The sequence below is a fragment of the Molossus molossus genome, unplaced genomic scaffold (assembly GCF_014108415.1).
Source record: "Molossus molossus isolate mMolMol1 unplaced genomic scaffold, mMolMol1.p scaffold_m16_p_4, whole genome shotgun sequence".
NCBI classification, from domain to species: domain Eukaryota; kingdom Metazoa; phylum Chordata; class Mammalia; order Chiroptera; family Molossidae; genus Molossus; species Molossus molossus.
Genome location: NW_023425377.1, coordinates 38,599,369 through 38,742,633, shown reverse-complemented (window position 1 = coordinate 38,742,633; position 143,265 = coordinate 38,599,369). Strand labels below are relative to the sequence as shown.

The following is a 143,265-nucleotide window of genomic DNA, read 5'->3' as shown; positions in this document are numbered from 1 at the left end:
CGTGGAGAGCATTTTTCTTCTTCTGTCGTTCCGCTGTGGGCCCTCACCTGCACCGGCACTTTAGCCAGCCTCGTGGATTCTGAAACATGCCCGGGGCTTTCCATCCGTGAGCCTCAGCGCCCTGGTCTCCTCACGTCGGCACGCCCACAGCTCTTTACTCTCAAAGCACTCTGCTTGGCGTCCAGCACACACAACGAGTGCCAAATGAACACCTTTGAATGGATGACTTAGGGCCATAAAAACCCTCATCATTACAAAGTTCTGTCCAGTTGGCAGAGTACTTTCATTGTCTCTTGTGAAACAGCATGGCCTCTGGAGCATCTGAGAGCGGAAAGTCCTGTTCGTTCACGCATCACGCACTCGAATGTCCGCTGCCTCCTCCTTTGTCCCAACACAATGCCCAGCATCAGAGGCATCAAGATGAATCAGACCTGGTGCCTCTCCTTGAGGAACTCATGATTAAAGTTAATAGAAAGAAAAGACACAGTTCAGAATGGCAAGTGCTCTGCTGAGGTGTGATCCACGCCCCATGGAGCATAGAGAAGAGGGTGGCTCTCCTGTGCTTAATGGCCCATGACAAAGGTATTTTTAAAATTCCCTCTGATTTCTAGCATTCTTCTCTTTTTTCTCACTCTACTTCTAGATATACCTGGTATACCTACTTCTCTGTGGCAGTGGGTTTCAACTCAGCCTGCTGCACATCACAGGCACCCAGGATCCATGTCATCCCCACATGTGTCCATGCTCAGAGGTTGTGATCTAATCACTCAGGGTAGGTCCCCGACTCCCAGCTGAGGCCGATGCATGGGCTGTGTAGCCAGGGTGTAGACAGGAACCCTAAATCGTTAGAGACTGACAGGCTTGGGGATGGTGCCCATCTCACCTGTGGAATTAAGTGCATGGCTTTGTGACAGCTTTTTCCTGAGCACGGAATCTATCTTTAAGCCTCTGGGGTGTGAAGACAGTCCTGGCCCCTCTGCAAGTTACAAGTCAGTGGAAGAATTCAACCACTGGTGAGCCAGCCCAACACCCAGAAATGGCCATCTGCACTCTGAGATGACTTAACACCTCACAAGCAGTCCATGACAGTGGTTGAAGTTATTGCTAATCAGGTGTTTAAAATCTCAGCTAATCAATGTTGGTGCTAAGAAGGGGCCAGGAATTTTATTATAATGGCCAAATCATCAAAACTCAGAAGTTTATAAACTGGGAAGCTCCAAGATTTATGGTTTAAAAATGAATATGAGAAAAAAGATGGCGGCAGATAGGACCAGAGGGAGGGTGAGTACGTGAGAGAGTGAGCGAGTGTATGAGAGAATGTGAGTGGACGTGAAGGTGGATGACCAACTCGTGCAGTGCAGAGACACGGAGCAGAAAGTTTCTATGCTGTGGACTGGAGCAGCGGCTATTGTGGTAAGCGACTATTCAGGGTGCTTCTCCCTGTGCTGTGGGGAGGTCCCACCATTTTGGCAGATCCCAGGTCTTTCCTGGGAGGAGGCAGTGGGAGTGGCTAGGGCCTAGCAACCTGAGCCCACCAGTGCACCTGGCACCATTGGACCAGTGGACACCCTGAGCAACACAGCTGCCCACTAGAATGGTGGGGAGCTGGGGATCCATAGGGACCTGTGACCCAGCGGCCCACAAGAGCAGTGGGAAGCCAGGGATCTAGAGGGACCTGTGAGACCCAGCGGCCCACAAGAGCAGTTGAGAGCCGGGGCTCAAGAGGGGCCAGTGTGATACGGCTCCTCACAGGTCCCCTGGTACAACCCAGCTGCCTAAAAGATCAGTGGGGAACCAGGGCTCCAGCAGGGTCTGTACAACCCAGCTGCCCATGGGTCTTCTGGGAGCTGGGGCTCAAGAGGGGCATGTGTGGCCCAGCTACCCAAGGTGTGGGCAGGGAGCTCCAGCAGGGCCTGAGCAATACAGCTACAGGTGGCATCAGTGACCAGCAGGGAACACAGCTTCAGAGGGTCCCATGCAGTCCAGCAGCAGCACCAGAGCAGGACACACCAGTACCAGCCCCCAGTAGTCAATCCTCCAGAATCCACAGCAGGCAAGAGGCAACATACAATAGAACAGTCTGGGAGGCGCAGTAGCCTTATTTGTTATATAGAGAGCTGCCTACACATCCAAACATCTCTCACCGGGTCTAGAGCCACCAGATGGCTAAAATGTGGAGACAAAGAAACAACACACAAAGGAAAGAAAAAGAAGAATCACTAGAAAAGAACTACAGGAAATGGAAGAAAGCAACTTGTCAGATAAAGAATTCAAAGCAATGATTTTAAGGGTGCTCAAACAATTTGGTGAGAACTACAAGCAACTTAATAAGAATTATGAAGAGTTCACTGGAAACTACTTCAGCTTAATAAAAGACGTAGAAGCTACGCATAAAGAGGTAGAAGCTATGCATAAAAATCAAGAGGAAATAAAGAATGACATAGCTATTATGAAAAATACCTTAGAAGGGTTCAATAATAGATTAGAAGAAGCTGAAGACTGAATCAGTGACTTAGAAGACAAGGTAGAGAAAAACACCCAAATAGAGCAGCAAATGGAAAAAAAGTTTAAAAAGCAGGAGGAGAGTTTAAGGGAGCTGTGGGACAATACAAAATGTAACAACATTCGCATTATAGGGGTACCAGAAAAAGAAGAATCAGAGAAAGAAACAGAAAACCTGTTTGAAAATAATGACAGAAAACTTCCCTAAACTGGTGAAGGAAAAGTCATACAAGTCCAGGAAACACAGAGAGTCCCAAGCAAGATGAACCCCAGGAGACCCATAGCTAGACACATCATAATAAAAATGGCAAACATTAAAGATAAAGAAAGAATCTTAAAGGAAGCAAGAGAGAGACACAAAGTTACTGACAAGGGAGCTCTCATTAGGCTGTCAGCTGACTTCTAATAGAAATGCTGCAGGCCAGAAGGGAATGGCACATAGTGTACAAAGTAATGCAAGGCAAGGGTCTGAATCCAAGACTACTCTATCCAGCAAGGCTATTATCCAGAATTGAAGGAGAAATAAAAAGCTTCATGGATTAAAAAAAAAAAACTAAAGGAATTTACCACCACCAAACCAACACTGCAAGAAATGCTGAAGGGACTGTTGTAAGAAGAAGAAACAGAGAGAGAGAGAGAGAATGAGAGGAATACAGGCATAAAATTAAAATGGCAACTAATAACTATCTATCAATAATTACCTTAAATGTAAATGGCTTAAATGCTCCAGACATAGAGTAGCTGATTGGATAAGAAAACACAACCCATATATATGCTGTCTACAAGAGACCCACCTCACAACAAAAAACTCACACAGGATGAAAGTGAAGGGATGCAAAAAAATTTTCCAAGCAAATGGACATGAAAAAAAAGCTGGTGTAGCAATACTCATATCTGACAAGATCGACTTCAAAATGAGGTCCATAATAAGAGACAAAGAAGGTTACTACATAATATTAAAAGGATCAATCCAACAAGAGGATATAACACTGGTAAAAATATACACACCAAATACGGGAGCACCAAAATATATTAAAAAACTTCTGAAGGACTTCAAGGGAGAGATCAATAGCAATACAATCATAGTGGGTGAATTTAACATGCCACTGACACCACTGGATAGATATTCTAGACAAAAAATTAACAAGAACATAGAGTCCTTACAGGACGAACTAAATCAGTTAAACTTCATTGATATTTACAGAACATTTCACCCCAAAGCTGCAGAATATACATTCTTCTCACGTGCACATGGCACATTCTCAAATATAGACCACATGTTAGGACACAAAGCAAGTCTACAAATTCAAGAAGATTGAAATCATATCAAGCATCTTCTCAAATCACAGTGGCATGAAACTAGAACTCAATTACAATAAAAACACACAAAAACATTCAAACACTTGGAGGCTAAATAGCATGTTATTAAACAACAAATGGGTTACTAACGAGATCAAGGAAGAAATTAAAAACTTCCTGGAAACCAATGAAAACGAACACACAACAACACAAAATCTATGGGACACAGCAAAAGCGGTCCTGAGAGGCAAGTTCATAGCACTACAGGCCTACCTCAAGAAACAAGAAAAACTCCTAATTGACTTTATAACCTTACAATTTAAAGAACTAGAAAGTAGACAAAAAGAAAAACCCAGAACTACTAGGAGGAAGGAAATAGTAAAGATCAAAGCAGAAATAAATGACATAGAGACCAAAAAAACAATTCAGAAGATCAATGAAACAAAAATCTGGTTCTTTGAAAAGATAAACAAGATCAATGGACCTTTAGCCAGACTCACCAAGAAACAAAAAGAGAGAAACCAAATAAATAAAGTCAGAAACTAAAGAGGAGAAGTAAAAACTGACACCACAGAAATACAAAGGATCATCGAAACATACTATGAACAATTATACGCCAAGTTGGACAATCTAGGAGAAATGGACACATTTCTAGAAAAACACAGCCTCCCAAAACTGAACCAGGAAGAGATAGAAAACTTGAACAGACAAATAACAACAAAGGAAATTGAAGATGTAATTAAGAAACTCCCAGCAAACAAAAGCCCAGGCTCGGATGGCTTCATGGGGGAGTTTTACCGAACATTCAAAAAAACATCTAACACCCATTCTCCTCAAATTATACCAAAAAATCCAAGACAGAACACTTCTAAACTCATTTTATGAGGCCAGCATAATCCTAATTCCAAAACCGGGTAAAGACACAACAAAGAAGGAAAACTACAGGCCAATATCACTGATGAATACAGATGCCAAAACCCTTAACAAAATATTAGCAAATCGGATCCAGCAATACATCAAAAAAATTATTCATTATGACCAAGTGGGATTCATCCCAGGGATGCAAGGATGGTACAATATTTGCAAATCAATAAATGTGACACACCACAGAAACAAAATGAAAGATAAAAACCATATGATCATATCAATAGATGCTGAAAAAGTATTTGACAAAACCCAGCACCCATTTCTGATAAAATGTTCAGCAATGTGGAACTAGAGAGATCATATCTCAACATAATAAGGGCATATATGAAAAACCTACAGCCAACATCATACTCAATGGGCAAAATCTAAAAGCATTCCCCTTAAGAATGGGAACAAGACAGGGATGCCCACTTTTGCCACTCTTATTCAACATAGTACTAAAAGTCTTAGCCACAGCAATTAGACATGAAGAAAAAATAAAGGAATCCAAATTGGAAAGGAGGAAGGGAAACTGTCATTATTTGCAGATGACATGATATTGTACATAGAAAACCCTAAAGACTCCATCAAAAATCTACTAGACTTAATAAATGAATTTGGCAAAGTAGCAGGACACAAAATTAATGTCAAGAAATAGGCGGCATTCTTATACACCAATGATGAATTCACAGAAAGAGAAACTAAAAAAAAAATCCCATTTACCATCACAGCAAGAAAATTAAGATACCTAGAAATGAACTTAACCAAAGAAGTAAAGGACCTCTTCACAGAAAACTACAGGTCATTGAAAAAAGAAAAACAGGAAGATCTAAAAAAGTGGAAGCACATACCTTGTTCATGGATTGGAAGAATTAACATCATTAAAATGTCCATACTACCCAAAGCAATCTATAGATTCAATACAATCCCCATCAAAATACCAACGACATACTTCACAGAACTAGAATGAACACTCCAAAAGTTTATATGGAACCAAAAAAGACCCTGAATAGCCACAGCAATCTTGAAAAAAAAAGAACAAAGTAGGAGGGATCACATTACCAGGTTTCTGGTTATACTACAAAGCCACTGTAATCAAAACAGCCTGGTACTGGCACAAGAACAGGCATATAGATCAATGGAACAGAACAGAGAACCCAGAAATGGACTCAAGACAATATGCTCAATTAATATTTGACAAAGGTGGCAAGAGCATACAGTGGAGTCAAGAGAGTCTCCTCAATAAATGGTGTTGGGAAAATTGGACAGCTACTTGCAAAAAAAAAAAAATGAAGCTAGTCCACCAACTTACACCATACATAAGAATAAACTCAAAATGGATAAAAGACTTAAATGTAGTTCATGAATTCATAAAAATTCTAGAAGAAAATGTAGGCAACAAAATTTCAGACATTATATGCAGCAGAATTGTCACCGATACAACACCTAAGGCAAGAGAAACAAAGGAAAACATGAACACATGGGACTACATCAAACTCAAAAGCTTCTGTACAGCAAAAGAAACAATCATCAAAATGGAAAGGGAACCCACTATATGGGAGACCATAATTGTCAATGATGCATCAGATCAGGGATTAATTTTCAAAATATATAGAGTACTCATATAACTAAACAACAGGAAGACAAAGTACCCAATTAAAAAATGGGCAGAGCTGCTAAATAGACACCTCCTCAAACAGGAAATACAAATGGCCAAGAGACATATGAAAAAATGCTCAACATCACTAACCATCAGAGAGATGCAAATTAAAACAACTATGAGGCATCACTTCACACCTGTCAGAATGGCCGCCATCAACAAATCATCAAACAACAAATGTTGGCGAGGGTGTGGAGAAAAGGGGACTCTAATACACTGCTGGTGGGAATACAGACTGCTGCAGCCACTGTGGAAAACACTATGGTGTTACCTCAAAAAGTTAAAAATTGAACTTCCATTTGACCCAGTGATCCCACTTCTAGGAATATACCCTAAGAAGTCTTAAACATCAATCAGAAAGAATATATGTACCCCTATGTTCATAGCTGCACTATTTACAATAGCTAAGATCTGGAAACAGCCCAAGTGTCCATCAGTAGATGAGTGGATAAAAAAGCTGTGGTACATGTACACAATGGAGTACTATGCAGCTAAAAGAAAGAAAGATTTCTTACCATTTGAGACCACATGGAGAGATCTGGAGAGTATTATGCTAAGCAAAACAAGCCAAGCATAGAAAGACAAATATCACGTGATCTCACTTATTTGTGGAATATAATGTACTAAACAAACTGATGAACAAAACTGACCCAGAGATAATATAGGTAGGGTACAGACTGACAATTCTCAGAAGAGGGGGTGTTGGGGGGGAAGAGATAAACCACAGAACTTATATGCATGTATGCATAACCAATAAACATAGACAACAAAGCTAGGGAAGGGGTGGGGAGATGGGAAGGTGGGTGTCAATGGGGAGAAAGGAGAAACATCTGTAACAAAAACAAATTAATAAAAGTAATTTTAAAAAACTGAATATGAACAATCTATACACTCAGAAATGTTAAATATATCTAGGAGGGCAAAGTTACCATAGTGACAGTCTGCCACCTTCTAATTTCTGTAAGATCTTCATCCAGGAAGGTAATGCAAAGATTAAACATAAACAAAGCAACCTCATGCAACAGGTCTGTCATGAGCATCACCTGTGTGAGGAGAGTCAGAAATGAAATACTCAAGGAAGTCACAGCTCGGTGATGGGAAAAGACAAGTGCTTAGGTTATTCCAATATAAAATAAAATAATAACAATAATAATAAGGGCAACTACTTTGGTGAGTGCCCAGTGTGTGCTAGGCAAAGTGCTAAACTTGCCATGCACATATATCGCACCCGTCTGTGATGGCAGTGCCCTTGTCATTATCTTACCTTTGAGAAATCCGAGGCTGTGGGAGGTCAGCTAATGTGCTAGGATCACACGACCTGTAAGGAACCTTCCTGAGATCCTAATCCAGGCCTATCTTGGCCAGAGCCTGAGCACTCAACCTCTGTTCTACATCCTAAGAAACAAAGAGTAAAGGCGAGTCCCTGGGGCTGGAGTGGGGAGAGGACACTTCTGGACAGGAACTGGCTTGTGCTCTCCCAGAAGCAGATCCCGGGACAAGACTCTGAGTGCAACTAGTTTATTGGGAGGTGATCCCAGGAAGCACTGGTGGGGAGTAGTGATGGGAGATGGGAGGGAAGGACACCGAGTGAGGGAACGTAATCAAGAGGGTCCCCCATGGCCAACTGGATGTCACTCCCACTGGACACTTGGAGAGATAATGCCAACCACGCCTCAGCTCTCCTACCTGAGTGGTGAAGGAGTTGGAGATATCTGTCACCATGCCACCACCTGTCATTAGCTGAGGGCTGCTTCCAGGGGCATTAACTCTCAGGCACTCTGGCTGCTGGCAGAATAGGCTGGAGTTCTCAAGAACAGCCTCATGCAGGGTCTAGGTGAGTTCCCTGCCCCAGGCCCGGCTCCGGCTGTGGCCCCTGGGGCCCGGAGGAAGGAGCGATGCAAAGCCTCGCCTGGTCTACGCTGGGGAGGCAGCCCGTGCTTGAGCTTAGAGACCCACACCACGACCTCCTCTTCAGAATCAGGGTCTCTGGGTTCCACTCGGGCAAGTTCAAGCCCAGCAGAGAGGGACTTCTTACCTATGTGCATGGCCATGGCTACTTTGCAAACCTTCCTCCATGCAGAATGATGTCCCAGCAACTCAGAGAGTTTGTTAGTAAACCAGGGTTGAAGCCTTTGCAGACAAGTTTACAAGCCATGTGGGCCGGATTTGAGTGTTAGCTTTGATAATATCAACCAACCATCTTTTCTGAGTTCCTATTGACCAGCTGGCCTGTCGCACCGCAACTCACCCAGCGCGGATCTGGGGCACTCTCTGGGGAACACATGGGCAAACAACCCATTGTGTGAAATCTTGTGCGAGTTCAGGAAGAAAGCTGCTGCCCGAGACCTCCCAGAGCTGGGTCCCTGTGCCTCAGTGCAGCCTTTTCCAGGGATAGACGCAGTGGCTGGGGGGCCAGGGCCCGGAGAGTCCTGCTCTGCTGTTTACTGGCTGTATCCCTCTAGGCAAATCATTTTGAGCCTCAGCTCCCTCATTGGTAGAATAAGGATAACAATACTCAATTCTTCTTAGTGATGTTGCGAGAATTAAGACAGAGACTGCATGCACAATGCTTTGCACGGTGTGCAGTACATAGCAAGGACTCTGTAAATGTTAGCGTCTCATTGTCATCAATTTGCCCCAACAGGGATCCCACTCGGTGGGAGCAGCAGGAGCACTCCGGGGCTTTGTGAGCCTCCTGGTGGAAGTCCTGACATCGTGGGAGCAGATGCTCTTTGCCCGTCTCTGCCTGTAATTGTCTGGCTTTGTTCTCTCCCACAATTAGACATATCAGGTTCAAAAGAGACATTGTCTGACACTAATGAATAGATTAATAGCCTCTCTACCCAGATGGACGAGACTTCATCAAACCTCCTGAAATGTTGATGATGTCTCAGACAGGGAGCTTTAGGGAACCACTTCTAAATAAATCATTCATGCCTGACGTACCTGAGCCCCACCCTCGGCTGAGAAATAGGAGCCTGCAACTATGGCATAGTGGATTGGCTTGGGGTCAGTCAGGGGGCACAAGTGGTGGGTACCGATGGGCTGACCCCTAACCAGCTGCGTGAGGGGAAAATGATGTCTAATGTTAGAGGGCAGGACAAAGGACGAAGGAGCTAGAGTGGGGAAGCAATGCCTTTCAAGCTTGGGCTCAGGCTTGCAACCCAAAGGTATGCTCAGGCTGGGTCAGGCCGGAGGACGCCAGGCAAACCCAGTTCTGAAGACGGGAGGCTGGTGGACACTGTGCGCTCGCCTTCCCTCTCTAAAAAGGCTGCTTGCCAACTGTGGTGCCCTTGCCTGAGTCTCTCCAGCATGGTGTCAACCTCTAGGCTTGTCTATCATCAGTTCCATTTCCCGCTCTGGTTTGAGGTGCAGACCACTTAAGTGAATGTGCTACATGTGAAGGGATCTTCTTTTGTCTTCCCAAGGAAACCCAACTAATGGTCTGTTTTCTTTACCCCTGAATGTATATTCCAGCTGCCTGGTGTGGGTGGGGGTCGGGGGGCAGATCTGTGAGCTGGCAGGGAATCCCTGCTCCCATCTGGTGGGGAGCCCTTCCCCATCAGCCTTTGATGAGATCTAATACTTTCTCTCTTTCCCTGCACAAGGTCAGCAGACTATGGAGGATGCACAACTTATTTTGAAGAAAGATGCTTCTAAAAAACTGAGAATCATATCAGAGTCTTTTAAGAAACACAACAGGATTTCATACTTATTATTCTGTTTTCATAATAAAATTTGACCTACCCTGAAATGAACTGTTCTTTTAAATTATCTACCAGATCACACAACAGAAGGCATTAGTTTTCTCTCTCTCTCTCCAGAATTAACATTTTAATTTTAGAGACAGTTAAGAGAAAAACACCGAGACGAGGGATCTGGCATGTCAAGAGAGAACGGTGAGACTTTCAAAGTGGGGACGTTCACCAGGCCAGGCACCCCCAGCCTGGGTTTGGTCAATTTGTAGGAACTGATCTCAGAAGGATTGGAAGTCTGAGCAGAGCCGACCACTAGTTTCCAAATTGATTTTCAAACCAAAATTGGAACCGTTCTCAAATGCTCCTGGGATTTGGGGCTATTAATACTGACGGATAGCAAGCAGGGAAAGTGAGTGCGTAAGAGCTGATTTATGACCGAAAGGAAGTTGCAAGCTCAGAAACTTGTGTGCAGCCCAATCACAGAGCCCTCTGGAGATATTCCAGGGAAGAGATGGAGAGAATGTAAAGGGAGAGCATTTCCGAGGGATATTGAAGCTCATGAAAGGAGGTAATGTGGGCTGGGGCCTGACACGGGCCAGCAAGGAGCCGGCCGGGTTGAACTTCCCGTAACCACCGCAGGTTCTGTGCAGCTGTCATCGGCGCCTGAGACACCCTGCTAGCCTTTCCTTGTATTTATTTCTTACCATTAGTCCGTCACCAGGCAGGTTAAATGGCAGGAAGAGAGATTCCCCACCAGAGTGTGGGATGTGACCGCTGCTGCTCAAACCTGTGGTCTCATCTCAGGTGTCAAGTTCTCGGGTATCAAGGCTGACTCCAGCTGCTAAAATCAGCCATGGCCAAGTCAGAGTGGAGGTAACAGGACAGTGAGGTTGTGCAGTCAGAGCCTGGCCAGGTGTTCTGGGGATGAACATCTAACCTCGCCCTTTTTTCATAGCTCTTGCAAAAGTGATTTCTTGGTATTTACAGCTTTATTGAGGTAGAATTGATATACAATAAAATGCACATAATGTGTACAACTTACATACTTAATATATACACATATGTGCCTTTACTTGAAGGACTAGAGAGAATCAGTTCATCCATACAATGTTGTGGCTGCAGGAAGGACGTTCTTGTATGGTGTACACCAATCACATTCCTTTGTGATACCAAAAACAAAGGAGGCAACACTACTGAGGTTGGCTTCCAGCTGTTAATTCTTCAGAGACAGGAGGTGGGACCAATTGCAAATATAACCCAAGTTCCTCAAATGACCAAGTTCATTTCTAAAAATGAACAGCAGGTAATGATTCAATCTAGGGAGTCAAAACAATGTTTTACACTGGCACGGTCCTTCATAGTTTTAAAAATGTTATACTACCAGCATTCACTGGGAAGGTACAACATATCTAGTGTTGTTATGATGATTGCTAATCATCATTTACCAGTTCAGCTTCTTAGAAGTCTGTCCAAGGCTCAGTGGGGGAGGGGGAAGGGCCTGTCACTGGAGGGCTGTGGCTGTTTCTCTGACCTGAAGAGCCACTGGGGGAGCCTCTGAGGAGTTGACCAGAATGACTTTCCACTGTTAACACCACTTCCACTGGCAGCACCAGTGTCAACCCTCCACTGCCCAGACCGTGCCTCCAAATAACGCGCACTGCTGCCAACAGAACGGAGATGGAGAGACACCGCGTCTAATCAGCACTGGCCGAGGAAGGGGTTAGTCTGGGAATGAGGGTATGTCAGGACATGGAAAAAGAGTCAAGCCTCATAAAGATGTTTTACGGTGTGGTTAGGACCAGAATTGTTGGCTTTGGGTGTTTACTTAAGATCCTAGGGTCCCCTAAGGTCTTCAAGAGCTGGGAAATGCCTCCACTCCCAATCTCCCTTTCTGCCAACTAGCATTCTGAGAAACGTACCTCTGATCTAACTTGGAATGTTTCAGTTCTATACTCATAAACGGGATGAGGAAGGGCTTGGCTAGTTGTGGAGGCAGAAGATCTGTTTGGAGGAAACATCTGGAAAAGCACCCTCCCCCCAAGTTGTGTTGAAGAGCTGGGTGGTCAGCGGCGCCAAGGCAGGGTGAGGCCAGGCGTTCGGACGTCTTCCCAGAATGGGCCTGGTGGGAAGGTCAGCTCATCGTCATCAGACTGCTCCAAGCAGAGAACACGTTACCCTGTGCTCACCAGTGCTCCGTCCGTAATGATAATTTGGGCCAGCGCCGAAGGCCCACGCTCTCTCGGCAACGCCTACATGGGGAAATGACCCCATGGCACGCACAAGTAGGGAAGCCCTGTAAGAATCATTTCTCCCTCACGCCAGGCTTGGAGCCAGGTGTCTCTATAGGTTTAGAAATGGAAAGGAAGTCACATCCTCCCTGCAATGTCAGCAGGCCAGAGGGGAACCGTGGACTCCCTGGGTTCAGTGCTGTGACCTAGGACATCCATCTGGCCGACTCCATGCTGTCAGTCACCTAATGGCTGGAAGGGACCTGTTGGGTGTAAACATTCTCTGTCTCCACTTTTTAAAGGCATTGTTACTTTATTCTTTTGTCGATAGGTAGCATGTGCTCATGGTACAACTTTCAAGAACACTAAAAGGAAAAACCATGGAAAGTCTTTCTTTTCCTCTAAGCCCCACACCACCCTGTTATCCTCCCCAGTTTAGCCAATATTTCAGATTCTTGCATGTCCTCCTAGAGGTATGTTTTGCACAATTGAGCAAGTATGTGAATGAGTAACCCTTTATTTTTATTTATTTATTTATTTTTTATCCTCACCCGAGGACATTTTTGCATTTATCTTCCGATAGAGTGGGAGGGAGAGAGGGGGGAAGAGAGAGAGAGAAACATCGATGTGAGAGGGACAGATCAACTGGCTGCCACCCACACAACCCAAACCAGGGCCGGGGACAAACTGCAACCGAGGTACATGCCCTTAGCAGGAACCGAACCTGGGTCTCTCTGGTCCGTGGGCTGATGCTCTAACCGCTGAGAAAAACTGGCCAGGGCATGAATGGGTAACCCATCTTTAGAGAGGCGGCTCTTTTCCTAATCTCTAAGGTTAAAAAGGCTATTTGTAGTAGTTTCAGTTTGCATTTCTTTTCTTATGAGCGAGATTATCTTTTCCTAATGTTTAGAAACAATTTGCATCACCTTTTCTGCAAAGTTTTGATTATAGCCTTTGTTTGATTTTCTTTAATTGTTGGCCATTTTCTTGTTGATTTATAAAAACTCTTTATATATTATGACAATTAGATCTTTGCAATACAAATTGACAAGTACACCCTTTAACTAACTTAGGCAGACATAGAAACTGCAATCTCGCAGGCACTCAGTCAAGGTTACGGGAGACAAGTGGATGGTTAGATGGACAGTTGAATGGATGGATGGACAGACAAGCCTGGGGTATCTTCTGACTCTGGGAAGCGCTTTGTTAATTTCTGAAAGCTCTGACTCTCAAAGAAAGAGAAAGGCTTTCCACAGAGCAGCAGAAGGCTGAGGAGAGCAACCTGTTCTCAGCAGAACCCAGCCCATAACAGCTTTTGAAAATTCACCAGGAAAGCATGACTGACTTGGCTCACCCAGGGTCTCCCAACCCAAAGCACATGATGCTGAGTCTCGGTGCCCTTTCTCTGTCAGCAGAGACTCCTCAGGGAACCAGAAAGAATGACTGACTTTTCAGAACTTTTCAAAAAGTCACCTGCAGCCCTGGCCGGTTTGGCTCAGCGTTTGGAGCGTCGGCTTGTGCACCAGAGAGTCCTGGGTTTGGTTCCCAATAGCGGTACATTCCCCCCCAAAAAAAGTTACCTGCAGATTGAGTGAGAAAATGAGCATTTATTTGACCATTGACACGCTTCCAAAGTCATCAGGTATGTTTTTCTGTAAAAGCCAGTCATACTCTAGAAAAGATTCATTCTCACAAACGTTGTGGCAGCACTTAGAATCGCAGCGCTTACACGTGGGAAACGCTTCGTTGACCCCCAAGTTGAGGAGAGTGGCGTTGCTTCCAGATCTCGTGTCCAGGTGAACGACACTTCTAGACAACCGAGGCTTGGCATTTACATACTCATTTTATCTTTCCAACACTACTGTTATTTCAAAGCATTTTTGAAATCTTTCTTTTGTAATTTTCTTCAAGCCAACTTAGGACAAGTCTTTTAAATCACTGTTTTTATAAAGATGTAGTATTCCCTCTCTGCTTCGTACACAGAACACCTTAGATACAAGTTACCAATTTTATGAAGACTCGGGATAATCATTAGACACAGACATCATTCTCCTGTGTTTGTGTCCAGTGATGTTTGCGGGATGCTACAGTACGCACGGCGTTGGGCCCTGCGGGACGCAGCCTCCAGCTCGTCTGCTCACTAAGGATTCTTCCCTTCTCCCTTTTCACCGGTCCTTCTGCGTCTCCCTTTGTCCTAGTGTGTCTTTTGTTGTGCGTGGGCTTCCTGATACATTTCTTACTTCTTTGAGGTCTTTTGTATAGCTTTTGTGGGTGTAGTGGAAAGGTTGACCTTACTGGGGTCGGTGTCTAGATGATACAGACATTCCCATAGGAGATTATGACTTAGGAACCAAAGCGTTCATCGTCTTTTCTTAGGGCTGTGGAGTGTCTATTAAGAGCTTCAGCAACACTGAAGAAACCTGTCATGGAACAATCTGTTGTGGCTTAAAGAAAAAAATGGAAAGAAGTTGCTCAAGAACGGATTCCATGGGGGAACATGGAGATGTTATCCAGGGAATACTGATGCAGGCTTATTGCAAACACTCTGTAAACAACAGCTCACGTGCCAACACTCAGCATGAACAGTGAGCACTCATCCCATGCATCCCAGGGAAAGCAGACTTTCCCTGTCGGTGGGCATGAGCCGACTGAGAAGCGACTGTGCCTGTCACTGGTGCGGAGAGGGGAACAGTAAGTGGGACTGTGGGCGGATGTGCTCACTACCTGCCACCCCCACCTGAGCCTGGCTGAGCCCTCACGGGGATCAGTGTCAACAGGAGGTGGCAGGACCATGAATATCCATATGATCGAATAATAATAATAACTATCATTCTTTAAATCTTTACTGTTTTAACACTTTGCTCACATTTGTCAGTTTATCCTTACAACAGTCTTATAAGAGACATTATAATCTCTGCCTTACAAAGGAGGAAACTGAGACCCAGGGATTAATACATAAGATCAAGGTCTCACAGTCCATCCATCTCCAGAGTCTGTGCCCCTGACCCACCATGCTTTGCTGGCTCTGATCAGTGGTCTGCATTAAGTTGATGGGATGAGCCAAACGAGTCCTCTGGCCTCTGGTATCCAGAAATGGGGTGCTCCAAAGCCTCTTGCATATGCCATTAGCGCCCTTCTGCTGCATCCAAGTCTCAGGAGGGAATCTAAGACATCTTCTTGACTGCAGCCTCTGAGACCTGTGGCAGCTCTTGTGCCTCCGCATCCGACAGACCTCCCTCTAGTGCCCTGGAGATGTCGGCCAGCGTTTGTGTTCACATGGCCCGTGAGAAGCCCCCCGAGCACCAACGACAGCACACCTACCCTGCTGAATGCATCTAAACGGACAGAGAGGCCCTGAGAGCTAAACGTGCAAGTTTACAGCCATGTCACAGAGCCCACAATTCTATTGTATGCATTTGGACCGAGGAGGCAGGGGTCTATTACTTACAAATTTGAAGGTCCTGCCCCGGCTGGTTTGGCTCAGTGGTTAGAGCGTCGGCCTGCGGTCTGGAGAGACCCGTGTTCGGTTCCCGGTAAGGGGCATGTGCCTTGGTTGTGGTTTGTCCCCAGCCCTGGTTGGGTCGTGCGGGTGGCAACTACTCGATGTGTCCCTTTCACATCGATGTTTCTCTCTCTCTCCCCTTCCCACTCTGAACAAAAAATGAAAAAAAATGTCCTCGGTGAGGATAAAAAAAAAGTGAAGGTCCTAAGACTATTATGCTGGCTTGTGTCCCTGTCGATAAGAGCAGAGGACAGAGGAGCTCCAAAGTGCCTGCTCTCTGTGATGCTTAACAGTGCAAGGCATGTTCCTAAAATAGCTTATAAGAGAAGCCCAGTTGTACCATTGTAGGGAAACTGATCTTCCTCCATGGAAGTAAAGGCATGATTATTCAAATTGTCAAATATTAACCCAATCCCATTCTATACTGGATTCTCTTAAACAACAAAAGGTTGAGATGTGGCCACTGTTCTCAGGGAGTGTGTGTCTGCTTGGGGATGTAGGGCTGGAGACAGGGAGGGAGAGGGGCAAGGAGCTGTTGTTTGGGTCAGCCAGGCTTTTGCATTGATAGTAGGGTGGCCAACTGTCTCTATTGGCCTAGGACTGAGGGGTGTCCCAGGAAAAGGGGCATTCAGTGCAAAAACCAGGAAAGACCTGGGCAAAACAGGATGCATTTGTTACCCTAAAAGTTGACAACCCTCCTTATGCCACATGTTCCTTATCTGCAGAACGGAGATAGTAATGCCGGACTCTCAGCACCATGTAAGAAAGAGCTGAACTGTAGCGCTGTGGCAGGAGGAAGCATCCGCGTATGAATGCCCAGAAGCACCAAGCAGAGAACCACAGAGCTGCGGGACCAGAGCAGGACACGGCCGGCACTGGGGGAGTGACTTGGGGCAGACTGCGTGGAGGGAAGTGTGCTCCAGAACCAGTGAGACTTGGTCTGAGATTGAGCAAGGAGAGCTGATTGTCGTGGAATAAACAGGAGTGATTCTAGAGATAACTTCTTCCCTGCTTCAGGCCACTTGTGTTTTGCAGGATTTTGCTACTGCCGGGCTGTGATTCTCAACCTGCTCTACCCAGCCCCCACCTGTGCACTCTTCCTTGGGATTTGCTACTGCTGTGCCATAGGCTGAGTTCCCCTCTTTGTGAAACATCTGCTCATTAACTGGCTAGCCGCCCCTCCCCATGAGAGGTGTCTGGTGAGCCAGGATTAGGTAAACTTAAGCTCAGAGAGGTTAAGTGACTTGCCAAGAATCACCCAGCAGATCAATTTTGAATTCAGAAACAGGAACCAGATGTCTGCACCTTACCCTGTGCTTACTTTGGAAGGTGGAGTGTGGGGCCCAGGAGGCCCCGATAGAAAGACTGAGCTCCGCTGGGAGAGGCGGAGAAACCAGGAATTCCAAAGCCGTCCTGTAATTTACAGGCAGGAGCTCCCTAAGTGTGTCTTAGGGGAAGGCATTTTTATAAAAGCTCAGCTTTGAGGATACCCCCTGAGTTTAGAAGTTTTACAGATGAAGGAAATTTCTGACTGTCGTTTAGGAAAAGATGCCACAATGCATGGATTTAATGAACTAGAATTTGGCACAAGCTGTGTCAAGTATCACGCAAGGAGGTTCCGTTTCCAGTCACACATTCAGTGCTTCTCATTTCGGCCAGAATTGGCAAGAGTCAAGCTGGTTATTAAAGCAAAACCTGGAAAAGGCAATTAAGTGCTCCGAGGGTTAAAAGGTTGACTCTAGTGGAAACACAAACCATACATTTTGCTCACAGATATTCCTGTTACTAAGAGGCTGTGTCTCTTCAACAGAGCAGTGTGTGAGGAGGAGGCTCCAGCTCAGGGCCGGGTGATCAAAGGCACGGGTGGCCCTGGCCGCCGGCTGGGGCCTTCCTCTCACTAGGCCGGGTGGGTGGGCCAGGGTCTCCTGGGAAGCTGGTGCTCCTGTCCCTCCGCTGGAGGTGGAAGGCATTGCCGAGGCATCCTGTGTACCGACCCTCCTGGTTCGCCCAGGGCAGAGGGCATCTTGGGGTGCAGGACTTGGGTCAGCACTAAACTAGAAAAACCACGGGTGAACCTGATGACCGAGCCTATAAAGACCCTGATATTTTTGTGAGTTCCTATTTCCTGCCCACAATTTCGCAAAATGAACAAAACCGAAGGTAGACTTTGGGCTTCCACCTCCAGAGCTGTAAGATGGGCGTCGCTGGTTCCCACCACCTGGGTGGTGTGAGGGTTAGCTGAGAGCAGGCAGGGCGTCCAGGCCGAGGGCAGGCGCCTGGACGGACAAGGTTGCTGCCCACTGTGGTGCCCACTGATCATCTGCCCCCTTGCTCACTGTGGCTGCTTTAGGGGGCGCTTCCATTCCGCCGGCGCAGCCCCGGAGCGCAGAGAAATCCCGAGGCCTACCCAAGATCTACTCAAATCCTGTTATTCAAACGGCTCATCTTCGGAAAAGGGGGACAGTACTCATGGTAGTTCTTTGTCTGAAATTGGGCCCCACTTCAGAGCAGCCAGCAAGGAGGGCTGGTGCTCCATGGAGTCAAACTGCCCTGAGAATCGCTTTGTCTGTTTTCTGATTAAACCTATTTTGAATCATTTGTCATGTGGGTGGAGAAATAGACAATCGCGATGGATTTGTTAAGGAGGCTGGTTTAGCACTGAAGACTTCTATCCCACTGTGTCCTTTTAGAGGGTTGTTTGCTAATAAAAGGTGCCCCAGAGGAGAAGCCATGGGGAAAGAGCGACTGCCACCCGCCACCCGCCACCCGCCACCCGCCACCCTAGAGTTGAGAGGAGTCAGCCACCCTGTCTGCTCATTTTCATTTCTTTGGAAACAGTTAGGTAGCTGATCATCTCTCTCCAAATTCACATGCAAATGCAGTCATCTGTGGAGGCGCTGTATTTGCTAATGATCTAGCAATTAAAGTGCGATGTGACTGCTGATTAAACCTGCCACTCAGCTGAGAGGTGGGCATTTGTTTTCACGGGGAGCTGAATTTGATTCAGCCTGTCTTCAGCCAAAGCCGAAGACTGAAGGTTTGGATTAGAACGTGAGGCCCCAGGAGGAAAGCTCCTCTGAATGCCTTTATGTTTTCTTCTTTTGGGAACGGGCCCCAGTACCAGCTAAGGTAAAATGAAGAGCTCAAGCCAAATTGGTCCTCTTCATTTCAGAAGTGTTTGTCTTTGGGGGTGTTCTCACTGGTTCCTTCAGTCAACACGCCCTTTCCTCATTTGATTTGCAAGTAGAATTTTAATAATTTGAAATGTTCAGAGTTCTTTAGTGTTAAACTTTCTTTAAATTTAGTTAAAACTCCACCATTTAGCTTGGTATGTTAGCAGCGATCTGAGGCTTCATACCTACTGTGGAGAATGCCTGCCCAAGAGGATTCTGGGTTTTCAACCTGTTTTAGTTGTCAAATAATTAGGGACCTTTGAGTCAAGAAAAGGCAAGGAGTGGGTCAGGGTAGTGCTGGGCAGTCCTCCCCGGCAGGGGCTGTCCTGTGAGCCCCACACTGAGGAGGGCTGATCGGAACACTGGGACTGGTTCTGCTGACGGGCTTGGCAGCCTCCCAGGTGTTCGGCTGGAAGAGGGAGCTACAGTGGGTCGTGTGCTAAGTCTCTTCCTGGTGGCCCCGAGCTTGCTGGGCTTCGCTGTGATGGGCAAATGAAGGCATGCTGCCTCTGCAGTCTTCTCCCACATTCAGGGAAGATGCCACTGATCTGTCACTTCACGCTTTTCTCTTGAACCAAGACGTGATCCGAAGCCCTGTTAACACTATTCTAAAAGCAGCCAGTGCCAATTGAATGAAACATAGCCACCATCCTGGCCGTCCGACATCCTGTCTGAATGCCTGCCCTGTGAGGCAGGAGAGGTCCTAGAGCCAAGGAAAAGAGGAAGGACCATCGGGGGTCAAGTCCATCCACAGCCTGGATGAGGCCAGCAGTGGCCCCTCCCCTCCCGGATTTGCACTCACTAGCATCACACAGAGTACTATGGGGACACCGACCTTTCCACCTTCCAGATAAGTCTCATGGACCCTTTGTCCTATCGGCTTCTAACTGTGTGGGATGGAACAGTGTGGACAAAGTGTGTGTCCTCACCAAATGCTTTAGAGACACGCTTGAAGAGGACAAGGCTGGTGAGCTCCAGGCCACCGCTCACCTGCCAGGTGTCTGTTCCCAGAGGAAGCCAGGCAGCCACCGCAGGGGCAGGAGCGCCGTGGCCTGCACCGACGGGAGAGACCTGAAGGAGACTCTTGTCTCCCGGATGAAAGGCGCCAGTCCCCTGGGCTGCGTGTGCTGCGTCCAGGATTTTTATTGAACCAGTGGCTTCGCCGATGTGTTCCACCCACACAGCTCCAGAGGCTGGATCTTGCTGTGGGCACCACAAAGAGAGGGCGTGGAGGGGCACCCCATCCGAACCTTGAGGTAGATGAAGATGCAACCAGCTCCCCTGTAGTGAGGCCATTAAGTGTTTCGTGATGTGAAGGGGCTCCAGGAAGTAGATGCGAATAATATTAAGACTAGAACTCTATCAGCTCCCATCTCTCTGCCTTGACCCCTGCTTCCCAGAAATTCATCATCTACCTGGCTGCTGGAAGGAGCTGACCGCTTAGGCACACGGCCTCCTCCTCATGGCCCTTCTGCTTTTGCATTTATATCTTCCTGCTCCTCACAAGCACAGGCCTGTCCGGCCTCAGGGCAGGTCTGTTAGCCGGCCCCTCTGCCTGGACTGTTCTTCCCGGATACTGGCCACTGCTTCTTACCACTCGGGAGTCCACTCGAGGTCCCTCGCAGGGAGGCCTTCCCGAGCACCCAGTCCAAAGTGGCAACCTACCCTTCACACAGTCACTTGGGCACGTCTCCCCGCATGGTCTCCTCCACAGCACTCATCGTTCTCTGAAATAGTCACATTTTACTTTTTTCTTGCTAATTGTCAGTTTCCCCTCTGAGAAGATAAGGTCTAGGAGAGCAAGACTTGGCACCCAGCGCAAAGTATGTTCTCAGTACGTGCTTGACAATGAACGGAGCTTTGTCAAGTCTCCGGGGACCAGAGGATTGTTTTTCTCATGGGAGCTGGGGGGAGCAGCCGGCTCTCCTGCATGTGCGCACACAGGCCTGGGGCCCCTTCCCCCAGCCTCCGCTGGGTGCTGACCAAGAGCGGCCTCCCACCCGCAGGGCCTGCCGGGCGCCCCGCCTCGGGCAGCTGTGCTGGCACCCTCTTCCTCCGCCTGTGCTGGGGCGGCTTTGTTTCCTCTGGAGCCCAGCTGCAGGACAGCCACTCCTGGAAGTGTCTCCTCTGATGCGGGCCATGTGTTTCTGCTCCTGCCCCAACCTTCTTCCCAGGACATGGACTCTTGGATTCAAAAGTAAACAAATTCTCAGCAGCTCTGGGATGCAAGAGAGGCTGGTCTTAGTCATTTGGAAAGACAGAAAATAAAGTCTCACCAAGAGCAGGATCTCTGCCCTTTTCCTGACCCAGGAGGACACAAATCTTTGCTTTCTGACCTGTCGTGACATAGAACAAGTTCAGTGAAAAAAGACACAGAGACCTGTGGCCTGCTGTAAGGGTGACCTCTCTGAGCCTCGGTTTCATCACCAGGACATGGGTACAGTGTAACGTCCACACACCCAAGGCCAGTTTTGAAGCGAAAAGAATGCAACACATGCATGAAAGTGCCTGGCATGAGCTTAAAGCAGAAATACCCAGGGGTGCTAGGGAGTGTTTGGGGATTCAGAGCAGCAAGCTGCTGGGTCGGAGCTGATTGACTTGACTTAAAAAGGACGAATCAAAGAGTTCGGTGGGCAGAGCCCTCCTCCCTGCACCCAGCCGAGGTCAAGGTGGGGCCATGAGGCATGCCACACTTGATACTCTCAGGAAGTACAGGATCTCTGAGTGAGAAGGATCTGAGTCTCACTGTTCTTGGAGCCCCTGTGCCCAGTTCTGCACCAGGCATATAGTAGGTGTGAAGGAAGAGAGAGACGAGCTTGGCCATGAATTCCAGGACAGGGTGCTCAGTGAGTGCTGAATGAATGAATGGTTGTTTGAATCGAGAGCCATGGTGTCCTGGTCCCTGTCCTATCCTCGCTGGATCCCTCCACCTGCATGCCCATTCGAATCCAGCTGTGGGACTAGGGAAGGCCCTGCGTCCCACTGGGAGCAGGTTTGTACAGAGGAAGGGCTGAGCTGGGAAGCCTTTGCCACACTGTGCTACCCATGGGAGGTCTCCAGGTTTGCTCAGGTCTAGCCTGGGCCTTCTGTGCTGGGGAGCAGCTCCAGCCAACACGTCTACCTCCTGCCAGTCACTTCATAGGCAACCTTCCCTCTGAGCAGCATGGGAAAAGCCACGATGCCTTGAAGAAGCAGGGGAGGGGGCTGGGATGTGCAACTCCGGATGAGGCCTGGACAGTGAGATGCTCATCTCCCAGAGTTCACCTCAGGGAGGGGAGATGGCAGTGAAGGGTAATTGGAAGGCTTCTCTAAGTGTTTTTTTTTTTTTTTTAATAAAAGAAGGAGAATGCCTGAATGTACAAAGTGCTGTTTAAATTTCTTGTCTGTAGCATATACTCAAATCTATAATTATGGTTTTGAAAAAAAAAAAGAATAATTATGAAAATTTCTGGGCTCATTAGAAACACATAATTAACATCCAAAATTATCTCAGTTAGAAATGATGCTAGAAGGGGTCTCTTAAAAGAGGAAAAAAACTTGGCCTTTTAAAAACGAGAAGTTCTCCGTTAACCTCGAGTGTCACAGGTCACCGCAGGTAGAGCCTTCCTCGTGGGAGGAGGCCCAGCGGCGCCCCCCACGCAGTGCCAGCTCAGTGTGGCCCCACGGGCCAGGCTTGTGGAACTTGGCGGGTGGTGATGTTCAGGGGCTCCCCACAGTAGTCACCAGGAGCTCTGCTGGGTGTTTACCGCAGCTCCTGCCCTGCCCTGGGATGCTCGGAAAACCAAGAGAGCAACTAGAAAGCGCTGGCCCACCGGTTTCCTCGGGATATGACATGACTCCGGAGTCACACTGCCCAGACTCAAATCCCAGTGCCATCACCCACCAGCCGAATGACCTTGGTGCAGTGTACGACAGACTGCCTATTAGGGGTCTCAGCAATGCTCACAAGCACCTAGAGAGTAGGGCCTATCATGGCCACCCTTTTTTAAGAAAAATTTTTTTTCCTTTATTGATTTTAGAGAGAGAGGAAGTGAGAGGGAGAGAGAGATAAAAACGTCGATGAGAGAGAACATCAATTGGCCGTCTCCTGCATGCCCCCCACAGGGGACTTGGCCCACAACCTGGACATGTGCCCTGACTAGGAATCGAACCGGCAACTTCTTGGTTCATGGGTTGATGCTCAACCACTGAGCCACACCGCCTGGACCATGACCACCCTTTTTCCACCCTTTTTTTTTTAATCCTCACCTGAGAATATTTTTCTACTTATTTTCAGATAGAATGGGAGGGAGGGAGAGAGAGAGAGAGAGAGAAAGAATCATCGACGTGAGAGGGACATATTGACTGGTTGTCTCCCACACGACCCCAACCAGGGCTGAGATGAACTGCAACCGAGGTACATGCCCTTGACCAGAATCAAACCCGCAACTCTTTGATCCATGGACCAATGCTCTAATCGCTGAGCCAAACCAGTCAGGACATGCCCACCCTTTTTAAAAATCTTTTTATCCTTACCCGAGGACTTTTTTTTGCATTTATCTTAGATAGAGCAGGAGGAAGAGAGAGAGAAACATCGATGTGAGAGAGACACATCGAGTGGCCACGTTGGGGCCGGGGACAAACTGCAACCGAGGTACGTGCCCCCAACAGGAACTGAACCTGGAACTCTCTGGTCCACGGGCTGACGCTCTTAACCGCTGAGCCAAACCGGCCAGGACTGCCTAAACTCTTTATCTGAGGGTTTGCACAGCCATTGATTGTCTCTCCAGCTCTTGTTATTTTGTTACATTTTGGTCCCCCCCAGCATTTATCACATGGCCTTGCAGGCACTTAGAAAATGGTGTTGGACTGAAAATGTGAATTCCAGGGATTGTCCAATATGGAGTGAACTCGTGCTAGACATCAGGCAGTGCTGGAACTGAGGAGAAGCAGGGAGCAAGAGGGACGCCCCTCAGGAGCCCATGTCTGGAGAGGTCCAGCAGGCAGACAGCTGGTCTCCCCGGGTGTTTGCTGCCCTGGGGCTCCTCTGTGATGGTCTCCAGGACCAGGCTTAGGTTTCATTTTCTGTTGTCTCCCAAGGCAACACCCGGTCTGAAAGTGCTTCCCTTGGTGGTGCAGGTTCCCTTTCATCTTCACGAGCGCAGATTCCAGAAGCAGGTTAAAGCCCAGGCACACTGTCAAGGAGAGTTCTAAAGTCCCCTAGGGCTTCAGGTGCGCACCTGGACCTCTGCGTGGGCTCCCCATCTCCATGGCTCTGCGGACACTCCTTCCAGCAGCAAAACAGTGGATGCTGCTTGTAAATGTGCCCCTGCCTGCAGCTTCTACAGACAGCTTTGGTACGGGTTGAGACATTGCGGCCCCATAAATCACAGGGGGCCTCGGCCGTAGGAGCTGGTTTTCCTGCCTCAGAACTGACAGGCAGCTCTGCTGGCCCCTGTGCTGCCTGCAGATCGGCACCGAGCACCCTTTCCTGTGGTGTGCGCAGAGTCACCTGGAGACTCCCAGTCGTCCCATTCCAGCTCACTCCCAGCCACAAGCCCCAGTGCCCACCTGGCTCAGGGTTTGGGCCGGCGGTCCTTCCCGTCAAGATGTCCCAGTGACCCATCACCACCTGCTGCCTGCCCTGGCCCACCTGGCCCCCTGTGCACCACCTGCTTTCTCTGCATCATCTCTGGTCGCTGGCAAGCAAAGGCCTCAGTAACATGGCTGAGGATAGCTTCGTTTGGGGTTCCACACTGCATGAAGTTCAGTGCATTTTAGGGGATTGCATCCACCCTACTCTCACCCACATGGTACCAAAGTAAGCCAGAGTGCCTGAGGAGGGCACTTGGTGACCTGCTGGGAACAGGATTTTGAAGGACATCACAACCATCACACATACATCCTGAGCACTGAGTTGCATATTTCAAAGCTCTTTGCTGTGCACTTTGTCATTCAATTCCTGTGTCATCCTGTAAAGGACACAGCAAGGAACTATCATTCATGTTTAGAGGAGGAAACAGGCCCCCAAACTGTTGGTATGTTGGTCTATGTCCTGTGGTGGGGTCTGAGCTGACAGAAAGCAGGACAGTCAGACAGACAGACAGCCTTCACTCCCCGTTCCTTAGCAAACCTCACAGGGCTCAGATCTGGGCATTCCCCGTGCACAATCATCACAATGGCAGATGCAGCATATGGGTGGTTTCCTTGGAGGCACCCAAGATGAAGCCCAGCAAGATCAGACAGAGGTCTGGCCCCGCCGATCATCCTCCGCCCAGAAACCAGGATGGCTGTTTTTTTTCCTAGAAAACTAATCTGACTCAGTCACAGTCCTGCTTAAAGCCCTTACCTGTACCAGGCCCTGGGCTCCTTGCTTTACATATTTATCTGTTCCATCCTCACAACTGTCCTTGGAGTGGGCGTTAGGGCTTTTACACACAGATGAGGAAGATGAGCCTGGAGAGAGCACATCCTGACCTGTGCACATGCACAGTCAGCAATGGCAGGGTTGGAACTGGACTCTGATCCGGCTGCAAAGTCTGCCCTGAGCCGCCTTGTGCACTGCTTCCTGCTTCCCCACTCCCCTCACGCCCGCCGGCAGCGCCTCAGCAGCCCCCGCCGAAGGTGAGCCCGCATTCCGAGCCCGGGGTCCGTGAAGGTGTCCTCATCTGGAAATAGGGTCTCTGCAGATGTAACCAAAGTTAACATGAGGTCAAACTGGATTACGGTGGGCCCCAAATCTTATCACTAGGGTCCCTGTAAGAAGGCCATGTGAGGGCAGAGACACGCAGGGAGAACGTCCTGTGAGGCTGAAGGCAGAGACTGGAGTGAGGTGTCTGTAAACCAGGAAGGCCAAGGGCTGCCGGCCGCCGGAAGCCAGGGAGAGGCCGGGAAGGACTCCTGGCCCTGCGCCTTCCGGGGAGCGTGGCCCTCCCAACACCTGCTTTTTGACTTCTGGTCTCCAGAATTATGAGAGACAAATGTTTATTGTTGTAAGTCACCCAAACTTGTGGTACTTTGTTATGCAGCCCTAGGAAACCAGTGCAACATCTTATTCTTCCAGAGTCTGGGCTATTTTCTCCTCCGAGGTTTTCAGTGCCCATCTGCCTAAGAGAGGCTGGGAAGCCCCGAAGCCAAGAAAGCAGTTCACTATTTTTAATCAAGAGTTTCCCAACAAACTTGACCGTGGGACCTTTCTCACAAAGCACCTTTTAACACGGTGTGACGCTGGGGCTCCGAGGAGCACACCCCTGGGCAGCGCCGTGAAGCACAAGCAGGCCCCTTCCCGCCGACACGGCTGCACACGGAGCCACGAGCGGGGCCTCTTCCGGAGCAGCCGTCCCCGTGACTGAACCTGCCCGAGCCTTTCCATCACTCTGACAACCCCTTGCCTCTCTCATCAACACTGGGGGAGAAAAGACCTCAAGAAAGTTCATTATTATAGAGATGGCTATGAAAATGCCATTCACAGTGAGCAGCGAACAAGACAGTAATATTTAATATTGGACAGGGACCCGCCGGCAAAAATAGCAGAGGCAGATGCGCAGGCTTGTGTTGTTTCGTCTAAACTGAAGCATGACAGACAAGAAGTCTGAACACTGGGGCGGCTCTGTGGGAACTATACATTAGCTTCCGCGGAGGAATTTCCCCAAAGGCAAACCTGGAAACTTCAATCACTTCTCAGAGGCTTCTGAAAGCCTCCATCTCTGAGCCAAGAATGCTCAGAGATACCCGCACGGGGCAGCCAGGCCTCCCTTTTGTTCACCAAGGTGAGAAGCAGCAGATTCTCACTCTCTGTGGCTACAGATATGAAGGCTCGGGACGGCTGGGCCACATGCTTGCTTAGACTGCAAGGAGCAGTTTCTGCTCCCGATCCCACTGGATTCTAACCAGGTGGGCATTTTTAAAGCAAGATCAAGCAATGCACCTGACATCCTGCTGCCCACGGACTTCCCACTTCCCGTCTTGGCCCGGCTAACTTCTCCGCAGAAATGTTTCTTCCTCCAGGAAGCCGTCCCTGACTCTAGCCTACTGTGTCCCCCTGCTTTACTCTCCCCAAGTACCCCAAATGTTCTCCTTTGAGGTGCTGACACCACACTGTGGCTGCTGCTCAGTGAACTTCCAGACCAGGGGCTCCATGAGGATGAAATGGTCATAGTTATCATGTGTCCCCAGCACCCAGCACAGTACTTGGCCCGAGAGGCCACCCACCTGATGAACAAACGCCTGCACTCCTCTCTGTGTGCCTCCTTGATCCCCACTGTCACGCCCATGAGCATCCTTTCTCTGTGTGTTGCCCCCCCCCCCCCCCCCCGATCTGGAGGGAAATGGCTTCGGAATCACCAGCACCCATGAGCACTCTTCTGGTGATTGGTGCCTAATACCAAACTCAGTGTTTGCTATTTATAGCATCCGCATGTTCTTGCAAAGATTTCCATTCTGAGATGCAGCAAATATCTGTGTCAATTTGCACTGTTCAGTTAGCGTTCCGGTTGTCACATCCATTTTGAAGTCAGGAAGGAGGCTTAGGCTTCAGTGACGGGTTTGCGTGCTGCTCGGGGTTCAGGAGGCTGAGGGGAGAGCAGCCTCTGCTGCAGACAGCAGCGCAGAGTCGGGGTTCAGGAGGCTGAGGGGAGAGCAGCCTCTGCTGCAGACAGCAGCGCAGAGGCCCTGTAGGAGGGCTCCTTACTGCGGGGTCGGCCGCGGAGCACATTTTCTGAATACAGTATGTCTATTGGTGGCAAATTAGGTGAAAAACAAGGTTGTCTTTTTAACCAGCTCAGTTTCTCAGTGATAGCAGATCCCAGGCCCAGGCCTGCCCTAGAGCAAGTAGCTTCTGGGTTAACTGTCTAGAGGACAAGGCAACATCTAAGTGACCTTCCCAGCTTCGGGCTGTCCAAAGAGCCTCCTGCATCGGCACATACATCCTTTTGTCAAATATCAAGCCGGCTATTGTGTTGTGTTTTTTTAATCCTCACCCAAGGATATTTTTCTATTTATCTTCAGATAGAGTGGGAAGGAGGGAGACACACACACACACACACACACACACACACACACACACACATCGACTGGTTGCCTCCTGCATGACCCCGACCAAGGCTGGGGATGAACCTCAGCCAAGGTACATGCCCTTGACCAGAATCAAACCCGAGACTCTTTGGTCCGCGGGCTGACACTGTAACCACTGAGCCAGACTGGCCAGGGCTCGAGCAGGCTATTTTATCCCCATTTTAAAGAAGGAAGAGCAAGCCCACAGACAATGTGGTCACTTGGCTAAGTTCACAGACTCAGGACGTCTGATGTCCAGGCCACTGCCAGCTGGCCTGTTACTTAGGGATACATGTACAGGCCACGTTGGCTCAAAAGTAGCTGTTTTTTGTTTGTTTGTTTAGTATTTCCTATGTTCCAGGTAGAATGTTAAAAGTTTTATGTGCATTATTTCATTTAATCCCTTGATTAACCCTCTCAGGTATTATTATCATCATCCCCATTTTATAGATAGGGAAACTGAGGGACAGAGAATTTAATGACTTACCTAGCATTAAATGGCTAGTAAATGGCAGAGCCATGATTTAAACCCAGCACTGGCTATAGCAAAGCTACACTCTTAACTGAGTTTTCTGGTAGCTTCCAATGCTCTAGATAGTTCTCTGGTATCAGGCCAACTGCAGTGTGCAGTCTGGGTTGACGAAGCATACCCACCGAAGTTCCTGGTTGCCATTGGGTGTTGGGTCTGGGAAGACTGCAAAGGGTGGCCTCCGGTATAGGTGGGCATGGACAAGGTGGCTAAAGGGGAGCTAGGGGCACCGGGGGCACTCTTGGCTGAGTGAAGATGACCTGGGCCTGGGAGGGATTGGCCACTGTGTCTTGGGCCAGGTGCTGGAATCCCTTCCTGTTGACATGACCATGTTCCTCTCTGCAGGTTCATGTTCAGACCCTCGGCCTGGACCCCCTGATTCAGAAGCCCCGCATCCAGTTTGGAGCCTGCCTTCTCCAGACCTGACTCAGAGAGAAGCGAGCAGTAGCCTCAGGACACGTGGCTGCTGCTGCTGCTCACTGAGGAGGCTGGCTCCGCGGCCTAGCAGGGGGCCTTGGGCATGAGCTGCAGCATAAGTGGGAGTGTTAACATTTATCTCATGCATCATTGTGAGGGCTCAGGGAGGTAATATACCCAAGGTGTTAGCACACGGTAGACCTTCCACACCTATTAGCTTTGAGACACAGCAATGGTGATGATGGCAACGATGAGAAAACGATGTGTGCCGGCCATGCTGGCCCCCGCACTAACATCATGTAGTGCTCGGAAGAAGAGATGACAACACAGATTTGCTTGGACATTAAGTGGCTGGGGCATCCTTACAGTTTGTAAGGGCTTTGGCTCCTACAAACTGTGGCTTCTCTGAGCCCATGTACCCAGAAGAAAGTTTGCCTGCAGCATGAGGACTGGGCCTTCACCTCTGTGAGATGGAACCAGGCCCTCCCAGGGCATCCAGATGTCAGCAGCTCCTGATGGGCGGCTGGTCCCCAAGGCGGTCTCACATCCCGGCACACAGGGCGGCAGAGGCTGCTGAGCCGGCCCTGCTGGAGCGCGGACGGGTCTGTGTGGCTGCGCCTCACCTTTGTTCTCAGGAGCTCCCCCACCCCCACTTGTTTTCTTTGAACTCAGCTGTCTTCTAGGCTGTTCATCCGGACTCCAGTCCAGCCCTTTTCTTTTAAAGAGAGCCTCATGTCTGTGAGAGAGAAGCCAGCCCTCCCACACCCCGACGTATTGCTGCACCTGGCACCTGGGTAAATATGGCCTTTTTGCCGGCCACTCCCCCAGGACAGGGCCTGGCTCCGGGCTGGGCAGCCAGGAGGGAGACACACGTTGTGGGCCTCCTGGACCCTGGTGCCTTGCGCCCAGCACTGGGGTCCAAAGGTGAGTCAGCCCTTCTGGTCAGCCCAGGGGTCAGGTGTGGGAGGTACAGTTGAGCCAGAGCAGGGTCTCTGTGCTCTGACAAACCTCCTTTCAAATCCTGGTCCTGCCTGAGATTGAACAAGATGCTTACATTCTCCTGGTCTCAGTGTCTCCATCTATAAACTGGGTTAGCAGTATCACCCACCTCAAGGGATTAACAGGAGCCTAAAAGGCACTTAGCACAGGGCCGAACACTCAGCATTCACAAGGGCATCGCCAGGGCATTGCGGTTCTGTGCTGAGGCGCCCCTGTGAGGAGATGGACACGCACAGGAATCCCCGCTGAAAGCAGGTACAGGCTGCACTGGAATCGGCCCCTACCGCTGCCCGCTGTCCAGAACGTGCCGCCTGGGATGAGCTTGAGGGAGGAGGAGCTCGCGGAAGCAGGAGGTGTAGGGGCCTCAGTTCCTTCCCTCAGGTCGCTGCTGTGCAACCGTGTCTCACCTCCCCATTCCCAGCAGGCAGGCTGTGGTGTCACCAAAGAGCTGAGGGGACTGCAAGACAGTGCTGGGCAAGGGCAGCAGCCCTCTTGGCTTCAGTGATCAGGAAAGGCTTCATGGGAGAAGTGAAATGTGTGATCGATTCTACAACAGCTACTTTTGAGCACACAGACCGGTAGAGGAAAGCACACGGCCACGTGGAAAAGGAGGGCGGTGCGGGGTGGGCGTGCAGGAGTGGGCTGGGGGCAGGGCCCAGTGTGCCCTCGGAGCAGGAGGGCTGGAGTCTGTCCAAGGAGACTCCAAGGTCTTTCATTCCTGTGCTGTCAGCTGTGGCCTTGTGTGTGGAGACTGAACCCATGGCCCAGGGGCTACTGAGAAGGGGAGGTGATAAGTCCGCCCAGGGGCTACTGAGAAGGGGAGGTGATAAGTCCCTGGGGATGAGCAGCGGCTCTGCAGCCCAGTGAGGAGGCTCCAGTGGCCTGGCTCCTGCTGATCTCTCTCCAGCGCTCTCTCTCACCGCGCTGCCCACTCTCTGGCTTTCTCTCCAGCCAGCACACTCTGCTTTCCCTCTGTGGCTTCTCACCAGGTTCCCCTTCTCAGCACTCAGATCTCTCTCTGGCCACTTGCTCTGACCCCCAACCCAGGAGACGTCCTTGATCCTTCACGTCCTCTACCCTTCTACCCAACCCATCAGTGAGTCCTCTACCCCCAGAGGCACCTCAAATCGGACGACCTCTCCCCTTCTTCTCTGCTGCCTCAAAAACCACAGCGGTCTCTGATCTGACCTCTTGGCCGCCACTCTTACTCCCTGATGTCTCTTCTCCGCGCTGCAGACCCAAGTGGCGTTCCTCTCTCTCCACTCCACGTACAGTCCAGGCTTCCTCTGATGCCTGCAGGTTCTGTGTGCTCTTCCCCGCCCCGCCACCCCGACTCCGTCCTCCCGCCCTCCTGCATGTGACCCCCTTGGCTCACCGCTTCCCTCGCTCAGGTTGCTGCTTCGGTGTCGCCTCTTCCGAGAGGCTCCACGACTCCGCCGGGGCAGCCTCCCACCCTCTCCTTCTTATCAGCCCGTTCTCCTGTCTCACAGGCTTTATCAGCCTGAAATGATCTTCACTGTTCCTGGGAGCTCGTGAGGGCAGGGACTGCGTGCGTCGTGCTGAGCGCCGGACCAGCGCCTGGCTCGCAGGGCTCCGCGGTGGGCAGTGAGGTGTGGGGTGACGGAAGGACGGTGTGCAGGCAGCCGAGGCCTCGGTGCCTGGAGCTGAGCGTGAGGAGAGGGTGGGACCTGGGCAGCTGGAACTCAGGGTGGGACACCCTTTCCCCGTTGGCTCCACGCCACTGGGACACGGACCCTCCAGCCTCCCAGGCAGCAGGGACTGGGCACAGGAGCATAGATTCTGTCCATGGGCCCTTTTTGGTTGTTAACACTGGCTGCCCTGCTGCCTGCTGAGCCTGCCAAGCCCGAGAACTTGCCTGTTTCCAGGAAGGAGCTAGAAATCAGAGGCTGGACTCCTAGCTGTGGGCTCTCCAGCCAATGCCCCCAATCCCACTGAAGTCTGAGACCAACTCTGTGGCCAGGGAGCCACTGAATTGTGTGAGAACCCATGGGAAGACCCCAGCAGAGGCCAGTTCTTACCCACTAGACCCTGTTCGCGACACTTGGTGAGCAGAAGGCTCACCAGAGAGCTCGATACAAATCCTGAGTCCCGGGCCCCACCCCAGAGGTCCCGGCGCCGGCACTGTGGTAAGCCAGCCTAGCTGCTGGTGAAGTGGGGGCCCTGGACCGCAGACTCCAGAGGCACCACTGTGCTGAGAGGTGGCGTGGGGGCAGACAGGCAGGGTTACTGGGGTTGGAAATCCTGAGTTGAACCTTGGCTTACTGACTAGATAATTTAACCTTTCTGAACTTCAGTTTCCTTCTTTCTTATTTATTTTTAATCCTCACCTGAGAATATTTGTACATTTATCTTCAGAGTGAGAGGGAGAGAGAGAATGGAGGTACGTGCCCTTGGCTGGAACTGAACCAGGGTCTCTTTGGTCTGTGGGCCGTTGCTCTAACTGCTGAGCCAAACCGGCCAGGGCAGTTTCCTCCTTGTTAAAGGGAGATAATAGTCATACCTACACCACTCGGTTCCTGTGGGTTAATAAGATGGTGTCTTGCGGGCTCCACACACCAGGCGTGTGGTCAGTGCTTGGTTCACGCCGGCTGCTCTTGCTGTTCCTGTTCCTTCCCGCCATTCCCAGCGGCTCCTCTGCTCCTCCCTTTCCCAGGAACTCTGTCAACTGGGTCTCTGGGGGTGGAACGCCTTGATCTGAAGCTTTGCCAGTTCCTGTGGTGTGACTATTCCCACCATGGCCAGCTCAAAGCTCACAGTACGACGCCGCACATGGGCTGGGAGGAGACTGTGCAGTGGCCTAGGCTGTGCTGGGACGAGGGGGCCCAGGGGGCCACCTCAAAGTCCCTCCTCACTGGGAGATCCCCACCCTGCTGTCGCCTCCCGCTGGGGCTGCTGAACGCACAGGCTGTGTGCAGTCTGATGGAACTGCTGCAAGGAGAAGCTGGTTTTTGCAATTTTGCTATTTCTGTGTACTCATGGCAAACGCAGGAAATGGGAATTGTAGCCTCGAATTACTGTCATTGGGAACCCAGGGCAGAAATGATTCCAACATGCTAATATTCACCATTTCGTGGGCTGCATGAAAGAGTGAGGGGCCTCTGAACCACCCCATCTCCACCTGCTCTGGTTTGGTCACTGAGAAAGGCAGGCTTGTGTTGGGAAACCAGTGTGGGTTGTGGAGCCAGAAAGTCTGGGATCAAATCCTAGTCCCTCCATGTAGCAGTATGTGACCGTGGGCAACTCAGTCAAATTCTCTGGGGCTCAGTTTGTTCCTCTGTGAAGTGGGCACATTCACCAGTGCATTGCAGACCGCTATAAGAACGAGACGGAACATACGCCCTTTGCCTAGGGTGGGGCCTGCAGGGAGAGAGGCTCGGTGGACGGGAGCTAAGTTATGGTTACTCCCCAAGCGAGCCGCTGCCCAAACGGCTTTTCTGAAACGATCCTTTATCCAGGAGTTTAGCATCTCACTGAGAATGCAGCCTCACTTGCAGAGGTGAGCAGGGTAGGCAGTTTTCATAATGGCAAGTTTCAAATATCTCATTTCCTCCTCAATATGATCTTTTCTCCACGAAGAAATATCAAGTTCTTTCCTATTAATTTATCATGTGAAATATGGTTCTCTCTCTCTCTCTTTCTCATTTGCCAAGTTTGGAAGGCTGTCTTTAAGCTTTGATTTAAACTGTAAGTTAAATGGTTACATGCCACTTGGAGGCCAGGCCACCGAATGTGGAAGGCTCAGAGACGCTGAGGCCGCACCATGGGAGGAGCCTGAGTGTCTTGGTCCCTGCTGGCAGAGAGCCACGCAGGGAGCTGGCCAGCCAGGAATGTCCACAGAGGACTTTCTGTGAGGGAAAAATAAACCTTTACTGTGTTAAGTCATTGAAATTTCAGATATTTCTGTTACAGCAACTAGCATCAGCCAACCCTGACTAATATAGTGGTATAAGCAAAATGTGCTTTGAGAACCTGGGCTCCATTCAGAGAGGCGGTCAGTCACAGTCCGGAGCAGCTAGACTGAGGTACAGGAGCGCTCCCACGCTGCCACCACGGACTCAGACACACAGCGGCAGTCAGAAGACCCGGGCAGGGAAAAAAAAGTGGATTCAAATAGGACCTTCAACATGAAAGGCACAGGGCACAAGTTCTACGTGGCAGATGCTTCTCATGTGGACAACTCTATGTCAACAACCAGGGATGTATTTATTTGAGTTCAATTAATATTTCTTCCAAGCCGCACCAGGCAGGTCGGCTAGTTTAGAAAAAAGAGCAAAGGTCTTTTCATTGTCCAGTGTCCTCTCGGCCTCTTCACTCCGAGGGGAGCTGGGGCAGCAGAGATGAAGCTCGTGTAGAGTTGTCGACATTCAATTCTATGTGGATTGTATTAGTGGCCCCAGCCTGTGGGAGAATCACAATTTCTTCCAGAATCTGCCTCATAGGTTACTTTTGGCCTCGTGTAGGCATGAACTGCTGGTGGGTTCTCAGGAATGTGTCTATTTTCATGGCACTGGGGGGAGGGAGGGCTTCCGTACCCAGGGTTCCTAGGAAGAGTGTCCCCAAGAACCAGAGTTCCCACCACCGCCTTTCTCTCAGCAGTCCTCTGCATTCACGTCAACTCTCTCCCGCCCTGTAGTCCCAGGGCACACAGGACCTGCTCAGACACGGAATACCAAAGCCTGCTTTCAAATTGCTGCTGACCCCACAGAACTCTTCCCAGCATGTTAAAGTCTGTGCATCCTCTGGTCCTCTCTCATCACCTGGACCATATTCTTTAGTGACTAGGTTGGTACCCCAAGATTGTCGTTGTCTCCTGACCCTCCCTCCTCCTGTGCAGTTGCTCAGTGCCAAGCGCTGTTGGCTCTCCCTGTGCAGGTTTCCACCTGGATCCCGGTCCCCAGCCGCCACGGCCACCATCTCCGTGCGCCTCGAGCTTTCTCTCCCCTCGCGGGCCCCTGCTTCTGGCATCCCCGTCCCACCCCAGGACCCTGCAGGCTGCGTTCCTCATTATCTCCCCAAAGCATCGTGCTTTCAACTCCTCACAGGTCTGCTCGAAAACTTTCCACATCTTTGTTGGCCTTGACCCTGAATTGTCGATGATTTTCTGATGGAATCAGAGTGTCCTTTGTTCTGAAGTTTTCTTTCCATGTGATTATAGAAAACATCTCCCGCCAGGCACACCCTACTGTTTTTTGTTAAAATTACAGACTGCAAATAACTGCTTAAGTCAACTGCCAGACCAGGTACGCTCTTCAGAGGGAAAATTCCAGCTGTCGAACAAGTTTATGGGCTTTATTTTTGGAGTAAAGAGTTCATCAAGTGAAGAACAGAATTTTCCAGGTGCCCCAACTCCATTCTTATTATAAAGCATATGTGTCTGAGTGGGCTATTTCTTTCAAGGTCAAATTTATTACCCAGTACTTATTCATCTTCTCTTTCTGTTGACTTCCTTGGGGCCCTCTGCAGCCTTTCAGTAGACCAGCGGTTCTCAACCTGTGGGTCGTGACCCCTTTGGGGGTCAAACGACCCTTTCACAGGGGTCGCCTAAGACGATCGGAAAACTCATATTTCCGATGGTCTTAGGAACCGAGACACCGCTCCTCTATCGTCTCCAGGTGGGTCCGCCCACATGCAGATACGCCCACATGCATGAGGAACTGTATTAAAGGGTCTCGGCATTAGGAAGGTTAAGAAACACTACAGTAGACACTTGGAGGAATACAGAAGAGGAACAAAGAGGAGAGAGGAGAGAGGACCTGAGGGCGAGGCTAGCCCCCATCCCCTCCGCCCTGCCTTGGGCTCCATGTTTTGATGCTTTGTCCTGAGGATATTTTCTGACTTAAACCAGATTATTCTCTGAATTCAGTCTCAACCAAGACCCACCAAAAGACCAGCTTTCTCCCCTGAACACGTGTAGGGAGTAGAGTGGAGCCCAGAAGAAGCTGCCCAAGATCTGTGCTCAAACCCACAGCTCCCTGCACCTGGGGCCGCCTGCCTTTCCTCAGCACATCGGGGCACCATGGAGGGACCCGCGGACTGTGCAGCCTGTCCCCTCATCCAGTCCTCATGTCCCTCAAATGCCTCTGCATCTCACTTTGCCCTACAGATGCACAGACCATCCTCAGTGGCCACCATTCAAGGAGGCCCCAGATTCTAGAACTTGTCCAGTGTCAGGTACTCCCATCAAAACGTGTCCATCCCGTTTCCCTCCCAGCAAGTCCTGCTGATGTGATGAACAGTATTTTGGCTTTAATAAACTGCAGTCGCTCAGTATGAATACCTTGCCATTCAATATGTGGCCTGCAGAGCAGCCGCGTCTGCTGGTCAGAAATGCAGACGCTCAGGCCCACCTGCGCTTCTGGATCAGCCTCTCCGCGTAACCAGATCCAGGTGATTCTGAGAAGCACTCACTTACTGTACCTTTTGCCTTTTTCAGCAGATAATTACTTTTAATGCAGGCCATTTCATGTTAATGATGCCAGTGGTTTGGCATTTCACACTTTTACAAAGTGTTCTCGCCAACGGTGAACTTTTATGGTTGGCAGAGCAGCTAGACTGAGTTCCCGGAGGCACCAGGTTTCAGCCTCAGCTCAGCCCTGGCATTTGACCACAGTTTAATTAGCTTAACAGATGAATAAATGTAAAGGCCCTGAAGGGAGACAGGACAATGGACATTATTTCCATCTTGCAAGTGAGGAAAATAAGGCTGAAATAGGTCGAGACTTGCTTAGTTCAGTTCCTAAGTGTCAGCCTAAATCCCATCAGCAGGCTTCCGGCCTCCCATCTCCGAGCAACCGCAGACTTTCTGAAGCTCTGTTGCAGGAAGATTTGTGTGGTCCCCTGTCATGCTATGGAGTCTGATTGCAAATTCTAAAACAAGTCCCTGTGTGGAATGACCTTCCTGTTGGGGAGGGGAGGACGTCTAGGTGCTCTGCGCCCCCCGCCTGAGCCTTCCTGCTGGAAAACCGCCACAGGCCCCTGTGCACAGGGCGCCCGCTCCGAGCCGAGGCTGGTGGTGGGAAAAGTGGGAAACCAGGTCAGGACTGGGGTGGGGGGGTGATTTGAACACCTGCTGCTCATTCCTCTGCCCCCTTTCCCCTCTGGGCCAGAGGAAGCAGCCACAAAGGCCCGGCAGGAGCTCCCATGAGGCTTATTGAGAATGGTTTCTGGATTTGAAGCTTAAGTAGGAATCATTCCCCCGGGCGCCCCTTCCCTGAAGGCCTGGGCTCTGGCTGTCCACCTGGAGTTGGGTAGGTGTGGCCGAGTCTAGGGAGGCGCATTCGCACGGTGAGACAGACAGAGTAAATGACCAGGGGGAAGGGGGACCTGAGGCTGAAGCCGACTACAGGAAGGCCCGGAGCCTCCCTCAGGGTGACGGCAAAGGATAAAGCAGATGTGGGCTTTGCCATTCCACAGTTTCCTCCAGCCCCTGTCCTGGGCCCTCGGGAAGGATGCCTGGGCCAGAGGAGCAGGAGGGCAGGTGCCTCTGTCATTTCCCACACGGCAGTCCGTATCTTCTGCTTTCCTGCAATTGTTTTTGCTTATCTGCAAACTGGAAATCCACCCACCATCTCTGGCTGGCAATGAAGGCCAACCCCAGAGGGTGGGGCCATCATATTCCTTGCACACTTAGGCTTAGGTGTCCTGGCTGCAAAAACACCAGGCAGAGGCAGCAACACGAGTGGCAGCCAGCACTCTGGGCACTCCCTACACGAGGCATCTTCTAAGCACTTCACCTGCCTTCCGTCAGTTGCTCTCCACTCCAACCCTAGGAGATAGGAAGGCTCTGTGGTTATCCCCATTTTACAGCTGAAATGAGGGGGACACAGAATGGCCATGTGACAGCTCAAGGTCACACACTGCCCAGTGGAAGAGCCCTTGTGGCCACCTCTTGGGGTTAATTAGGGGTGGGCAGCATGGCCTGAAGGAAGGAGGGGTCCCGGTGGCCCTGCGCGGTGTGTAAGGAGCTGTGCCAAGGTGACGTGCAGACCAGTCTGCTCAGGGCTCAGGCCTGGGCCTCTGGGGTGATGACACTGGAGAGGACACTGGGGCTGGCTGAGTCTGAGCTTTACCCTGTAGACAAAAGTGGTCATGGACAACGAGTTAAAATCTGACCCACATTCTGAAAGATACGAGGTGGCATCCTGGGGGCCTGGTTAGAGAGGCAGGGGCAGGGAGCCGAGGCTTCGAGGAAGCCGTGTCAGTGGGCAGGCGGAGGAGGTGAGGCTGAGCGGGGCCAGAGGCAGGGAGGCCAAGCAGGTGAGCGCGTCTGGAAGAAGCAGCGGAGGAGCAGTCGATGAAATGTGGCCTCACCCCAAGGTCTGCAGTGGCCCCTCTTTCAGGCTGGGGTGTGCAGCCCAGAACAGATGCTGTTCTGATGCCCCCTCTGTGTGAGCCACGTGAGTCACTATGACAGGGCGAAGAGGGTCGGGGTTCCATTCAGGTTCCTGAAGTTCGGTCCAGCGCCCCCCGACTCCAGCCAGGGTGACACGGCTCTTCCTGAGAGCCCGCGAGGTGTGGGTGGGCCTTGAGATGGCTCCCATGCACTCCGGTGGCCTCTCCAGCCCCCACCCCCAAGATGGGCTGAGCCATTTCCCTCACGGGCTGTTGCAGACACCTGTAGCTGCCGGGTGGGCTGCTTCCCAGGAGGGGGCTGCGACCGTCCGGAGGTGACTTCACCTTTCAGGACTCTCTCCAAAGCTCCAGGGAAAGGATGAAAGGATTGGACGTGGGGGTGTTGGCATAAAAGTGGGCTTGTAGGAAAAAACAAATTTCTTAAATTACTAATCCATCCATTCTGTGCTAATGCCTCCTGAAAGAAAACTTCAACTTGGATAACGCAGCCTTTCTCTCTTAGAACAGCTTGACCCTGTAATTAGGAAGCTGTACCTCTTTAAGGCCACAGCCGGGACGACATAGCTCCAGGGCCCAGTGGGACCAGGCGTGGCTTCCTCGGGCCAAAACCGGGTTCTTGTACCCTTGCCATGGTGCAGCCCTGGTGCCCTTGGTTTGTATTTCCTGGCTCTTCCTTGGAACAGGTAGATTCCTGTTGAGATTTATTCTTTAATTCCTAACACTAATAACTGTGCCAGTTACTCAGAAACATAGTTTCCAAGAGTCTGTTCCAAGGCTTTGTGGTGGATATACTTGTCATCTGGCGATGTATTTCCCCCTTGACAAAGAACTCTCACCATGAACCAGAATTTTGTCCAAATATCCCTCCTTTCCTCAAGATGCAGACTGCTTCCTATGGGGAAAGTGACCCTCAACCCTCCCTGGCCCCCAGCTCCAGGACATCGTCAGGGCCACTGGGAAGACTGGGCGAGGGCTGCTCAGCCCCCACCATCCACACGGCCCGAGCGTTGGCTTAGACAGGGGCGCTTTTGATGAGCACCTTTGTGTGGTCAGTAGGCCGGCAGTGGTGTGGGTTCCAAGATGAGCTGACCACCGACCTGAGTTCCCCCAGAACCTCCTGTGCTGCCATGAGGGCCGAGAAAATTCCCGAAGGGCCGTTCTGATCTCCCTGGTTCTCATTCCCTTACACCCTCGTGGAATGAATCTGCTGCTTCCCCAGGAGGGTTTGCACAGTGAGCCTCTCAGGGCGGGTGACGGCCTGGTCTCCTCTCCAAGGGGGTGGGTCCAGGCGCCTGTGAGAGGGCGCTTTCCAACAAGGAGTCCTGGTCCTGTGCTAGGCACTGAGGGCGGCCCCTGGTGTGCCCCGGACACACGCGGACTGGGCTGCTGAAAGCCCCGGGCTGGGAAGAATGGCCGCTGCGACTGCTCACCAGCAGCTCCGGCCAGCACAGCTTTCCTCAGCAGCAGTGTTTCTCAGCCCATTCGGACGTCCCCTCCTCACCGGCTCCTGTGCAACTTCAGTAGCTCAGTGATGCATGTGTGCGTTTACACACCGTGGCCCTTTGGAGGGGCCGACGCCACTGCCACAGCAGAGACGTTTTGTCCTCAAGAACCCATTTTTGTCCTGTTGGGTACGCATCTCTCTCTTGGGAAAGTGTGCCCAAGAGCGCATCCCTGAGCAGTAGCTGTCCAGCTTCTGCTTGGATGTCACAAGTATCAGGGAGCTCACTACCTACCCCTTCTCAGGGGAGCCTTGGAATACTACTCAGCAAGAAGGAACAAACAAACTATTGATACACATACCAGCTTGACTGTCCAGAGAAGTATGCCATGGGAAAAAAAGCCAATCCCAAGGGTTACCTACTGCAGGTTCCATGTATGTTTTTGAAATAAGGGGTGGGAGGGAAGTGAGTGTGCTTATGACAGGGCAAGAGGGACCTCGTGGCTTTGGAGCTATTTGGGATCTTGACTGTGCTGATGCACACACGAACCTACACGTGTGATAAAACCGCACCGAACCGAACACGAGTGCAAGTGGAACAGGGCAGGACGGCGATCCATGCACTGGGCGATGTCAGCACTCCGTGGCAACACTGTACTGTTTTACAAGATGTTTGTCACCGTGGGAGGCTGGGTAAAGGGCACAAAGGGTCTCTTACTGTTTCTTCCAGCTGCATGGGAATCTATAATGATCTTAAAATACAACACTTAATTTTTAAAAATAGCTGGCTTTGAAAATAGAAATTAAACAAAGTAGCAAGCCTACGTTTTCATTTTACTAATCTAGAATTTATTTTTCCCTTTGGGCTTTTCATAGGGCTCCAGTGAGAATTTGTCTCATTGTCAAGTTCAGTCGAATTGACTTAAGAGACAGGAAAGCGAGCCCTCCTGGGTGTGAGGGCAGCGAGTGTCCCGGGAGTGGGCTGGGGTTCTGAGTAGGCCTGTGGGAGAAGCAGGAGGAATGGAAACCTGGCCTCCATCCCTCCCTGGGGCCCCAAGGGAAGGTGCGGGAGAGTCAGTGGGGGGCAGGAGAGGATTCCCTCATTACCCCTGGGGATGTGCCTTCAAAGGAGCAGCAGGGCAGGGAGGGAAGGTGCTCATGCTGATGCAGGAAGAGGGAGGGGGCCGGCCGAGAACACGGGAGCCCTGGAGCAGGGCAATGCCTGGGCTCGCTCGGGAATGTGGCCGGGAGGAGGGGGCGCAGAGCCAGAGCCTCCGTGGATGGCACTTGCCCCTGTTCCTCACTGTCTCACATGACAGAGACATACAGGTCTTCAAATGACATCCTTTTGTTCATCGTGGTTTCCTTATAACGGTGATGAGATGCTGCAGGAACTTAACCCTTGTTTATATCAATTAGCTTGTGTTCAAACTAGTTTCGTTTTAAGTCGTTTTGCTTAAAGTCGCAGAATTTGCAGATGACGATAAGTGAGGAATACTTATACACCAACTCCGCACCAGAGCAGGTGGGGGTCAGGGGGTGTCCACCGAGGCTCTAGCCAGGGGCGGAGCTTGGCTGCAGTCCATCCAGAAAGGCTTCCTTTCAACCCCGTTCTGAAGGGGCTCATAGATCAGCTGGATCAATAGTCCCCCCAAAAACGTTTGTTTGAAAAGTGCGTACAATTCATTTCGTTCTCTTAGTCGGCTGAGGTGACAGCGCAGAGGCCCCTGCTCCCTTTGGCAGCTGAGCTCCTCCATGCGGGTGGGGGCGCTTTCCCAGGGTCCTGCCCCCCTCAGTGTCAATTCAGTTGACCCAGACCCATCTCTTGGCCTTACAAACAGGCCCTGTTTCTTGGACCCAGCGGGCTGAGTCGGAATGGCTGCCTGGCCCCACGGCAGGGGTCTGTGCTGCCTGTTGGCCCTGCTGTTGCCAGGGCCCAGCTGAGTGGCGTTTACAGCCTGAAAGCCCCAGTTGGCATGGAAGGGCGGCTGAGCCTGGGCCCGAGCCAAAGAAGGAGGTGGGTTTGGTGGTGGGTGCCAGGCCCTTTGCTGAGTGCTTCACAGCACACACACACACACACACACACACACACACACACGAGTGTACACGGCTGGCCACATCCCAGCATGTGTGCTCAGGTGTCACGGAACAAATGAGACTCACCACCAGGAGAACCCCGAAAGGCGTCTTCTCCCTCCCCTACACTACCACATGGGACCCTGGGAAAGACAAAAGAACTTTCCCAGGGTGCCATGTGGCTGTGTTCACACCGACACCCAGGTCTGTCCAGGGCTGCTCTACACAACAGGCCACTGACTTAATTCACGTGTCAGTCTGCAGGGCCTTGCCCACCCTCTCTGTCCCCTGGGGTGGCGAGGGAGCATGAAGACTATGATTCCTCTGATAGATGGGGGCCCAGATCCCAGCGAGGTTGACCTGTCCAGAGACACCCAAAGCTGACACCAGAGTTGACTTGCCTGGTGCGGACTTCCGTGTCCCTCCACCTAAACTGCATGGCCCCTCCCATGGCCCGGGAACCTGTGTGGCTGAGGACACAGTTACAGAGGAGTAAGGTGGCTCCTCACAGGAATCAATGGCCCTTGTGAGCCCAAGATTTGCTGTTGTTGGTACTGAGTGACAGTGGGTTCCTCAGAGTGGTTTCATGCCCAGAGAAGGTTCCATATCCCCTGCAGCAGCAAGTGTCTGTCTGCCTGCACACCCCAGCCCGGCACAATCCCAGTGGATCCTGGTCACTTGATTGTCCCCCACAATCCACTGCTCAGAGATGCCAAGGTGGGACCAGAAGGAAAGAGGAACACCAGCCAAGCCTAGAAACCACTGGACTCACATCAGCAAAAATGGGGGTGGAGCAGGGTAGAGTAGGGGAGAGGGAAGACTCCTTTCGGGGTTCTCCTGTTGGGGGAAGAGGTGGTTGCACTCAGGAAGCCTGGGCTCTGGCACCGACCACCTGCATTGTCTCTGCATTCTCGGGCATATCAGGGCACAAGTGCTGTTTGGAGGAAGGGGTGTACTCAGGGGCAGGTAGCAGGGGGACCTGGTTAGAGGGCTCATTTTTACCGGGATAGCTCCACTTCTGTCTGGTTAGACGTTGAGACCACCTGAGAGGCCCGTGGACAGGATCCTGCAGCTGCGGCTGGCTGGTCTGGGCACCGCACCGTCCCAGCAGGTCTCTGCTCTCCAGGACTGAGCGTAGAGTGGGAAGGAAGAGAGAAAGCACACAGTTCCTGCAGGAGGAAGCGGATGCTGACGGGAGTGTGGGTGGGGGAAGGAGGAGAAGGCAACGAAGATGTGTGTCGCCTGCAGGCGGCTGACAGCCCCGCTCACTGATGGGGATGATGCCAAAGCTCCGGGAGAATTCACCGGGACCCAGCCCAAGGAAGATGGGCTGTGCTGCCCTGGATTAGTATAAGATGTGCTCTGCTGACAACATGCTGCTGGAGACCAGAAATGACCAGCAGAGAGGACGTTCAGGAAAGCAGGGCTTCTCAAGCCGGCTCCACAGCAGCCCTGAGCAGAGGTCAGTCCGCAGGCTGCGTAAATGGTGGGTTGTGATTCAGACACTGTGTCCCGGGGTGGAACTGTACACTGCAGTTGTCAACAATCTCAGAAGGCCCAGAGTGGCACCAACATTTAAAATAAACTCCCTCTCCTTCTGAATCTGTGTACAAACCAGCTAACTGAGCAGCTGGGAGTCGGGAATCTGTTTCTCTCTTCTCTTCTGCATCTCTAACATCTTTCATTCAGGCTCACTCTCCCTGAAGACAGCTCTGTCAGGCTGTCTGGGTCTGCCTGTTGGCCCCTCGACCTTCCCCAAGCCTCTCCCGCCGCGAGCAGCAGCTTGAGCCTGCTGGGCAGTCGACGGCGGCCCCAGAGCCCGTGGGGTGAGCACAGAGGGAGTTTTGCCTGCATTTCTGTTCCCCCCTCCTTCCTTGCACTATGGCCACTGTCAGGAACATAGTGTGTCTGAATCACACTCCACCATTCACAAGGACGTGTGGCCTTGGCCCTCCAGCTAGTTTCTTGTTTTGTCAGAGACTCAGTTTCCTCTCCTGAGGCAGATGATCATTCATGGACTTTGCCTGGAGAAGCCAAGGGAGCGGAGCCTGGGCCCCATCACAGCCGAGCTGAGGTATAGCCTGGCTGGGTCCCGGGGATGGGAGGACAAGGCTGGCATTCCAGGGTGTTCTCTAGGGCCCCCGACTGTCAGGACTGTGACAGGGACCATCGCTGCTGTGGATTCAAGCATGAGTGATTATTACAGGTAATGACCTCTCTCCAGCTTGGCTGCCTGCAAAGGGGTCATCCCCAGACGGAGCCAGAGCACAGGGACTTGATGTGCCTACGTGAGCACTTTTCTCCCTACTCAGCATCTCCTCTTCCGAGAGGCCTGCGCGGCCAGGTGTCTTCTGGCCGATGCAGTAACTGGGCCCCGTGGCCTCTACGTGAGGGCTCAGCGTTTCCCGATTCACGGGCTCCTTGCAAACATGCGTGTGCATGGTCTGACTCCCCTCAAATCTCCCTTTGCCCTTCTGTCTCTTTAGACTCCCCACTGTGCTGACAACCTTGACGACAACCCCAGCAAGGGCTTTTTCCTTTGCTAATCAATTAGCTCTTCTTTCAGCTGCTGTAGACTTGCAAAACCCCTCTTCCGGGGTTCCTGCTGGGTCTGGAACCATCCGAATGGTGGCAACACACAGAGACAGAGAGAGGGGGTGGGGAGGGAAAGAGAAGCGGGGGCGCCACCAGGGACCTCTGGGGGACACATGCCCTTGCAATCTCCCTTCTTTCATATTTACGTAAAAATGGCACAAACCCCATGTAATAACCATAACAGAAATGTTGCTTTAATCACCTCTAATCCCATCACTCAAGCAAATCAACTGTTTTTAATCTTCCCTCCCAGAGCTTGTCCGTCACAGACATTTTTCTAAACAGCTGTAATCAGAACGCAGCTTTGCATCCTGCGTGCGCAGTTTCCCGACGCTCACCTCCCACGCCGCTCAGCCTCCAGAAGCATCCTCTTGAACAGCGCTCCACGTGGCTTCTGGAATCTACTTACCATCCCCTTCAATGGCCATCACCACCTGCCTGGTGGGAGCCCAGACTAGCCGGGAAACAGCACTTGGGTTATTTTTCTAATTTCTCCATGCTGTTGAACTCTAGAAACACCTGGCATTAAAGTGCTTCCTTGGGAAGGCACATTGCTTTCCTACGACTGGGGCTCTTCTCTGAGCCTGGCGTGTAACACGTGCCTTCAGCTTCCTAACAGGCTCAGCCCTGACCCCTTGAGCGCACACCGACAGCACACCAGACGTCATTCCTTTCCTGGCTTTTTGCAATGTGAACTTTATCTTCAACTTCTCCTCCTGCCTCTCCGCCTCCATCATCATCGTCATCATCATCATCTTCATCTTACGAAGAGCTGCCAATTACTGAGTAATTACCCTGTGCCAGGCACCGTATTCTCCTGTATCATTATTGCGTTTAATCCCATCAGTTACCACTATTCATAACCTCAGGTACAGCTGAGGAAACTGAGGCCCAGGATGCTGCAGTGGCTTGTGGGAGGTCTCCGAGCTCTCAGGTGTCAGAGGCTCTGTCTTACCCGCCCCGCTCTCGCGCAGCGCCCCCTCCAGGTGGGACCGGTGCACTGTGTAGCTCGCCGCGAGGCCTTTCCTCCGGGTCGGGCCACATGCTGCCCTCACAAAACACCACACACTAGGTGGCAACAAACACATGGACTTTCTGTCGGTTCGGAAGGCTGAGCAGCCCAAGGCCGAGGTGCGGGCCGATGGATGCCTGCGGGGTCTGCTGTGCTGTGACCGCATGGGGTGGGAGGAGAAGGGAGGTCTCCAGTCTATTTATAAGGGCGTGGATCCCGTTCTTGAGGGCTTCACCCTAATGACCTGATCCCTCCCAAAGGCCCACCTCCAAATGCCAGCACAATAAAGGTCCCTCTCAGGGGATTCTGCTGGCATTGGGTTTCAACATATGCATTTGGGGGACACAGGTATTCAATCCATAACAGTTACCACAGTACTCCCTCGGGGGGAGAAGGCCTTCCCCGCCCCACAGGAACTGGGCAGGACGAAGGGTGGGTGGCTAGGACGGGAGCTGAGAGGCCATGTGTCCTTTACAGAACTCAGGGCCCAGAGACGGCACCGCCTCACCTGGGGTCACAGGGTGAGTCACTGCACAGCCAGGCTAGAACTGGGTCTCTTGACTTGTGACCAGGGCTGTTCTTCTCACTGGGAAGTGGTTTTAACAGACTACATTGGAAATTGAAGAAGAGGTTTAGAACTATCCAACTGTTCTGTTCTCAGAAGCTGCTGCTGTTGTCGCATAGACAGTGATGGGCAGGAATGGGAGAGGACAGTGACTGAGCCCAGCCTCACGGGTGGGGACAGGAGCACGGCACAGCCTTGGACATGCATGAAGCACAATCCTGGGGGCCCTGAGTCCGGCTCAGGAGTATCAGAAAAGCTCCTAAGACAGGGATTTCTCGAGGGGTGGGGCCTCTTTGCCCTTTTGAGTCTCCAATAGGCAGCAGAATCCCCTGAGAGGGACGTTTATTGTGACCACAGCCTTCCTGGGCTGAACTAACGTGCCACAGAAAGACAGACAGCTTCACTCACTGATTCTCTCAACAGGTACAGTATTTGTTGAAAGTTTCTACCTCAGGGAATGGGGCTTACTGGGAGATAACACGGACAAGCTTCCTCTCTTTATGGAACCTTCACTTTGGTGAGGATAATAAGCCAGTAAACAAGATACTTTCTGACATAAGTGCTACAAGGGGACAAATTGACATGATGTGGGGACTGTGGGTGGAGGTGGGGCCAGAAAAGCAACTTGGAGGGAGTTGCCCTTCTGAGGAAGAGGCAAGGATGCTGAAACCTTGGAATCTAACCAGATCTGAAGGCAGAGCACTCAGGCAGGGGGGACAGCAGGTGCAAAGGCCCTGGGGTAGGAAACAACTGGGTGAGCTGCAGGAAGAGAAAGAAGGCCAGTGGCAACAGATTTTATTTTAGCTTCAGCATTAGTGCTGCTTAGCGCAAAGAGAGTCCACTGGGGTTCCTGGCCTGCCTCCCTCGGCCTGCCTCCCCGTCCTCAAGGCATAGCTTGGGCTGTGTTCCTCCTTTGCCTCTGTAAGTGGTTATGACTTCTCAGAGGCCCCTGCATTCGCTTGCTGAGGGAGTAGCACGTGGCTGGTGCTCTAGTGCAAACAGTAGCTCTTCTAAATGCAGCGCCCCCTAGACTGCTCTCAGAACCCCCACTCTGATGCCATTTACATCTCTGACAGCTGCATCCTCATTAGAGGCAGTGAACAGCTAAAAATAGCATTTCTTGGACCTTGTAAATTAATAAATCATGTTATGTTTACCTTTTGGTTACTAGGCAGACTGCTAGGGTTTGCAAAAAAACAAAAACAAAAACAAAAATCCAAAAACAAACCTGCCTGTGGTTATTTAATAGGAGAAAGCTGCTCTGTTGATTGTTATCAGCTAAAGGCCATTAACTACAGGAGCAATAGGCCTGAGCAAGCCACACCCACTCATTTGCTGGTTGCTGATGAACATTCACTGGCTCCCAGGTCTCACCTGGGAAGAGACCAGTTATTGTTTCATCCTGCCTGTGGGCAGGGTTGATCCAGGTGTGCACTGCACTGAGGCCTGCTGCTGGGAGGTTGGTATCTGGCCGCTCTGCCCAGGGGCTCAGAGCTGACTGGAGTGAGTCCTGTCATCCTTCTCACCTCCTCCTCTTCCCCTGAGGGCTGCCAACAGAGCAGGGTGAGAGAGTGCCCTCAGGGGCTCACCGGGGACTGTCAGGTGACTGCCCACCCCCCTCTTGCCACCCAGGTGCCACCTCAATGCTGAGACTCTCCCTGGCTACACAGTACATCCCATTGTGTCCCCTGTGGGATGTGAGGCCTTTGATGAAGCCCAGAGCAGCACAGTACACAGGCCCATGTTTGCCATTTTCTGGGGACAGTCTCATCTCTGTCCTTCTTATTCTAATTAAACATTTTGAGATCATTGTAGATTCACATGCAGGTGTAAGAAGTGATACAGATAGACTACCCACCATTCCCCAGCTTCCTCTAACCGTAACATCTTGCAAAACTATAGACCAACATCACAATTAGGATATTGACCATGATAGTCAAAATATAGACATTTCCAAAAGGACCCCTCTTATTGCCTGGGAGAGCCACACCACTCTGATCATTTGTAACCACTGAGTTCTTCTCCATGTTTATAATGTCACTTCAACAATGTTATATAGATGGACTTACACAGAATGTAACCCTTTGGGACTGGCTTTTCCCACTCATCCTTGTTCTCAGGAGAGTAATTCAGGTTGTTGTGTGGGTCAATATTTCCTTCCTTTTTGCTGGAGGGTAGTTGTCCATGGTGAGCATGTGCGGCTGTCTGTTTAACCTGTCACGCTTTGAAGGCCGTCTGGCTGCGTCCAATTTGGAGCTACGAGGAATAAAACTGCTGTGTACATTCACGTGTAGATGTTGGTGTGAAATGTCTTCATTTCTCTAGGATAAATGCCTAGGGGTACCGCTGCTGGGCTCTAGTAGTGGCATGTTCAGCTCTTTAAGAAACTTTTTCTGAGAGGTTTTTCCATTCTGCATTCTCGCCAGCAATGCATGAGTGAGCCGGTTTCTGTGTGTCTTCCCCAGTGTGTGGTGTGGTCAGTTTTTATGTTAGCCATTCTTCTAGGCAAGCAGTGATAGCTCATTGTGATTTTAATTTACCTTCCCTGCCGGCTGAATGCACTTTCATGTGCTTGTCTGGTCACCTACATATCCTGTTTGTCTTTTCTCCGGTTTCAAATCGGACTATTTGGTGTTTTTTTTTGTTTTATTTACTGTTTGCTTTTGCTGGTTATTTACATAATTTAGATACTAGTCCTTTGCCAGGTGATCTGTAAATATTCTCTCCCACTCGGTAGCTTATTTCTCATCCTCTTAGCAGGGTCTTTTCACAGGAAAAGCTTTTCCTGATGCTGAGTCTAAGTACTCTTTCCTGGCCCGGAAGATTTTCTCCTGTTTCTTTTCTAAATGTTTAGTAGTTTTATGTTTTACACTTAAGTTTGTGATTGAGTCAGTTTTCAGGCAAGGTGTGAGACCGGTCAAGGTTGACTCTTTTGTGTTTTGCCCACAGATGTCTGTTTCAGCACCACGTGTTGGAAAGACGGTCTTCCCTCTTACTAATTTGTATTTGCACTTTTGTCAAAAGTCAGTTGAATATATTTGTGTGGGTCTGTTTCTGGGTTTTCTCTTCTGTTCCATTGACTGTGTGTGTCTCTACCAATACCACACAATTTTGATTGCTGTGGGTACACAGTAAATCTAAAATCAGTAAAATGATTCTTCTCATTTTATTCTTTTTAAAAATTTATTTTAGCTATTCTGATTCCTTTGTTTATCCACATACATTTTAGAATAATCTTGCCTGTATCTACAAAATATCTTGCTGGGATTTTGATAGAAATTTTGGGTTCTTTTTTTTTTTTTTGGTACATTCCCCTAGTGGGAACCGAACCTGGGACTCTGGTCCGCAGGCCAACACTCCAACCACTGAGGATGGAATCTTGGGTTCTTTAAAAAAAATTTTTTTTTCTTTGTTGATTTTAGAGAAAGAGGAAGGGAGAAGGAAAGAGATAGAAACATCGATGAGGGAGAACATCGATCGGCTGCCTCCTACATGCCCCCCACTAGGGATCAGACCCACAACCTGAGAATGTGCCCTGACTAGGAATCGAACTGGCATCCTCTTGGTGCACAGGTTGATATTCAACCACTGAGCCACACTGTCTGGGCAGGGTTATTTTTTTTTTAATGTAACTTTTCTATAGCTAGCATATATTTAACATATTATTTTAACAGGTTGAAAAATTTTTAAAGAGAACTGGGAATGTCTGCAAGTCTACCACAATGTGTGTCCTGCATAGACTATTCATAAATAGCTGTCTGTCACTTGTAGTGACTCTTTTACAATGGCAAAGAACATTTCAATGTGATAATTTTAAACTGTTTCATAATATTTACTTGTGTGGATATAGCATTATTATTTGACAAGCTTCCCATTGTTGGATATTTAGGGGTTTTCCTTTTCAAAAAATTTTTTTTTTTTTACTTTTCCTTGTTATAAACAACACTGTGATGAATATCTTAAAGGCACACCTCTGTAAATATCTTCAATTATTTCCTTAGGAAAAACTCTGTGAGTAAAATAACTAGTATTTTGTTGTTGTTAATCCTCACCCAAGAATATTTTTTCTATTGATATTTTAGAGAGAGTGGAAGGGAAGGAGGGAGAGAGAGAAACATCAATGTGAGAGAGACACATGGATAGGTTGCCTCCCACACAACCTCAACCAGAGCCAGGGATCCAACCTGCAACCCAAGTATGTACCCTTGATTGGGAATCGAACCTATGACCTTTCGGTACATGGGCCGACACTCTAACCACTGAACCACACAGGCCAAGGCCTGGTGTCTTCTTGATTGTCCTGTTTTTCTGACCTCAGATGGAGATTCAGTTCCTTAACTGAAGCCATTTGGTTATTAGCTCAAAAGAGGACTGAGCATCAACCCACTTTCTGCCTCTGGCTTCCTACCACCCAGGCTTCATCCTCTTGGCATGTGCCCACGCCCGATGGAGGCTAGGATGGAAGAGTGGAGCCATGAGGGGTCCCGGCTCTCCACAACCCTCTGTCTTAGCATCGCCTTTGAGGCTCCCTGCAGTTCAGAACTTGTGCCCTATTTTTACCCCCAGATGTAAAACAGATGGGAAATGGATGCTGTCTTACTCTGAGGCAATTCCCCACACCCCTCCATTTGCCCAGTGGTTCTCTGTTCTTCCTTTTTGGGAGAAGGCACCAGAGACTCAGGGGGCCCTTCCTGGAACCATTGTCATTTAAAAGCCCCTCTCCTCTTCCTTGACTGGCATGTGACTATTTAAAGGAAATTCTTTAAAGGCTTCAAAGAGTAATAGGATCATTTCTGAGATGCTTGTTAAAATTCTTGAATATGTTTGAGGGATTTACATTTTCAAAGAGAGAATGTTTTCTGTTTGATGTTGAGAAAAGATGACTTTTTTCTTTCCTGTGAATTTAAATGATTTGCTTGACTTTCTAGTGGAAAAAACCACAGAGTTCTTAGATTCTGAATGTGGCATTTGTTAGAATCCTCAATGATTGACTACAGGGAAAATGTATGTATAAATGATTCTGAAGTGTTTTTAAACCAATGGCCATCTGTAAGTTATCAGCTTTTAAAAATGGCATCTTCCGTGAATAGGAAAATTTCATTTGTTTGAAAGAAATAGTCACATAAAAATTTCAGTTTTGAATAATTTTTAATAACGACCCAAAAGGTATGTTCCAGAAGAAATGGAATCAGTCTGCCCCCTTGTGGATAACTAGGAAAGTACCTATTTCCCTCACTAAAAATTACATGTAAGAGTTCTGAGGGAACTATAGGGTATATCTTTTCCTTCCTTTAAAAGTAATAGTAAGGCCCTGGCCTGTTTGGCTCAGCGATGAGAGTGTCAGCCCGTGGACCAGAGAGTCCCTGGTTCGGATCCCGCTAAGGGCACGTACCTAGATTGCAGTTTGTCCCCAGCCCCTCTCACATTGATGTTTCTCTCTCTCTCTTCCTCCCTCTCTCCTTCCTGGTCTATCTGAAGATAAATGCAAAAATGTCCTCTGGTGAGAATAAAAATAAATAAATAAATAAAATAAAAAATAAAATAAAAGTAATAGTACATTTTATATAAAATCTGTGTTAAAGTGAAAAAATATCTTTGTAATAGCTGATTAGCTTTATGGCTGGTATTTTTAAATAGAGCACACAAAAAGAAGTATAAGAGGTAAATATTATATATATTTATATGTATATGTACACATATGTATATATATGTACAATTTAAGGTTTCCTGGTCTGTGTCCCCAGAGCATGATAACCTTGTCAGATAGGTCGATCTTTATGTCCCTGTCTATATCCTGTACACTGAAAGGTTCCGGGTGCACCAGGAGGTCGTGGTGAGGAGCTTGGGGACTCATAAGAGAGGTAACAATAATGGTCACTGTCATTTGGGGGCAGGTTACTGTATTCCAGGCACTGTGCTTACCCATTATGGATGTTCTGTAAATTAATTCTCATAACAAGCTTATGCTGTTATGATCCCATTTTATTGTTGAGGCATCTAAGACTCACAGAGGCTGAGTATCTTCTTCAGAGTCATACAGCTGGTAAATGGCAGAGCTAGAATATAAAGAAATGTCTGCCTGACCCCAAAGCCCTATGCCTCGGTGTACCCAGAGGGCTGGAGGCAAAGGCCCCATGAGAGGGACAAGGACAGCCCCCGAGCAGCACCGGGCACTCAGCAAGCAGGCAGCTGTGTTCCTGCCCCTGAAGATCACAGTCCTTCTCTGTAACACAGTCTGAGACAGGGCCAGAAGACATCTGAGCACCTGTTATGAGCTGAATCGTGTCTCCCAAAATTCATGTGTTGGAGCGCTAACCCTTACTACCTTAGAATGTAATCCTATTTGGAGGTAAGGCTTTCAAAACAGTGATTAAAGCCCTGGCCGGTTTGGTTCAGCGGTTAGAGCGTCGGCCTGCGGTCCTGAGAGACCCAGGTTCGGTTCCCGCTAAGGGCACGTACCTCGGTTGCACTTTGTCCCCGGCCCTGGTCGGTTGTGTGGGTGGCAGCCACTCGATGTGTTCCTTCCACATCGATGTTTCTCTCTCTCTCTCTGTTCCTCTCTCTCCCTCCCACTCTACCTGAACAAAAAATGGAAAAATGTCCTCCGGTGAGGATAAAAAAAAACAGTGATTAAAGTAAAATGAGGTTATTAGGATGGGTGCTAATGTAATCTGACTGGTGTCCTAATAACAGACACACACAGAGGGAAAGCCATGTGAAGACCAAGGGCGAAGATAGCCATCTATAATCCAAGGAGAGAAGCCTCAAGAGAAACCAACCCTGCAGACACCTTGATGTCAGACTCCAGCTCTGAGCCCCAGTCTGTGGTACTGTACCCAGCAGCCCTGTGGACGATGCAGCGCCTGGCCACCTGGAAAGCTTCCTGGAGGAAGGCTGCTGGCTCACTTGGTGGGAGAGGAGCCACCATGTGAGAGAAGGCACAGAGGGGAACGTGCTGGGTGGGTTAGGGGCACAGCAAATCCAGGCACCCCAGGAGGGAGCTGGCTGTCAGCAGTGGGAGAGGCAGATAGATTGAGAAGCACCTAGAATTCAGAGCCAAGCAAGAGGGAGCCACCAAAGATTTTTGAGCAAGGAAGTGATGGGATAAAATCAGATTTTAGATAGAGAACTCAGGAAGTAGGTAGGGTGGGGGGAGGGGGCTGGTCAGGTTGGGGGCGGGGTGTCAGTTAGTCCCCACGTTGGGTTGGATGAAGGTCAGGATTAGCTGAAAGAGGCTACCGTTGTCCAGGATTTGAGTTTTTTGTTTTGTTTTGTTTTGTTTTTGTTTTTTTTTCTCCTTTATTGATTTCAGAGACAGAGGAAGGGAGCGAGAGATGGAAACATTGATGAGAGAGAACACTGATTGGCCGCCTCCTACATGCCCCCACTGGGGATCGGGCCCACAACCTGGGCATGTGTCCTGACCGGGGATCAAACCAGCGATCTCTTGGTGCACAGGTTGATGCTCAACCACACCTGCCAGGTGAGGATCTGAGTTTTAAGGGCCAGAGTGAGAGTGGCTGTGGGACAGGGTCGCAACTGGATATCTGGGAAGGAATAGCTTGCAGGTGACTCAGAGGCCCCGCATGAGGGATCCACATGGCACCCTCAAATAGGCAAGAGGCGTCAGGATCAGAGTGGGGGATCAGAGAGAGTGTGGGGCTCGGGTGAGAGCTGTAAAACCCTCAAGAGATGCCGCCCGTTACTGTGGCTGATATCAGTAAAGTGTGTCTTTGATTTGCGGGCGTTGAAAGCAGACAGCACTGTTAAGTGTCAGGCTGGGCTGACCCTGTAGACTTCTTGTCTGATCCGGCAGAGGGGTCGGGGAGCAGAGCACCTGGAGGCCTGGCAGAAGGGTCAATTCACCACATCAGCGATCCTTCCAGGAAGAGATAAAGGACATAAATGGTACTGGGTGGGTTTATATGCTTAAAACCTGCAGAAGCCTTGGCATACTCCTGCTCTGAGGTTTAGAAGAGGAATTGATTGGAGCTTTTCTCTGGAAAACAATAGAAAATGAGAACATCCTGGGAGGAAAGCAGGGCGACACCAGAGGCATGTGGAGAGTGAGGAAGGGTCTACCTCTGGGTGGACCCGGAGCGAGCGGCTGGTGACCAAAGGCACCATTTCTCCCGAGAGTGGTTCTGGTGATACACGTGTCGCTCTCAATCACAAAGGTCCATTTTGACCACCAGAATCCCAAATGTAGTGGAGTTTTTTCCCCACAAAGAAAACCAGGTTGGCAGTTGAGAGAGGATCCGTGCTGCAGGTGAGTTCCAGGTTTCAGTCTGACTCCTCAGAGTGTGGGGTCCCCACTGGGCCTCTGCACCCTGGGCGTGTCCCTGCTGTCCCCTCGGCTGCCTGTTCAAGGGGCATTTGTCCTTCATACACATTCCCTGGAGGTGCAGAGTCAATATGGCTACAGTTGGAGCCCTCCTGCCTCCTGAAGGCAGCCTTCTCTAAACACCCCCACCTTCGAGAATCTGCTTTCTCCAAACTCCAACTGTACTGGGCAGTGCAGGGAGCACGTGTCCCTGGAAGTCTGGGATAGTCCGAGTTCCAAAACCCCTGCCCGCACTGTCCCCACTTGCTTCTGCCAGGACAGGCGGTGTTCCCCGCTACACAGATGAGGTGGGAGGCCTGGTGTCCCTCCCCATCCAGACGGTGGTCTCTGGGCAGATGCCCCCCCCCTTCCCCCGCACAGGCTCCAGGGTCAGGGACCTGAGACAAGACTCAGCCACCCTGACTTCAAGTGCGGCATCTCCAGGACGGAGCTCCGCCCCCTGCCCCCACGTACTGTGAGGGTTACATGTGAGGATGTGTTGAACGGGACCTGGCTCTACGACCCTGGACAAGTCAGTCCCCACCACTAGGCCCGATTACGCGCACCGGTCCCTGAGTGCGAGGAGCCAGCACAGAAGGCCGATGCCCGCGAGCTGGCCGCAGCCCCAGGGGCAGGCACACAGCGGTGGGGCTCTGCTGGCACACGCTTGGGCTCCGGTTCCAGTAAACCCCAGCTGAAGGTGAGTCAGGTGCATATTCTCCAGGGCTCCGAGCTAGCTGGGTGGCGGAGGCTGGCTGCGAGCCCCCAGACCCTGGACGCGCACAGTGGCCGTGGGGAGGGGCTCCCTGGAAGTCACCTGAAACTCCCTGCAGGTAGAGACCGCCAGCCCCACGGAAAGGGCTGAGGGGCTGGCTTTAGTTTCTATGTGTAAGGAGAAGGGCAAAGTCCAGCACATGCTGTGGGATGAAGACAGCAAGTTGTGATGCGTGATTCTCTTCACGTAAAATTCCCCTGCGTCCACAGATACACACGCACAGAGGCCAGCCCGTAACCGTAGTCACCAAACCAGCGTCCCCCATGGTCTTGCCACATCCGATTGAACCTCGCCACAAGTATTTAAATAGACTCCTCTTTTACTGAAAAAATTCGACCTTACCTGTGTCCCAAGTAAAAGTATCTATAAAATCATGGCTTTGATGTGATAATTATATTTTTTCTAATATACATTCAATTAAATCTATTTGCTGTTCAAATAAACTGTTCACCTGTGTGTCACCTAAAATCATGTTTCAGTGGCAAAGTCATTAAGTCCTTCATCTCCAGAGGCTGCCTGCCTGCATCTGAACTGCAGCTCTACCATTTGACCCCTGGCCGCGTATTACTCGGGACGTTCTTGACCTCTGTGAGCGCACCACCTCTCCTCACACAGGGATAATAACCTTGAGGCTACGGTGAACCTGGCCCTCTTCTGCAGGCTCGACTTCCCGACCTGCAGGATGGCCCAGCAGGGCCCACTCCTGGCGGGGTCTTCGGTGACGGCTGATGTGGGCTTGTTGGCGGCGACAACACATGCTGATCCCTTCGCTCCGAGCAGGAGCCCAGACCAGGAGAGGAGCAGAGGTGGTGGCCCGAGGGAGAGGGCTGGCGTTCCTCACCACCAGTCCTTCTATGACTGTCTCACTCTGGGCTCCAGTGACTGGGGAAGAACCACAGGAGAGGCCACTGACCCTGAGCAGCAAGATAAGAGACCCAGCCCCAAGGCAGCTGAGGCACCCAGGTAAGGAGAGGTTGGGACAGCCCAGGGTAGCAGAATGGATCCTTGGGACTCCCCCAACCTTCCGCGGGAGGCAGGGGGCGCTCTGGGCACAAGTCCTGGGGGAGCGCACTGGCCAGGGAGAGCTGATCTGATTCCAGAAGGCTCTGCTTTCACCTTGTTCCCCCGAGTCTCTGGGGGAGATCTGGATTCAGCTGAATTAAGAAGCAGGTGATGATCACAGGTCTTGGGTGCTTGGGCAGGAGTCTCCATGGTAACAGAGCCCTCTGGCCGTGTGCCTGACACCAGGTCTTGTGACTTCACGCAGGAATCTTCTCTGATAGGTGGGGGTTTGCCCTCGGTGAGAGGAGCCCAGGAGGGTGGGATGGACAGAGGGAGGCCTGGTTGTCTCAGCCGGAGTTAGAAGAGTGGGCTTGCTCACGTCACCTCGGGGCTACTGCTGACTGCAGACCGGATGCTGGAGCATGTCCCAGGGACAGTCTGAGCGGCACTGAGCACAGTGGGAGGGGGTGGAGGGGCATCGGCCTCCTTCCTTTCAGGACTTGCTGGTGAAGTGAAGCTCGGGCCCAGGCCACTGGCTACCATAGACAGGGACAGCCCTGGCCCAGCACCACCAGATGGCAGAAAGGGCCAGGGGACCGCAGTCACGGCGGTGGGCCTCTCCCCACACGCTGTTCATCAGGTAGGGCTGGGCGAGCCCCGCCATCCTCTCCTTGTGCAGAATCCCTTGGTCCACACCGTCAGCCAGCCAACCTGAATGAGCTAGTGTCCTAGGGCTGCTATGGGTCACAACTGAGGGTGGTTTAGCACAGATTTATTCTCATACAGATCAAGGTGTGGGCAGGCTTCCTTCTTGGGAGCTCAGAGGGAGGCCCTGAGGTGGGGGCTGGCAGTCCTTGGAGGTTTTTGGCTTGTGGCAGCATCATTCTTTTTTTTTATCCTCACCCGAGGACATTTTCCATTTTTTTAATCAGATAGAGCAGGAGGGAGAGAGAGAAAGAGAGAGAGAGAAACATCGATGTGAAAGGGACACATTGAGTGACTGCCACCCACACGACCAACCAGGGCTGGGGACAAACTGCAACTGAAGTACAGGCCCCTAGCGGGAACCAAACCCAGGTCTCTCTGGACCGCAGGCCAACGCTCTAACTGCTGAGCCAAACTGGCCAGGGCTGTGGCCGTGTCATTCTAATCTCTGCCTCCATTGTCACATAACACTGTCCCTGTGTCTGTGTCCAGCTACACATGGAAGCAAAGGGAATGAGTGACCTTGAGCCAAGACCTGAAGGAGTTGTCATAAAAAAAAAAAAAAAAGAGGGAAGAGATTTCAGGGAGGAGCACGAGCATGTGCAAAGGCCCTGTGGCAGGAGTCTGCTTGGCAAGTGGAAGGATTGAAGGAAAGTCTGTACAGCCAGACTGAAGAGAGTGAAGGGAATAGGAGATGGGCTGAGAGTCTGCAGATTAGACCACTCTTGTCTTGGAAACTATCGATTGAGTGCCTGTGATGAGCCAGGAGCACCAGACAAGGCCACTGCATGCACAAAGTGGGAAGACCACAGACCAAGAGCATTTCAGTGTGGGAGAGGTGAAGGGCCAAGTGATCTGGAGTCACAAGGGCGGAATGAGGAACTGGGAAGGCAGATTGGGCACAGGCGTTGAAGCAGGGCCAGCTTGGTGCTGACTGGGGACTGGTAAGGCCAGTGTGTACAGAGCGGAGGGAGCAGGGGAGAGGATGTAAGAGGAGGTTGCAGGTGCTGGCAGGCTCGTGGGTACCCTAACCCTGGCTGGGAACCACTGGCTGAGTTTTAACAGGAGAACACACTCAGGTTTGTACTTTGGAAAGACCCCACTGGCCTCCAGTGTAAGCAGGAATTGTGGGGAGGAAGCTGGAGTGGCTGGAGAAGTTGGGGTGCAGTAACAGATGGAATGCCTTCCTCTTCCCAGACGTCCCAGAAGAGCCGTGAAGATGAGCCCAGAGTCTCGTCCTCTCAGAGCTTCCTGGAGGAGGAGGACCCGGGGCCCCAGGCCCAGCAACCTCAGGCTACCAGTTCAGGAGGCAGCGGACCCCTCAGCGACCGTGACCTCTCCCACGGGTCCCTGGTGAAGCTGGAGTACCTGCCCTTCTTCCGCACCTATGGGCGGCTCCTGACTGAGGAGCTGACCCAGCAGCTAGAGGTTTGCAGGGACCGAGGAGGAGACTGGAGTATCAGGGAGGCGCCATTCTTGGAGGACTCAGAACCGCCCAATGGGTTCTTCCCTTACTGCCGCTCGGAGGAGGAGAATTTTCCCAGCCTTTCTTGTGGGGGCTCCCAAGACCCATCCACCAGGAGGGAGTTGTGGGCTGGCTGCTTCTGCAGGACGACAGTCAGCAGTGGGAGCTCTGTGAGTGGGCAAGGCCACGTGGAGAGGCCACAGGGAGCGTCGGAGCAGCCCTAGGTCCCTGGCCTCCTTCAGACCTCTGTCCCAGGGACCCAGACCCCAGCAGACTGGGCTAGTTCCCCACCCCCAGGGGTCTGCCGGGGCTCCTGGAGCAGAGTGTCCTGGGTTAAGAGCACAGGGACTGGAGGCAGACTGTGTCACTTCATAGGACCGTGGCCTGGGGAATATGTTTAAGCCTCGTGAGCCTCAGTTTCCTTATCAAAGGGAGATAATAGTAGTAGCCAGTCATAGAGCCACCATGAGAATTACACACAGTCATGAGACTATTGCACCAGGCGTGGCCTGGTGCTCCCCTGCAGAAACATCCGTGTAGTCCTTATGTCTTGCCAGGCACCCCAGGTCTTCACATGCATCTTTTATTTATCCTAATAACAGTCTGGTGAGATAATTCTGATTATTCCCATTTTATGGATGAGAAAAGTGAGTTTGAGATGCTAAGTGACTTGGCCAAGGGCACAATCACTAGCAAGAGCAAACCGAGACATGACCCAAAGCCCGTGCCGTGTTACTAACAGCCGCCTCCAGCACCAGGAAGTGTGTGTGTGTGTGTGTGTGTGTGTGTGTGTGTGTGTGTGGGATGAGTGGGTTCTAATCCCAGACACACCCGTTCAGCTGGGAGCCCTGGAGGGGTGAGTGATGCCCAGGGTATTTCCCAGTGTGTGGAACAGGCACAGACCCTGCCTCCTGCCACTGTGATACTGCAGGCAGGCTCAGCCCGAGTCTGGACTGAACCTGGAAACCTGGCTAACCATCTTGTCTCCTCTGGTCAGGCTACCTCTGCAGGCCCGGTCCTGGTCTCTGGGTCCTCACCGGCCTGCTGCTCCGTCCTGCCGGCCTCAGTAGGTTACTCCCACGATGGTGCTGGCCAGGGAACCTCTTTCTCCAGTGATGCTGCCTTCAGTGGCCACGCCCTGTGTGCCTCAGGATTCATGCCTTACTACAGAACCCCCGAGGAGGGGCTCCACACTAGCCCTGGGCCTCCTGTCTCTCCCGGGGGCCAGGAGCCCGCAGGGGAGCTGCCCAGGCCTGGTGCAGCCACACTGTGAGGGAGCAGAAACTGGCATCAGCAAGAACCACCTGAGTCCGGCCCCAGCACCTGCTGATCACTGAAGGTGAGAAGGAGGTTCCCAGAGCTCAGTTTGCCCTGAGCTGGGACTGAGCCTTTATTCCTCTGTCTCAGTGCCCACAACCCACAGAGCTGGCAGGAGGAGCCCAACCCCTGGCAGGCTCTCCTGTCCCGCAAGGAGACCCTGTGTGGGCCAGTAAGTGGCTCCCTGCTGGCGTCTGGCTCTGCAGGCCTAGGGTTTGCCTTTCTCCTCAAGAAGCAGAGGGAAGCAGCTCAGCCTGTGCCCCTGTTCAGCTGTACCCCCAGCAAGTGACCCCACCACCCTGGTGGCTCCCACCTGGCTCTCCGAGCTGGAAATCCTGCCCAGGGAGACACGGAGAGAGCAGCCCCCAGGGCTCCGCAGAGGGCATTCCTCCCGGTGCAGCACTCACGCCTTCCCACCGGTTGCTGGTTGCTGGGGCCTGTCCCAAGTCCAGACGGACGGAGCAGGGTCCACAGAGACCAGAGCCGGGTTTTGTAAATAAATCATTTCACTACAAGGGTTGCACTTGGTGCACTAATTTAATGTTTTGGAATAATGCTTGCAGCTTCCACTTACTGGGCATTTACTATGTACCAGGTGCCTTACACAGACCATCTCCATAATCCTAAGGGTAGACCCTGGTGTCACCTCCATTCTACAGATGAAGAAACAGGCTCAGAGAGGTTAGGTAGTGTGCCTGACCTCACACAGTGAGCTGGGATCTGTCCCAGGTCAGTCTGGTCTCGGGCTTGACTGCTTAGGGGCTTCCCCTACACCCCTCTCAGCTGTCTTCACACAGCAGGGGAAGAGCCAGCTGCCCTGCCTGACCCAGCCCACCTCCCTGCCCTCTGCCTTCCCTTCCCGGCTCCCTGCTGGGCGAAGCAGCGGGCCGAGGACAGTAGTGCAGCACAGTCTGCCGAGGCCCTGCCTTCCTGGACTAGGGGATGTGTTTCCTGGTGCCCAGCCCGACCCCCAACTGCAGGCTCACCCCACATAGTGGCAGCCAGCCTTGTGGCTGAAGCCTGAGGGATGAGACAGCGTGTGCTCGTCCGCTCCTGAGACTGAGCATGGGAACGCTGGCTCCACTGGAAACGTTCTGGGCCCAGCCATACGCACGTCTCACACTCACAGCCACCGCGCCTGTGGCGCTAGGTCCGTGTCCCCTCCTCTGACCTGCACACCCCTGATGGCTGGTTCCTGCTTCCTCATCAGGGGACATCTTCACCTATTCCCTTTCCCCGGGGACGGTAACTGAAGAATTTCTTCTTGAAAAATCCACTTTGTAGTATTTCTGAGGCACTTCTATGACTTCCCCATGGGCAGTGACTCAGGTTTGGAGTATGATGAGAGAAATATAGGTGCTCTGGCTGTGCTCTTGGAGGGGACCCGGGACTGGCCTTCTTGTGTTTTACGGGGTGGGATGTTGGAGCTGTCATCCTTGGGCCCTCACTGCCTCAGAGAGGCACACTGGGGTGGGAGGCCTGGATGTATGTTCAAAAATCGGGCCACTCTCTCACTGTGCAGTCTAAACTGGGTCGAGGTGTGGCCCCTCTTCCGTGTGAGTGACACCCAGAGCCCTCAGCCACCTGCAGCAGCTCCCTAAGGAGCCGGAGGCACCTCACTTGCTCTTGAGGATGGAGACGTTTCTCAGGACTGAGGTGTCTCTTGCAGGAGGGGTTTGCAGGGAGAATCTGGAGCAGAGAGCTATGGGGAAGGGATTGGGTTGAGCTGGAGAGTAGTCTGCTCCTGGCCCGCCCAGCTGGCACTGGCCGGGAGCTACTCTGTGCGGACACAGCCAGGATCACACGTCAGAACACTGGCCACACGTGGTAGACGCCAACTTCGTTGTTTGCTGCATGTACTTTACGTGCACTGATGCTGAGTTCAGTGCCGCTTCATTCAGCACCAGCTCACACCCCCTTTATGGGTGAGAGTGTCTAGGCACAGGTTGGTCAAAGGACTAACAAGAAGACGGCGCTGGGAAGCAGTCAAGCTAGGATTTGAACACTGACTCCTCCAGATCCTATGCTCTCAACCACTATGCTTCAATTATGATACACTTCATATGCTTATATTAGCAAGTTAGCTCTCTGTTTCTGTGTAATGAATGAACTTAGTGGCTTAAAGTAACAAACACTTCTTTCTTATTGTTTTGGGAGTTAGGAATCTGGGAGCAGCTTAGCTGGATGGTGGCTTGAGATCTCTCGTGAAGTTGTCGTCAGGGCGTTGGCCAGGGCTGCAGCCATGTGAAGGCTCGCCTGGGGCTGGAGGACCTGCTCTCCCACTCCCGTGGCTGGCAGACCAGTGCTGGTTGTTGGAAGGAGAACTCAGTTCCTCAGTGTGGGCCTCTCCACAGGCTGCTTGAGCGGCTTCACAAGATGGTGACTGGTTTCCCCAGAGCAACTGATCCGAGACCAAGACAGAAGCTGAGCTTCAAAAGTCACACAGATTTGCCCAGCTGGTGTGGCTCAGTGGTTGAACATCAACCCATGCACCAAGAGGTTACAGGTTCAATTCCCAATCAGGGCACATGTCCAGGTTTTGGGCTTGACTCCCAGTAGGGGGCGCCCGGGAGGCAACCGATCAATGTTTCTCTCTCATTGATGTTTCTATCTATCTCTCCCTCTCATTTCCTTGCTCTCTAAAAATCATAAACATTTTAAGAAGTCACACAGATTAGCTGTTGGTCACATAGATTAGCTGCAATTCAATGTGGAAAGATAAAAGGTCTGAGCCAGTGGGAGATCACATCCACAACACAAGGCCAATGTAGAGCAAAAGGCTTTATTGCATGCGCCTGGGTGCATGTGAGCTGAGCCGGGTTCAGCCTCAAATAACAGTTGGGGTGTAGGTTATATATTCTACTTTTAGCTTCCGGCAGTTCCTGCTGACGGACGTACTCTGCCAGGCCCACTGTTCACGTTGCAGTTGGACTGGTCTGTTATCTTGTCCGGCATCTGCTGGGTGATTCATTGCCTTGTGGATAATCCAGATAATTCTTATTCATACTCAACAGAAGGCTGAGCAAAGGTCATGCAAGCAACACAATTTTTCAGTTTCCATCTTTTGTGAGCTTTTACCTTTGCCCTTTAAAACGTTACTAACCCTTTTAAAAGAGACCTCACATAAGTGGTGAGAAGCATTGGGAACCATCTTGGGGACTGGCTACAGCAATGCTCTAAGATATAGCACCAAATTTTGGTGATTCACAGAGAGAGCTCATTCACCAGGGCAGGCCCTGGAGTTGGGATGGGGAGTCAGGGAGAGGCAGCAACAACACAATTTCTGGGAGGGCTGTTTCCCAGCACCCAGCATTATGCCTGGTCCATAGTAGGTATTCAGGCATTAACTGTTGGATGAATGCATGAGACATCAATAACGGCAGAAAAGGGGGCACATTCCAGTTCTCTGGAACCTAAAATTTGGGAAAGAGTGGGGGAAGGAGGCTGGGAGGACAGTGAGGCCGCCTTGGTCACTGTGGAGGGCCTGGACAGAAGGGACGAGGCCAGCACGCTGGAGGGAGAAGGTGGCGCTCCCTCAGCTGAGTCCCTGTTGCAGAGAGGCTGCTGAATGAAGTGACAGGCAGGAGCAGAGCTGGAGCCCAGCTGTGGGGCCAGGAGCCCTGGCTGCAGCAGAGCCATGCCAGGCTGGGGCAGTGAGCGACTTCCCTCTGTCCCCACCCCAAGTGGATCCGTCCCTCCCTCAAGGCTGGCTCTCCTGAGCCGCCTCCCCGGGCACTGCTTTTGTCACTTAGGAAATCTCTGTCTGTAAGAAAATCGAATCCATATGGTTTGGGAATTCTGTTCTTTTAAATATTTTACTTTGTACCATCTTCAAAAGTGAGGTGTCTTTGAAGTCCTTTAAATTCTCCCGTCTCTTTAGGGGAAGAGGATGTTCGCTCTCTGCATGTTCACACTGACCTGGGTCAGAGAGCAGTGGTGTGCAAGGGCAGGCCGAGGGTTTCGTCAGACCCTACGTTTTCTCTCGAGGTTCGGGTCTTAAGTCTTCCCTTTCTTTCTTTCTTTTTTTGAAGTTAATTTAGTTTTGTTACAAATGTTTCTCCTTTTTTTCCCCAGACACCCTCCCCCCAACTCTGCCTCCCCCCCCCCCCCGCCCCCAGCATTGTTGTCTGTGTCCATTGGTTATGTTTACATGCATATAAGTTCTTTGGTATATCTCATCCATCCCCCCCACCCCCTACCCCTCCTCTGAGGTCTGTCAGTCTGAACTGTATTCCTTTCTATGTGTCTGGGTCTATTTTGTTCATCAGCTTATTTTGTTCATTATATTTCACAAATAAATGAGATTATGTGGTATTTGTCTTTCTCTGATTGACTTATTTCACTTAGCATAATGCTCTCCAGGTCCCTCCACCTCTCAAAGGATAAGCGATCTCTCTTTCTTACAGCTGCATAGTATTCCATTGTGTACATGTACCACAGCTTTTTTATCCACTGATCTGTTGATGGGTACTTGGGCTGTTTGCAGATCTTAGTAATTGTAAATAGCGCTGCTATGAACATAGGGGTACATATATTTTTCTGATTGGTCTTTCAGGCTTCTTAGGATATGTTGCTAGAAGCAGGATCACTGGGTCAAATGGCAGTTCAATTTTTAATTTTTTGAGGTAACACCATATTGTTTTCCATAGTGCCTGCACCAGTCTGCATTCCTACCAGCAGTGTACTAGAGTCCCCTTTTCTCCACACCCTCGCCAACACTTGTTTGATGATTTGTTGATGGCAGCCATTCTGGCAGGTGTGAGGTGATACCTCATAGATATTTTAATGTGCATCTCTCTGATGATTAGTGACATTGAGCATTTCTTTATATGTCTCTTGGCCATTTGTATGTCCTGTTTGGAGAGGTGTCTATTTAGGTCCTCTGCCAATTTTTTAATTGGGTTCTTTGTCTTCCTTATGTTGAGTTGTATGAGCACTCTGTATATTTTGGAAATTTAGCCCCTTATCTGATGTATCGTTTGGCAATTATGCTCTCCCATACAGTGGGTTCTCTTTCCATGTTAATGGTTGGTTTTGTTTTTGTATTTTTTTTTTTTTTTGCTGTGCAGAAGCTTTTTAGTTTGATGTAGTACCATGTATTAATTTTCTCCTTTGTTTCTCTTGCCTTATGCATTGTATCAGTGAAAATTCTGCTGCATGTGATATCTGAAATTTTGTTGCCAACATTTTCTTCTAGGATTTTTATGGGTTCACGAGTCACATTTAAGTCTTTTATCCATTTTGAGTTTATTCTTCTGTATGGTGTAAGTTGGTGGTCTGGTTTCATTTTTCTGCATGTAGCTGTCCAATTTTTCCAACACCATTTATTAAAGAGGCTGTCTTTACTCCATTGTATGCTCTTGCCACCTTTGTCAAATATTAATTGAGCATAATGTCTTGGGTCAATTTCTGAGTTCTCTATTCTGTTCCATTGATCTATATGCCTGTTCTTGTGCCAGTACCAGGGGTTTGATTACAGTGGCTTTGTAGTATAACCTGAAATCTGGTAATGTGATCCATCCTACTTTGTTCTTCTTTTTCAAGATTGCTGTGGCTATTCAGGGGTCTTTTTTGATTCCATATAAACTTCTACATTGAATTTATAGATTGCTTTAAGTAGTTATGGACATTTTAATGAGGTTGATTCTTCCAATCCATGAACAAGGTATGTGCTTCCACTTTTTAATATCTTGCTCTATTTCTTTTTTCAATGTCCTGTAGTTTTCTGAGAATAGGCTCTTTATTTCTTTGGTTAAGTTTATTCCTAGGCATCTTAATTTTTTTGCCACAGTGGTAAATGGGATTTTTTTTAGTTTCTCTTTCTGTGAGTTCATCACTGGTGTATAAGAATGCTATCAATTTCTCAATGTTAATTTTGTATCCTGCTACTTTGCCAAATTAATTTATTAGCTCTAGATTTCTGATGGAGTATTTTGGGTTTTCTACAAACAGTATCATGTTATCTGCGAATAATGACAGTTTCACTTCCTCCTCTCGAATTTTTTTTTTCATGTCTAATTGCTGTGGCTAAGACTTCCAGTATTATGTTAAATCACAGTGGCAAAAGTGGGCATCCCTGTTTTGTTCCTGTTCTTATTCCCTTTCTTTTTATAGATGGAGAAACTGAGGCCCAGAAGGAACACTGTATCCAAAGACCCACAACAAGTGGAAAGACCTGGTCTGTCCCTTGAAACAGAATGTACTGATAGTTGTAGTTACCCTATGTCCCAGTCCCATCCCCCTCCCTCACCCACAGGGCATTCACAGGCTGCTGAGTGTGGGTGTGCTAGGGTGAGGGTGCACTGCCAGTCTTCAGGCAGGTGTGGGGAGGGAGAGCACAGACCTTCTGAGAGGCTGACCAGCATAGGCACCAGCTCTCCCTGAGGTCCCAGCAGAGAGCAAAGGCTGGTTTGCAAGGAGCCTGAGCCTGTCTCAGTGTGGTCCAGGACAGTGTGTCCAGGTGAGATGTAGCTGACCCTGAGATGGCTCCCATGTCCATGTCCATCCACAAGGAGCAGCAGGAGGACAGAGGACCACTGATAACCAGCACATACCACCCCACACGGAGTCACATCATACCCTCCCCACGCACTCCAAGGTCCTCTGCCTTCAGCATCCTCTCCCACAGCAGTGGATCCTGGTCAAGTGAAGCTCCTGGCGCTCCCTTGCTTTCTCATGCCTGGCGTACCTCAGTCTGTCCCCTCTGTCCACCCTGTCCCCCACCCCCACCACAGGTCAAAATCTGGTTGAAATGCCACCTCCTTCCCCAGGCTGCCCTCCAGACTTTCTCTCTACTATCCCTTCTGGCCTCTATTCTTCTAAGGCCAGGAAGGTGTGAGGTTTCCTAGTCTCCACACAGAGCCCTGCAGCTGATGTTTGATGAGCACATGATGGAGGAGACCTGCCATAAGACGGAGTTGGGGCAGACGTTCCAATCACAGTGCCCCTCTCACTATCAGCATTGCAAGCTCTCTGCATCCCAGGCTGCTTGGCACACAGCAGGCACTTAGCAGAGGCTTCTAGAAGTGACCTCAACAGCTGCAATGGCTCCCTCCATCCCCATCCACAACCCTCTTTTACAGAAACCCCTCAATTCCAGATCTCCCCAGCCAGGTTTCCTAGTCCCCTGACTCACATGTCTGCACTTGTCCTCAGCACCAGCCCACTTATGTCCATCAGCTGAGAAGCAAAGGCTGAGGAGGGCCAGGCTTCCTTGTTCTCAGAAGTGCCAGAGCCAGCTTGGCCTACAGGAACTGGTCAGAAAGAGAGGGCAGAAGTCATCCCAGGGTACTCCTGACTGTTGAGGCATCTGTCCCAGGAGACCCAAGAATAGGAGTATAGTTGGCAAATGTTAATACTGTCTCACCGATGGTGGAGAAACTGAGGCAAAGAAGTTAAGACATTTATACAGAGGGGTGGGGTTGGGGCAAGGACCTTTGGGAAACTCACTTCTACTTTCTGAGTCTTGGCCGGGAGGCAGCACCTTGGTTAAGAGCTGGGCCCTGGAGTTAAACAGCAGGTGTAAATCTGTAATTCTCCACTTCCTGGCTATGTGGCTTTGGAGATAGTGCTTAACCTCCCTGAGCCTCATTCTTCTCATCTGTAAAATGGGGAACTGTCTCACAGAATTCAGTGAGACGGTGTAGATAGAACATGTGGCATTGGGTGAGCTTGGCGCCCTGAGGTGGAAAAGAGCCTGGTACAAGGCCCCGATGAATCCAGGCAGGTGAAAAGATTGGGGGTGTTATCTCTCTACTGGGTTGCTGTCCCTCTAAATACACAGCTCCCAAGAAGCCTTAGATGGGTTCTCACCAAGCCTCTCGGGGGTCCACTCTGGCACCCTCAGACTCCTCTTAAGCCTCTGGGTCAGCACCTCTTTCACAGCTCAAGTGTATACTGGGTCTGATTCTGCCAGCCCCAGCTGGGAAATTGGGCCAGAAACCTCTCCCCCTAGGGCAGCCAAGCTGGTCTTTTCCTCCTGAGAGCCCCAAGTGCTGTGCAGCACTGCCCTCTGCTGGTAGATCTTGACAAGACACCCATAGCTGGCATCTCCAGGGCCTGGAATTTCAGACACTGGTCGGGCTAATTTTTAAGTTGATAATTTTGTATGGCCTGCAAATGATGTTATAAATATTCAAATGGACCATGGCAGAAAAAAGGTTCCTCACCCCTGGTAGACCTTGGAGAACTGGCGGACTTTCCACCTGTAGACTTCTTCCAACAGTGAACGCACAAAAGGGCCACTCTTTGGAGACCTTTCATTTCTCATAACTGTCCCAGCTCATATCCAGCATGGCAGGGCAGAGTCTGGGCATTGGTGATGATGATGGCTCTTCCCTCCCCCTTCCCCATCACCTCCTCAGCAGGCCTCTCAGCTCTTTTAGGAGCAAGCCTCAGTGGTCACATTTTATCTTGCTTTGGATGAAGAAAGCTTGGCAGCTACCACTGCACGATGGCCTGGAAGATGTGACATGGATATGCCAGAGGGAGAACAGGCCCAGCAGAGGCCTCTTCCTCCAGATCATGCCCCTCATCATCCTCTATAATTCTGGGCGCCAAGATGGGTGCCGCTGGAGACTAGCAGGACACTGGAGGACATTACGTCATCTTCCTTCTCAGAGGGAGTCCAGGGAACTCTCACTGGGCCCAAAGCACCTTCCCATAGTCAGGCCATGCCCTCCAGTGAGCATGGACCTCCAGCTGGGGCCTGGCTGGGTGCAGTGCCTATCTTCAGAGAGAGAGTTTGAGGGACAGAGGACCACCCCTCTTCTAGGATGGCCCAGAGTGAGCAATGTAGGCTGAGCCTGGGCCTGGAGGGAGCCGGGCCCCTGGAGAACTATACCTGAGAGTTAGACATGACCCTGGGCCCAGGGCCCTGAGTGGCACATGCTGGGATGGCAATAAGCAGCAGTGCCCAAGATTGGGACCGGGAAGAGAGCCCACTGCCGACTGGGATCCACACCATCAGCACAGGCCTGGGGAAATGTGAGCATCCCAGCAAGCTCCATTCTGGAGGGGGAGCCGGACAGGAAAGTGGGGAGGATGAGAGGTGTGTGGGGAGAGGTCAGGACAAGAGCAAGTTCGAGGTTGTCCCTAGAATTCTTCCCCCACCTTACAGCTGCTGGCCTGATGCTTCCTGACTGATAGGATCTCACTTAACCTCACTGAACCTTGGTCTCCTCATCTCTATTTTACAAGTAAACACAGTTGGGGTTCTACCAGAGAAACAGAAACATTAGGAGACACAGACACACCTCATTTTATTGCACTTCACAGGTTTTGCATTTTTTATAAACTGAAGACAACCCTTTCCATCAGCAAAAAGATTATGACTCACTTTATTGCTGTGGCCTGGAATCAGACCTGCAATATCTGAAAAGTATGTGTGTGTATATATGTATTATGGGGACTGGCTGGGCAAGTCACTATATTCCACAGGGTGAATTTCTCCTTCCTCAGGGAAATCTCCATTTTGCTCTTAAGGCCTTTCAACTGATTGGATGAAGCCCACCCAGGTTATCATGGATAAGCTCCCTTACTTAAAGTCAACTGGTTGTAGATGTAAACCACATCTACAAACACCTTCACAGCAACAACTAGATCACCAAGGACTGAAACCCAGCCAAGTTGACACATAAAACTAATCATCAGTGGAGTGATCCTGGTACAGATCCTGGTACAGATGCAGTGAGGAGGGATTGGGACAGAGTGTAAAGCCTTCAGCACAGCCTGGCCAGTGTGGCTCAGTGGACTGAGCAGCATCCCATGGACTGAGAGGTCCCAGTCCAATTCCTGGTCAGGGCACATGCCAGGGTTGCAGGCTCGATCCCCAGTAGGGGGCGTGCAGGAGGCAGCAGCCGATCCATGTTTGTCTCTCACATCAATGTTTCTATCTCTCTCTCTCTCAAAAAATCATAAAAGCATTAAAAAAAAGGCTTCAGTACAGACTTTGGCTTGAAGACATCCTCAGGGCAAGGCAGCTCCAGCATCGATTTGGTTTTCTGAAGCATGCAGGTAGAGAGGCAGGGTTTGGGGAGTGGTAGGAAGTCTTTCAGACAAGGTGGCAGAACAGGATTTGGGCTTGCTTGTCTGCAGGGGGTAGGGGCTGGCCCAGAGAGCCCTGGTGGTTGTTGGTGGTGATGGGGAGGGCACACGTGGTTTCTGGGACCTGCAAGGCAGGCACTTTCAAACCTCACGCCTAGGCAGCTATCAAAGGAAATTTCCAGCCTAGCCTCACTCCTCCTGAAGGCCTGGCCAGGGACAAGCTGAGAGTGTTCAGGGCTCTGGGAATTCCCACCTGGCCAGTGTGCTCTCAGCAGGGGGCTGTGTGTGCAGCAGGGGCTGCTGCAGGATGCCCAGCTCTAGGTGTGGTCTCCCCTGGACTCTCCACCATGACAGCCGACAGCCAGGTCTTTGGGAAGAAGTGCAAAGCTGTTCTTACACAGCTAAGCCTACAACTCAGGTGTGATAACTTTCATCTTTTGATTTGGGCCAGTTTTCTAGAAGATTCAAATCTATGTTACACACACACATTATATACACTAAATATACAGGCATTTTCCTCACCTAGGAATGGGGATCATGATAGCACCCACCTCAAGGGTTCTGTGAGGAGCAAGCCCAGGTACAGTGAGTGGAGCAGGATTTAAATGCTCAGGAACTGCTGGACATTATTAATCGCCAATATTTATTTAGAGCTGACTTGGATCCTACCCTGGACTGGTGCTTTCCACATGTTACTTCAGTTTTTCATGAATAGGTAGGGTTCTGAAACCTGGGGGCTAAGGGAAGATGTGGGGAGCAGCCAGGGGTAGAGTCCCTAACCTCTAAAATGCGACAGAAAATTGCGTGTCCTGTATATTTTATAGCGGAAAGGCCTGTGGCTTTCAACCAGCTCAGAGAAGCGAGAACTTCTGGTTTAGTTGGACATTTAGTTAGAATTACTTCAGCGTTGTTTTAGCTTAAAAGAGATGCCTCTTCCAGACCTTTCATAAAGCGTCCTTCTTTCCTCCCTCTTGTATTGAAATTTACAAAAATGTCCCTGAAATCATGTCCAATGTTGGACGCGATGAGAACAATTACAGGACCTGGCGGGCACTGTAGCCTCAAGGCGCCGAGGTTCTGCTGTTGGCAAGAGAGAGGTCGACAGGAGAAGGTCGGACTCAGGGAGTCTCCCCAGGATCTCCTAGCCTTCTAGCCGGGGTGTGGGTGCCGCCTGCCTGCTGCGCCTTTAAGGTCCGCTGGGGGCGTGCTGTCAGCGCCGCGGGGGACTGGCGACTGGAGCCGGCTGGGCGTGGGACCTGCGTGCGCTCCGAGGCCCGGGTGTCCTCCTTCGAAAGCCCCTCCCGCGGGCCACGCCCCGCACACGCCGAATGGGCACCGACCTGGCCCCGGGCGGGCGCAGAGCCACAGCCCGGGCCATGGGCAGCTTCCAGCTGGAAGACTTTGCGGCGGGCTGGATCGGAGGTGAGCCCACCTTGGATGGGAGGGACCCTCAGAGGTGGGTGTACTTTCAGGAGATCCGCCCGGTCCGAGAAACCGAGGGAGAGGCGAGCCGGGCTCCGCGTGGGCCGAATTTATACTCCGGGCTGGGTCCAGGGTACTGTGCCCGGCGTCCCGCACGCGCCGTGCGCGCGCCACCCGCTGCGAGGAGAGCCCGCGGCCCCACACCTGGGCTCTTGCGTTGCCTGCCTGCTCCCCGCGGAAACTCCAGGAGCCTCACAGAGGTTCACCTGGGCTCCCGATCTGCCTCCTAGTCAGGATTCCTGGAGCTCGGTCCGGTAATGATTAAGCCGCTGGTCAAAGCCGACAGCCAATGGAGCGTTCGGGCGCTTACACACCCTTCGGTGACCGGGTGTGTACCTGGATTTGGGGACATGGCTCTCTGAACTTGTGGGTAAGGGTGGCGCTTGACCACTGGCTCCAGGCGCGGGATGGGGAGCCAACCTCTTGATCAAGCTGGTCCTAGGGGATGTTCTGGCCGGAGGGAGTGGATGTTGGGCACCTTTCACGTCTTCAGCCGCTGTCAACTGTCAGGACCCTCCTGGCACTGCGGTCCCTTCTGACAGCTCCAGGAACCTCTCTGCTAGGCCTGAGATGGGTTTGCTTGCTCAGGAGGTGCATGCATTTCCTTCTCCATTCTTCTCTCCCCAACAGGTCTATCTCTCTCTTCTCAGATATAAGTGGGGGTGTGGGGGAAGGTTTGAGGGACTTTACTTATTGTAAAATACTATCTTTCTTTTGGCCCCATGTAAGAATATCATCAGCAAAAGGATACTGGCAAATGTAGCCCCTCCCCAAAGACAAGATAAAATACTGAGGTGCTGAGGCAGAGATATGGCATGTTTGTGCCCACAAGAGTTCTAGGTATGGAGGAGACCAGGAGATTTGTGGGAAAAGGAAAAAAAAGAAAGAGAGAGCAACAGGTCCCTCCCCTCTGGCACTCCCCTCCCACCTAGCAGGAGTCTAGTCTGTCTCCCACAGATGGCTCCTGCTTCTCACTGTCCTGAGCAGAGGTGGATCCTCTCATAGTGGGCAATTCTGTTGACATGGACTCTCTTGGATTGGGCTGAGACCTGCCTCTCCTCATTTTCTCATCCAGGGGGCTGCACCTAGAGGCCCACCATGTATATCCAGGCCCTCTTTGGACAACCCCAGCCGTCCCAAGGGAAAGCTTTCCCTCCGCTGTTTCCTTAAGCAGACCAACTTCAGAAGGGCTGTCAGTGGCTTGGTTTAAGAAACCCCTGGAGGTTAAGGCTACCAGAGGAGCTCAAAGTCTCGGATGACACAGGACCCTCCCTATGCACACAACAAGTAGTGGGCTGTCCTTTATTCTGAAAATGTGTGTACTTTGTTGATGTTAACATGTCTTTTTCTCTCTTCTATAAAATAGTGATGAGTGTAGTAACAGTGAATACTTAGTATGTACCAGGTGCTAAGTGCTTTGTGTATACTTTAAAAACAACTTTATTAAGGTTATTTTACATATCATAAAATTCATCCATTTTGCCCTGGTCGGTGTGGTTCAGTGGTTAGAGGGTCAGCCCGAGTACCTAAGGGTCACAGGTTAGATTTCTGGTTAAGAGCCATACTGGTGGGGGTGCGTGCCGGAGGCAACCAATCAATGTATCTCTCACACATGGATTTCTCTCTCTCTCTCTCTCTCTCTCTCACCCCCTCCCTTCCACTCTTTCTAAAAATCAATGGAAAAAAATATCCCCAGGTGAGGATTAACAAACAAATGAGAAAATTCATCCATTTCAAGTGTACAGTTTACTGATTTTTTTAGTAACTTTACCAAGTGTGAAACCATTACCATAAATTAGTTTTGGAACATTCTCATCCCTCAGTAATATCCTTATGCCCATTTACAGTTAAATCCCAAACTGTCCTTTGCCCTCTGGATAACTACTAATCTACTTTCTGGTTCTATAAATTAGCATTTTCTGGACATTTTATATAAGTGGGACCATAAACTATGTGGTCTCTTGTGCCTGTTTATGTATATTTCTTTATAATCCCAGTGTGGTAGCTACTATTATTACATCCCCATTTTACAGATGAGGAAATGGATATGCAGAGAAATCCAGTGACTTGCCCAAGGCCATGCATGTAGCATGAGCACTGGGATTCCAACCTACGCAGTCTGTACCAGAGCCATTTTAACCCTTGTACTGACTACAGTTGTTTTCTTTCTTAATGACCTTGCATGATAAAATCTCACCATACATCCTTCACATTTTGTTTGAAATTTTACTGGTCTGTGAAGCCCCAAGGTCTGATAGTCTGATTTCTTATATTGCATTACCTGCTTTCAGATGGGCAGGCTCAATGAGCAGGGAGATACTGGCCCAAGGCTGGATCTGGGGCGTGGCCTGGGCTCAATGAAGCCAGTAGTGAAGGATGCACTGTGGGGAAGTAGCCAGAGCCTGAGGACTTGGAAGGGTTCCTGCGGAGTGAATACTACAGCTCCCTGCTGCCCATCAGTTTTCTGCCTCTGCCTAGTTTTGTAGGAAGGAGAGGCTGAGAGGGGTCTGGAGGTTCTAGATCAAGAGCTGGTTTCTCTTCCCCTGTAAATATCTAATATTTCAGGACCCCTTACTTGCCTTACCTGGTGAGCAGAGACACTTGCTAGCAGAGACACTTTCTTCTTCATCATTGTGATGGAGAATTTTTCTTAGAAAAAAGGCTCTTGTTTCAATCACACTGTCACTGACTTCTCCAATAAGGTCTTAATCTGTGTGGTCTCAGGGTGGCCTTCTTCCCTCCAGAATGGCCCAGGTCTAGTGAATGTGTGTAGATAGGCATTTTTCTGTGAACAGACCCAGAGTATCCATCACCTTTTCAAAGAGGACTTCTTTAAAAAAAAAAAAAATCAATAGCAACGCATCTCTTTTTGAATGTCCTATAAGTACCAGGCTCTCTGCTGGTACTTCACAATCATTATTTCACTTTACTCTTACAATGGAACCGTGAAGTAGGTGCTAATATTATTCCCATGTACACATGCTCCAGTTAAGTAACTTGCAGGTAACTGAAAAGTTTCTGGGTTTTCTCTTCACATCCTTCCCCCTTTTTTTGACATGAAATTTACATGACATAAAATGAACCATTTTATCCTCACCTGAGGACATTTTTTCCATTTTTTGTTCAGATAGAGTGGGAGGGAGAGAGAGAGAGAGAGAAACATTGACGTGAAAGGGACACATTGAGTGGCTGCCACCCACACGACCCAACCAGGGCCGGGGACAACCTGCAGCTGAGGTACGTGCCCTTAGCGGGAACCAAACCTGGGTCTCTCAGGACCACAGGCCAACGCTCTAACCGCTGAGCCAAACCGGCCAGGGCATAAAATGAACCATTTTAAAGTGTGCAATTCAGTGGCATTTAGTACATTCACAGTGTCGTGTAACCATCACCTCTGTCTAGTTCCAAAACATTTTCCTTGTGCCCAAAGAAGCCCCTGGAGCCATGCTGTGTTTCCCCAAACCCTGGCAATTGCTAATCTGCTTTCCGTCTCTATGGATTTACCTGTTCTGGATAATTCATATAAATGGAATTATACAGTATGTGACTTTTGTTGTCTGGCCTCTTTCATTTACATGCTGTTTTCAAACATTCATCCACACTGTAGCCTGTATCAGCACATCATTCCTAGTTATGTCTAATAATATCCCATTGTAAGAATAGACCACATTTTGTTTATCTATTCATCCAGTGAAAGACAATCCCAGTGATAGGCCATTGTGGATAATGCTGCTATGAGCATGTGTGTACATGTACTTGTTTGAGTGCCTGTTTTGATTTCTTTTGGCTATTTACCTAGGAATGGAATTGCTGCGTCACATGGTAATTCAATGCTTAACTTTTTGAGGAAACTACCAAACTGTTTTCCACAGGGGCTATGTTATTTTATATTTCCACCAGCAATGTATGAGGGTTCCAATTTCTTCATATCCTCTTTTTTGGTTTAAATTATAACTATCCTAGTAGGTGTGAAGGGGAATCGCACTGTGTTTTTGATTTGCATTTCCCTAATGACTAGTGATGTTGAGCATCTTTTCATGTACTTGTCGGTCTTTTACAGTATCTTCTTTGAAGAAATGTCTCTTCAAGTTGTTGCCCATTTTTTAGGTGTAAGAGTTCTTTATATATTCTGGATACTAGGTTCTTAGCAACCCCCCCCCATAGGTTCACTTCACTTTCTTCATAGTATCCTTTGATACACAAAAGTTTTAAATTTTTATAATGTTCAATTTATCTATTTTTTCTTGTGCTCTTGCTGTCATATCTAAGAATCTATTGAAAATCTAAGGTCATGAAGATTTTCCCCTGTGTTTTAGTATATGGTTTTTATAGTTTCGGGGTTTTCATCTAGGTCTTTGTTCTATTGTGAGTTTAGGGGTGTGTGTGCTTGTTTCTTAAGGCAGAACCCAGGTGTTACTTCCTTTCTCTGCCTTCCTCCATGCCTCAGTCAGTGCCTAGCACATTGCAGGCCCTCTCTGGTGACTGGGCACTGACTGAAATGTAAGTGCTTGAACCCTCTGTCCTGTCCCAAGAGCCAACACATGCAAGCTAGGACTCCAGGGCTGAATGACCAGGTATTCTTCTTTAATCCACAGGTGCAGCCAGTGTCATTATCGGCTACCCTCTGGACACCGTCAAGGTACAGTAGCCATGTTCGCCATTACCTCTTGGAAAGGGCCTCAGCGAGTCTGCCTGCAGGACTGTGCCTCTGTGTCTGCTCCCGGTCTCCAGCACAGGGCAGGCTCTCTGTGCCAGCCCGCGGCGGTGTGCTGCCAGGAAGCCCGGTTGGAATGGCTCTGCCCCCACTACTTGGCAGTGATTTTGTTTTGGTGAATGCCTCATTTCTGCCTCCAGGTTCTCATGCACGGTGGGGGAGGGGGAGGGCACCGGCGAATGTCCTGTAAGCTCCTGTGAACTAAGGAACCAGGAAAGGCATCAGTGTGATTTAGCATCTGAACCCAAAATCTAAGGCCGGGTTCCAGGTGATTAGAAAATGGCACCGAGCCGGGGCGTACTTGGGAAAGACCCGCATGGCCAGTTTGCTGACACACCAGGTTTCTGACGGCAGCCGCGGATCTGAATCCAGGAAAGGGAGGTCGGCACTCAATCCTCGGAGGCCTTGGGGGTCAGGGGAGGACTCTGGGCCTGGATTGGGAAGAGGAAGCCATTGTAAGTTGAGGAAGCTCACGTGGTGTGGGGAGTCTGGAGCCCACAGGGCCATCTGGCATGGGTCACTCAAGCCTCTAAATCTACAGATATAAAACTGTCTCAGAAAGGGGAGGGCTTGCCTCAGGTCACACAAATCACATAGCAAGTTAAAGCGTCAAGGGGTGAGATCCTACAAAGGAGCGTTCTGTGACTCCACACCCACTCTGCCACCCGTCCCCAGTGGTGAGCAGGACTCAGGGCCGTACCCTGAGAGCGTGGCTACAAATAGTGACATCCAGATCTGAGTGTAAAGCTCTGCGTGGATCACACCCAGGAAGAGCCTTGCAGGCCCTTCTCCCACGACTGCTGCATCTCCTTTCTCCCCATCTCCTCCCTGCCTGGCGGTGGCCCCTCCGAGGTCAGAGCCCAGGCCTGCTCTCCTTTTGATGGGGAGGTCAGCCTACTTGTCTTAAGTAGTTGAAGACAGTTCCTGACTCCTCGTGTCCCTGCCTTTTGCTCACACATCAACAACCACATATTGGCCATTTGAGTGGGCACCTTGGGGAGGACAAGGCATTGGTGGTGGACCAAGCAGGTGCAGTCCCTGCCCTGAGGGCCTTGTAGCCACATCCCTAATGCAGGTGAGCTTTGCGTCTCCCTGGGAAAGTGTCATTCCCTCACCCCCAGCCTGCCAGGGTGGATGGACCTTGTCGGAGCCACTGCTACCCCCTGGCGGGTGGCAAGTCTGGCCGCCCTGGGCCTGGCCACATCGCCTGGAAAGGCTGGAGCTCTCCTCCTTCCCACTCTGTCCTCTGAGCCTCTGGAGGGAACCCTTTCTGTTATGTAAAATCCCATCTCTGCTCAGCCTGAGAACCTCCACTGAGGGTGCAACTTGGTGATGTCAGCCTCCATGGCCAGCCTCTGGGTCCAGCCCAGGGGTGTGGCCTAGGGCCCTTGTTTCTCCCAGAACATCCTCCTCCTTCCTTCCTTCCTTCCTTCTGGCTGACATTTTCTCTGGAGTCCCTGTTTACTGAGAAAGGTCCAGCAAGAGCTTCAGAGTCAGAATAATTGGAGTGCAGTCCTAGCCTCCCCACCTACTCTCTGGGGACCAGGCCACGGCACTTAACCTCCCTGAGCCTTGGTGTTCCTTCTGTAAAATGGGCAAAGAGCACCTCCCTGGTGGAGATCTCTGGGACCCTGAGGATAAACAATGAGTAGGTCATTCTTGTTCTGATGAACTCATATACTGGGATGTGTCTGAGGCCTCAGGGCTGGTCCATGGGAGTCGAGCTAGAAGACCTGCCTGGGCTGCTGATTGGGTCCAAGTTTCCTTCCACTGCCTGCAGCTGCCTTGGCTCAAGTGGGAGAGCCAGGCACTGGCTGCTTGGTGTTGGGGGTCAGCATTGTTACCTGGCTCCTGGCACAGTGGGCGCATTTCGGGGTTATGCTTGATACAGTGTGAGCAGGGTTTCTGATCAGGCCTGACTGCCATTAGACCAGCCAGCAAAGTATGAGAGAATAAATTTGCATTGTTTTAAGCCACTACGTCATTTGTTACAGCAGCAACAGGCAACTAATACAGGGAGTCAGCTTTCTTCGTCTGTAATACAGGGATAGTATCCATGCCGCATACCATTTGTGTGATTCAATGGGATAAGTTCTATAAGATGCCCAGTGTATAGCCAAGTATGCAATTGGTGCACATTAAATGCCAGTTCCTGTTGTAAATGGAGACTCTGGGGTCTTGAGCTGTGCTGCTGGCCTTGGTGGCTGCCTCCCAAGTATTCCTTGTGGCTGGCAGACCTTTGCCCTGTGCCTGTGATCTGTCTGGGTTCGGCTCTTAGGCTGCGTGCCCTCATGCACTGTGTGCGTGTGACTTGACCACTCTACCTTCTCACTGGGAACTTGATTCTGCCTGAGGCTCAACCATTTTGTGGATTTATTACCCATGGCCAGTGAGAGCTGGGGCCAGCAGGAAGTGCAGTCAGCCTCAGGCCAGCCTTAAATGGGGCAGAGAGAGGCCTGCTCCCTCCCCCTGCCCTGACCCACATCCGTGCCCTGGTTGGGGAAGTCCAGCCCAAGGTGGACCTCTGTGGTTCTGCTTAACTGGAGGACATGAAGGCCCAGCTCTCATCTTGCTGGGTCTCCCAGAGCCTCCTTCCTACCACCAGCCCTCTGGCCCTCGGTTATTTCCCCTGTGGCACTTTCATCTGACATTTATATAATTGCTCTTTACTGTCTTTTCCAACCCTACTCACTTCTAGTGCCATGAGTGCAGGGGCTTTGCTTTCTCTACTGCTAAATCCCCTCAGATTGGAGCAGCGACTGCTATCAAGTAGGTGCTCAGTAACACGGTTTGCTGAGTGAGTCAATAAATACATTTCTCTGAGTGTGAAAGTAATATTTATGAACAGTGTGCTACCATTTAGGGATCATACCTATAGGAGTACTACATGTTTCCTCTGGCTGTCTGTCTGGATAAAGCTATTTTTGTGAATGCCTCTCGAACTCAGCCATACTGTCAGCCGTGGTTATCCGCTCAGGGGAGGGGTGGGACGAGAGGCGTGGGCCAAAGGAGACTTGAAATGTTTTTATTAAGAGAATGTATTCCTATATTAGTTTTGTACTTAAAATTATTTTTTAATCATGTAAGCTAAAAATAATAAAGTAACCCCTGATTATTGTAGGAAAGTTGAACAATGAAGAAAAGTTCAATGCAGCAAAACATGAATCATGATTTTCTCCTCAAAGACCTACACTCTTCTGATTTATGTTCTTCCAGGGTCTCCTTCACCTGTCTGCAGGTGGAGCTCAGGCTGTTGGTGTGAAGGGTTAGTCTGCACCCTGGGCCTTCAGGCCTCATGGGCCCTGGGTTCAGCGTGGGGGGCAGGGGCCAGATCGCCCCCTCTGTAGTTCTCACGGCTCCTTCCTACCAGGCACAGCATGTCCGGGTACTAAGGAAGAATGGAGAATTATAGGCCATACATCTTAAAAGAACTGGAGCCCTCTGGGACCAGGGGAAAGGGCACCCTGGCTATTTTCATTGGTTGACTGAGACCCTCTGTGCCCTCATGATGCCCCTGGTCCCCACAGCCAATCTCCATTAGAGGACACCACACCTTCACCATCCAGGCAGCACAGAGGGGCCTCGTGCGAGGGTCCCACTTGGCTCCAGGGACAAGAGGGAAACAGGAGCCAGCCAGCCCTGCCCCAGAGGGGCCACCCACATAAACTGTAAGCACACAGGCACACAGATGACACGATTGCAACTTTTACACTTAGACCAAAAAGATGAGCAGTTGCTGGAGGAAGAGGCTTCCGGGGAAGAACAGAGGTGGAAGGGTCTGGAGGTGGGAAAGAGCTGATGCTCCGGGGAATGTGTGGTGAGGGGCTGGGGGTGAGGGAAACGCAGGGTGGGTGAGAGGCAGGTTTGGGCTCCCACCCGGAGCTGCCTGGGTGCAGGTGAAGAGGGTAGAACATATTCTAAGTTGACAGGAGGCCACTGGACGGCTTCACACAGCAGTGACACAATTCCTCAGACTGTCAAAGATCAGTCTGACTGTCAAGGAGTGAGGGGAAGCAAGAGGCCACAAGGAGACCCGGTCACTCCTGGGAATATTTAGGAGGACAGAGTGACAGACAGAAGATTGGGCAGAGACACGCCACTGGTTAGCTTTTGTACTCAAGTCAGGGATCAGATCTTCCCAAACAGGCATTATTTTTGCTCAACAAACCACCCTTTGTTCTTCCCGGGCCAAGAGGGCCCTGCTGCCGGAGGAAGGGCCGAGTGAGACGTGGAGGGCAGTGCAGGTGGAAGTCAGAGGCCCGGCCTGCCCGGGCCTGACACCTGGACCTCCTTCCTGCCTGGTCACTGTGGGCAGGGCTTGCCTTTCCTTCGCTGGGTCTCCGTGCTGGACGCTCAGCATCCTGGGGGCAGTAGGGACGTGAATCACCGCTCACTGGGCCTCATGCCTACCTCTTTCCACAGACTCGCCTGCAGGCCGGCGTGGGCTATGGGAACACCCTCAGCTGCATCCGCGCAGTGTACAGGAAGGAGAGTGTAAGTGTCTCTGGCCAGGCACAGGAACCATGCTCATCAGGGCCTCGACGCAGCGGGCAAAGTCCACCGGCCCGGGACCGCCCTCCCAGCACCTGTCGGGTGGGAGGCCCGTTTGTTCTGCTGATCACATTTGGCTCAGTGTTCCCCAACCACCTCGCAGCACACCTCAAGTAGTACGGGCTCCCTAAACCTAACCCTGCCCCCTAAGGTGATGACAGTGGAGAAAAAAACTGGTTTTGTGTAACCTCTCTGGAGAAATTCTGAGGAATTTAGAACCACAGTGTGGAAAATTCCTGCAGAAAACAGGGTGACCTGTTAGGTTTTCAAAACTGAGTTAATGGCTGGTACCATCTGCCCACAGGTTCCCTTTATCTGGGTGCAGGCGCTCAGACATCGTATGCCCACTGCTGGCTTGACCCACAGGCTGCTCGGGACACAAGGCTTTTCTTGTAAAGGGAAACCTGCATAATATCTTATAGAACGTGCACCAGGTGCCCTTCTTGAGAATTACTGTGAGCTTGAGGGAAACTGTCGAAGGCCCCTCCCTAGGGAATTTAAAATAAACTCTAACATTTAGGATCACATGGCCTATTGATTAAAAGTCAGGCATTAGCCCCAGGGCAGTCTGAGACTTTTCCTTGAGTCACCGGAAATGTGGCCCCATTGTAGACTGCTGTCCCTGAGGGATGTGCCCTGGAGCTCGGGAGCCTCCGGGCTGCACCTGGAGTTTCTCCCCAGACCAAATGTGTCTGTGTCAAGGTGTCGTCCTATCTCTCCGATCATCTGCTTTGGAATCCAGGCAAGCGCTGCCAACCTGGAACTAGCTGTTCCAGGGTAATGCGCAACTCCTCAGTGCCCGGACAGGCGGCTGCTGATTCTCCCTTGTTGGTGCAGGTTCCCCACACTGTCTGCCAGCCCGTGTCCCAGCTCCAGGGTTTCTGTGGGAACCGTGGATGTTCCTCTGAGACATGGTAGCTCAGGGCTCAGCGATGTCCCAGGTTACCTGAGGAAGAGGCTGAAGCAGGGTGCGTGTGTGTGAACGAGCGAGTGTAAGGTGTCCTATCTCCGGCACACAAGGTACACGCACGTGATTCAGAGTTAACAGGTTTGCGTGTAGCCTGGGCTTGTAGGGCAGCTTCCAGTGCTTTTCAATGTAGGTGCAGGCTCCTGTGTGCTGCCCGACTCCTCCTGGAAGTCAGGGGCCTGTGGAGTTCCCGGTTTCGGCAGAACAGCTGTCGTATTTGCTGAGAATGCAGTCTGGACACAACCCTGACCTCAGCCTCCCCTGTCCTGTGTGCATGCAGAAGCCTCTTTGTGCTGTTTTTCCAGGGCTCCTCCCTCGACCTGTTCTTCCAAGAGACACCCATGCTCAGGGCACCCATCTACATGCTGGCCCAGTTGCCCCTTGGGGAGCCTGTAGGACCCTCTTCTTAGCCCCTCACCACAAGCTCAGCACATTACACTTTATTTATTTATTTATCCTCACCTGAGGATATTTTTCCATTTTTTGTTCAGATAGAATGGGAGGGATAGAATGGGAGGGAGAGAGAGAGAAAGAGAGAGAGAGAGAGAGAAACATCGACGTGAAAGGGACACATCGAATGACTGCCACCCGCACGACCAACCAGGGCCAGGGACAAACTGCAACCGAGGTAAGTGCTCTTATTGGGAACCGAACCCCGGTCTCTCCAGACCGCAGGCCGACACTCCAAACCGTCCAGGGCACATTATACTTTAATTTGTCCATCCAGGTTCACCCCTCCTCTACCCCGCTCCCAGACTGTGAATGCAGGAAAGGCTTTTCTTTCTGATTGTTGTACCCCAGGGTCTGGCATGGGCCAAGTGTCTGGAGAATGCGTTTGTTGGAGTGGCAAATGAGGAGGGTGTGTGCAATGCTTGGCAAGCCCACTACCCACTGGGCTTCACAGGATCCCCCTTGGCCACAGCCCAGGAGTATCCACTCCAGTGGTTTCAGGCCCAAGACACCACCGCTCAGCCAACAAAAGCTGGCTCCTCAGGGCGAGAATGTTCTGCACCCGCCCCCACCCCGGAACATCCTTCCATATCAGCATCCTCTTCTGTTTTCTCTGCTGGCACACCAGCTTGCGGGATGTGGGAGGGAGAGGTCTGTGCCCAGGACAGCCTGAGGAGCATGGCACCTGCCTGCAATTCTCACACCTCCTTCCCCTGGATTTCCCCACAGGTGTTCGGCTTCTTCAAGGGCATGTCCTTCCCCCTGGCCAGCATTGCTGTCTACAACTCGGTGGTGTTTGGGGTCTTCAGTAACACGCAGAGGTTTCTCAGCCAGAACCACAGCAGGGAGCCTGAGGCCAGCCCACCCCACACCCTTTCGAACCTGCTCCTGGCAAGCGTGGTGGCCGGCGTGGTGTCTGTCGGACTGGGCACGCCCGTGGACCTCATCAAGATCCGCCTGCAGATGCAAACACAGCCATTTCGGGAAAGTAAGAGGCCTGGGAGGGGCCTGGTGTCGGGGCACCTGGGACCCCTCCTGATTCTCCAGATTTAGGGTGCGGTTGTTAACATCCTTTTTATTGAGCAGGGCATCGACCTGGCCATATAATAGTCTGTAATTATTTTTACTTTGTCTAGAGTAAAGTACTGGTTAAGTATTTACTACATGGCGGGCACCTGCAGAGAGCTCTGCTTGTATTCTCTTCGTTGTTAGAACAATTCTGTGAGGCAGGTGCTGTTATTCTTTCCATTTACAGAGGAGAAAACTGAGGGTCCCAGAGGTTAAGGTACTTACAGGGACACATGAGTCATCACCGGTGAGTGAGGACCAGCTACATAATTTTCGGCACCCAGTGAAAAATGAAAATGTGGGATCCTTGTTAAAAAATGATTGAGAATTTTAAAAGGGCAGCAGCAGGGCATTAAGCCAGGCGTGGAGGCACAGGCCTCAGAGCCACACCTGCCCCATGCACCTGGGGGTGCGGCCGGGGAGGCCTTGATCCTGGACGGGCCACAGGGGCGTGAAAGGGACACTCCTCGCCTCTCCCTTGACCCTCCAAGGAGAGCCTCTTTCCTGGTGCTCCTGCACCACACCCACCGCCGTCACTCTCTTCGTGCCAGGAAAGGGGTGTCTGTGTCTTCTCCGGGGAGTGGTGCTGATAAAGGAGGAGGGAAAGTACCAGCAGGCACTTCCGGTGCAGAGTAGAAGGTGCTGGCTTGAGAAGGATGAACTGGGGGTCTTAGAAGATAAATTTCAATACCTTGGAGTTTGGCTCTTGGCTCTAATTTCACTCTGTGTCCTCAGGAAGATGCTGCCCCTCCTAGGCCTCAGTCTCCTTGTCTGTATAATAGGAGGGCTGGGTTCATGATCCTTCCTGTCACCCAGGTATCTGATCGGGGCCAACTACTCCCATGGATGAGACCCCTCTCCCTGCAGCCTTCTGTGTGGGAGCCGGTGGGCTCAGTGGTGCCCACAGACAGAGCTCCGAGTGCTCGCTCAGGAGCGTCCCAGCCCATCGCTTCTCCTGCCACAGCCCAGGTGCCTAGGTTGAGCCTGCTCTCCCCTGCCCAGCCTGGGACGGTGTCCAGGACTGGCCTGCACATCCTCTGAGCACGATGCTAATGCTCCCCACTGGGGCACGTGAAGGGCCTGGGGTCTGGCTGCCCGAAGGAGGTGGGTAACACCTGCTGGATGCTCAGTGCCCCGGGCCCATGTCACTGTCACCATCAGGGGAGATGCAGGGGAACAAACACCCTTTATCATCCAGAGGGTCACAGGGCATAGTCCCATGGAGGCCACTCAGGTAGATACAGAGCAGGGGGACCCTGCCTCCAGCCACTTGACACACTGAGTCGTGTCTTGGTACAGTTTCATTTGGTCAAAGGGTTGTACCTCTGAGAAATGTTTGAGGGTTGCTGCCCTGGTCCCATCCCAGGGGCAAAGCTAAGATGCAGAGGTGCGAAGGGCCTCGTGAGCAGGCTTAGAACCCGGGAGTCCAGACCCCAGGCTGGCCTTTTGCTCGGTGTTATCTATTTCTGAAAAGCTTGTGTTGGTCTCAGGTATAGAGCAAATCTCTCCACCTGCCTTTAAACTCTTTGGCGACCAGATATTGGAAGAGTCTCAGTGATGAGGCTTCTCATTCCTGGGGGCAGCCCTGCCTCCTTCACAGCCTGGGTGCCTTGTTTCTGGAAGGGGAGGAAATAGGTATAGGTGTGTGTGTGTGTGGGGGGGGTACTGGGGGATCACAGTCAGCCTGGACACCAGGGGTGATGTTTCTCAGTAATGCCTTCCTTTAGAAGGCCTGGGACATATGAAGGCAAATTAATTGGTGAGCTTTCTTCTTTTTTTTAGTGACAGAAAATAACCAAATTTGATATACACATATGTATGGGAACCCTGCATACACGGGAGAGTCAGACACCCCACTCTCAGGAGAGGATAAAGATGGAAAGGGGACATCTTGAGCTCACGATGGGGTGAGGTGCCTTGGGGGCTTCAAAAGGTCATTGCAGGATGATAAGAAGAGCAGATCTTTAGTAAATAGAAGTGTGCCTTGCCCTGTGGATAGGTCAGAAGAAGTTATCTCTGATCATCTCTTATGGGCGAGGCTTCTAATAATTGGTGAGCTTTCTTGACAGTGTTTGGTCCCATCCTCTGTCTGCCCTCACCCCCTGCACTTCCCCGTGGAGGGTGCTAGAATGGTGGCTGACTTCGCAAGCCAAGGCCGGAGCTACAGGGTCCTGAGGCCAAGCTAGAAGCCTCTGGAGCCTGGAGGAAGGATGGGAGGCAGCCAACAAATAGCCAGACCCAAGAGAGGCCCCAAAGCTGGAAGTGCAGGAGCCTCAATTTTAGGTTGCTGAGCAGTCACCACGAGCAGCTGCCAAAGTTAAGTGTTCATTGTGTGCCTGGCACTGTGTTAAGAGCAGTACATGCATCTCATTGACTATGACAGTGCAAGGTTGTTATGACTATTAACCTGTTCCCTTACCCAACACACAATTCTTATACACTTGCTGCCTGCCAGGCATAGGGCTAGGTGATAGGGACATCGTGGCGAGCAAAAGAATCCGTCCTGTCCCTCTTGTAGAGTGCTCTGTCCAGCCCACAAGAATTGGCCACTTCAAACATGGTGGGTGGGAGGGAGCAGGCTCTCAGCCAGCCTGGGGCAGGAAGAGCTCTGGAGCAGGTGGGAGGAGAGCCTGGAGGTCAGGACTGTGCACCTGGTCAGGGCAGCAATGCAGATCACCCATGCCTGCTCCCCCGGACATGGCCCAGCTGGGCTGTGCCTCTCCAGAACTGCCCATCAGGAAGTCTGAACTCTTCCAGAGCCTTGCTTCCTGCATCAGCCCTCAGAACAGTGAGAACACGGGGGCCTTAGGAGGGATGTGACTCCCTGACCCTACTCCTGCATGGGTAGGGTACTGTCCTTGACTGAAGCTGTCAGTTTATCCGTGGTGCCAGAGGAAACCAGTTCCCTCAAGTAAATGCCTTGAGGCAGCTGAAGAAAATGCATGTGTTTGTTCTATCCTTCCCAGTGTGCCCGAAAGGTTCTTCTGGGAGCTCAGGGAAGGCTCTTAATAAGAGGCCAAGGAGGATCCTGCAGGCAAACATTTCTGAGCCCTGCATAGCTCTGTCATTAGCACCTGGTCCCAGGGGCATAGCTGTCAGTGCAGTGACAAAGATGGGAAACCAAGATTGAGGGTCCGCCTCAGCCGTGCCCCTCAACCCTCTGATCTGGGCTAAGCCAGACCAGTCACAGCAGGGGGAGTCCGAGGAGCAAGTATTTGCTGAGCCCTATCAGTTGCTGGGCACTGTGCTAAGAGCTTTGCATATGTTTAATCTTCACAACAACCCAATTCCTAGACAATGACAGAGGGGAGACTGAGGCACAGAGAAGTTCCATGCCTGCCTGAGGCCACTCCCTTGGTGGGAGGTGGTGCTGGGATAGGACCCAGGCAGTCTGACTAAGCCACTCTCCCTGTTTCCACATCTGCCCGGATTTTGTAGAAGCTGAGGCTATGGCCACATTGGTAGCACCTGGGCCTTTGCACCAAACCAGCCTCAAACTTTAGGGAGGGACGCGGGCTGAGAGCATATCTCCAAAATGACATTGTTTAAGTAATGGGCACAGCTGATGGGTTCCAGGGCATGGATCTGAATTCAGTGGCTTTGGGCAGCTCCCCTCTGCACAGTCCGCTGTCCCTCACCTCCCACCCCAGCTGCTTGAGAGAAGGGCTTGGTGACTGCGGTGCCAAGCAGAATCAGCTCCTGGGGATGGGGCAGGGGAGGCAGGCCAAGTTCACCAGGCCACACTTTCTGCCAGGAATCTCTCCAGAATATGGGGAAGGGTGTGATTTTCTTGTACTTGTTCCTCGGGAACCTTCTAGGCCAGAAGGAGAAAACTCAAAGACTCATTAGGGCCAGGGAGGTAACAAGTGAGCAGAGATGACTGGAAAATGAACCCTCTTCCCGTTTTTGATACCCACAGCCCTCCCAGCCTATGTTTCGCTTTTCTTCTTTCAGTTGAAACATGGACACGGAACATATTTCATTTTCCACATCACTCTGCTATTAGAATGGTCTCAGTTCAAGCACGCGTGTCAGTGTTGGCGTCTGGGAGGCAGTAGGCAGTTGTGGGCCCACATCCTGTCTGAGGGTCTACGACTCCTCTCCTGCTGACTGCTGCCACCTGGCCTGGATCTTCGGATTTTTAAGACAAGGCAGAAAGCTAAATTTTTCTGTGCGGTCTTTCAAGTGGAAATTATTAGATAATTCAATTACGAACAAAGCCAAACACAACCAAACCAACATAACACCACATGGCCCAAAGCACTGTGTGGACTGCACAGGATGAGGCCGGGGCTGGCTGCAAGCATGTGGTCTCTGCTCTGGGTCAGGTCTGCTCTGTGTGGTGACCGGGCTGAGATGGGCATTTCCAGCAGCCTTGAGCAGGGCTTATGGGATTGCTCATGGCTTGTGGCTTTACCTCAGAATTGCCAGTGCACTTCCTGGGAGATGATGATGAGCTATGAGAGACTATGCTCATGTACCAAGCAGCCTCTGGCTTCTCTAGAGCTCGGGTAATCTGGTTGGTGGATTTGCAAGTATGAAGCTGGTGAATTTTACTAAAGCCTGATTGTCTATTAGTGGTGACACATCCTTGAAAATGTACAAACACAGAACATTGACTATAGAGGGAGAAAATGCCCATCCACCTAAATATAATCACTGTTAACACATTTCCTCCTTACTTTTTCTATAGATATATATAGAGAAAGATGAAATGATTTAGGAGGTTGTACTCATACTACATAGACAGTTTCATATTGTGTTTTTGGCTCAACATTATAACAGATACTTTTTGTTATTAAAATAGCATATAAAATTATTTTATATAGAAGGGGAATATTTTTAAAAGATGTGCAATATTCCATCAAATCCACACATGTTTGCAGACAAAGACACACACACACACACACACACACACACACACACACTGAGAAGGACCATGTCCTGTGGTAAGAATTCAGTTTCTAGAGTTAGGTTACTTGCTTCTAATCCTCTTCCAATGTCAAGAAACTTTGGACAACTCACCTAACAAGCTTCAGTTTACTCATCTGCAAGGCAGGCACAGTGGTAGCTATTTCATGCCTAGGGTCGAATGGGATAACGTATTTCACATGAAGATCTTAGCACAATGCCTGGCACATTGAAAACACAAAACCATGTAAGCTGTAATTTAGTATAATAATAATTATTTTTAAAAATATATTTTTTATTTATTTAATTAAATTATTTATTTTTGTTACAGATGTTTCTCCTTTTCTCCCCACTGATTGCCCCCTCTCCCTCCTTCCCTGCCCTGTCCCCAGCTTTGTTGTCCATGTCTATTGTTCATGCACACATGCATATAAGTTCTGTGGTTTATCTCTCCCCACCACCCCCTCTACTAGGGATTGTAAGTCTGTACCCCACTTCCATGTATCTGGGAATACACCATTCCTCAGACTATTATGTTCATTATATTCCACAAATAAGTAAGATCATATAATACTTGTTTTTCTCTGTTTGGCTTGTTTCGCTTAGGATGATACTTTCCAGGTCCCTCCATGTTGTCTCAAAGGATAAGAGATCTTTCTTTCTTACAGCTACATAGTACTCCATTGTGTATATGTACCACAGCTTTTTTATCCATTCGTCTACTGATGGACATTTGGACTGTTTTCAGATTTTAGCTATTGTAAATAGTGCTGCTACAAACATGGGGGTACATATATTCTTTCTGATTGGTGTTTCAGGCTTGTTAGGGTATATTCCTAGAAGTGGGATCACTGGGTTGAATGGCGTTACAATTTTTAACTTTTAAAGGTAACACCATAGTGTTTTCCATAGTGGCTGCACCAGTCTGCATTCCCACCAGCAGTGTACTAGTCCCCTTTTCTCCACACCCTCGCCAACACTTGTTGTTTGATGATTTGTTGATGGTAGCCATTCTGACAAGTGTGAGGTGATACCTCATTGTTGTTTTAATTTGCATCTCTCTGATGATTAGTGACATTGAGCATTTCTTCATGTCTCTTAGCCATTTGTATGTCCTCTTTGGAGAGGTGTCTATTTAGTTCCTCTGCCCATTTTTTAAATTGGGTTCTTTGTCTTCCTTCTGTTGAGTTGTATGAGCACTCTATATATATTGGAAATTAACCCCTTATCTGATATGTCATTGGCAATTATGCTCTCCCATACAGTGGGTTGCCTTTCCATTTTGATGATTGTATCTTTTGCTGTGTAGAAGCTTTTGAGCTTGATGTAGTCCCATGTGTTCATTTTCTCCTTTGTTTCTGTTGCCTTAGGTGATGTATCAGTGAGAATTCTGCTGCGTATGATGTCTGAAATTTTGTTGCCTACAGTTTCTTCTAGGATTTTTATGAATTCATAAGTCACATTTAAGTCTTTTATCCATTTTGAGTTTATTCTTGTGTAGGGTGTAAGTTGATGGTCTAGTTTCATGTTTTTGCATGTAGCTGTCCAATTTTCCCAACACCATTTATTAAAAAGGCTGTCTTTACTCCACTGTATGCTCTTGCCAGCTTTGTCAAATATTAATTGAGCATATTGCCTTGGGTCCATTTCTGGGATCTCTGTTCTGTTCTATTGGTCTATGTGCTTGTTCTTGTGCCAGTACCAGGCTGTTTTGATTACAGTGGCTTTGTAGTATAACCTGAAATCTGGTAATGTGATCCATCCTACTTTGTTCTTCTTTTTCAAGATTGCTGTGGCTATTCGAGGTCTTTTTTGGTTCCATATGAACTTTTGAAGTATTTGTTCTAGTTCTGTGAAGTATGTCATTGGTATTTTGATAGGGATTGCATTGAATGTATAGATTGCTTTGGGTAATATGGACATTTTAATGATGTTAATTCTTCCAATCCATAAACAGGGTATGTGCTTCCACTTTTTTACATCTTTCTCTATTTCTTTTTTCAATGACCTGTAGTTTTCTGAGAATAGGTCCTTTATTTTTTTGGTTAAGTTTATTCCTAGGTATCTTAATTTTTTTGCTGCAATGGAAAATGGGAGTGTTTTCTTAGTTTTCTCTTTCTGGGAGTTCATCATTCATGTATAAGAATGCCATCAATTTCTTGACGTTAATTTTGTATCCTGCTACTTTTCCAAATTCATTTATTAAGTCTAGTAAATTTTTGATAGAGTTTTTGGGGTTTTCTACATATAGTATCATGTCATCTGCAAATAATGACAGTTTCACTTCCTCCTTTCCAATTTGGATCCTTTTTATTTTTATTTCCTGTCTGATTGCTGTGGCTAAGACTTCCAGTACTATGTTAAATAAGAGTGGCAAAAGTGGGCATCCCTGTCTTGTTCCTGTTCCTAAGGGAAATGCTTGTAGTTTTTGCCCATTGAGTATGATGTTGGCTGTAGGTCTTTCCTATATGGCCTTTATTATGTCGAGATATTATCCCTCTATTCCCACATTGCTAAGCGTTTTTATCAGAAATGGATGCTGGATTTTGTTGAAGGCTTTTTTGGCATCTATTGATATGATCATGTGGTTTTTATTCTTCATTTTATATATGTGGTGCATCACATTTATTGATTTGCAAATATTGTACCAGCCTTGCATCCCTGAGATGAATCCCACTTGGTCATGGTGAATAATATTTTTGATGTATTGCTGGATCCAATATGCTAGTATTTTGTTCAGGATTTTGGCATCTATGTTCATCAGGGATATTGGCCTGTGGTTTTCTTTCTTTGTAATGTCTTTTTTTGGTTTTGGAATTAGAATTATGCTGGCCTCATAAAACGAATTTGGAAGTCTTCCTTCTTCTTGAATTTTTTGAAATAGTTTGAGGAGAATGGGTGTTAGTTCTTTTTTGAATGTTCGATAAAACTCCTTCGTGAAGCCATCCAGGCCTGGGCTTTTGTTTGCTGGAAGAGTCTTGATTACATCTTCAATTTTCTTAGTTGTTATTGGTCTGTTCAAGTTTTCTATCTCTTTCCAGTCTAGTTTTGGGAGACTACGTGTTTCTAGAAATTTGTCCATTTCACTTAGATAGTCAAATTTGTTGCTATATAATTGTTCATAGTAGTTGTTAACAATCTTTTGTATTTCTGTGGTGTCCGTTGTTACTTCTCCTCTTTCATTTCTGATTTTATGTAGTTGGGTTCTCTCTCTTTGTTTCTTGGTGAGTCTAGCTAAGGGTCCATCAATCTTGTTCATCTTTTTGAAAAACCAGCTCTTTGTTTCATTGATCCTTTGAATGGTTTTTTTTTTTTTTTTGGTCTCTATGTCGTTTATTTCTGTTCTGATCTGTACTATTTCCTTCCTTCTACTTGCTCTGGGGTTTTCTTTTTGTTTGCTTTCTAGTTCTTTAAGTTGTGATAGTCTATTAGAGATTTTTCTTGTTTCTTAAGGTAGGCCTATAGTGCTATGAATTTCCCTCTCAGAACTGCTTTTGCTGCATCCCATAGATTTTGTGTTGTTGTGTGTTCATTTTTATTGGTTTTCAGGAAGTTTTTAATATCTTCCTTAATCTCCTTGGTAACCCATGTGTTGTTTAATAACATGCTATTTAGCTTCCATGTGTTCAAATGTCTTTGCATGTTCTTGTTGCAATTGATTTCTAGTTTCATGCCATTGTGATCTGAGAAGATGCTTGATATGATTTCAATCTTCTTGAACTTGTAGAGACTTAGTTTGTGTCCTAACATGTGGTCTATCTTTGAGAATGTCCCATGTGCACGTAGGAAGAATGTGTATTCTGTAGTTTTGGGGTGTAATTCTCTGTAGATAGCTATTAAATCCATTTGGTCTAGTGCTTCATTTATTGTCTCTGTTCCCTTGCTGATTTTTTTTTTTTTAGGGGATCTATCCAGTGATGTCAGCAGGGTGCTGAAGTCCCCTGCTATCATTATATTGCTATCGATTTCTCCTTTGAAGTCTTTCAGAAGATTTTTAATACATTTTGGTGCTCCTCTATTGGGTGCATATATGTTTATCAAGGTTATAGCTTCCTGTTGGATAGATCCTTTCAATATTATGTAGTGGCCTTCTTTGTTTCTAGTTATGGCGTTCATTTTAAAATCTATTTTAACTGATATGAGTATTGCTACCACAGCTTTTTTTTCCCTTTCCATTTGCTTGGAAGATTTTTTTCCATCCCTTCATTTTCAACCTATGTGAGTCTTTTGTTGTGAGGTGGGTCTCTTGTAAACAACATATATATGAATCGTGCTTTCTTATCCAATCAGCTACTCTGTGTCTTTTGATCGAAGCATTCAAACCATTCACATTTAAGGTGATAATTGATATGTACTTATTTATTGCCATTTTTGTTTAGTGTTGTTCTATTTTTCTTCCTATTTCTCCTGCTAATTACAGCAGTTCTTTTAACATTTTTGCAGTGCTGGTTTGGTGTTAATGTATTCCCTCAGCATTTTTTTTGTTTGTTTGTTTCATTTGAAAGCTCTCTATTTGACCTTCTATTTTGAATGATAGCCTTGCTGGGTAGAGTAGTCATGGATTCAGATCCTTATTTTTCATGATTTTGATTACCTCATGCCATTCCCTCTTGCCTATAGTGTTTCTGTTGAGAAGTCAGCTGACAGCCTTATCGGGGGAGGGGTTCCTTTGTAGGTAATCTGTTGCTTATTTCTTGCTGCTTTTAGGATTCTTTCTTTGTCTTTAGTTTTTGGCATTTTAATTACTATGTGTCTTTGTGTGGGCCTGTTTGGGTTCTTTTTACTTGGGGCTCTCTGTGCTTCTTGAACTTGAATGCCTTCTTCCTTCACCAAATTAGGGAAGTATTCTGTCACTATTTTTTTTTTTAATATATTCTCTAACTCTTGCTCATTTTCTTCTTTTTCGGGGACTCCTATGATGCGAATATTATTACGTTTCCAGTTGTCCCACAGTTCTCTTAAGCTGTCTTCCTGTTTTTTTCATTGTTTCTTCCTTTTGGTTTTCTGATTGGTTGATTTTTTCTACCCTGTCATCTAATTCACTGATCCTGTCCTCCGTTTCCTCTACTCTGCTGTTTAGACCTTTCAATGTGTTTATTTCTGATATGTCATTCTTCATTTCTTGTTGATGGTTTTTAATTTCCAACTGGTTGATTTTCAACATTTCTATGTCTTTACTCAGGGTGCTCATGTCCTTACACATGCTGTTGAGCTTCCTCAAGATCATGCCTCTGAATTCTAGTTCTGTTAACTTGCTAAAGTGCACCTCATTTATCTCTTCTTCAGTAGAGGTCTCTTGTTCTTTTGTTTGGCTTTTGTTTCCGTGTTTCACCATTTTGGCTATCACAGTGGGCTTTGGAGCCTGCCAAATTTTCCCTGTGGGTGTTGGTGTTCTGCTGTTTGTGGCTCCCTCTACTGGGTTTGGATGAGCCAGGGAGGACCCACGTTACACACCACTGTCAAGTCTTACTTTCTTGGTTAGAGTTGCCAGCCCAAGAATGGTCAGTTATCCTCAAGTATTTGCCCGGAGGCTATCAGTAGTGGTTACTTGAAGAGTCTTGGCTCCTCAGGTGTTCAGCATAAGGGGATTTTCCGAGGGTGGGGCAGATGCTGGTTGTTAATGGGCCTCAATTAGCATTTCAATGACCACCGGGTAGGGTTGAATCTCTGAGGGAGGGGCCACCACCTCTCCCCAGAGCCCTGGGAAGGAGTAAGATGACCACTGTCCTGAGGGGCCACAACTCAGCAAAAGCTCTGAGCGCCCTCCAAATTCCCAGTGTCCCCACACAGTTCCAGTCCAGTCCATCCTCACTCTGCCAGAACCCAAGGTGGCTGTGACTATTTTAGCGTCTGTCCTGGCTCTGCACTGTGGAGCTACTTGGGAGTGTAACCCAAGGGCGCTGCTCACAGCTAAGGCCACTGCTCTCTGTGGGCTCCCAGCCCCCCTCTCATGCCTACGCAAGCCTACCAGGATCGATCGGTGTCCCTGGTTATATGGTCCTCCAACCTGCTTTTCTGTTGCTTTTTCCTGATTATTTATCTTTATTTTTGTTGTAATTCCAGTTTGGTCCTGGGAGATGGTCTGTGTAGCTTCCATTCACTCTGCTGCCATTTTGGAATTCTCTCTAATCACTTTGGTGTACACTTTAAACTGGTTCTGACTCCAGCCCCAGCCTAGGTGCAGTCTCCACTGCAGAAGGAAGAATGAACTGAGTCTCTAGGTGACTTCTCAAAAAACAAAATGGCCCCAAATATTTTTTCTTTATTGACTTTTAGAGAGAGTAAGGGAGAGGGAGAGAGAGATAGAAACATCGATGAGAGAACATTGATTGGCTACCTCCTGCATGCCCCCCCCCCCCCCATGGGGATTTGGCGCCCATAACCTGGGCATGTGCTCTGACTGGGAATCAACCCGGTGACCTCTTGGTCCATGGGTCAATGCTCAACCACTGAGCCATACCGGCTGGGCATAGTACAGTTATTAATTAACTGCCATCCTTGTGATGAACATTTAGGTTGTTTACAGTTTTTCCACTTTTAAAAATAGTGATGTGATCAGCAAATTTGTCTGTAAAGAAATGTTTTCATTTAGGACTATTTCCCTAAATGTGTGGGCTCTCTGAGTAGGTCAAAGGCTATGGTCATTTTTAAGATTCTTGGTAGATGTGAAATTGTTATACAGAAGGGTTTTATCAGATTACACTGAGAGTTGCTGGAGTTTAGAGGGAATTTCCACTGGTACCAACCACCATTGTGCCCAGAATGGTGGTTACCCTCATGTAAACTCCACCACTGAAGTTTTCTCCTGGGCCTCTGCCACTTGGCAGACAAGGATGAGCTGGCCTGAGTTCACTCGAATGTGGCCTTGACAGTGAGGTACCTGTAAAGAAACCGTCTCTTTTAAAGTCATCATGACCCTTTGCATAGGCTTGAGCCCCAGGGGGTGCCCTGCTGGGCCTGAGCTGGAAGTTCTGGCTGTGGTCCCTCTGCTGTTTGGGCCAAGTCACATTTCAGAGGCTGATTGCCAATGACACTCACTCCTCCCTTGTCTGGGACCTTTTAGGTCTGTGTTTTTAGTAAGAGCCTAATTAATGTGCAGATCAGAAAGCCCTCAATATCACCAGAGGGCACAGTATGGAGGCTCAGAGGAGGACTCAGCATTAACTCTGTGCTAAACATCCTAGTGACTTCACCAGGCCCAGCGGGAGGCACAGGGCTGACTGTCACACCTGTTTGAATTCACTCTTGGACTCATTCATTCAGAAGCATTTCCAGAACTCTGCTCTGAGTCAAGCAGATAAATCAGAGGTATCGGACCACAGCCCCTGCCTTCAGGGAGTGCACAGTCTGGTGGGAAGTCAGATGTGTAGAATGAGAAGGGAAAAGGCCCTAGCTGGTTTGGCTCAGTAGAGTGTGAGGCTGCAGACCAATGAGTCATGGGTTCGATTCCAGTCAAGGGCACGTACCTAGGTTGCAGTTCGTCCCCGGCCCTGTTTGGGGTTGTGCAGTAGGCAGCCAATTGATGTGTCTCTCTCACATTGATATCTCTCTCTCTCTCTCTTTCTCTCTTTCCACCTCTCACTCTATCTGAAGATAAATGGAAAAATATCCTCGGGTGAGGATTAGAGAGAGAGAGAGAGAGAGAGAGAGAGAGAGAGAGAAGGGCCTGTGGAAGGTTGTAGAACCCCGAGCCTGGCTCTGCAGATCAGGAAGTCTCCAGAGAGGAAGTGGCTATTGAGCAGGTCTTTGAATAGTGGCCAGGATTTAGAGAGAGGGTTGTGGAGAAGGAGAGATGTCTCAGACTGAGGAACAGTGCAGGAAAAGAGTCGGAGCAGGAGAGGCAGGCCTGTGGCGGATGTGGGAGCCATCAGGTTGGTGAGGACATGCAGTGCGGGAAGGGGAGATGCTGCAGAGTCGCGAAGAGCATGGCTTTCTCAGCGGAGGACGGGCTCAGGTGCGGGTCAGCAGGCAGTGAAGTGTCCTGGACATCAGAAGGACCAGAGCAGAGCCATGAGGTAGGAAGGTGGTCTGGCCTTTGGAAGGGGTGGGAATAGCAGAGGTGGGTCCGTGGGTTTGGAAGCTGCTGCCACAGACCAGGTGAGAGTCCAGGAGTGCCCGACTCCAGGCTGTGGCCATGGGAAGGGAGAAAAGTGCAGACTGAGGAGGCATCAGTGATGTAGAGCCAACAGGCCAAGCAGGAGAGAAGAAAGCACCAAAAGACCTGGGATTTCAAAGTTGGGTGACTATTGGGTGGAAATTCCCACACGGGGAATTAAATGGAAATGACGTGTGTGAAACAGTGCTTGGCATGGAGAGCTGATCAATAAGAGCTTATTGCTGCTGCCGCTGCTTGGGAACCTGGCTGGCAGGGCAGGCCTCAGTGAGGATGTGATGAGTTTGGCTTGGCTCCCGCTTGCGGCACCTATGGGACTGCAGCTGGAATGCCAGACACAGAAGTCACAACATTAGATGCCAATGCCAAGGTGAGCTGCCAAGAAGAAGAGGGTTGACATCCTGAGAAAACGGTGAAATGTTTGGGAAGAAGCATAGAGCTCTAATGGCACTAACAGCTAGACTTCACAGCGTTTGAGCCCATACAACATATACTGCACCAACGCACTACCATCATGAAATCATCGTCACTATGAATAGGCGCTGCCATTTTCTTTATTTTATAGGCAGGGAAACTGAGGCTCGGGTTAGGTGACTTGTTCGTGTTCTCTCAACTGTTTCACAGGGGCCAGGGCATTGCCCAGGCCATCCAACTCTGCCACACCTGGGAACCGCATCCCGAGAGACTCCTATCAGCAACATAGGGGCTGAAGAGAGTGAATGGGGAGAATTGCTGAAGTTGGGGTGACACTGGGGACAGAGACCAAGGGGTGGAGGAGGAAGAAGGCTTTATTTTCCAAGTTGGGAGAGAAGAAGCAGACAATTCAGAGATAATTTTGAGAGCAAGAGGATGGAAGTGAAGGGGCTTGCCTCAGAAGGCCTGGCTGCGCATGTTCAAAATAATCTGAAGAGAATGAAGGGGACAGAATGTGGCCAGGACTTAAGGAGGAAAAGGTCCTAATCTCTGGGCATGTCGAGAGGAGACAAGCTGGGCTGCATGGTCATAGCAGAGAGGTCAGCTGAGAGGTGGATCTGCACAGGTGAGATAATCCACTATGCACCAGAACACAAAGCCTGTTTGAGCCCAAGCATCCACATACTGACAGATGGGGTGAAACCATTTCTCCAGTTTTCCTGAATCTTCAGCAATGTCTGTCTGGGAAGATCACCAGCTCTGCCTCAGAGGCATCAGTACATCAGTTGGTCTCGTTGGCAACATAGTTTTATTGCTACATAAAGATGTGTGACTGCCAAGAAAAACTCTTCCCCAGGCAGGTTGGCCCTGGAGAGGAGCAGCCTTCTGATACAGTGGATTTTCCAAGACTTTCCTAGTGCAGGGCAGGAATTATCGATGCTAACTTCCCTGAAGGGAAGCCTATGTGGGAAGGCAGGATCCCTTGGAAGATTGACAAGAAGCACATAAAACTGGAGACAAGCCAGGACCATATAGCTTAGGCCATCTTCTCAAGTAGTCCCTGTGCTGCTAATAGGAAGTGAGAGCTGGAGCAATGGCAGCCTAGAAGTGGAGGGAGGAGGTTTATGGAGAGACCATGTATTTAGCCATGTAGTCCTAGAGAAGTCCTTGAATTCTGGACAGTTTAACTGAGTCTTTTTCAAACTGTCCCCACGTGGCTACCAGAGATTAATAATGGTGCATGTAACAGAATATACCATTGTGAAGTTACAAAAATTGGTGACACATCCCTTTGTTCTTTGAATCAATTGACAAGAGCAAGTATTATCCTGATTTCTGGACTTGACACCAGTATTGGTAGTTCTTGGTTCTCTTTGGGAATTCACAATCTCCCACAAGTAGGCTTGGCAGCAGGCCACGGCTGCCTCGGGTTGGCACTTTACAAATCCTGGGTTACAGCGGGACAGGGTAATAAAATTAGGAATGATAACTATTTGCCTGGAGGAAAGAACATTTGCACAACATGCATTTTAGTAAAGTATCTTTGTCAACATTCTCACTTAGTTTTCATAAAAGCCAAATGAGGTGGACAGGCCACTTTTTCTTCCTTTTTTGTAGATGATGAGAAAACTGAGGTCCAGTGTGTTTGAATCCTTTATACTCGGTTGTACAGTAAGTGGCACTGAGTAGCAAAGCAAATCCTGGCTGCTCCTAATTCAGGCTGCTTTCTACTAAATTATTTGCATACCTTAGACCCTTCAGGTCATGAGGAAACTGCTGGACTCTTTGGAAACAGGAACTAGGTGAGAGTTTCCCAGTGGTAATATCCTGGGGAAGTGAATGGAGGGTTACACCAGACTGCTCCAAGCCAGAGCACAGAGGTGACGTCCAGCCTGTCTGCTGAGGAGGTGCATGCGAATTCCTCGATGCTGCCAGAGCATCTTAGGCCAGTGCAGGCATTGGGACTATGATTTGGAACTTTTTCAGTTTATTTTTATTGTTGAGAATATTATAGATGTCTCCTATTCCCCCCCGCCCCCCCCCCCTTTGCTCCCCTCTGCCTGGCTCCCACCTCAATGAAGGTCTTCACTACACTATTGGTTGTGTCCATGGGTTATGCATATAAATTCTTTGGTTAATCCTTTCCTGCCCCTCTCCCCATCCCCTTCCCTCTAAGATTAGTTAGTCTGTTCCATGCCTCCATGTCTCTGGACCTATTTGTTCATCAGTTTCTTTTGTTCATTAAATTCCACGTATAAATGAGATCATGTGATATCTGTATTTCTCTGACTGGATTATTTTGTTTAGCATAATAATGTCAGGGTCCATCCATGCTGTCTCAAAGGATAAGAGATCCTTCTTTTTTTATAGCTGTATTGTATTCCATCATGTAAATGTACCACAGTTTTTTATCCACTCATCTACTGATGGGCACTTGGGCTGTTTCCAGATCTTAGCAATTGTAAATAGTGCTGCTATGAACATGGGGGTGCATATGTTCTTTCTGATCCGTGTTTCAGGATTCTTAGGATATATTCTAGAAGTGGGATCACTGGGTCAAACAGTAGTTTGATTTTGAATTTTTTGAGTAAATTCCATACTGTTTTCACAGTAGCTGCATCAATCTGCATTCCCACCAGCAGTGTACTAGGGTTCCCTTTTCTCCACATCCTCACCAACACTTGTTGTTTGTTGATTTATTAGTGGCAGCCATTCTGGCGGGTGTGAGGTGATACCTCATTGTAGTTTTAATTTGCATTTCTCTAATGATAAGGGATGTTAAGCATTTTTTCTATATGTATCTTAGTCATTGGTATGTCCTCTTTGGAAAAGTATCTATTCAGGTCTTTTGTCCATTTTTTTTTAATTGGATTGTTTGTCTTCCTTATGTTGAGTTGTATGAGTTCTTTATATATTTTTTAATCGAACCCCTTATCAGATGTATCATTGGTGAATATATTCTCTCATATAGTGGGTTCCCTCTTCATTTTCAGGATAGTTTCTTTTGCCGTGAAGAAGCTTTTTAGTTTGATGTAGTCCCATTTGTTTATTGTTTCTTTTGTTTCTCTTGTCCTAGGAAATGTATTGGTGAAAATTCTGCTACTTGAGATGTCTGAGATTTTGCTGACTACATTTTCTTCTAGAATTTTTATAATTTTGTGACTTATATTTAAGTCTTTTATCAATTTGGATTTTATTCTTGTGTATGGTATAAGTTTGTAGTCTAGTTTCATTTGTTGCATGTACCTGTCCAATTTTCTCAACACCATTTATTGAAGACACTGTCTTTACTCCATTATATGCCCTTGCCTCCTTTGTCAAATATTAATTGATTATATTGGCATGGGTCAATTTCTGGGGTCTCTGTTCTGTTCCATTGATCTGTATGCCTGTTCTCCAGTACCAGGCTGTTTTGCTTATAAAGGCTTAGTAGAATAATTTGACATCTGGTATGGTGATCCCTCCAACTTTATTCTTTTTTCTCAAGACTGCTGCAGCCATTTAGGGTCTTTTTTGGTTCTATATAAATTTTTGGAATATTTATTATAGATCTGTGAAGTATGATAATGGTATTTTAATAGGAATTGTGTTAAATCTATAGACTGCTTTGGGTAGTTTGGACATTTTAATGATGTTATTTCCTTTTGTCCATGAACATGGTAAATGCTTCCACCTGTTTGTACCTTTCTCTATTTCTTTTTTCAATGTCCTATAGTTTTCCAAGTACAGGTCTTTTACCTCCTTGGTTCAGTTTATTCCTAGGTATCTATTTTTTTTTTTTTTCATTGCAATGGTAAATGGGATTGTTTATTTTATTTTCTCTTTCTGAGAATTTGTTATTGTGTATAAAAATACCATTGATTTCTGGATGTTGATTTTTGTATCCTGCTACTTTGCCAAATTTATTTATTAAATCTAGTAGATTTTTGATGGAGTCTTTAGGGTTTTCTATGTACAACATCATGTCATCTGCAAATACTGACAGTTTTACTTCCTCCTATCCAATTTGAATGCCTTTTACTTTTTTCTTCTTGTCTGAGTGTTATGACTAGGACTTTCAGTATCATGTTGAATAAGAGTGGTGAGAGTGGACAACTCTGTCTTGTTCCTGTTCTTAAGGGAAATGCTTTAATTTTTGCCCGTTGAGTATGATGTTGGCTGTAGGTTTGTCATATATGGCCTTTATTATGTTGGGGTATGATCCCTTTGTTAACACTTTGCTGAGAGTTTTTATTAAAATTGGGGGTTGAATTTTGTCAAATGCTTTTTCTGTGTCTATTAATAAATATGTATGCGTATGCAAAAGAAATTTCTTATTGCTGACCTTGGGGGAAAAAAGAAAAGAAGTGTAGGTCTGGGTCTTGTTCACAAGGCTGGTTCAAGGTTTGGCAAGTGTTCTTCCAACATTGACACCTCCTGAGCAGGAGGACCTTATCAGATACTGCCCTTTAATCTGGAAGTCCTAAAGCCCTCGTCATACCCGTAGATGACATATAAAAACCTTGACCTCAGGTCAGGTCACTGTTAGCTGGAGGTGAACACAGCCCAGGCAAGTTGAGACACGGGGACAATGGCATCTGCTCAGTTTAATTGCACGCACATGTTTGAGTGAGAGGGGAGAGCACACAAACCATAAAACAAATGAGGGAAATGTTAACAATAGGTGAATCTGGTAAAGAACATATAAGGGTGTTCTTTATATAATTTTTTCTTTTCTGTACTTTTTTACAAATTTGAAATAATTTCCCAATAAAACGTTTTTTTGTTTTTTGTTTTTTTAATATTTGGTATGAGGGAGTTGGGTGGAGTTCTAGAGCTTTGTAGTATCAACTTGTGTCCAGAAGGCACTGGCCGCCAGTTCAGACTTAAGTCAATATTTTGGGTGATGGTAGTCACCATGACAATTTTATTGCTTTAATAGTCATAAGTGGATCATTCTCAAGCAATAAATGCTAGATTGCTTATGTAACAAACCTGGGAGAATCCGAGAAAATTTCCTTATTGCTCACTCTGGAAAGAAAAGGAAACAAGTTCAGGTTCTCTGTTCACAGGACCAGTTCAAGGTTGGGCAAGTACTTTTTTCAATATCTGTACCTCCAAACAAGCAGAATGTTATCAGATACCCTCCTTCAATTAGTAACTTCTGAAAGCTACATAATCCCCATAGTTAATTCATGAAAACTTTGATTCAGATCACTGCACTTGGACATGAGCACGGCCCAGGCAAAGTTTATATGTTGGGACAATCACAGCTGCTTTGTCTAGTGCTAAAATTTCCCAGGATGACCCCAGCAGTATCATAGTAGATTTGGGAAAGGAAGGTTGTCCAGTGACCTCTCAGTGGGCTTTCAAAGACCACAGTGTCTGATCTTGTTCTGAGCTTAGAGGGCCCTTTGTTCCCCCCGCCCCCAGAGTGGCCATTAAAAGTGGGTCACTTCCTGTGGGATCTGCTATAGAAGTCAGTGGGACTCAGTCTCCTGTCCACACTGCGGTTATCTTAACATGTGTGATTGTGATGACTCTCCTCAACCCCCCTGCCCATAAAAGAAAAATATAGGATTAGTTTGTTCAAGCACATTTTCTAGGAAAATAGGAACCTCGTCCTTGACCTGCTTACTCTAGGATGCGTGAAAGGACAGGTTGCACTTTACTCCTAAATCTTCAGTTTGGACTATGGCATCATGAAGCTGAATGTTTTGTCCTAACCTTTCCTCTGGTAAAGGTGGAACTACTTGGGGAACTTAGAAGTTCAACTATGTAATGAAACTAATCTGCCTCTTTGCCAGCATGTGTAAAACCAGACTGAGACGGTGCATACTGGGAAATAAACCCCACTGGTAAAACAGGCGCGTGGTCACAGATGGCGGTCTTCTTTCCTGGGCATGTCACGTTAGTTCTGTAAGATGGAAAAAAAGTTAAGAGTCTGCTTTATATCTGCATGGGGATGGGGCACGGGGGAGGGGGTTGTCTCTCTGGCCATGAGTCGGAGCTGTGCTAAAGGGTCCATGGCAGAAGAGATGACAATGAAGAGTAGAGACAGGGGAAAGATTGAATCTGAGAGACAGAGTCACTGCTTGCTGGCTATGCATGCCCCTAGAAGCTACAGACATACAGCCTCTGATCTGCCAGCAGAAACCCTGGAGGTCACAGCATAAGGAAACAGCAGCCCTGTGTCCCTGGACTTTGAGGGGCCATTGGCACCAGGGTGGAGTGAGTCAGTGAGAAATACTCATGCACCCAATTTATGCCAAACAACCTCGGTCATAGTAATGATCTGAGGGTAATTTATTGCATCCCTACAATGTTCCTAGATCCATGCTGAGCACTTTATAAATATTGCCTCATTTATACTCACAACAGCCTGTTCTCCTTTTATTTTTTGAACACATTTTTTTTAGCTTTATTGAGATATAATTGACATATAACATTGTGCAAGTTGAAGGTGTACAATGTGATGTTTTGGTGTATGTATATAGTGCAGATGGTTACTGAGTCTAGGTTAGTTAACACTCCCATAACCTCACACAGGTGCCATTTGGTGGTTGTGTATATGGTGGGAACTTTAAAAACCTACTCTCTTAGCAACTTTCAACATACAGTACAGTACTGGCCTGCCTTCTTTATAAAGATAAGAAAACAAAGGCTGGAAAACGTGGCCTACCCAGGACAACATTCTTGTAAATGGTGGGGCCAGGATTTGGAACTGGGTCCAAATCTCATGTATTTTTTTAGAATATTTTTTTAGTAATATTTAGAGAGAGGGGAAGGGGGAGAGAGAAAGAGAGGGAGATAGAAAGCGAGAGAGAGAAACATTGATGTAAGAGAGAAACATGGATTGGTTGACTTCCGTATGTGCCCTGATCAGGTGTCAGACACATAACCTAGGTATGTGTCCTGACTGGGAGTTGAACCCACAACCTTTTGGTGTATGGAATGGCATTCCAATCAACTAAGCCAACCTACCAGGGCTCCTGTGCTTTTTTTTTTTTTTTTTTACCATACTGTACACAAAAGCACATACACAGAGTGTGCTCGATTTTCAGTCTCTGCTTCAGAAAAGAGCTTGGTATGGCTTCTCATTTTGGGTCCTAGGCATTCTGCAGTCACATCTGCTTAGAAGGACAGTGACAATCAACCAGAAACCCCTGGGCATTCTAAGGCAACTGGTCCTTTATTTACCACCTGGATGGGTTGTCTCCAATCTGGTGCACCTGTTGCCACGGGTTCTCTGTTAGGACTCCAGAATCCTGGTTTGAGCTGCCAAGGTCAGAAGGTTTGGTAAAAATCAATGGGCCACATGAGTGGGAACTGTCAATGGGCTTGGCTGGCTCAAGCACCAGAGAATGGCCAGTCTCTTGCCCCCTGGGTCACTTGTCCTCTTTGTCATCTTCCTCCCCCCTGTCTTTGCAGCCAACCTCAGTTTGAAGCCCAGGGCTGTGGCTCATAGGGAGCAGCCAGCCTACCAGGGGCCTGTGCATTGCGTTGCAACCATCATGCGGACTGAGGGCCTGGCGGGGCTCTACCGGGGCGCCAGTGCCATGCTGCTGAGGGATGTCCCGGGCTATTGCCTCTACTTTATCCCCTATGTGCTCCTGACTGACTGGATCACACCTGAGGCCCGTGCAGACCCTAGCCCCTGTGCTGTGTGGCTGGCAGGGGGCATGGCAGGTAAGGCGGCAGTGTGGATCCCTGTCCCTGTGCTGGCCACCGCAGTGGGACAGCTGGGGGACCTACCAAGCCCTGCTCAGCCCCATCCAACAATTCCATTTTAAGCACCTACTATGTGCCAGAGAAAGGGCGAGGAATGTGGAATGGTCCTCCCTTTCTTCCCCCCACTCTCCACTGGACCTGTGGATATGGCAGGACCCTAGCTGGGCTCATTCCACTCTCAGTCAGAAGATATGTTTTGAGCACTTACTCTGTGTCAGGTGTTACAGAGTTTTACAGAGGAAATTAGTTATCATGGTTCTCCTTTTTTGAATATTGGCCAACTATAAACTTGTCTCGTGTGAGGATTTTATTACTCCCAGAAGGTAGGAATCAGTCTCTCCAATTTTCAGGATGAAAAAGCTCGGGTTCAGAGAGATTAAGTGACCAACCCACGTTCACACAGCTAGTGCAGACAGTATAGCAGGGACTCTGCAGTTAGAAAAGTCCAAGTTCAAATCCACACTTTATCATTTTGTACCATAGACCAATTACTTAACTTCCCTACTCAGGACTCATCCCCAAGTCACTTAGGGTAAAAGTCGACATCTTTGCAGTGGTTTCTAAGGCCTTCTGCACCTCGGCTGCTCATTGCCACCTGCACCCCCTTCTGCCCCTGGCCCAGCTCCTGCGCCCCAGCCCCACTGGCCTCTGCTGCAGGTGGCCTGAGCCTCCTTTCCCACCACAGGGCCCCGGCGATGTATGTAGGTCATCAGGGACTTTGACAAGACCTATTTCGGTCCAGAGAGGGGTGTGAAAACCTGACTGAAGTGGGGTTGAGAGAGAGTATGATAAAAGAAACCGAAGAACTCGAGTCCCACAGCACTTCTGAGGGATCCGGCTGTGCTCTCGTCGGGCGGAGAAATGCAGCTACAGCCAGGGGGCCATGGAAGTCAAGAGAGGATGCTTCTAAAGAGGCCGATAAGCCCTGGCCGGTTTGGCTCAACGGTTAGAGCGTTGGCCTGCAGTCCAGAGAGACCCGGGTTCGGTTCCCGCTAAGGGCGCGTACTTCGGTTGCAGTTTGTCCCCGGCCCTGGTTGGTCGGGTGGCAGCCACTCGATGTGACCCTTTCACGTTGATGTTTCTCTCTCTCTCTCTCTCTCTCTCCCTCTCTCTCCCTCTTTCTCCCTCCCACTCTATCTGTAAAAAAAAAAAAAGTTAAAAAAACCTGCGGTCCACAGAGACCCGGGTTCGGTTCCCGCTAAGGGCATGTACCTCGGTTGCAGTTTGTTCCCGGCCCTGGTTGGGTCGTGCGGGTGGCAGCCACTCGATGTGTCCCTTTCACGTCGATGTTTCTCTCTCTCTCTCTCTCTCCCTCCTGCTCTGTCTGAACAAAAAAAATGGAAAAATGTCCTCGAGTGAGGATAAAAAATAAATAAATAAATAAATAAATAAATAAATAGGCCAATAACATGGCTATTTGATGCTGGGAGAAGAAAGTGTCTTTCCTTCTCTTCCTCCTCCTCCCCATCATAATTAACTATGCATGAAGCTGAGCCGACACATAAAGCCCACACCTTAGCCACAAAACGCCAGTGTTTTCCTTTGCTCCTGCTGGCCTGAGGCCTGGCCCATACTGGCTTCTAGTAAGTGCTCAGGAAGTACTTGCTGGCTGAGAGGACAAACAGAGCCCTGCCTGCTTTCATTTCTGGTGAGAGCAGGTGTGAGTGGCCTGGCAGGCAAACCTTTATTTGTAATACCCTCACCCATGGGCTGAGGGACAGGGGGTGTGCCAGGGAAAGCCACCTGTTATTCTGACAGGACATTGTTGTCCAGGGGCTCTCCGGGGGTCGTGGCCACAGGGTCTGGAGGTCAGGCTGGGCAGAGGGCTTGGGGCAGACACAGGTAATTACACAACCTTGCAGACCAGCTGCTGTGAACTTTGGCTTCAGTTTGTGTTTCTCTTCCCATCCAAGAAAGTACAGTTTTAAAAAATATATGATTTTTTTAGAGAGAGTAAGAGAGAAAGAGATAGAAACATTGATGTGAGAAAGACACATCCATCGGCCACCTCCTGCACGCCTCCTACCGGGGACCAAGCCTGCAACCCAGCGTGTGCGCTGACCGGGAATCGAACTGGGACCTCTCAGTCCATGGGACGACATTCAATCCACTGAGCTGCACTTTCAGGGCGAGAATGGGCAGTTTTTGTGTTTATACAATAACACAGCATTGTTTTCCCAGAATCTATTAAAGTCATAAAAGTGCTCAAACCAGGGCACCTGAGCTTACGCAGCAAGGACGACCCAGGGGCCCAAGATTCCACATATCTGGAAAAGATAAGAGGTTTTTAAAGACCTGCTCCTGCTCTTCTTTGCAATCCCCAGGCTTGCCCATCCTTGACCAGCTGCCTATCTGCAAGTGTTTGTTGAGCTTCTTTTTGTTCAGGGTAAATCCTACCTCTGGGGAGCTGTGAGCCTTCAGCCTCAGGCCTCAGGCTGGGCTCTCCCCTGGACCCTGGGAAGGTGCTGCAAAGTACTGGTGGGGCCTCTTCCTGTTTCTCCAATGAAAGCTGCTAACAAAGGCTTCCACTTAGGAAGTGCTGGCTGTGGGCCTGACACTGTGCCAAGTGCTTCACGTGCATCCATTAATGTATCCTCATAGCAACCCCATGAAGATAGGTACTGCTGCCCCATTTCCAGACGACAAGCCCAAGGCCTACAGGGGGAGGATGATTCTGTGAAGCCCCACAGCAAGTGCAGGGGAGGCTCCGGAACAGCCTTTTCAGGCCCTAACCCTGAGCTTTTCCACTTCCCTCAGCAGCTTATTAAGCCTCTGAATGGCAGAAATCTGCAGGGCCCCTCCAGACCCCAAGCCGCCAGCCCCTGACACCTGTTTGTCTCTGTCTTTACAGGAGCAATTTCTTGGGGGACAGCGACTCCTATGGATGTGGTGAAAAGTCGACTCCAAGCTGATGGGGTTTATTTAAACAAATACAAAGGTGTCCTAGACTGTATCTCCCAGAGTTACCAGAAGGACGGTCTTAAAGTAAGCCCCACAGCGGTCCTGCGGGGTCAGTTTCAGTCCCTGGAAGGTGGTTCAGACATTTGGGAGGATGTGAAATTATATAGAAGGGAACTGAGGTGCTGGCATTTACCATTAACCAAGAACTATGAGAAAAACTTGTCTCATTTGTTCTTGCCCCGGGCTGGTGGGAGAGGTGGGGTGCGCCCCACTGACAGTGGTTCAGAGAAGACTGGTAACCCACCTGAGGGCACACAGCTGCTGTGTGGCAGAGCCAGGACCTGGACCCACATCTGTGTGTCACCACAGCTTGGTTTTCATCGAGACAGCCTGGGAGGTCCTTCCTCACTCATTGCTCAGTGCCTCACCCTTCCCCGTCCTCCAAGTGGGAAGTCCTAGAACCACCCATCATTCCATCTCACGGGTCCCAGTTCTGTGGTCCGTCTTCTGCTCTCCCACCCACACAAGTGCAGACCCCGTCACCTCTGGTCTCAGCTCTTCTCAGCCTACAACCAGGCTTCGTCTCCCTCCTCCTCTTCTCTTCTTCCTGGACCCAAGCGTCTTGTCCAAAACCCAGCCCCTGCCTCTAAACTGTCCCAGAATGAAGAGCATACTTCCACACCTGGCATCAAAGGTTGTAAACAAATTCATTCTCGTCCGTCTTGCCTCCCATGACACCCCTAGCACTCTCCAGAGAAACCATCTTGTTTGCTCTCCCTCAAATAGGCCCCTGACTTTCTTGACATGTCTTTTAGAATCAGAAGACTTGAGTTCAAAGCCAGGCCTAGTTACTGATGAACTGGAGGAATCCAGACAAGTTTCTTTACCTCTCTGGGCCTTAGTTTCTCCAAGGATAACCATCCCTACCATAAACAATAGGGATATTTGTGGGTTAAATTATGTATATAAAAAGGGTTTAGCTTAATGCATCACACATAGAGAACATTTAGAAAGAGTTATCCATTTGTCATTGGAATTAGTATTAGTAGTTTTAATGTTACTACTAATCTCTGGGCCTTTTCTCATGTGGCTGCCTTATCCCACCCCCTCCAATATTTGCTAACTGCCCACTGCAATGCTCCAGTGGAATGCTGGAACTTCCCCTCTGGAAACCTGCACTCCCACAAGGCTTTCTCAGCTGTGGGAGCCTGCCCACTCGGTGTTCTCCAGGTGCTCGTGCACTACGGCCACAGGGTCCAGAGCCAGTTCACAGGCTACTGCGGGTTCCTATGCCAGTACTGAAGTCCGTCTGCCTAATACCTGGTATACCGATGGGATCCCTTCTCTTAGGCCCCTTGGTGTGTGGTACTGGATCCCTCAACTCCCACAGAGGCACTTTTGTTCATGGAAGGATGCTGAAGTTTTGTTTTTGAGGTGGGGACCAAATGAGAAACATGATGCAGATATCACTCCCCCTATGACTTTGCCTTTATTGAGGTCTTTATTTTTTCATACAGCTTCAAGTTACTGTCCAGTGTCATTTCTTTTCACCCTGAAGGACTCCCTTGAGCATTTCATATAGAGTAGGTATAGTGGTAATGAACTCCCTCAGCTTTTGTTTATCTGGGAATGTTTTAATTTTTCCCTCACTCTTGAAGAATAGTTTTGCTGGATATAGGATTTCTAACTGACTCTTATTTTTCTTTTAGTGCTTTGACTATAGTGTCCCATTGTCTTCTGGCCTCTAAAATGACCCTACTGAGGACCCTTTGTGCAATGAGTTGCTTCTCTTTTGCTGTTTTTAAGATTATTTATTTGTCTTTGTCTTTGAAGTTCATTATGTGTCTTGGTATAGGTCTCTTATCTTCTCCTTCTGGGACTCCTGTAATGGACGTTGATTGGCTTGTGAGTTTCCCACAGGTCCCTTAGATTCTATTCACTTTTATTTCTGTTTCTCGACCTCAATAATTTTCATTGTCTTATCTTCAAGTCTGCTGATTTTTTCTTTTGCCTGTTAAAATATGACTTTGGAATGGTGACATTATTAGGAGAAAATGGCGGTGGGCAGGACCAGAGGGAGGGTGAGTGTGTGAAAGAGTGATCTAGTATGAGAGAGAGTGTGAGTGGACATCAAGGTGGACGACCAAACTCGAGCAGTGCAGAGACATGGAGCAGAAAGTTCCTGTGCAATGGAAAGGAGCAGCCTGCTATGAGGGTAAGCGGCCCTTCAGGGTGCTTCTCCCTGCACCGTGGGGAGGTCCCACCATTTTGGAAGATCTGGGGTCTTCCTTGGGAGGAGGAAGTGGGAGCAGCTAGGGCCCAGCAACCTGAGCCCACCAGCACACCTGGCACCATCGGACCAGTGGACACTCTGTGTCAACACAGACCAGTGCACAGTAGTGAAGCTCCCAAGGTGCCGGTCACAGAAGCCGCAGACAGCACGGAGCCCAGCACCATCCCCCACAGTAGCAGCCCGATCAGAGTCCAGATACACCCCCAGCAACAGAGGCTGGGGAGCAGTCATCCATCCCCAGGCAACAGAAACACCAGCAGCTGAGACCCATCCCCAAAAACTATAGCAAAAACTGAGCAGGAGTTGACCCCACGGGAGAGCAGCACTCCCCAACCACCAGCAGTGGGACCTGGGGCTCCACAGAGGCCTGTGTGGTCCAGCAGCTCACAAGAGTGGTGGGAAGCTGGAGCCCGAGAGGGACTGGTGCATTCCAGCTGCCTGCTCACGGGACCTGCAGGGTGTGCGGGCACCAGAGAGGCCTGTGCGACCCAGCAGGGACTGTGAGATCTAGTTACCTGTGGGACCTGTGGGGTGATGAAGCATCATAGAGGCCTGTGCAACCCAGCAGGGACTGTGTGATCCAGTTACCCATGGAGCCTGGGGGTGCTGAAGCACCACAGAGGCCTGTGCAACCCAGCTGCGCACAAGATAGGCATAGAGGATGTGAAAATAGAGGCGGAGTGAATGGAAGCTACACAGATGATTTCCCAGGACCAATCAGAACTTATAACTAAAATAAAGACAAATCCTTGGAAAAAAGCAACAGTAAAGCAGCAGGACAGGACCATATAACCAGGGACACTGGTAGGATCTGAGGAGGTGCGAGAGGGTGGCGGGCTGGGAGCCCACAGACAGCAGCAGTCTTAGCTGTGAGAAGTGCCCTTGGGGAATAAAGACCAAGCCTGCTCCACAGTCCAGAGAGCCAGGACAGAGTGCTAAAATAGCCACAGCTACTCACCTGGGGGCTATGGCAGAGGCGGGGCAGACTGGGCTGGAACTCTGTGGGGACACCCAGGATTTGGACGGCACTCAGAGTTTTTGCTGAGTTGCAGCCACAAAGGATGGTGAACAGTTTGCTCCTTCCCAGAGCTGTGGGGAAAAGCAGCAGCCCCCCACCTCGGAGATTCAGCCTTTCCCAGGTGAGGCAAAGAAATGCAAATTGAGGCTCACTAACAATCAGCATCTATCCCACTCTCTGGAAATCCTCTTATGCAGAACACCAGGGCTACATTCCAAGGCACTGAGTAACTGAGACTGCTAGCCACCAGGAAAAAGTTAGAGGATAACTGAACCATTCTTGGGCTTGCAAATCTATCCAGGAAAGTAAGACTTGACAGTGGTGTTTAACGTGGGCCCAACCAGGCTCATCCAAACCCAGTAGAGGGAACCACAAACAGCAGAACACCAACACCCACAGGGGAAATTTGGCAGGCTCCAAAACCCACGGAGATAGCCAAAATGGTGAAACAAAGAAACAAATCCCAAATGAAAGAACAAGAGAACTCTATTGAAGATGAGGTCAATGAAATGCATCTAAGCAAATTATCAGAGGTATAGTTCAGAGCCATGATCTTGAGTAAGCTCATCAGCATGAGTAAGGACATCAGCACCATGAGTAAAGATATAGAAACACTGAAGACCAACCAAGTGTAAATGAAGAATGACATAGCAGAAATTAAAAACATATTGGAAGGACTAACCAGCAGAGTAGAGGAAGCTGAGGACCAAATCAGTGAATTAGAAGACAGGGTAGAAAAATCAACCAATCAGAAAACCAAAAGGAAAAAACAATTAAAAAACAGTAAGATAGCTTAAGAGAACTGTAGGACAACTGGAAATGTAATAACATTTGTATCATAGGAGTCCCCAAAGAGGAAGAAAATGGGCAAGGGTTAAAAAATATATTTGAAGAAATGGTGACAGAAAACTTTCCTAACTTGGTAAAGGAAGAAGGCATTCAAGTTCAAGAAGCACAGAGAGCCCCAAGTAAGAAGAACCCAAACAGGCCCACACCAAGACACATAGTAATTAAAATTCCAAGAATTAAAGACAAAGAGAGAATCCTAAAGACAGCAAGAGATAAGCAACAGGTTATCTACAAAGGAACCCCCCCATAAGGCTGTCAGCTGCCTTCTCAACAGAAACATTACAGGCAAGAGGGAATGGCATGAAGTAATCATGGTCATGAAATACAAGGATCTGAATCCAAGACTACTCTACCCAGCAAGGCTCTTATTCAAAATAGAAGGTTAAATAGAGAGCTTCCCAGACAAAAAAAAAAAAAAAAAAAAGGCTAAGGGAATACATTAGCACCAAACCAGCACTGCAAGAAATGTTAAAAGGACTGCTGTAATTAGTAGTAGAAATAGGAAGAAAAATAGAACAACACTAAACAAAAATGGCAATAAATAAGTACATATCAATTATCACCTTAAATGTGAATGGTTTGAATGCTCCGATAAAAAGACACAGAGTAGCTGAGTGGATAAGAAAGCATGACTCACATATATGTTGTTTACAAGAAACCCACCTCACAACAAAAGACTCATATAGTTTGAAAGTTAAGGGATGGAAAAAATTTTTTTCAAGCAAACAGAAAGCAAAAAAAAGCTGGGGTAGCAATACTCATATGAAACAAAAAAAGACCTCGAATAGCCACAGCAATCTTAAAAAAGAAGAACAAAGTTGGAGGGATTACATTACTAGATTTCAGGTTATACTACAAAGCCACTGTAATCAAAACAGCCTGGTACTGGCACAAGAACAGGCAGATAGATCAATGGAACAGAATAGAGAACCCAGAAATGGATCCAAGACATTATGCTCAATTAATATTTGACAAAGTTGGCAAGAGCATACAGTGGTGTAAAGACAGCCTCTTTAGTAAATGGTGCTGGGAAAATTGGACAGCTACATGCAGAAAAATGAAACTAGACCATCAACTTACACCATGCACAAGAATAAACTGAAAATGAATAAAAGATTTAAATGTGACTCATGAATTTATAAAAATCCTTGAAGAAACTGTAGGCAACAAAATTTCAGACATCATACGCAGCAGAATTCTCACTGATACATCATCTAAGGCAACAGAAGCAAAGGAGAAAATGAACACATGGGACTACATCAAGCTCAAAAGCTTCTGCACAGCAAAAGATACAATCATCAAAATGGAAAGGCAACCCACCGTATAAGAGAGCATAACTGCCAATGATATATCAGATAAGGGGTTAATTTCCAATATATATAGAGTGCTCATACAACTCAACAGAAGGAAGACAAAGAACCCAATTTAAAAAATGGGCAGAGGAGCTAAATAGACACCTCTCCAAAGAGGACATACAAATGGCTAAGAGACATACAAAGAAATGCTCAACATCACTAATCATCAGAGATGCAAATTAAAACAACAATGAGGTATCACCTCACACCTGTCAGAATGGCCACCATCAACAAATCATCAAACAACAAGTGTTGGTGAGAGTGTGGAGAAAAGGGGACTCTAGTATACTGCTGGTGGGAATGCAGACTGGTGCAGCCACTATGGAAAACAATATGGTGTTTCCTTTAAAAGTTAAAAATTGAACTGCCATTCAACCCAGTGATCCCACTTCTAGTAATATACCCTAAGAAGCCTGAAACACCAATCAGAAAGAATATATGTACCCCCATGTTTGTAGCAGCACTATTTACAATAGCTAAGATCTGAAAACAGTCCAAATGTCCATCAGTAGACGAATGGATAAAAAAGCAGTGGTACATATACACAGTGAAGTACTATGCAGCTGTAAGAAAGAAAGATCTCTTATCCTTTGAGAGGACATGGAGGGACTTGGAAAGTATTATCCTAAGTGAAACAAGCCATACAGAGAAAGACAGGTATCATATGATCTCACTTATCTGTGGAATATAATGAACATAATAGTTTGAGGAATGGGGTAGTCCCAGAGACGTGGAGGTTGAGTACAGACTGACAATCCCCAGAAGAGGTGGTGGTGGGGGAGAGAGAAATCACAGAACTTACATGCATGTGTGCATGAACAATGGACATGGACAACAAAGCTGGAGACAGGGTGGGGAGGGAGGAGGAGGGGGGAATCAGTGTGTGTGTGTGGGAAACATCTGTAGCAAAAATAAATTAATTAATTTAAAAAATAAAAAAATAAAAAATCAAGGAAAACATATTTAAAAAATAATAAATACATAAATAAATAAATAAAATAAAATATGACTTTGAATCCTTCTAGTGAATTTTAAATTTCAGTTATAGTACTTTTTAGTTCCAGAATTTGTTTGGTTTCTTTCTGGGTTTTCTGTCCCTTCACTGATCTTCCATTCCATTCATATATCATTGTCTTGACTTTTCCCACATCTTCTTTTGTTCTTTAAACTTCTATAAGACAGTTGCTTTAAAGTCTTTGTCAAGTAGTTCTGCTATCAGGTCTTTTTCGAGGACAGTTTCTGCTGATTTATTTATTTTCTGAATATACCATACTTTCCTGTTTCTTTGTATGCCTTGTGATTTTTGTTGTTGTTGAAAACTAGACGTTTGAATCTAATAATGTGGTAACTCTAGAAATCAGACTTTTTTCCTTTTCTAAGGGTTTAGTGTTTCTCGTTACTGTTTTTGTTCATTGTTTTGTTTTTCTGATTGTTGCAGACTATCTCTGTGCCAAGGACCAGGTATGAACTTAAGGTCCTTTCCGGTCTTTTCTGAGCTGGCACCTTTCCCTGGGCATGTTCAGTCACTTTCTAATTTTTCCCAAACATGTAGTTGTTTTTGAATGTCCTAGTCTTTAATGTCTGCCTCCCAAAAGGGAAAAATAGAAAAATGAAGGGAGAGGGGCATTAGCCCTTTAAATCCCCTGGAAGTCACCTCAACCAGATGGGGAGGGGCTTGTGTTAATGGAGGGTGTGTGAAACAACAATGGCACCTCTGTGACCATATCAGCAATCAGTGATCTTCACTATTGCAAGGATAAGGTCCTTACTGCTTAACCTAACTCCCATAAGCTGTGTGCAGGTTGCTCTAGGAACATGTTCACAGCTTCCTGCCACAAGGCTTGGGAGAAGGATGGGTAGCTGCTACTGTGCTAGGAGCTGAAATTGACTGAAATTAATTACAATTTACTGTCCAAACCTTCCCCTGGAAATTGCAAGCCTTCAATAAACTCCAGAATTTCAAAATCAGATAGATTCTGCTCTTAAAATTGGTGTGTAAGTGGGAAGGCAGATTCCTGGTATTTCCTACACTGTCATCTTCCTAGAATTCTAACCTCAATTGTTTGTTGTTGTTTTTGTTTGTTTGTTTGTTTTTTGGCAGAAGCACAGTTTGTGATTCAACCAACAAATACAGAGGGACAAATAAGAGAGATTCAAATGGGATGCTCTATTTTTATATGAGATATTTTTGTCTGTTATCTAAAATATCAATGTCATAATTCTAGAAGTATCTCTAGAGGTTAAATATATTTCTGATATTACTTCCTCCAAAAATTACTGTGCTCTGTTAAAAAAAAAAAAAAAAGTCCTAGAGGCAACTGAAACCAGTTGATCAATTTTTTAATCTTGATAGCATTTGGTCCATAGTTTATAGTCAGAGATAGAGTTTAAGAAGCGATAGCTATATTCAGCTTGATTAATCACCTCATTGACTGAGATTAATTTTTAAAATTTTTATTAGAAAGTTAAAAAAATAGATTATGGAGTACTCTACCACCAAACTGGCATTGCAAAAAATGTTAAAGGTACTGCTTTAAGAAGAAGAAAAAGAGAGAGAGAGGAACAAAGGTATAAAGAAAAAAATGGCAATCAATAGGTACCTATCAATAATAACCTTAAATGTAAATGGACTAAACGCTCCAACAAATGACATAGGATAGCTGAATAGAAAAGAAAACATGACCTGTGTATATGTGGTCTACAAGAGACCCACCTCAAAACAAAAGAATTCCAAAGGAAGAAAGTGAAGGGATGGGAAAAAATATTGCATGCATATGGAAACAAACAAACAAAAAACTGGGGTAGCAATACTCATCTCACAAAATAGACTTCAAAACAAAGGCATGACAAGAGACAAAGAAAGTCACTACATATCACTAAAAGGATCAATCCAACAAGAAAATATAACCCTTGTTAACATAAATGCACCCCATAGAGAACCACCTAAATATATATTTAAAAACTCTTGATGGACTTTAAAGGAGGGATCAATAGCAATACAGTCATAGCAGGGAATTTTAACACCCCAATGACATCACTGGATAGATCTTCTAGACAAAAAATCAACAAAGAAACAGTGACCTTAAATGACATACTAGATCAGTTGAATCTAATTGATATTTACGAAACATTTCATCCAAAAGCAGCAGAGTATACATTCTTTTCAAGTGCACATGGATCATTCTCAATGATAGACCATATGTTAGGATACAACATAAGCCTTAGCAAATTCACGAAGATTGAAATCATAGATGCTTGGAACAGACTGAGGGGAGAGGGTTAGAGAGACAGCAAGAGATTAACCAAAAATGTTATATACATATATGCATAGCCCATAGACACAGACAATAGTGTGGTGAAGTCCTGGGGTGGTGCTATTTTGTGTGACATATTGCAAAAATACAGCCTGTGCAAGCATATATGTGTGTATGTATATTTGTATGTGTATTTGCATATAAATAACATGTAGTAACAAAAAAATCCCACACAGTTCTGGAAGATTGTGTTGTCGCAGTCATATTCTTTGCAGTCAGAGGAATGCCTTTTCGCAGAGCGGAGGGATGGCTGCAGTCCCACTTGGCTTGGGCCCTGGCTTTGTGGAGTTCCAGCTCTGAAGCAGTTGTACTGCAGCTCACTGAGGCAGGGTACAAAGCCCCGATCTGTTCCTACTTTCCCGTAGAACTCAGTGGTAAGACAGAACTGGAAAGCAGTGAAATAATGATGATGGTGCTCAATTATAGTAGCCCCTTTTTTGGTAACTCACTTAATGATTACCAGTAAATCATTCATGATAGGGGAGTAGAAGTCCATGGACGTTCAGGTCATTCCAAGTCATAAAAAAAGAAAGACCTGCTAGTTTTCGATCTGTTCTCTGTCCACTGTGAGGACTGTTGTGGGCTACACAAGTCATGGCTCATACTTGGAGAGTTGTCATCTGAAATAAGGATGCTGGATAAGTGAATTGGGGTTCTTTAGCTCCACAGAGCTGACTGTGGTGGGGGTCTGGGGCAGTAGGATGAGACTGGATAACCGCAAGGAGAGACAGACAGGAACGTTTGTAGCAGAAAGCTTCCTGAGGGTTGGTTGCTCTTGGGCTCTGTAACTGTAACTTGTGGGGGTCTGGAGCCTTTTCTCCACTCCAGGTCCCCCAATCCCCTACTATCACAATCACCACTGGGACTCTTTTAGCTCAGAGACCGTTCTATTTTGTATCAAGAACTAACTTCCTTCCTTCCTTCCTTCCTTCCTTCCTTCCTTCCTTCCTTCCTTCCTTCCTTCCTTCCTTCCTTCCCTTCATCATCCATCCATCCATCCATCCATCCATCCATCCATCCATCCATGGATTCATTTAATAAGATTGCAGAGGGTTGTCTAGACCAAGCACTGTGCAGGTGCTGGGCATTCAGAGATGAGCTACACACACAGCCCAGCTCTCACTACCTTCACTGGGCTTGTGAATGAGAGGATATGCCAGTGACGGGCAACTGGAAGGTGGTGTGAGAATTGCTGTGATGGCAGAGATACTGAGTGCACAGAAGGTAATGGGCCATAATCCAACTTGAGGTGGCCCTGGGAGGACTACTAGAGGGTGCAGCCAGACCTGGGGAGCATTCCAGCCGAGGCCCAGTGGTGGGAGAGAGCTGGCCCCTTCCAAGGAATGACAGCTGTTAGGCTGCCCAGGGTGGCAGGTGTAAGAGGCAGCCCAGAGAAAGTGCAGGAACAGAGGGTGTGGGTCCTGACAGGCCAGGGGAATGTGAGAGACAACTCAGCTAGCGTTTTTGTGTTCTGAAAGCTGCAGTGAAAGCCAGAAGGTCTGCACGTTGTTTGCCACCTTTCAGCCTTGCAGAGCAGGGCAGAACAGCCACAGCCGTCTGTCTAAAGTGGCCCATGGCTCCTGCAGGCCCAGTGCTGTGGGGCAGGAGGATTGTATTCCCAGTGGGTCCCACCTGGTTGTCCTGCCTTGCAGAGACCAGCCCAGGTCCACAAGGAGCCTCCGAGGCACCTGGCATGGATTTCCTGCTAGGAGACTGACCCAGCTCCTGCTGTTATTCAGTCACCCCGAGTGAGCCTGTGGAATTGCACAAAGGTTAGAAGTGAGAGAGGAGTGCTGATGTTACAAGGGCCCCACCTGCCCCCACCTGATTGCTCCAGGGTTTGGAGGAGCCACCTGCTCTCCTCTAGGATCCTGTCCATCATCTCCCTTCCCTGGGGCCCAGGCTTCCCAAGTCCGCAAGGCCCTCTCTCCCCTTCCCAGTGAAGCTGTGTCACCCAGGCTGCCATAGAGTGGCGAGGTGCAGGCATCTCTCCTGAAGGGAGGTCACCTGCTGTCCTGGCCAATGTCCGGCACCTACTCTGGCACCACAGTACCTGACTGCCAAGAAAATGGGAAATGCAAAGAGCTGGTTTTCTGCTTTCTTAAAGTTACAATACTAGCTCTATTTCCTAAACTTAGAAAATTATACAGGAGTCAGTTAAAAGATTTGCATCTTATGCCCTGGCCGATTTGGCTCAGCAGTTAAAGCGTCGGCCCGCGAACCAATGAGTTGTGGGTTCGATTCCAGTCAAGGGCACACACCTTGGTTGTGGTTCGTCCCCGGCCCTGGTTGGGGTCGTGAGGGAGGCAGCCACTTGATGTGTCCCTTTCATGTCGATGTTTCTCTCTCTCTCTCTCTTCGTTCTCCCTTTCACTCTATTTGAACAAAAGATAAAAAAATGTCCTCGGGTGAGGATAAAAAACAAAACAACAACAACAAAAAGATTTGCATCTTGTGTGTAATTGTTACTGCATCATTTATGTCTGGGTAGGAATTTGCCTTTAGATGCTTTGACCAGAGAGGAGATTTAAGGGCATTTTCTGTCCACCCCACTGCTCACCAAAGCCCTTATCTGTTCTCATCACGTTCTGCATTATGTTGTACTTATTCCTGAATGGGGCTTGGCTCCCCTAGCAGGTTATACACTTTCCGGGGGCTAGAATTAGATCACATTGATTAGTGTCTTCTTGCACCAGGCAAGAAGATTCAGGGAGAAAGGGAAGCATCTTATCATATTTCCTATGGATGGAAGACAAATACAGTCTTCTTGTATTAAAGGCTGAGGTCAACAGCTCATCAAGACAGGCCACTGCTGCTCATCACTCACTACTGATCGGGTTGAGCACTGCTCTATCCAAAGCCCAGACTGTAGATAATAAGGATGGTGATGTGCTAGTCAACACTGTGTAAGTGCTTAACAGCTTCATCTCCTTACTTCCTTCCACAACTGTCTCAGGTCAATAGTATGACTACCCCCGTTTTACAGTGGGAAACATTTGAGATTTCAGAGGCTGCCATTTGCCCAAGTAACAGCTACTAAGTGGCAAAGCTGTGCCTCAACCCTGTGTCTACCATCTTCAGCCCAGCCTGAGTTCTGCCCCCAGGCCCCTCTGGGGATGCCCTGTGGAGCACCTGCCACAGTACTGGTCATGGCTGGTGCCCCGCCTCACATTGCAAAATGAATGGAATGGAGAGCTCCGGCTTCTGGATTTGAGAACCATGTGTGCATGCACACGTGTGTGCATGTGTGGACGCGGATGTTCGTGAGAGAGAAGCAATTAAGCTAGTATACGTGGGTGTTCACAGGACTCAACAGTTTTCTCATAGTGTTTAGTGCTTGTGAACCAGGGCCTTGAAGGACAAGTGCCATCCAACGACCTGGGTCAGGGCAGGGGCAGAGCTGGGCATCCCAGGTGATCGTAGCCTGCACAGGTCCTCTGGGCTCTGAAAGGCCCAGCCTGAGACAGGGGGCCTGAGTGGGCATCACCACCAGCCCTCTCTCTGACTTTCAGTGGTGGCCCTGCAGAAGGTGCGGCTCAGTCCCCTGTGATAACGCCATCTCCCGTCAAAGGTGTTTTTCAGAGGCATCACCGTGAACACTGTGCGGGGCTTCCCCATGAGTGCGGCCATGTTCCTCGGGTACGAGCTGTCGCTGCGGGCCATCCGCGGGGATGTGCGGTGACCAGCCCCTGAGCACCAGGTCAGTGTGCTTTCCCCCCAGCCCATCGTACCTCTCAGAGCTTGAAACGCTCTTCTTTGCCATGAAAATGTCTCTGTGTTATTCGTTTCCTTTCTAATCTGTGTTAATCCTGGGGCTAAGATCGCTACCTTTTTCGTCATCAAAAAGCTCTTCTCAGACTCCTACCTGAGACTGGCGGTGACCTGGGTTTGGCACAGAATGTAGCCCTGCATAGTAAGCTCACCTATATGGTTTCCTCTTCAGCAGCATCGATGGCCCTTGGAAAGAAGTACAGTTTCACTGTACAATTGAATATCCCAGCCTCAGAAGTGAGAACTCAGACCAGGGTGCCCACCCCATCACAGGGGCACCATCTTCCCACCTCCCTCCTGGACCCACAGCAGTAGTCTGATAGCCACCAACAGGCTCCCAAAGCTCTAGGGGACAACCTCTGCCCCATTTTTTCCCTCCCACACCCCTTCCTTCTCTCTTTCACATTGCAGAAAGATCACTGTGGTCCAAAGGATCTAAAAACAGCTCTGAGCAAGCAACTCCCTTGCTCAAATGCCTTCATCCACTCCCCATTGCCCTCTAGGTAAAGCATCAGTCCTTAACCACCTCGTCCTCACCACCATCCTAAGCAAACCATGCCCACCCTCATCTCTGGGTCTTTTCTCATGCTATCCCTGCCTGACATGCTGTCCCCAACCAGTTTTCACACCTTCCCCATTGTCCTTGGCTTCCTCAATTCTTCTTTGTCATCCAGGCCTCGGTCTAAAAGTGTCCTCCTCCAGGAAGCCTTCCCTGATGCCTCATCCAGGAGGAGTTGTGCCTGCCGTAGGCTCCCTCCCAAAGCCCCTGCTCAGCCCCTACCACATCCTCCTGCATTATAATTGCCTGACGATTTTCCACACTCCCAGCCAGCGTGAAAGTCCCAGGAAGGCTGTGACTATTATTTCACCTGTGTATGGCCTGTGCCTCTCACAGGCTTGGCACAAGAATGACCACTCAGAAACAGCATCAAGTGACTGGATGATCAACCTCCAATGTCTCCTCACTTCTTCCCCTTCTTTTTCTCTCTTGTTTCTCCTCCACTAGCCTCAAACTGGTCACTTGCAGAGCTCAGAAGATAAAGTAAAGTGAGTCACTGGGTTTTCTAGTTACCAAGAAAAGTATTTTGCTTTGGCTGTGGTGACTACAAATTCTCTCAAGAAGGATGGTCTTCGTCAGGAAGGTCTAGCAAACCTCCCTGCTGGGGCGCCTGGATGGGACAGACCCTAGAGCCAGGCAAAGGGAAGGACAGATCAGGCTGGTTAGAGTAAGCCCAGGATAAGCCCTAGACACTGGCTTTGAATCAAATGCTTTTAGCTCTATACTAAAGCACCTGCATTCATAGCTTTCCTGGCTTTTTGCCCTCTTTTATAAAAGGAAGAGGGTAGCAATGCATTTTGCATAATTAAACATATTAGGTGATGAATTACTATATTGGGATTATGTCCAGGGCAGGGAGTAGAGGTCTGGTTTTGAAAGCTATGCTCAGATATTGGCCACTCCCTCCTTTGAACAGATGAAAATGACTTTTTAAAAATCCTATAATAAAAATCAATGCATTTTTAAAAATATTTTTAATTGATTTTTTAGAGAGAGGGGAAGTGAGAGAGAGATAGAAGCATTAGTTTGAGAGAGATACATCAATCGGCTGTGTCCTGAACGCCCCCTGCTGGGGATCGAGACCACAACCCAGGCATGTGCCCTGAACGGGAATCAAACCCGGACCTCTCAGTCCATGGGGCAACACTCAATCCACGGAGCCACATTGGCTGGGCATATCAGTACATTTTTAATTGTACAAAAATAGAAAAAATAAATAAACTGAAAGGATTCCCCCCCCCCCACAATACCTACAATCCCAAGATCTTCCTATTATTCTTCCAAGTGTTTTTTATGTGTATCCCCAAAACAGGATCCTACTTTCTCTGATGCTTTATAATCTGCTCTCCTGTTTAATAGTCCAGGGCTGTTTTCCCATGTCCTTAAATTCTCGGCCACAGGGTGGTTTGATGCCAAGACCTGGCAGACCTTAGTGGCTGGACGTTTGCCTGAGCTCTCACTCTGTCACTTGTGACCACCCTGGTGACTGGCTACCTCAGGAGGAAGGAAGAAGCTTCTAGCAAGCCAAATCCTGATTGTTTTGGATTTGACCATTCAGAACAGTGACCACCATCACCCCAGCTAGAAGCTTTTCTTTCTGAAAGTGCTCTGAATGCACAAGGACATAGATGTCTGTCTGCCTTTCTTCTGCTGGGGGCGGGGAGGAGGCTAGTGCCTCCCAGCTGGAATGGGGGGAAGAGGGGATCCTAGTGACTTTTCTGGAGCCTTATCTTAAACAAGCTTTATCCAAGGGGGTCAACTTTCTGCTCTAACCCAAGAACACCAAGGCCCCCTAAGAGGTTCTGGATTTGAACTTACTACTCTCAGATCTCGGGCAGGTCATGGTCCAGGCCAGGGTAACATCCACTTGACCATATGGAAACCAGAGCCTCCCTCATAGTCTAAACTGAGGACAGTGCGATGACGTGATTCGAGAACTAGGGAAGTGGTAGGATGGTGACTAGCTCAGAGTGCCTGGAGCTAGTGAGAATGACGCGAAGTTGTTTTCCAGTTCCTGCAGGACACGGAGCCCAGCGCCACGCAGCTTCAGCCTCCTGCCAGCCACGCGATGCACGCTCTCCCGGCTCCCAGAGTCCCGGGGAGAGCACTTTCTTTTCAGTCATCTGCTCCGTTATTTCTTTCCAGGCCCATGTATGAGTGACCCAAGGGCCATTTGTAACAGTGAACACAGCATGAGGTTGTTGTTTCGTGACGTGGTTAGTTTTATTTGTTCAGATAGAGAAACCGGTGTCAGCAACATGAGGAAGATGAACTTTGGTGATAGAAAGGGGGTCCCAGCCATTGGTCAGTGGTTAGTTCTTGGGCTTGTCTGAGGCCCGTGAATTCCATGTACCTGTCCACCTGGATCTTCTGCCTCCAGAACCTTCCTGGAACAATGTTGTTCAGACCCCTGGTGTGACTTTTGTGCTCCAGACCTTATTGGCCCACTTTCAGTTTTAGGCAAATTTAGTTTCAAGGAAAAAAGACCCCCCCGCCCCCCAATAATATCTTTTTTTGAAAATTTATGAATAACCTGGACAACCTCATAGCTTTCACCAGCCAGTTCTCATGGTGACACTTTGCCAATTGTTGCTTCACTAAAACAGCTCCAAATGGGCTGACTGCTAGATCTTGCTGACTAATAACCCCTTTTCCTCCTTTTTTCCCAGGGCCAGGGCTGGCATCCTCCTTCCCTGCAGGCACTGCCTCTCCAGACCCTGCTAACCTCAGAGTCCCTTCCTTCCCCGACTGTCTGCACTGTGTTTCTCCCCTCCCAGCCGGACCATCTATTTCCGGTCTACACTGGCACCTGGAAAAAAGTGGAGCAAAATAGACCCTGCTCCCCACAACTGCTGTGAACTCACTGGAAATTCACAGAGGAGCTGGAGTTGTCTCTAAGTTTCCAAATAAAAACCCTGAAAACTTCTTCAGGTCATTTCTGTATCAGATGCTTCTCCCTGGCTTCCAAGAAACACCGGCTATCCTTCTTCCCTCTGTCTTGACCCTTGTAGATGTCACCCCCAAAAGAGGCCACTCCACCCAGGTAAGAAGAGAAGTCTCACGTCCCTCTTCCCAGCTGCCTGGGCGGGGAGAGGCAGTGGCTGCAAGGGCGAGGGAGTGAGAAGCAGCCCTGTAGGTGCTCTCCCCACCCTAAAGACAATATCTTTAGATTTCTTTTCTCTTTTTGCCCCTTGATTCCCTCTCCCCACCCTCCCTTGAGTGATTCAAGGCCCGGTTCTGAAAATTCCCTGCCCTAACATACCCAGCACCTAACATACCCAGCACCAAGACAAAGCATGGCTCAGGCACAAAGAAGTTTATCCTGATGCTTTAGGAAAGGGTTCGCTCCTTGAAGTAAACCCTCAGTATGCCTTCCTTGATCTTCCTGCTTCACAGCCCCTGGCGATTCCCTGGGCAGATGTACAGGCTGCAGTCCAAACCTGCAACCCTCCAGCAGTGGGCATTCATTCATTCCTCTCAGTCATCAAGCATGTGTTCAGCACCTGCTCCATGCAGACGCTGTCCTTTGTGTCGGAGACAGCAGCGCTTCCATTCTGGCTATGGCTCTGTTGACAGGAGAGGTGGGTCTGCATGCCCACCCCAGCATCACTGGTTCTGGGCAGGCACTGCAGAAACTGGTGAAAAATGTCCACTGGCATCCAGTACATTCCCGATGAACCTGAGGTCTTTTCTCTTAACACGTCCTAGAATGTGTTTTTTAAGTTTGCCTCAACTAGACCATTTCCTGGTGCTAGTTCTGGTTGCTCAGTTTGTTTGGAAGTAGTGGTGTATTCACAAGGCTAGCTGAGGTCTTCTGCTGGATGCCCTGATAAGGTTGAAATCTAATAAACAACCTTCTTCAGGTGTCAGCCCCTCTCCTGGTTTCTCTTGATCACTTTATGATCCTCTCTATGATAAGAGGAGAAAGAATATTGTTGACCAAGTTTACAGATGGAGAAACTAAGGCTTCCATGTACCTGAGCTCCTGCTGAAAGATTGGACTTCGGTTCCATTTGATAATCTTGAGGCTACATTGCCCCCTGCTGTCCAACTCAAGGAACACAATTTCATAATGGGAAAAAGAAAGTTGTTGGACGTATTATGTACAGAGTCCGAAATGGCTACTGAAGATCTTTGGTGATTCCCATCAGAGCTGCTCTTCCAGACTCACCTCTTATTGCTTTATTCAAGGTTCCCTATATTCCAACCAATTTTTCCACCCCATCCAATGCCAGGCACATAATAGGCATTTAAATGTTTGATGAAGGAATGATTCACTGATCCAACAAACCCAGACCAGCTCCTGTCCGCCCACCATCCTTGGCTTTCCTGCCTCTGTGTTTTCTTTAGCCTGGATTCCCTAAACTCCATGAACAGGGAACATTCTTGTTATAGGCAAAAAGTAACAATGATAATTATTCTTGTGAACCCTAAGGGGGGAAAAAAGACCTACTAAGAAGGGCTCCTGGTGGCTCACTGGGCTCAAATTTTAAAACAAGACAAAATAAACAAAAAACAGAGCCTGGCACCCATTTCTGCACACGCCCTCTCATACAAATTGCACCTCACAGAGATGCCTGTGCACTGAACCGCCCACCTGTCTGTGCACTGAACTGTCTGCCATCTGAGCTAGCTCTTATAAAGGTTTCCTAGAATCCTATTTCAACCGATAGGATTGAAGCATTCCCCATCCAATCAGAGCTGCACAGCTCTGACCAATCAGAGTGGCTCTATTCTGACCAATCAAGATAGTGCCTTTGGGGCAAGGATTTGGAGCCCTCATTTGCATGACAACAGACCAATCAGGAACCAGGGGCAGGGATTTCTGTCCATATAAGCCAGCTCCCTTCAGGCTCAGGTGCTCACTTTCCCTTTCCACCAAAGAATGAAGCTTGCAGCCTTAGCTGGATAGCTCAGTTGGTTGGCTATGCCAAGGTTGGATATCATCCAGATATGCCAAAGTTGTGGGTTTGATCCCTGGTCATGGTACATATAAGAACCAATCACCTGCCCTGGCAGGTTTGACTCAGCAGTTGGAATGTCAGGCTGTGGACCAGAGTTCCCACTAGGGGCACATAACAACAACAAAAAAAGAATCAATCAACTAATGGAACAATAAATAGATGTTTCTCTCCCAAAAAGAGAAAGAAAGAAAACAAGAATGAAACTGTCTCCCTGGCTGAGCTGAAACACCAAAGTCTCGCCAGAGCTGAGTGAAGCAGAGCAGACCATGCCCTGCAGAGCAGACCAGCACCGAGCAGAGCTGTCTAGGCCCAGAGCGGCCTGGCCGCAGGCTCCCTGGCCCCAGAGCTGTTCCATAGCTGTGCGGTTTTCACAGCCGTGCTGTATCACCATTGAGCTGTTCCACAGCCATGTTTGCACTGAATAAAGTTTCCTTCTTCACCCGTCTCAAAAGGGGGATTCTTGTTGGTGTTGAATTGGTGCCAATAACCATCATTTGACACTCTATAACAGCAGTTCTCAACAGCGGTCCCTTTCATTCTTCAAAATTATTGAGGGTCTCAAAGAACTTCTGTCATGTAGATTGTAACATTCACCAGAAATCAAAACAGAATTTTAAAAATATTTAAAGTGTAATAACCCCATTACCTATTAACATAATAACATTTTATGGAAATAGCTATTCTTTCAAAAATAAAAAATAAATAATGAAAGAGTTGCACTGTTACATTCTTGCAAATCTCCCTAACTTCTGGCTTAAACAGAGGACTGGTGGAGGGTCCCCATATGCTTTTGCTTTCCATCTGTAGTGATGTCACCTGTCGTGTAGCCTTTGGAGAACTCCACTGTACACTCGTGAGAAAATGAGAGTGAAAAGGGCAGATACCACCTTAGTGTTATATGAAAGTAGTTGTAGGGCCCCTTTGATATGGCTGCTCTACAAAAAAAATTCGCCGCACAGTGTCCTTCTTAGCTGATAAGCTGCAGAATCGCCACTTGGTGGTAGCAGAGGTCAACTAAATCCTGCCCTGCGCAGGCGTCAGCTGCTGCTGAGAGAGTGGGGCCCTGTAACGCTAGCTTCCTGTTCTCTGGGTCTCCTGTCTCCCTCACTGTTGTCCTTTTACTTCTCTGTGGTGGAACGAACCTCAGACCTGGGAGCCAGAAAAGCCATCCAGAGAATCACTGCTCCCCCCACCCCCGGGCTGTTTATGCTCTGGGCTTGGTCACTCCTGCCAGTCACAAGACCCACCCCAGTGCCCTGCTGACTTGCCTCCCAGCAGCGCTGACCAGGTCTCTCCCCTCCACACCTGCAAACTCTGAAGGTGCTGCTACATTTTACTGTTGTATTGAGTTGAGCACCTGGCACTCACTGTGTGCTTTACTGGTGTCTGCGAATGATTCGACCACATCCTGAGGTGTACACAAAATAAATGAACTTAAACTAAATTGAGTTTTTTTCCAAGCATCCATGCTACCTAATGGCAGAAAAAGTAAATTTGCTATGTCAGGCTAAAATTCAGAAATTACAAGTTCAACACAATCAGTTCATGATTTTTCTCCTTCTCCTACCTGTCCTGGAGGTGACTTTAGATTTGAGGGTTTGGGGGTATAGGGAGAGGCTTCTGTCTCTTGGGAGGTTTACCACTCAACCTAGCATTCCCCCCCCCCCCCAAATCCTGGGGCATGTTCTTCTTCTGTGGTGGTTTCTGTGGAAGCATCTTCATTCCCATTTGTCCTGGCCACATGGTCCATGCATGCCATATCTGCCACATTCCATGACATATCCATGCCCCTCTCTGTCCTATGGGAAAACCCGTGGCTTCTTCCGGGGCTCCCTGTGCTACACCACACGTAGGGTAGTGGAGGCACTCTCTTTTCAGATTGTTATTTTGCAGGACACACAAGACATAGAGCTCAGATGCCTTCTATTTGCAGGTCCTCAGCCCTCCCAGGAATTCTGCCACCACAGTCTCAAGGTTCATCTGGGGTCCAGGCACTCACCTGTGTCTGCTCTCATCCTCTACTCACTGACTTCTCTCCACAGTCCAAGGAGTTGTTACTTCCTATCCCTAGGTCTAGGAGCTCTACATTTGGACATTGAAAAACCAAGAATTAACCTCTATATTCGTAAGTAATGGATAATTATCTCAATTAATGCATAAAGGCATTTGACAAAACCCAGTATGTGTTCAGGATAAAAACACTCAAAAACAGAATTGAAGGGAACTTCCTCAACCTGCTGAGAGCATCTAGGAGAGCTCCGCAGCCACGCTCAGTGGTGAAAGGCTAGAGGCTTTCCCCTTAAGATCAGGAAGAAGGTCTCACCACTTCTATTCAACATTGTACTCAGGTTGTCCCCAAGGCAGTTAGGCAAGAAAATGAAACAGGGGGCATCCAAACTGGAAAAGAGAAGTAAACTACCTTTGTGTGCAGATGATATGATCTTATATATAGAAAATCCTAAGGAATCCACTTAAAAATTATTATAACCAATAAACAAGTTCAGCATGGCGTCAGGATACAAACCAACATATAAAAATCAGTTGTGTTTCTATACCCTAGCAACAAACATTCCAAAAACAAAATTAAAAAAATAATTCCACTCACAATATACTTGAAAAATGAAATAATTAGGCATATTTTAACAAAAACTACAAAACCTTGTTGAAAGAAATTTTGGAAGATCTAAACAAACGAAAATATAGTTTGTCATAGATCAAGAGACTAAATATTGTTAAAATAGCAATAACCTCCTCCTCAATTGATCTGGAGTAATTAAATTCCTCTCAAAATACCAGCTGTTTTGGGGGGGGGGCAGAAACTGGCAAGCTAACACTAAAATCCATATAAAAATTCAAAGAACCCAGAATAGCCAAAACAGTCTTAATAAAGAAGAATAAAGTTGGAGGACTATATTTTCTATTACAAGACTGTAGTAATCAAGACAGTGTGGTGCTGGCAATAAAGACAGACATGTAGATCAATGGGATTAAACTCAGAGTCCAGAAATGAACCCTTACATTTGTGGTCAATTGATTTTTGACAAGAGTGGCAAGACAATTCAATGGAGAAAAACAAATGGGTTTGGGATAACTGGATATCTACACGCCAAAAGGATGAGATTGGAACTGTACCTCACATCATATATGAAAATTAACTCAAGATGAATCATAGACCTAGATATAAGAGGTAAAACTATAAAATTCATAGAAATAAATATGTAATAAATCTTTGTGATCTTGGCTTTGGCAACTTTTTTAATTATTTATTTATTTTTAATATTTTTTCTTTATTGATTTTAGAGAGAGAGGAAGGGAGAGGAAGAGGGAGATAGAAGCATTGATGAGAGAGAACATCAATTGCCTGCCTCCTGCATGCCCCCCACTGGAGATATGGCCCATAATGTGGCCATGTGCCCTGACCGGGAATTAAACCGGCAACCTCTTGGTGTGTGGGTCAACACTCACCCACTAAGCCACACCGGCTGGGCTGGCAACTTTTTTTTTAAAAAAAAATATTGAAAGCATACATGACAAAATAATATAGAGACAAATTGCACTACAATTAAAAACTTTTTTAAATTGTTTTTTCCTTTTGGTTTTCTGATCGGTTGATTTTTTCTACCCTATCTTCTAATTCACTGATCCGGTCCTCAGCTTCCTCTACTCTGCTGTTTAGACCTTCCAATGTGTTCTTTATTTCTGCTAATGTCATTCTTCATTTCTTCTTGGTGGTTTTTAATTTCCAACTGGTTGATTTTCAACATTTCTATGTCTTTACTCATGGTGCTCATGTCCTTACACATGCTGCTGAGCTTCCTCAGGATCATCCCTCTGAATTCTAGTTCTGTGAACTTGCTTAACTGCACCACATTTATCTCCTCTTCGGTAGAGGTCTCTTGTTCTTTCATTTGACTTTTGTTTCAGTGTTTCACCATTTTGTTTATCACAGTGGGCTTTGGAGCCTGCCAAATTTTCCCTGTGGGTGTTGGTGTTCTGCTGTTTGTGGCTCCCTCTCCTGGGTTTGGTTTTTTTTTTTTTTTTAATCCTCACCCGAGGACATTTTTCAGTATTTTGTTGAGATAGAGTGGGAGGAAGAGACAGAGAGAGAAACATTGATGTGAAAGGGACACATCGAGTGGCTGCCACCCACAGGACCCAACCAGGGCCGGGGACAAACTGCAACCAAGGTACATGCCCTTAGCGGGAACCGAACCCAGGTCTCTCCGGACCACAGGCCGACTCTCTAACCGCTGAGCCAAACTGGCCAGGGCCCTCTCCTGGGTTTGGATGAGCCAGGGAGGACCCACGTTACACACCACTGTCAAGTCTTCCTTTCCTGGTTAAAGTTGCCAGCCCAAGAATGGTACAGTTATCCTCTAGCTTTGTGCCTGGAGGCTATCAGTAGCGGTTAAGTGAAGAGCCTTGGATTCTCAGTTGAATGAAAAACTCCCTGAGGTGCTCAGAGTAAGAGGATTTCCCGAGGGTGGGGCAGATGCTGGTTGTTAATGGGCCTCAATTAGCATTTCAATGGCCACCCAGTGGGGTTAAATCTCTGAGGGAGGGGCTGCTGCCTCTCCCCAGAGCCCTGGGAAGGAGTAAGATGACCACTGTCCTGCGAGGCTGCATCTCAGCAAAAGCTCTGAGCCCCCTCCAAATCCTGAGTGTCCCCACTCAGTTCCAGTTTAGTCTGCCCTCCCTCTGCTGGAGCCCAAGGTGAGTGGCTGCTGCTATTAGCCTCTGTCCAGGCTCTGTGCTGTGGAGCCGCTTGGGAGTTTAACCCGCTCACAGCTAAGGCCACTGCCGGCTCCCAGCCCCCCTCTCGCGTCTCCGCAAGCCTACCAGGATTGAGTCAGTGTCCCTGGTTATGTGGTCCTCCAAGCTGCTTTTCTGTTGCCTTTTCCTGACGATTTGTCTTTATTTTCATTGTAATTCCCATTTGGTCCTGGGAGATGGTCTGTGTAGCTTCCATTCACTCTGCTGCCATTTTGAAATTCCTCACATTTAAAAACTTTTATGCTACAAATGATACACTCAAGAAAATGAGAAAACCTAGAAAATATTTGTAGATTCTATATTAGAAAAGGGACTTATATCCAGAATACATAAAGAACTCTTACAACTTAACTATAAAAAGATAAATAACCCAATTAAAAAATGGTCAAAGTATTTGATTAGACATTTCTAGAAGGAAATACAAGTGGCCAATGAGCATGTGAAAAGATGCAACACTTGTTATTAGGGAAATGGAAAATCAAAGCCACAGTGAGATAACCACATACACACTGGGATGGCTACAATAAAAAAGATAGATAATAACAAGTGTTGATAAGGATGTGGAGAAATTGGAAATCTCATACATTGCTGGTGGAAATATGAAATGGTGCAGCCACTTTGGAAAAGGTGGTTTGGCAGTTCCTCAAAAGGTTAGGATAGAATTATCATGGGGCTCAGCAACTCCACTCCTAGATATAAACCCAAGACAAGTGAAGATATATGTCCTCACAAAAATCTTTACATGAATGTTCATAGCAGCCTTGTTCATAATGGCCAAAAGGCGGAATCAACCCAGATGTCTAACAGATAAACGGATAAATAAAAGGCAGTACTTTCATAAAACAATATTATTTCACAATAAAAAGAAATGAAATATTGATACCTACTACAACACAAATGAAATTTCAAAGCACCATACTATGTGAGAAAAAAAAACCCTGTCATACAGAAAAACACATGGCATATGATTCCATTTATAGGAAAAATCCAGGAGAGGCAAACTTATAGAAACAGAAAGTAGATTAGTAGTTGATTCGGCTGGAGGAACAGAGGACAGGGAATGGCTGCTGATGTGTAGGGTTTCTTGTCAGGGTGATGAAAACGTTCTCAAATTAGATTGTAGTAATGGTTGCACAGCCCTGTGAATATACTAAAAACCATTGAATTATCCACTTTAAATGGGTAAATGGTTTTTATATTTCTGCTGAGAACTCCCTTTCTAGAGGAAGAGAGGTCTTAGACTCAGTAGGATAGGAATTCCAGGGCGGAGACTTTACAATATTGTCTTGTTTCAAACTGGATGGATGGGAAGATAGACATTCATGTGGACTGGTCAACTTTAAGGCCAGCAGCATCTGGGCTCGGCTTCGGCCAGTGATGGTGTAGCCTGGGCTAGAATCTCTCCTGGAAACAACGTAGCCTGGGTCCTAGCAGCCCGGACAAGGTAGCTGACTGTGTGGACAACTGCCCCCTACTGTTGGTTGGATTTAAGAGTGTGGCTCTAGGGTCTGTTACCTGAGTTAAGATCTTGGCTTTACCACTTATAAGCAGTGTGCCCTGGGCAAATTATGTCACCTCTCTGGGCCTCAGTTTTCTCAGCTATGCACTGGAAATAATTATATACAATAATTATATCTCTATCTCAAGAGATGGTTTTAAAGATCCAACTAGATATTCCTCAAAGCATGCTGAGCACAGTGCCTGGTAAATGTGAGTTCTTTTTTCAAGGTGACTTCTAGATGAATCTCAACTGTCCAGGCACAGGGAGGAGAGTAGTCACAGAGCACCTCACCCAGGCCCTGAGAAGCCTGCTGTGAGCTTGTCTGCAGGGGTGTGTCCTGTGGGTTTTACGACTTTTGCAGAAAAGCTGAGGGAAACCACCAAGCTCTGCTGGTGATGAATCTGTGGCAGTGGGTTGCAGCTCATCTCTTTGCCCATCTACACTGGCAGCGATTGTGTTCTCAGGTTGTGTGCTGAAGCCAATCACCAGCATCTGTCCCTGCTGTGATCTCTGTGTGGGTGGGTTTCACTGAGGCGGCAGCTCCGAGGCTGTGGCCTGTAAACCACAGTGTGTAACACGATACAGTTGTGACTAGGGACAGTCATTCAGAAAACCCAGATGGAGGAGAGGAGAAGAGAAGGCCCTGCAGCCTTGACCTGGGACCCCACATGGTGGCCATCCTGTGTCCCTCCTGGAGACGCCCAGCCCAGCTCCAGGTAAGCCCTTGGGAGAGAGAGCCCCTCTGTGAGTGGGGCAGAGCTGGAGAAATGCTGCTCGGTTCCTCATCACAATTCTGAAGCCCAAACAGCTCCCAAAGCCCACAGTTTGTTGAGATTCCTTTGGCTGCCAAACCTGATCACCTCATGTGATGGCTCACGTGTTTTGCTGCAGAATATTAACATGTTTAATTACAGAATCCTGCCCCAGGCTCGGCTGCAGGTGTTATGTAATATGTGGTGCATGAACTGGGTGTGTTTACTTCCTAAAAGCCTAATCATTTTGAGGCAGACTATATGGGCCACAGGTTTTTGGATTTGGCCGTGTGGGCTCATATTATTATAAATCTGTTTCACCCTCAGACTGTAGTCAGTAAGCACAACACACACATTTGATATTCACAGAATAAGAGCAGAACGAAAATTCAAAGGGTTTGGCATTAGAGACAGCTGGGGCGGGAGCCTGCTGGCACTCTCACCAGCTGGTCTTGGGAAAGTCATTGAACCTTCTGAGCCTTGGTTTCCCTTTCTATAAAACAGAGCAATACTGCCCTGGCCGGTTTGGCTCAGCGGTTAGAGCGTCGGCCTGCGGTCCTGAGAGACCTGGGTTCGGTTCCCGCTAAGGGCACGTACCTCTGTTGCAGTTTGTCCCCGGCCCTGGTTGGGTTGTGCGGGTGGCAGCCACTCGATGTGTTCCTTTCACATCGGTGTTTCTCTCTCTCTCTGTTCCTCTCTCTCCCTCCCACTCTACCCGAACAAAAAATGGAAAAATATCCTCGGGTGAGGATAAAAAAAACAAACAAACAAACAAAAAAACAGAGCAATACTTCCCACCCCCATGGTTATTAGGGGGCTAAATGAGATGATGCATGTTTAGTACATACAGAGTAAGGGCTTGCTAATTACACGCTTTGATACTAATAAATAATACTAAATGTATTATTTGACAGATCTTTCCCTCAGTGCTTTATCCCAGGGAAGCCACAGACCATCTAGGCCGTGGTGGTTCTCAACCTTCCTGATGCCGCGACCCTTTAATACAGTTCCTCATGTTGTGGTGACCCCCAACCATAAAATTATTTTCATTGCTACTTCATAACTGTAATTTTGCTACTATCATGTCTTAGGCAACCCCTGTGAAAGGGTCGTTCAACCTCCAAAGGGTCGTTCAACCTCCCACTTGGGAGACAGGCAGGACAGCCACCTGGGCACTGTGAGCAGTGCACCATGCAGGGGTCACTGTGCATGAAGAGGGGGGCGCTGAGGGCACTGATGCTCAGAACTTCATGTCCCGGGGAAGAAATCATAGGCGATGCTGGGAGATTCTAACAAACACAAATTTTCATTCCCAGGAAATCTTAGAACTTGTGTCCCCCACCACCCCCACCACTGCCACACAATGTTTTTCACTTCTCAAGAGAAGCAGACGGGTCAACAAACTGACAATTATCTATTTGTCTTAAGTTCTGTGTCCCCTGCCAAATGTCTGGTGGCCTTTAGCGCTGAGAGAGGGCAAAGGTTAAGTCAGTGGTCCCCTTCTGAAAGCCTCTCTACTTAGAAATCCAACTTGTCACCCTTCGATGTACACACCCCTGTAACAAGATCACTGAGGAATTTGTCTCTTTCAGTTCAAACTAAGACTTAAAAAAATTATGATTTCATATCATCATGGACACACAATTTCTGTACCCCCAAAAATAAAACACTCCCCTGACATGGCCTCTTTTGCTAAAACTCCTTCTCCATCTCTCCTACGTGGGAGGGGCTTGGCTGCAGGTGGGGGCCAAACCTGTGCCCAACCCTTGCTAGAGGAGCTGCATAGCTCCAGGCACGGGCTACTTAGACCACAGAGAACCTCGGTGCAGGTCACGTGGGATACTGCTTGATGCTGTAACTGACTGAAAATAAAAGCCAAGCAAAGCTCTTTGAGAAATTCTGTCTCTTGGTGCTCTGAACTTTTCATATTATTGTGATCAAAAGTACCCAACAATAGTCTAGCCGAATAGGGAGGGATAGCAATACTTTTTTGACAATACCTACAAAAATAATCCCCATTGTAGGCTCCTCTAAGCTCTTCTCAAGCCTCTAAGCCTTCAGGTAGCAGGGGAGAGGGCCATTCTGATTGTCAGACACCCCAACTCCAAGATGCTCACCTTCACCCTGCATCCACCCCATCCATCACACAGAGCCAGAGAGCCCAAGCAGCACAGGCTGCCCACCCCCATGTGGCCAAGTCACGGGAACCCCAGATGCAGGGCCTGCCTGGAGGTGTTGGAAGGGACCTCACCTTTCTGGACATGTGCAGTATGTTCTGGGTTCTATCCTTTCTCCGGGTGAGCACATCCCTGACCTACACACCAGTTTATACTTTACTTTTGCATCTCAAAGGGCTTTCATCTATTTGGTCAATATTTATAGTGTCTACTCTGGAATAGCAGTAGTATAGGCTCTGGATAGGCATTTGGGATACAAAAAACAAAGATCTCTCCATCAGGTTTCTGGCACTTGAGCTGGAAGAGACAGGCAGTAAACAGCAAACGTGGTAAATCAGGAAATGAGAGAGCAGCCTAGAAGGTGGTGAGTGCTGTGCAGCAGAAGCCAGGCCCCAGAGTTCTGGGGCTAGGCCGAGTGTCAAGGCAATATGGGTGGTCTATTAGTCAGGGTTCTCCAGAGAAACGGAACCTAAAGGATGAATGGATGGATAGATGATAGACAGACAGATTGATAGATCGGTAGATCGATCGATAGATAGATAAATAGATAGATAGATGGATAGATAGATAGATAGATAGATAGATAGATAAGATTGATTGTAGAAATTGGCTCACAAGGTTATGGAGGCTGAGAAGCCCCATGATCTGCTCTCTGCAGGCTGGAGGCCCAGGAAAGCTGGTGGTACAGTTTTAGTTCAAGTCCAAAAGCTTGATAACCTGGGAGCCACTGGTGTAAGTCCAGGCTAAGTGTAGGAGAAGACTGCTGTCTCAGCTCAAGCTAACAGGCAGAGAGCAATTCTTCCTCTGCCTTTTTGTTCCCTTCAGACCCTCAAGGGATTGGATGAGGCCCACCCACTTGGAGAGAGCATTTGCTTTACTCAGTCTAATCTCATCCAGAAACAATATTTAGTCAAATATCTGGGCACCCTATCATCTGGTCAAATTGACACACACAATTAACCATCAGAGATAGCTACAGTGACACTGTGGCAGCCAGACAACCTAGTAAGGTTCCCTTAGGTATATCCTCCATTAGCCTCTGCAGCCCAGCCAGGCACTGCACCCGGCCGTGGTGGGTGCTAGCTGACTGGTGAATCAATGACTGTGTGGATCCCAGGGTTTCTCTGCTTTGTGCTCTGACCCACAGGGTCTGCTCCATGACCTGCTCCCGCCTCAGCCTCGAGCACCTTCTTATGCATGAACATGCCCGCATTACATTCTTGAGTACTATCCCACCTTTGAGCTTCCCAAACCGCTGCCTTCTCCCTTCTCAGGTACACGGTCAGTTTCTCAGAACCTGAACTCCTTGTCAGTGCCCTGAGCCCTGCTCCCCAGCACCCACAGCTAGGCCCCCAGGCATGCCCCTGGTCTCCCCTAGCAGCAGCCCTCAGGCTCCCCCTCAGGCTCCCCCACAGCCTCACAGCTGCACCCCTTCAGCCAGCCAGCCCTTTGACAGAGTTTGCAGCTCTTTGTTCTGAGTAGCAAGGTAGGAATAAACATCAGAGACCAGATTTGTTCCTTTTTTTCATATATATTTATTCCATAATAAAGATATAAAATTTTAAACAAATATTTTTTTAAACTTTAAACAAATATTACAATTGATTTTGATATAGCGTGGCTTACTTGATTTTTAAATTGCTATAACTTAAAGGGGAGGCTTTTAAAATTCAATAAATAGAATAAATACTATTTTATCTTCATGGTCTGCCTCTCATCCTTTCTTTCTGGAACACTCCCAGGAGGCTGTTGAGAAATGTCAGCGTGTTGCCTGAGGTGGTTTGGTTGCACGGCTGGTCACAGGAAAAGTACTGTGGGGATAAGAGTGAACAGAGACAGAGTGACTAAGGCAGTGTGGAACTTAGCAGCCTGGAACCACTGGCCCAGAACCTGCGGAGGGCTGGGGGTGCCATGGGAGGGCTGTGCAGGCAGCAGGGGGCTTGGGACACGGAGCAAATGGATGGGGAGGCCCAGGGCTAGCATTTTGTGTAGACACATGGATGACTGACTTTGTGGTAGGATTTCAGGGAACACACACACACACACACACACACACACACACATACACACACACCCCTAGACACCTATCAAATGGCCCTAAATCTCATTAGAGGCAATCTTTTCTTGGGACATTTTGAGGCCAATGATTTTGTTATTATCCTTTTTGGTTGTCCTTTCAAGGTCATTCTATAGCACAATGGCAAAGAGCAGGACTTTGGGGCCTTATAGACCAGAATTCAAATCTCAGCTTTGCCACTTATTAAACCTACAGCCCTAGGAAAATTAAGTAACTTGTTGAGCCTCAGTTTCCTCCTCTATAAAGTGAGGATGATGAGTCTAACAATTGTCTGTAAGATAGGTACGCAATGAAACAGTATATATTAAGCACTTAGAACTGTTGATGATAGAAACAGGTGAACTCAGGAGGAGATGCTACACCCAAAGCCTTCACACCCGTCCCCTTTCCTCCAGGGACAGGGTATAGGCTAAAGAAGATAATGTGCTGATGGGCATTTAGGGCAAATGGCAAACTTTCACCTGGATCTGGGTAAGTTTTCCTTTAAACACTTCCTTAGCCAATCAAAAACATATATGTCTCTTCTGTCATTTGCAGGCTACAACTTCCACTCAGTTCCGAATGGATTAGCAGATTGGATCTCTAGGATAATTTAGTGTTCTGTGGGCGATAGCCCTGATTCTCTAGATTTTAGCTTCTAATTACAATCAGATGAATTTTTTTCATTATTCAATAGATGGAGAGAAATAAATGGCAACATTAAGCTAGGGAACATTGGGTTATTAGAGGCAGATCTCACTTTAATTCTATTGTTCTGATTAATTTTCTGAGATGTCTTTTATTGACCTTGAACAACCAATTCCAATGTTATCATCTGTCCTCACTCAGATAGACTTGGCATCAGGTTCATGTAGAAATAACTAAGCAGAGTACATCACAGGTAAAAACAAACTCACCTGACACTTGCTGTTCTTCAGGGCTCCAACCGTTTTCATAACCCTACTGAACACCAGGGAGAAGCTTGTCTGGACAGTGGTGTTGGCTATCTGGGCCAGACCCTCCTGGAAGCAGGGTGTGCTGCAGGAGTCCTGGGGACAAAGGTTGATGAAGAGAAACACTCAGAGGACCACTTTTGAGAAAGGATAAGGAAAAAATAATGCTTTAGAGACTATCTTAATTTAACCAACGTAACCTAACCTGACATTTTTAGACAGGTCCCTTGCCAGTCTAGGGAATGACCAGTATTTGAAGGTGAGGCCCCTTGTGTACAGTGACACTCCCTGGAGATTTGCAGTATGTCCCATCCTGGGAACATGAGGCCTATGGGCCCTGGAAAACAGCCAGTTCTGAGTCTCCTTTTCAAACAATACTCCCCTGTTCCAAGTCTTGAAATAGTGAGTTTGAAAGCACAGAGAAGAAAAAGCCTTTCACACCAGCCGATGGGATGTGCCAGTTGAATACAGCCAGTGTTTCGCAGTAGCTAAAATCGTGGACTGGAACCAAGGGAATGCGATGGGGTACAATTGTGTGGTGCTGCCCTATCCTGTTCTCATCTACTGCGTGGGCCACAGTTGGGTGGGCAGTCTGACCTCAGACCTTCTGGGGTGAGAAACACTGAGTTTCCCAGAGCTTGCTTCAGAGAGAGCAAAGCAGCGCCCCCTGGGTAATTTCTTCCTCCTCACAAATCTCCAGAAAATTCCTGCGACTGCTTCCTCTCAGCCCAAGTAGGCAATGAACTTCCGGAAGCTTTTTTCACTTCCCCTCTACCCATAACATCAACCACTGTGTTCTCCCAGAGGCCATCCTAAACCAGCTGAGTAGACAGACAGGAAGGGCGAGGGGAGGGAGGGAAAAGACATAGCACATACATAATGAATGCCAGAGAGAAGATGAAGAGTTGTCATTTTATTTACATTGTTTTGCAACCCTAGAGTTATCATCAAGTGGATTAGAAAGTAATATGATACAGGCTACATCATTTGTTATCTCTGTTCCAGTTAATTCAATTGTGCACGTGGCACAACTAATCTAAAAAGACAATCAAGATTCTTTTTTAAATATTGAAAAGTGGTCAAACTTCTCAAGAGACATAGAACAGGCCAAATATCTGTATAATATAGAATTTCAAGAGCCTGGTTTTAAAAGGAAATGCTAATCTGCAACCATTGTAATTAAATAACACTTGCTTATCTGAAATATCAAATAAAGCAATTATGTTTTACTTAAAAAGAACAAGATCAAGATTATATTCTTTTACTATACTCACAGAAGGAATGGGCAGACACAGACAACTGGTCACCTGCAAAAGAGTAATTTCAAAGTGAAGATTCCAGGATGAAAATTAAAATAAATTTGGAAAGTTCTTAAAAGAGCGTTTACTCACGTTGCCACTGCAGCTGCATTTTGACAGAGGATCTTTCTAAAGTAGATGGAGACAAGAACCCATGATGTGTGGTGTATTTTTCACCCTCCTAAAAATTTCACTTACGTTTCTATAGCTGCCTTTCCCACTGGTGTCCCCGTCTACAGCTTACCTGCAGTTTGTCAATGAGGTAACTGACATCCTTGATTCCTACAAAGGTCAAACACCCCTGGTCAGCCACAGAGCAGAGGAGAAGGGCAGAGGCAAGGACCACAGTCAGGAGCATCTTGACATAGGGCTGGAACTTGGCCTGCAGACACCTTCACATCGAATCGTATTTAAAGCTCCTTTGCAAATGTGGAAAAACCCTGACATCAAACTGATACCAAAAGCCCACTTTTTCTCTGTAAGTTTGGGCCACTTGACTGAAAAAAAAAATGCATATTATGTCAAACTGAGTCACTTGACAAAGATTATGCTACATTGTCTCAGGAAATGTCCTTCCTTAGAAAAGATGCTTTGAAAAGGTTGGGTACTGAGATGCTGTAAAAAAAAGTTAAAGATCATATATAAATGTATATATGTATATATACATATATATGTATATACACACACACACACACATATATATATACACATATGTGTGTGTGTGTGTGTGTGTGTGTGTGTGTATACACACACACATATATTTTTTTTTATTAAACACATGTTCTGGTTGTGAGAGTTAAAACACTTTCCATGGAAGCCCAGGGCTTTATTTTCCCTGTCCGATAGCTTGGGCACTGGCACCAGGCAACCTATTCAACCATTGTCTTACTTACCCAACCTAAACTCCCAGCCTGTTTCAGGAACTGTTTGCCCTGGACTCATAGATCAACTCCTGCCCTAGTCCAGGGACAATAGACTCACATTCCAGAGGCTCCCATGCATAGCCCCGCAGGACCTAACCCTAACGAACAAATTCCAGCTGCCACAGGCAGATATAAAAATCACAAACCCCAGCATCGGGCACGGCTTCTAGGACTCGACCCCCGGAGTCTGTGAACCCGCCCGGAGTGTACCCAATAAAGCCTGATTTCTGCTTATTTGGCTGTTTGGCTCTTCGGTTCCTTTCCACCTCCCACCGGAAGTGCCTGGGTACCTTACATTCCCCTTTTCACTTTACTGGACTTGCTGATATAATAATAGCCAGCCACGGGCACTCGAGTGAAGTGGGGGCTGGGCAGGGTGGGAAGAGGATGGCAGGATGGGGCAGGAGGGGGAGAGATAGTGCAGTTTCCTGAGCTGCTCTTTGTTGATCAGCGGTTTTGCAGCGGTTTTGCAAGCTCCATCTAGTCATTGCCACCTCAATCTTACTACACTTTATTCCCAAATCTTAATGATGTCTTTCATGCCTTTGGCCAGATTCTGAACCTCATACAAATGCATGTCTGTGCAAGCATTCCTCTGAACAAGGGTCTCAAGAGGAACTCTTCAACTGTGAGTACAAGAATGCAGCAAACACCTGTCAGCACTGGTCTTGAAGGATGTATATAGCACCGTGCAGCACTAAGTGAAAACTCAGTGCTTGAAATGGGATGGTCGCTTACATTCATTGAGCACTTACTGTATACCAGTTACAGTTCTAAGCACTTTATTGGAACCAAGCCATGGAACACGGACAGCCACCAAATGAGGTGTGTGCTAATGTGCCATTTCCATGCTTTATCTTTCAGCTTCCCAGCCCTTTGATGCAGCTGTTCATTTCACCATGAGCCAGAAAGCAATTTCACTGTAGCCCCATGAGATATGTATGAGTACCCTTATTATTTCATAGGTGGGGAAACTGAAGCACTGAGAGGCTACACAGCCAGGAAGTAACGAAATTTATGTTCAAGGCCTGAAGTCTGGCTCCCAGTTTCCTCCTGCTTTCCTGCTTCTTGGTGAGTTTTGGTCTCTCTCTCCCACCAGGATGTCTGCCCACAGGCCTCATGATCCAGTTTACCCCTGTAGGCTCAGCACCTGGGAAGGCCCCGGGGAACAGTAGGCTGTATTCATGGGAACTAAATGGATTTTTAATGAAAACTTCATTTCAAACAGTAGTTTTTGAAATTATAAACTGAGATTTGAAATTGTAAACTGAGATTTTTAAAAAAGGTTTTAAACCTCATTTCTAGGGTAGCTATTTGGAGGTATGTGCATTTAAGAAAATGTATGTTTTCTACATACTAGAGACTGAAAAGGTGGGGCTCTTTTGTTTAGCACTTTGAGCTGTAGTAACCAATGGGGACAAACCCGTAAGACTTCCCAACACTCCTGTAGCAGTATTATTTTTCTCAGTGCATGTTGTCCCACAGGAGTGGTGAGGGGCCATCAGGGTTTGGCTGCACTATGAAGAGAGGGTATCTTGGTGCCAAACAAGGTTAAAAGAAGTTGACTTTTTGCTAAATTCCCTAAATCCTCCTGCATACCTGTCATCAACAGGCACTAAGGCGAAGGTTGAAATGCCTCAGGCTGATGGCAAACACTTTGATTACAGAGTGCGGTATCTGCACCCTTTTCTTGCTGGGAACCCTGGCTGGTTTAGGGTGGCAATGTGCCCAGCCACACACACCCTTTCAGTCTCTCTTGCTGTTGCAGATGGCCATGGGAATGTCCGGATCAATGCAACGTCTGGAGAATTCTTTTGCTTTTCTGGTAATAGGAGGCAAAAGTAACTGAGACCTGCCCTTACCCTTGATTTCTATTTGGCCACGAAGGTGATGGCAGGACCTTCAGCAGTCATCTTATACCTGTGAAGGGGTGGACAAGAGAATGGCAGCAACTGCAACACTAACTCTGCACAAATAAAAAATAATCATAAAACACAATCAAAATAAAACCATGAAAGCAACAATGGAAAGTAACAATAAGAATACAATAGTGGTACTAAATTCTAGCTAGATAGCACTGTCTACTGAAGACCCTGGGCCTTGAAGCTTAGTAAAATGGAAAGGTCTTATAAAAGTAAAAGTGAACGTGTGCTGGAAAGATGTTGAAGATATGTTAGCATCAGACTGAACTTTTTCCCCTGACATCATTGGAAGACTTAAAAGAGACTTGAAAAGGTAATCATCTTCTCATGATATGAATCCATGTAATGTAACGCTATGTGTGTGAATCATGGACATGATTTTACATGCCATCAGGTACGCCTCTCACATCGAGGAAATGCTACACCACCAGGTGCGGGCCATACCCAGAAAGAACAAATGGGCTTGTCCAAAGCCATATCTCTAGTTACAAGTAGGGGATAGTATAGTGTAGTGGTTAAGACCGGTGACCCTGGAATTGGACGGCCTGGGTTCAAATGTTGCTTTTATCACTTGTAAGCCACACGGCCTTGGGGAGGTTGCTTAACCTCTGCAAGCTTCCATATCCTGGCTATTAAACAAGGCTGAGAATGTAGATATGGAGTGGGGACGGGGTTGTTATATAAGGCCTGTCTCAGAGGGTTCTTGTAAAAAGTAAAAGAAATGTTTACTTGGTGCTTAACATGAATTAAGTAGCCTCAGTTTGAAGCCCTACCTCATGGAATGATAAGAACATTCCATTTGGGATCCTTCCTCAGGGATGAGCCAAGTTTCCTGGAAGTTCGGTCTGGTCTATTTCATACTCTGTCCATGCTCTGCTCTTGCCCTGCCTACCACCCTTCAGTCACATTGGTTTCTTTCTAATTCCAGCCTCCAGGCTTTTGTTCTTGCTAAGCTCTGCCGGCGTGTTCTTCCTCAATTCTTCCATGTACTGCCCATTCTCATCCTTGAGGTCTCAACTCATATGCCTCCTCCTCCATGAAGCCCTCTCTGACCACAGTAATCATTGCAGTCTGCCTGATTCTGTCTTGGTATGTTTTACACCTACGGGGATATAAATTCCATGAGAGCTGACGTGACAACTAATTTTTGTTTATCACTGTATTCCCAGGGCATGGTCTGTATTAAGTGCTCAGGAATTACTGGTTAGATAAATGAATGACAAATTTAATTTTGTAAAAAGATCTAGAATTTATATTATTTATGGAATGACCAATATATGTTCACAGTGGGTCAGTAACAAAGAGTAGATATAACATTTTAAAAACCTGAGCAAGGAAATCCTTCCACAAGCGATTAAGCAATGAAAAACATAAACTTGCTTGTTGTGTTGTCCCTGGAAAATTTTGAGGTGCTTTTCAACCTCTCCACCCTTTCAGTTGTTATAGTAACTGCATGAGGAAGGCATGTCAGGTGTGGGGACTCCAACTCTGTAACAACTAAAACAGAGAGAGTTAGGTGACTATGCTTTGCAATTCTTGCCCATTTCCCCACCCACTCAGTTATTTAAAAAAAAAAAAAGAATTAAGAATATTTAAATGGTCGTTCAGCAGTTCAAAACACCATTAGAGCAGCAGATGTTTATCTAGGCAGTCAACAACTTTTGAGGTTTAACTTCTAGGATTTCTTTCAATATCAAAGTGTAAGCATGCAAATGACCTCCTGCAGAAAAAATAAACCAAGCTCAGAAATTAATTACTCATTATTTTAAATATCAAGAAGATTGGAGAGTGGGATGCTTACCAAGATTTAATCTAGATAGCACCTTTTACAATAAATGACAATACTCATATTTACTTTGTTCCAAAGATA

General features: G+C 48.3%; 3 protein-coding genes across 3 annotated transcripts; 2 read left to right on the top strand and 1 right to left on the bottom strand.

The window, feature by feature from the left end:
* Nucleotides 1–57,989: 57,989 nt before the first annotated feature.
* LOC118643741 lies at nucleotides 57,990–59,612 on the top strand. The gene is given in 3 exon segments (XM_036282149.1): nucleotides 57,990–58,445; nucleotides 59,273–59,481; nucleotides 59,483–59,612. Coding segments are annotated over 3 exon segments (795 nt in total).
* An 11,330-nt stretch (nucleotides 59,613–70,942) lies between these two features.
* On the top strand, nucleotides 70,943–122,272 carry SLC25A48 (solute carrier family 25 member 48). The gene is made up of 8 exons (XM_036241480.1): nucleotides 70,943–71,058; nucleotides 75,714–75,757; nucleotides 80,255–80,326; nucleotides 82,530–82,788; nucleotides 103,717–103,974; nucleotides 106,868–107,001; nucleotides 119,318–119,452; nucleotides 122,259–122,272. Exons 1-7 carry the CDS (start codon nucleotides 70,965–70,967, stop codon nucleotides 119,426–119,428), a joined length of 972 nt encoding a protein of 323 aa, XP_036097373.1. The 5' UTR covers nucleotides 70,943–70,964; the 3' UTR covers nucleotides 119,429–119,452; nucleotides 122,259–122,272.
* A 13,671-nt stretch (nucleotides 122,273–135,943) lies between these two features.
* IL9 (interleukin 9) lies at nucleotides 135,944–138,908 on the bottom strand. Its single transcript, XM_036282148.1, has 5 exons — nucleotides 138,795–138,908; nucleotides 138,644–138,679; nucleotides 138,527–138,559; nucleotides 137,217–137,348; nucleotides 135,944–136,054 (listed from the first exon to the last, which is right to left on the bottom strand). Exons 1-5 carry the CDS (start codon nucleotides 138,906–138,908, stop codon nucleotides 135,944–135,946), a joined length of 426 nt encoding a protein of 141 aa, XP_036138041.1.
* Between the last annotated feature and the right edge of the window lie 4,357 nt (nucleotides 138,909–143,265).

Coding starts and splice junctions, on each gene's coding strand:
- SLC25A48 (XM_036241480.1), top strand. CDS start 70,965: ATGGGCACCGACCTGGCCCCGGGCGGGCGCAGAGCCACAGCCCGGGCC. Junction 75,758..80,254: donor ACCCTCTGGACACCGTCAAG/GTACAGTAGCCA, acceptor CTCTTTCCACAG/ACTCGCCTGCAGGCCGGCGT. Junction 107,002..119,317: donor ACCAGAAGGACGGTCTTAAA/GTAAGCCCCACA, acceptor CTCCCGTCAAAG/GTGTTTTTCAGAGGCATCAC.
- IL9 (XM_036282148.1), bottom strand. CDS start 138,908: ATGCTCCTGACTGTGGTCCTTGCCTCTGCCCTTCTCCTCTGCTCTGTG. Junction 138,560..138,643: donor AATGCAGCTGCAGTGGCAAC/GTGAGTAAACGC, acceptor ACTCTTTTGCAG/GTGACCAGTTGTCTGTGTCT. Junction 136,055..137,216: donor TGAAGAACAGCAAGTGTCAG/GTGAGTTTGTTT, acceptor TTATCCCCACAG/TACTTTTCCTGTGACCAGCC.